At 39.3% G+C, this 106,801-nt stretch overlaps 7 protein-coding genes and 1 long non-coding RNA gene across 14 annotated transcripts in view; 6 read left to right on the top strand and 2 right to left on the bottom strand.

Moving 5' to 3' along the window:
• The first annotated feature begins 2,176 nt into the window (after positions 1-2,176).
• Positions 2,177-15,951, top strand: naaladl1 (N-acetylated alpha-linked acidic dipeptidase like 1). Its single transcript, XM_023264597.3, has 19 exons — positions 2,177-2,492; positions 3,828-4,000; positions 4,084-4,205; positions 6,416-6,535; positions 7,766-7,958; positions 8,118-8,211; positions 8,314-8,418; positions 8,799-8,884; positions 8,970-9,089; positions 9,185-9,270; positions 10,055-10,118; positions 11,096-11,163; positions 11,282-11,373; positions 11,986-12,079; positions 12,342-12,423; positions 12,621-12,794; positions 13,378-13,465; positions 13,562-13,654; positions 15,385-15,951. The coding sequence occupies exons 1-19, from the start codon at positions 2,299-2,301 to the stop codon at positions 15,560-15,562; spliced, it is 2,226 nt and encodes a 741-aa protein (XP_023120365.2). The 5' UTR covers positions 2,177-2,298; the 3' UTR covers positions 15,563-15,951.
• A 2,312-nt stretch (positions 15,952-18,263) lies between these two features.
• Positions 18,264-49,966, bottom strand: LOC111564815 (atos homolog protein B). Of its 5 annotated transcripts, none has more exons than XM_023264625.3 (11): positions 49,622-49,966; positions 48,520-48,618; positions 28,135-28,321; positions 26,999-27,211; positions 24,881-26,243; positions 23,174-23,232; positions 22,704-22,803; positions 21,298-21,456; positions 20,343-20,411; positions 19,868-20,073; positions 18,264-19,571 (listed from the first exon to the last, which is right to left on the bottom strand). In XM_023264625.3, the coding sequence occupies exons 5-11, from the start codon at positions 26,069-26,071 to the stop codon at positions 19,418-19,420; spliced, it is 1,938 nt and encodes a 645-aa protein (XP_023120393.2). In that variant the 5' UTR covers positions 26,072-26,243; positions 26,999-27,211; positions 28,135-28,321; positions 48,520-48,618; positions 49,622-49,966; the 3' UTR covers positions 18,264-19,417. The 5 variants fall into 5 exon arrangements, with proteins under 5 accessions (XP_023120393.2, XP_023120391.2, XP_035801533.2 ...); XM_023264623.3 differs by lacking the exon at positions 48,520-48,618 and adding an exon at positions 34,681-34,854; XM_035945640.2 differs by lacking the exons at positions 48,520-48,618; positions 49,622-49,966 and adding exons at positions 34,681-34,854; positions 35,147-35,165.
• Positions 49,967-51,256: 1,290 nt separating this feature from the next.
• Positions 51,257-57,527, bottom strand: cenatac (centrosomal AT-AC splicing factor). Its single transcript, XM_023283808.3, has 11 exons — positions 57,230-57,527; positions 55,855-56,021; positions 55,535-55,633; positions 55,378-55,444; positions 54,934-54,996; positions 54,588-54,655; positions 54,363-54,477; positions 54,227-54,257; positions 53,516-53,617; positions 52,994-53,126; positions 51,257-52,058 (listed from the first exon to the last, which is right to left on the bottom strand). Exons 1-11 carry the CDS (start codon positions 57,344-57,346, stop codon positions 51,938-51,940), a joined length of 1,083 nt encoding a protein of 360 aa, XP_023139576.2. The 5' UTR covers positions 57,347-57,527; the 3' UTR covers positions 51,257-51,937.
• A 12,283-nt stretch (positions 57,528-69,810) lies between these two features.
• On the top strand, positions 69,811-73,439 carry LOC111577501 (zinc finger protein 37 homolog). The gene is made up of 3 exons (XM_023283813.3): positions 69,811-70,079; positions 71,405-71,614; positions 72,292-73,439. The coding sequence occupies exons 1-3, from the start codon at positions 69,908-69,910 to the stop codon at positions 72,912-72,914; spliced, it is 1,005 nt and encodes a 334-aa protein (XP_023139581.2). The 5' UTR covers positions 69,811-69,907; the 3' UTR covers positions 72,915-73,439.
• Positions 73,440-74,334: 895 nt separating this feature from the next.
• Positions 74,335-77,683, top strand: LOC111577500 (zinc finger protein OZF-like). Its single transcript, XM_023283812.3, has 2 exons — positions 74,335-74,578; positions 75,742-77,683. Exons 1-2 carry the CDS (start codon positions 74,410-74,412, stop codon positions 76,908-76,910), a joined length of 1,338 nt encoding a protein of 445 aa, XP_023139580.2. The 5' UTR covers positions 74,335-74,409; the 3' UTR covers positions 76,911-77,683.
• A 770-nt stretch (positions 77,684-78,453) lies between these two features.
• Positions 78,454-85,505, top strand: LOC111577499 (zinc finger protein ZFP2-like). Of its 3 annotated transcripts, none has more exons than XM_035954462.2 (3): positions 78,454-78,769; positions 80,822-81,583; positions 81,699-81,879. In XM_035954462.2, exons 1-3 carry the CDS (start codon positions 78,598-78,600, stop codon positions 81,740-81,742), a joined length of 978 nt encoding a protein of 325 aa, XP_035810355.2. In that variant the 5' UTR covers positions 78,454-78,597; the 3' UTR covers positions 81,743-81,879. The 3 variants fall into 3 exon arrangements, with proteins under 3 accessions (XP_035810355.2, XP_035810356.2, XP_023139578.2); XM_035954463.2 differs by having other exon boundaries at positions 78,455-78,769; positions 80,822-81,499; XM_023283810.3 differs by having other exon boundaries at positions 78,456-78,769; positions 80,822-85,505.
• A 61-nt stretch (positions 85,506-85,566) lies between these two features.
• LOC111577498 (zinc finger protein 37-like) lies at positions 85,567-91,081 on the top strand. The gene is made up of 2 exons (XM_023283809.3): positions 85,567-85,751; positions 87,531-91,081. Exons 1-2 carry the CDS (start codon positions 85,568-85,570, stop codon positions 89,780-89,782), a joined length of 2,436 nt encoding a protein of 811 aa, XP_023139577.2. The 5' UTR covers position 85,567; the 3' UTR covers positions 89,783-91,081.
• An 8,098-nt stretch (positions 91,082-99,179) lies between these two features.
• The window catches only part of LOC118471447 (uncharacterized), a 129,825-nt gene continuing 122,203 nt past the window's right edge, over positions 99,180-106,801 (top strand). Inside the window, exon 1 of the long non-coding RNA XR_008601988.1 lies at positions 99,180-99,288. This is a non-coding gene — a long non-coding RNA (uncharacterized LOC118471447). The remainder of the gene's footprint in view (positions 99,289-106,801) is intronic.

Genomic DNA, 106,801 nt, shown 5'->3' with positions numbered 1-106,801 from the left:
GAATCTATTGCAAACAGTAAAAAAAAAAGATTCTCTTGAAGTCAGCTGTCCCATTTTGAATACATGAGGTAACCCAGGGAAAGACACACACCTTAAAAACAACGTCTTTTCTCTTTCAAAACATGTGAATATCCATATAATATTCAGATGAAAAGTATGCCTAAGTGAACAATTCGAGTTTTATTATCACAAAACTACATGTGCAATCTTTTAAAGGGGCATCTTCCCCGGGTCGTGGGTTAAAATACCCCTTTTAAATAATTTAACCTCACATCAATTTGAGCAATAGAAACGTGTAACTTACGCATGAGATTAACTAGATCGTCTCAAAATTTTAAATTTATGCCATAAATATCCAAACATTGCTTTTTTTAACTACTGATTTTACATAGCACTGTAATATTCCATTCCAGAATTGGAGGACATTTTACGTCCCACCCATCAAATTTCAAATAATCCATGTCCAAAACACAAGTAAAATACAAAAACATGCAGTTGTTGTGTAAATGTACTTGTCCTGAGACTAAATCTAATGAATTTTTTCAAATACCAAATAAGTCTGGATTTCCCCCTAAAATACCATTTTTTTCTCTGTTTCCCAACCCTCTGATGACCAAATTGAGTCTCAAATAAAACTGTTGAAATGAAAATGAAATCTCCTTTTTTTTGGTATTATTTGTTTCACTGATGTCTCTGGTAATTGTGGGAAAACATTTTTAATCAACATAATATTTTAAATAATAATTATTATGCATGGAATGTGTGTCCCACGACAACCCTGTTAGCATAACCTTTTTAATTTAATTTACAAAATGATAAAATTTGGTTTATGAATATATTATTAAGTAGAAAACATCTGAACAAAAAATTTAAACACTGATCTTTTTAAATTCAATTAAATTAAACCTTGAAAAGGTACGGTCACAGCTACAGCAGTGGACACAAGTGCAGAAAACAAGGCCAGGACACAGGAGTAGTTTAACAGAGAGTTTATTTTAACACAGCAGGAAATGGGAGCTAGGGTGGACAGGGAACCTGGGGGAACCTGAGGGCCAAGCAGGCTGACCAGGGAACCAGGGAATCCATGGTGAGCCAATGATGAAGAAAACCAAGGCATGAGGTTCAAAAACTGGACGTGAATCATCCATGAAACTGCAGTCAGAGGAAATAGGACTTAATCAAAGCAGAAATGCTGACAGAACAGCAAAAGGGCCGATAATGGATAGAAGCGTGACTGACTGCATGAGCAGAGTCTGTTCTGGCAGAGCTCAGCATTTGAAGCCGGCTTGATGATCCTGATGAACTGCAGCTGCTGAAGCTCTGCTCAGGCTGCAACACACCTGCATCCACTGCTGCAATCAAACACACAAATGCACAAAGAGGCAAGAGAAAAACTGACTGCAAGGAAAGAAAGACTGCAGGCAGAAGCTCAAAGCATGACAGGATCAGGTCATGATAGTTCCAAGTGATGAAAAAAAATCACAATAATTCCAAAACACACATGCAAGAACAAAAGAGAGAGTTGTTTTTCTTGATTGACCCTGTTTTCCATATCAAATTTGATTCTCTCAAGTTCATTTTTCTGTAGGATGATCGTTATGCAGGTTGCATAGGAGTTAGTCATGCATCAGCTCTATCAAAGACCGTGTTCTTGGGGCACTGCACACTAAATGACTGTGTGAGGAGCAAAATAAATCTATCTTTCATTCTTAAAATGCTAGAATGTGACCACTTTGTTCAGCATTTTTATTTGCATGCTAAAAACCATAATGTGCATTCTTGTTTGTTGTGTTGTATTCAAGTCAATAAACTATGAATGCAATAAAGAACAGTTTCCATCATGCCAGCCATGCCTGTATTAAGTGATTACACATCCCTAAATTGGCAGAAGAATGTTTTTTTAGCCATAAATTCAGTTTAATGCTTCAATCTGATCCACCCACAATCAGTAAATATCTCAGTTCTTCTATAAAGGGCCACTTTTATGACCAGGAAATCACTTTTCCAAATCATATGCTTGCATGAGAAACGGTACAGTTGTAGGCAAACATTTGTGTGAATGCGGAAAATAAATGGATGTTCACCCCCCTCACAGACATTCACAGAGGGATAAAGTCCATCCTCTCTGCAAACATTAATGAGTAAACTTTACAGTGACTTGGTCTTGTGGGAGTTAACTTTAGCAGCTTTTCAATTTTCATTGACATAAGTCTGGATTTATAAACACACCCAAGAAGCTGGGTGTCTCGGTCAGGTTCAGGATTCAGGCTTAAAGAGGAGCTCGTCTCAGGGAGGAAAATGATCATAAAGGCAGTGATTGGGGTTCTATGTGCAGCAGTTGTACTGGCCATTGGTATCGTAATCGGTCACTTTGGTATCAACAACAGCTCGGCTCCATCCTGGTTGAACGATGTGGCGAAAGACGTGGATGAAAGCCTCATTGAGAAGTTCTTGGCCGAGGTGGACACCATTCACATTCAGGAAAACCTACGGTAAGCCAATGAGTGATAAGATTTAGATTCTGGTGGTCAATTCAGTTAAGCTTTTTATTTAAAATGTGAAAAAATGAGAGAATCAGAAGTGGATCATAAAGTGATTTCAGACTATTTAAATGGGTCACATTGAAGCATCTCTGTCTAAATAAAGTGTAGGATCATCGGCACTTATGAGGTCCAGAGGGAATCTTTTCATACATATTTGTGGAGTTGCTAACCCTTAGATGCATAAGTGGGTTAAAAATGACCCGGTGAGGTCCTTTTCTTGCAAAATCTTTGTAATGAAAAGCTTTTATCATTTCATTTTCCAGCTATTCCTCAAAAACATGTTTTTAATATCATTACATTTAAGATTTTAAATTACCTTTTTTACTTTTAAAGAAACTGTAATATTTGTATTACTACCCCAAGTTCTTTATCGCTGATAATATCATACAAGAGGTGATGCAGTGCACAAACTTGGACGGATAGAGAGCAACAACAGCTGTAAGAAAAGAGTGGAAAAATGTCAACAAAATGAATGTTGACATTCTTCTATGGCTGTTGTGTATAATATTCTTCTTTTTCAATTATTGAAATGTTCAAAATGTGTTATAAAGTCAAAAATAAACATATTTCAAACATGAAATCATTTTTGTGTGGATAAACATATAATACAAACAATAACACAAACTATTATTTTTAACCAAAATTACAAAAATGGTATAAAAACACTTTGATTCTTATACGGGACCCACTTATGGAAGAGCGTAGGGTCCAATCACTTGTGGATCTAAGGATTAAAAGAATACATGGTCATGAAAGCTTGTGTTTTGTGGTTTAAATTCTTAAGATAGATAGATAAGATAAAGATAAGATAAAGTTCTTTATTTCTCCCCACTCCAGGGGAAATTTACATTGTTACAGCAGCTTATGTAACAGTAGACATAGTGATAAGAATAAAAGAATAATAGAACAATAGTAATAATATTTACAATATATACAAGGGTGACAGATGAGGGTAAAGTGGCTTAACAGAAAAAGTAAAAATAAAGTTTAAAAGTGCAGAGATGTGCAGTGCAAGAATGTCAGTGCAAATTTTATGGTTTGGGGTGGTAATGATATAGTCCAGTTTATGTTAACATCAGCCAGTGATGCTGATGTTGTAAAGTCTTATAGCAGATGGAATGAAGGACCTGCGATAGCGCTCTTTCTTGCAGGGTGGATGTCTCAGTCTGCTGCTGAAGGAGCTGCTTAAAGACCCCACAGTGTCAAGCCGTTGTGGATTTTAGACATGTATAGCAGCCAGCACATGGTTTAATTTAAGCTTTCCTTTATCCTCTTCTTCTACAGGGAGCTGACCGATGTGCCTCATATGGCCACCACACCTGGAGATGAGAAGACAGTGCAGACTATGCTGAGGAGATGGCAGGACGCTGACACGGGTCTGGATGATGCCTGGAGAGAAGAGTACAACGTGTACCTGTCCTTCCCTGACCCCAATAATCCCAATAAGGTCACTGTAGGTGAGTGAAAAGGTTGCTGAATGAGCTGTAACCCCGAGAGTTTCATTTATTTACCAGCAGACCAATGGGGTTGTTTATTTCAGTGGACGCAGCCAACACTGTGCAGCACTCCATCAGAGAAAGGGAGAAGGCTTACACTTCAGATCAAGACGATCCTGAGGTGGTTCAACCATACGCTGCATACTCACCCGCAGGACATGCAAAGGTAAAAATCTGTACCACTTTGTATCCTGAACACTAAATTCATCGGTAAATATTTTAATCCAGCAATATGATCAGACAAACTTAACCCTAATCCTGTAGATCATGCTGGAAAGTGAGAAAAGTATTGACTTTACTTGGTATAAAATAGCGTCTTTGTTGAACAACTAGAGTTGACCCAGGTGTTTAATTCAGGGCGTGATAGAGCAAGGAACATTGCAAACCATAAAAACAACCATATAACAACATGCATTTGCAGCAATATAGCGTCACAAGAATCACTTTATTACATGTTTGTGCACAGATTTTTCTTTTTATGGGTTTATGGGATAATGTGGGTTTACATCATGCATAATTTCTGAGAAACTATAAAGATCACCTGACGGTCACATCATTGACTCATTGGCAAACAGAATGAGCTGACTTTACAGCTATAACCTTTGAATCTCCTTTTATAAACTGCCAGTATCTTCTGAGGAACATTTGTCTATTATTCATCCTCACTGTGAGCTCATTGGAATAAAACAAGTGTTTGACTCTTGCAGTGACTTGAAGACCGAAAAATATTTTTACCCTCCAGCGTCAATTTAAAGAGAATTTACGACAAAAATGAAGATGTTAAAGACAATGCCAAAATGTGCTATGCATTAATATTTTTTTCTTTAAAGCTACGGTGCATCAGTTCTGATAATAACTAACAAATATGTTCTCTGCAAAAAAACCCTGCCTAATATTATATATTATTATTATTTTCTATTCTCAATGACAATTTTTTTTCAACATCAGTCCTGATCATGAAAATATATATATATATATATATATATATATATATATATATATATATATATATATATATATATATATATATATATATATATATATATATATATATATATATATATATATATATATATATATATATATATATTAATTCATTTTTGGATTTTATTGAAATAAAACAAAACAAAACAAACAGAAAAACCCCACAAAAGTAAGTATTTTTCTATATAATAAGTGCTAAATAGAAAATTCTTATTTTGGTTATCATAGTCTGGGATATGTCAATGATTAACATCTGATGATTTGTCATTTTTTAATGCAGTTTAATGTTTTAAAAACAACTCACACTCAGGACTTTAAAGACAAAATATCCTCCTTTAAAACCTGCCTTAAAAATGTTATATAATAATATTATTTTCACCCTGTAGTGTATCATTCCTGACATCATTCCTGGTCGTAATTACCAAATATTTATTAATTTTCAGGATTTTAACCCTTTAAGTTTGTTTAAAATATCATTGTTGTTATTGTTGTTTTTAAAACAAATAATGAATTCTTTTCTATATAATTAGTGCTAAATGGAAAATTCTTATTTTGATCTGGAGTGTGTCAATGATTAGCACCAACACTGATCATAACACATTACTATATATTATGTTGTGTCAGATTTTTAATAAAAACTCACACTTGAGGAAGAATAATATCCTCATCTGAAAAAGAGTGGAACTGAGGTGTGATTAATTCATGAATGTCTATATAAATCCTTTAAAGGAGATAATGAAATGAAAATTTGAGTGACTGAAAGACTGAGTAAGGTCCAGATGCAGGACAGCTGACCCTACAAAACACAACACACTGCAAACTTCACTGTGACACACTTGGAAAACCTCCCAGAAATGATAAAACGCATGAAAATACTTCATGTGGAAGACACATAGATAGGTAGAATCAAATGTTGAAGAACACGACTAGATTGATTTTTTTACTCTTTCAGCCTGTAGTAAAGGTTATGACTGCTGGTTTTACTGGTGCCACAATAATGTATTTCCCATCAAATGTGCCATCAACACAGCTAAAACCTTTCAAGTGCCATATCACCTACTGATAACATTGCAAGTTATTATGCAGGCTGAGTTACTAAACCAACAAAAGCATATCAGTTAAGAGCCAAAATGACTCTGATATGTAACATTACTGTCTGTGCCCATCTGTTTCAAGGAGAGGAGGTCATAATAAAAATGAAATAAAAGAAGAGGCTGCGATAAGAATTTAGATAAAGATGCTCAGTACTGTGTCAGCTAGATCCAGTGTCATAAATTGGAATAAAATGACTGTGAGGATTTAAAATTGTGTTACAAAATGATCAAATCACTCTATCGTGGCAGCAGTTGACTGGATTATTGTTTGAGCGTTGCTCTTTCTGATGGTTTTTAGGGGAAACTGGTTTATGCCAATCAGGGGAAACCAAGTGATTACGAACAGCTGAGCCAGACGCTGAACCTCACAGGAACCATCGCCATCACCAGATATGGTGGAGCAGGAAGGGGAGCTAAAGTGAGTTGCACACTGCAGTATTTAGTGACTGTTATAATGAAGATGATTATTTTTAGTTTTTTTATGAAGCAGAAACCAACATTACAGGCTTATTTCAGCTTTGACAAGTACAGTCAATTTACTCAACATATCTAATCTTTTCAATCATTAAATCCACTTTTTTTTGAGACAATAAAGGTTTCAAAGGACAACCATAACATTTTCATTAGTACAGCAAAGCCTTTATATGAAAGAGAGGTTTACAACACTCTGTCACAATCACTGACTTAGTTACTTTTTACACTGTACCAATCTGCATAAGTAGAATATGCACCTATAGTAACATTTTCTGTCTTACATCAGCGGCAAGTTGTTTTTCTAGTGAACAAAATCCCCAGATCAGTGAACACTGAACATGAAAATAAATATGTACAAAAATTGGCGTTGGATGAATAATGCAATGGAGTGTTATCAGTCTCACTCCCTATGCCCTAGGTCATTTTTTTTTTTCAAAAAATTTCTACATGGAAAAAACATCCACAAATTCAGTTGGTAACATCTCCACAGCAAAATTAGGCTTTATGGATAAGAGACACTTGAAAGAATTTACTACCTTTTTTCCCTTGACCAGAAACAATGATGCATCCATATTATTAGAATATAGTGGAAAAAGTTCAATATTTCTCATCAGACATTGCTCAAAGTGAAAATTACATATATTCCAGACTCATTACACATAAACTGAAATATTTCAAGCCATACATGAACATACTTTTCAAAGTTTGGATATTTCTGCATCAAAATCTGTTTTTTAAAATTGATCTTTGCTGATCATTTTAAATATTCTATTTTAAAATTGGTTTTGGGAAGGTTCCATAAGCTTGTAGTTAAAATGGAGGAAAAAAAAGGATAAAAATATTTACAATTTCCACTTTGAGCAATGTGTGATGAAAAATCCTGAACTTTTTTCACCATATTCTAACTGTATCAGATGCACCTGTAGTAGTACTAATCAGCCTCTGCAGTGAAAGTGTCATGCTTGCAGTCTTCTTAAAATGGATAATGTTCAATAACAGATACATCCTTGTCCCAGCAGGAATATGGTGGTTATAAATGCTGGTTTAAAAAATGCTTGTACTGGTTTGCTTCCTGGTTAAAAGGCATATTACATGGAGCTGATTGAACACATAAACTTGCAGAAATTAAAAATCCATTCAAATTGTTACCAAATGCTGCACTTGTCCCATCCAGGCCATCAATGCAGCACCCTACGGAGTCGTCGGTGTGCTCGTCTACACAGACCCTCTGGACATCAATGATGGTCTCATGTCAGACACCAACGAGACATATCCTCACTCCTGGTACATGCCGCCCTCTGGTGTGGAGAGAGGCTCCTTTAACAGAGACTTTGGAGACCTGCTCACGCCGTACCTGGCTGCCAAAGGTAACAAGTGTTGTAAAAATGGCTGTACTTTGGCTCCTACACCATAACAGGAGGCACTTTTCCAACAGCTGTACTGCTTCTACTCAAGTTTTTGTTTATCATGTCATCTTAATACCTAACTTTTGTATGAATTCTTAAGAATAATCAAATGTTTTGCAGAGGAAACCTACAGAATCCCACCAGAGAATATAGTAGGGATCCCTCCCATTCCAATTCAACCAATCGGATTCGAGGATGCCTACATATTAATCTGGTTTGTGATGACGCTAATCTGATTATAGAACAGATACAGCTCAAAATGGTTGTTAATGACTTTAATCAATCTTATTTTTCTCCATTGGTTATATTATTTCAGTGCGTTGGGTGGAGATGCAGCTCCAAGTGAATGGCAGGGAGCTTTCAACTGTACCTACAATTATGGTGGTCCAGGCTTCAAACCCACATCTGAGTTCAACAACAGGTTGTCAAAAGTTCATAAGTTACTAACAAGCAACTTTTATTTTTTCCTAGAAATCACCAAGTATACTATCTTGTCATTTATCTGTTACATCTTTTGTCTCTTTACTTGATGTGTTTTCGTGGTTTTGCCTTTCAAGCCTCTAAATCATTACTTTTGTTCCTATATTCAAATAGATGTAATATAGATTATGAATTGAAAATTAAATTGCAAGTCAGTGTGATTACTTTTCCTCCATTTAGAATGTTTTTTTACATCTGAATTTCTTATTAAATTTTCCTAAAGACATCCTTTTTGAGGTGTAGCAGCAGAACTGCAGAGGAAACCCATATATGCTGCTCTTCTCATTGCTTTTCACTTCTGAATTGAACCCTCTTTTCCAGTGATGTGAAAATGGACATTTACAACAAGGAAGTAATAAAGAACTCCGCAAACGTGATGGGAGTTATCAGAGGAAGTGTGGAGCCAGGTGAGACTGGTGACTAAATGGAAACCAGTGATTCAATATCAACAATTTTGTAATTATTCTGCTTCGTGTATGTTTATATCTGTAGACAGGTATGTGATCTATGGGAACCACAGGGACAGTTGGGTTCATGGTGCCATCGATCCAAGCAGTGGGACATCTGTCATGCTGGAAATTACCAGAGTTCTGGGCCGGATGGTCAAACAAGGTGAGGAGACTCACAGATGGAATAAATATTACTCGGTTAGTAATTTTATTCACCGGACTGGATAAAGAGTTCACCTCTGTATCTCTGTCTGGCAGGCATCTGGAGGCCTCGGAGGTCCATCATCTTTGGAAGCTGGGGAGCTGAGGAGTTTGGACTCATCGGGTCTGCTGAATACACAGAGGTGACTAGCTATAACACTGAGCAATATGTACATCTAATTAGAAATGGTTTGCTTTAAAGCATTGCTATGGAAAATCTGTAAAGGTTCACCAACAGTCTGACAAGATTAGTTTATAAGACATAATGCAACATTTCTCAACTCACGCAAGACTTTTACCAAACTGCTGTTCTTGATCTGAAGTTTGTGGTTCATTTTAGCAAACTTTGCATGGGTGTTCCTATACACTCTAAAAACAAATGTTTAGTCTCAACAAAATATATTAACACGCAGTTCGTATCAGTCTTTTTGAATTGTGACAACTTCTAGTGAAATTATGATCAACCAATGAACGATAAAAAGCTAAGGGAATTGGTTTTTCCTCTTCAATCAATTGCTTCATAATTGGTGTCATAAACTTCAATTTTAAAGTTTTTGTAAGAATTGGAATCCTGAACTCGAAGTGGAGAACAATAAAGCAATCAACCCAATTTAATTAATACTACAACTTGAAAATTGTTTGAAATCGACAACAGACAATAATAAGTTGGTTTAATTACCAACATTGTTATGTCAACACAGTTCACTAAAGCAGTGTCCGAACTAAAAAGGTTCATCCAAATCAGTAACTTGAATTTTTATCTTGTAACCTTGCATTAAGTGGTAGAAAGAAATTCCTTTGAATACTTTTAATAGTGTGGGTCACACAAAACTGAATCACTTCACTTGTCTACTTAGTTGTATAAGTTTGAGTACTGCTTTTATACTCACAGTGACATAAATGACCTTGATCTTCTGTCTCCTTCAGCAATACTTCGCCAAGCTCAGTGAACGCACCATCGCTTATATAAATGTGGACATAGCTGTGTTTGGTAAGAAGCTTCACATGTTCTACCTGTCAGAATTAAATAAAAGTGTTTATTAAAAAAAAGCTTCCAACACACAGTGATCACAGAAAACAGAATTTCTAACTCCTCAGTTTTGCTGCTGGCCTTTGATTTTCAAGGATCGAAACTAATCAACACTATTACTCGAGAAGAGCACTGTAACACAACTAGTGGGGAGGAGGACAAACAAACTATGACGCTGTCTCACAGTGGGTAATACCCAGGCAGGAAAGGATAAGCGAAGCTTTACAAAAACTGCAAAGCTCCAAACCCTAGCACAAACAATAGGCTCCAATGTAAACTTCTAGAAACTCAAGCTAGACTATAACTATAGGACTCAGAAATACCATCCAAAGTTACTTCAATAAACAATCACAAAATGAATCAAAGGCTGATGCTCAGACCGGGCTCACGCTGGAGGACCTCAGGTGGATGAAATCCATAGAGAACTTGAGATGGCAGGTAGGTATGGAGAGGACACCAAGGAACGGCTGTGATGGATGGAGACGGCGAAGAATCCAGGTGAGACCAGGCAGGAGCAGGCAGGTCCGAAACTACGACGGCGGAAGATAAACTATGTTACTACAGTTACGTGCAACAGAGAACTTCAAACTATAGTGTGCGAGAAAACCAGTACAGGTTGCATCATGATCTGGCAGTGAGAGGTGAGTAGCATCTGGTTATATGCTGAGAGAGTGAGGTGTGACTGGCAGCGTTCCACCTGCTCCTGAACCGGCTGAAGAGGGTGATGTGAAACACCTGGTGCAGCAATTACTCCAAGGAACACCTAAAAAGGAAAAAGAGGAGGAGAAAGAGGGACAGAGAGCACTATCTAGATCTATCTAGTGTATACTCAAATAGAAACAGTATGTAAATAATAAAAAAAGGAATTTCTGCAATGAACTCAATAATGTTGCTAATCTAAAAGATTCCTGTTTTTTTTTTTTTTTTTTTACAATCAGCCAATGCCACCCTCAGAGCTTCAGCAATGCCATCACTGCAGAATGTTATCTTCAAGGCTTCAAAAGAGGTGAGCTCTTTAAAAAAGTAGACTCAGCCAATTCAGGTGCTTCTCTCCAGTTTTTAAACTTGAATAAAACTGATGTCCAAAAACCTGTCGCATATAAGTATATATGTTTGTTGTCCAGGTCAATGCACCTGGAGAATCCTCCACATCTGTATATGAGGCCTGGAAACTTCATTCCAACAGGACAAGTCCAACCCATGGAGTCATTCCCAGGTATCGAGATCTTAGGAAAAGTTATCTAAGTTTTTAGCAGAAGATTCCCTCTGGTGAAACATGTCCATGTGCTGTTTTTTATGTACTAAAAGATATATGATTGAACAAAATAAAGTCAACACCATGACTGACCATTTCCACCTTGAAATTGCAGTGAATCTATGGTAGTATCAAGCATCTGGGGTTTCATATGGTTGAGATAGTGTGACTGAGACGTGGAAACCTTGACAAGAACTGCCCAAATCAGGATCAAGTGGCTTCTTGATTGGCTGTTAAATGAACAATTTCACTGTCTGGATGAAACTGCGGGAATCTAAATGTTTAGTAGAAACAGGAACTTATGAGGTGTTGTTTCTTCTCATCTGTAGTGACATGACTTATTTTGCAGGCAGTACATTGTTAAATAACTTCACATTCTTGTATTTTTTAAAGATGTTGCAAATCAGTGCAGCTTTGTCAGGATGAGTTATACCGATGCAGCACTGTGTAATTTATTGTCTGGACTGTGTGGTGGTTTGCATTGATTGTACTGTATGTGTCTCCACAGAAGTGACAGATCTTCCAGGCTCTCATTAAATAAGATGTTTCATGCTTTGTGGCTTCCTTCCACAGGCTGGGTTATCTGACAGGAGCAGGAAGTGATTACGCTGCCTTTGTGCATTACCTGGGAATCTCTTCCATTGATATGTCATACACTTATGACAGGGTAATAAAGTTGTGCTCATAAACTCACTATGTGACATTTAAGCAACATAACGCTCCACAATATTGATTTCAGAGCTTTGAAGGTGAAACTGTGTTAGATTATGGTGTATTTTAATTCTTTTCATTTATAATAACCTGTCTCCACCCCCAAAAATCAACAAAACAACAACTTTTTACCTCAGGGTCAAAACAAGCCAGAATTGACCTGAACTCAATTAGCTGTTCAATTAATACTTATCATATGGGTGTTTTTCCTCATACAGAGTAAAACAAACGCTCGGATTTACCCTGCTTACCACACAGCATACGACACTTTTGACTACGCCTCAAAATACATCGATCCTGGTAAGCAATGCTGTTAATTTTTCATGCTTCTTCTACAGTCAGTCAGCTGAAGAAATCTCTTTTTAAAGTTCAACCTATTATTCATTATCAGCTTGTTTTTTCCTCTTGTCAGATTTGACTTATGAAAAGGCAACAAAGCATTTTCCTGAGAATTCCTCTTGTTTGTGCCATCTCATACCACTCCCTCTTCCTCTCAGGGTTCGTCAGTCACCAAGCCGTCGCCAGGACTGCAGGAAATATCCTGATCCGATTGGCCGATAGCCTGCTGTTGCCATTTAACTGCAGTGACTACGCTGAGATCCTGGAGGACTACCTCAACACAGCGGTGACTCTATATCAGCAGCAACTTGAAGCTCATAAGATCTCCATTGGTAAGTGCAAGACAGCTACAGATGTTTTCGGTGATGCAGGGGAATATTGCAATACACAACATACTGGCAGAAACATTATGCTGCTAAATTTTAACCTTTCATATTAGAGAGATTAATGTCCCATTTGGGGCACTTATGTTTTTTATGGCTTTGGCTTAACACCATCTGGGGTTCCAGAAATATTTATATGATGCTATGTTTCACTTGAATATTACCCATAATGCATCTTAGTAGAAATAGCATTTACAGACGAGTGACAAATTAAAGGAAAAACCATCATAAAGTGTCTTAGCAAGGGGTTGGGACACGATGTGTTGCCAGAACAGCTTCAATACTCCTTTGCATTGTTTCTACAAGTCTTGTATTATTATCCTGTAAGAGACCATTCCTATCCGGATGGATTGCGTTTATTAATTGTGTTGATATGTAGCAACTCTACTCTCTAAAGGGGACAAGTGGACCCGAACCATGGCAGCAAAAAGCCCACCACACCACAACACAGAATCTACTCACTGTGTGGATCAAAGGCTCAGTTTTTTTCCAGGATGAACTCTTTACTGTGAAGCTCTGCATCTTATTCCAGAACCTCTGAAGCGTGCAGTGGCCATGTTTCGCACTAATGCTCAGCAACTGGAAAAGATGATTCACAATTCAGACCTGGCAAATGAAACGTAGGTGCACACATGCATAAACATTTAGTTGTCTCCTCCATCATCCACATAGAAAATAACTCTAAGCCATTTATCTCTCTGTGTGTTTATTCTCAGGCCGCTGAAGGTCCGAAGGATCAATGACCAGCTCATGTTGCTGGATCGAGCCTTCCTGGACCCTCTGGCCTTCCCAGATAAATATGCATTCAGGTAAGAAGATAATGTGGTGGCTGCATGGCCATGGGAAGCACAAGGGGGTTTATACAGCTGTATGCAGAACAAATGAGGCTGCCATGTGTAGACTTCAGTGTGTACACGGTATATACAAAAGGAATAGAGAGTCAGTAATGCACCACTGCTAATTTTCATCCTATGCAACATTAATCTGGACATGGTATCATTGCTACACTGACGGTTGTAATGATGCCTTACAGTGAAAATTTTGTTTTTTAATTTGTAAAAATGTCCTTGTGGATCAATTTTTTATATGCCAGAAGATGTATTTTGAATGAAATAAGTAGTCAGTGCGATGGCTAAGTATTTCCACCTTGAAGCTGTAATGTACCAATAACAGTCTTAAAAACACAGACGAAGACTTCTGGGGTTTCATATGTGAAAAACCAAAGTTCTGCCAACTTGCAGTGCAGAGCTTTCTGTAAAATCATTCTTCATCAGAATCATTTCTGACTAACATGCATGGCTAAATTATTCCAATGTTACTACAACTTGCCATTGTGGAGCATAAAGTACTTTTACAGTGTTTGAGCAGAAACATTGGTGCACTGGTGTGCTCCAGCTGCAGTGAGTGAGGAAAAGGTACACGATCATACAGGCAGAGGCATTATAGATCTGCACATTTAAAAGAAACCAAGGGTGTAGAGTCACATTGTTACGGATTGGGGAGGATTGTGAACTCAAGGTGAGCGCACACAGAGCAGGCGGGTGGCAGGTCACGGTCAAACAGGCTTTATTCTCAAAAAACAACTTTAATGCCACTCAGGCCAAAAACTCACTATCCCTTCTCCAGAGGGTGGCAGGGGTTCCCGTCCTTCCACTAAGGACGGCAGGGAGGAAAACACAGGCTGCTCCTTGTCTCAGCTCAAGGCAGTCAGTATGGTCCCACATCCCCCACTGTGTGCAGCTGGTCTACATAGCAGCAGATGGAATGAGCTGCAGGTGTGAGGTTCTCACACCTGCATCTAATCCAGTAATCAGCAGCTGCAGAGAGCCTCACAGACCGGCCACACACCTGCAGGGGAACGTATGGCCAGAAGGGGGCGGTGCTGGGCTAGACCCGTGACAAGCAATTTTAAGCAATTTTAAGGATGAAAAGGATTATTTTAATGGAAAAAAATCCAAATATGTAACTTTGACATACATAAGTTTGTTTTTGGGGTTGCATTAACCCTATGATGCACAACATGGGTCAAAAGTGACCCAAATCCACTGGAAAATGGGTATCTCCTGACCCATGCTGCACATCAAAGGATTAATGACCACAGAGGGAGTTTTAAGCAAAAAAAAAAAAAATCTGATTCAAGAGGGTTGACACAAAGGTACTTCTGCAGGACCTCTTATTGCCATTGGGTTGGTATATAGAGTCAGTAAAATTTACTGTAACAGAAATTGATATTGGCACAATATGATAAGAGTGCAGCAGGATTTAAAGTATGGTAAAAGATACCATTGCAAATAAACTACTGAGCACTGAGAAGTGGATGTAAATGCAAAGAATGAAGCAGACTTTAGCATGGCAATATTTAGCCACGCTGGTCACATGATTCTATGGCATGATGAGTCTATGGTGACATCCTCTTACACTTGTATCCTCAGTGCATTTAACATTCTTCTGACAAGAGGTGTAAGGGTCAATAACAATAGCCTCCTGCTTCACTGTGACTTAGCAAATCTCATATCTTTCTTTAATGTGTGTTACACAGGCATGTTATCTGGACTTCAAGCAGTGCCGGCAAGGCAACTTTCCCAGGTTTGGCTGATGCCTTCGCCCAAGCTGAATCATCAGGACTGGACAGTGACTGGGATAAAGTGCACTATCACCTGTCAGTGGTGAGCCAAGCCATCGAGGGAGCTGCCAGCACACTGGCTGATGTCATATAGACACAAATTAGGAGCAAGGAGCTTCACTAATTCAGGAAATAAAAGACAATTAGCAGTGATGCGCCGTGATGAGACTATTTATGCATGGTACCGCATAAGGGGAATGGCAATCAATAAAATTCTAAGGATAAGAATGAATAATGTTTTCTATCTTTGTCACAGGATGAAGATTTATCTTTTTTATTTAAGCACTTCATAAAAGAGGAACCACAACAGCTGATGTTAATACAGTTATGACAGATGCGGCAGTGGTCACTACTGAGTGAAGTCATTAGCCTTGTGCTAAATCCAGCTTATTTACTGCAACTTTGTGTAAACTATTATGAGATTGTATGTTCATTAATATGCACTGTCCTGTTCAAATAAATAAATAAATGAAATGAAAAGTGTTCACCTCAGTAAAGAGGATTCTGACACAGTGACAACACTGGATCTGATTTTCTTTGGGAAATCAGTGATTAATCCTTTGATCCCGATTATGTCCAGCTTAAAGGAGTTTGTGTCTCATCATTATTTTCACATTTCTAAGCTCACAACAAAACAATCAATGATGGAGGATGAGACAAGAACTAGACAGTAAGCAGTTTTGCCTCTGAGCCACTCAGTGAGAAAGCAGACAGATTCTACAGAGACACTGAAGGAAAATGGTGCAGTGTACATTTATCGGGTTTATGATCCAGAAATGAATGGTTAAAGACCATCATCCGGTGGGTTACTGGACGATATAATGGCATTCAGAGGGATAAAGATAGAAAGATTGGTGCAAAGGTTTGCTGGATGAATGCCTACGAACAACATGCAAGTTGTCAAAGATATCCATCAACCGGTACCAGTTAACCTGTAAGTGTTTAAAAAAACATGAGGTGCCTAGAGGCTAAATCATACAAACACACTGCAGATGCAAAACAAATGCTCAAATATTTTATCAGTAGGTGGTTCAGTTTGGTTTTTAACACTGCTGACAAACTGCACCTCACTGAAAACCTAAGTTGTGTAGCTCAGTTGCATCATTCTTCTGTCTGCTGTCCTGCTGCAGTCCCAGACGTGAAGCTACAGTACAGAGTCCTGCCACTTGGGGTCAGAAAACACTTTGAGGCTGAGTTAGATCACAAGTTTTGGCTGCTCCTACACCAGAAATGACATTGGAAGCTGCCAAACTTGGTCAAATCCACCATTTGGAAAGGTAATTTCACTCATACACTTGTAGATAATGCTTTCAATAATTCGCTATAACTTCATTAATAGCCTTGTATGATGAAAAACTGCAAAGAAACAGTAAGAAATCTAAGAAAGGAAGTCATAATGATGTAGCAGCACAAGAAATCACCCTTTTACGACTACAAAGGTTCTCCTCCTTAACTTTCTTTCCTATCCAGTCTTTCTTGTAAACACCGGTCTCTTAGGGATTACAGGTTTAGTCGAGGCCCCTCCAGTCTGGTTAAAGTTTACAGTGTCAGTCACACCCATCTGAGCCATTTAAGATGCTGTACTTCACACTGCACTGGTTCAAGTCTGGCTCGGTGAGTGAACTTTTCATGTAATGAAAACATGTTAAGTGGTTCTCAAGATGGAGATGTAGCTGATGGTCATATTAAATCCCTGTAGTGTTTAGTCTTTGCAAATCAAAGATGTCAGCAAAACAACAACCATCACCATTTGCATTTACTTTGCACATATAGATCTATCTGTTAAGGGTGTCAAACTTTGCATTTCTCTGTTTTATTGAGCCTTAACTATTTTACACATATTAATGAACAGCACAGATGAAGCGTTTTTCCCTTCACCATTCCAAAGTTGACACATTTTGCACACACACGTGTTCTTCAGCTGGAAGTGTGAAAACCATCCAGTGAGCCAAACTGAATGACAGAAGTACAAAATTCATTATTCATTCATTACTACAGAAACTCTATTACATCCCTTAACCAACATAAAATCAATGGAGGGTTAAAGATGATTTAAATAAATCTGAGATATGTAGATTTTCCCCAGTATTTTTTAGCAGGGGAATACTAATAATAGCCAAGGATTTTTTTCTTCTTCAGCAATGGTGTGTTAATGTGTTGACATTCACACATTTTGACATTAATATTAGCAGAACTGCCCAGATCAGCCAAACGCTGTCTGTTCTTAGCCACTGAGTGGTTTCAGTGGTGCAGCAGAAACCAGTAAGAAAGCACGTTATAGCTTAAAGGGCTCTCATGCAGGTTTGTAAACAAATTACACAAATGAAAATTCAATTGAATCTGTTTTCTCATGCCTTCTTTTGCAGTTTATAGTCAGCTGCCTCTTTTATTGTGTTACATGTAGTTCTGAGTTTGTGATGAACATTTTATTTAAATTCATAAAAATGTGATATATAAGGCAATATTTTGACCAATGATTACAGTGGTGCTAAAACTGAGTTGGCTAATGAAAGCATCTATTAGTAGAAACTGTTTATTTTGCAAGGTCACTGATGAAGAAAGCGCTTTTGGAGTAATGTCGCGCCTAAAACCAAGTCACTAACAAGGTCAGTATCGGTGCCAATGCCAGCAAAGATGTGGTAAAAAGTACAATTTTCACAACAGCTGTCGATCAAAAACAACAAGAAGCGTGGGCTTTACTCGCCAGTCGCAGAGTTTATTCTTTTAAATATACATAGACTTTATCCCCCCCACCCCCCCATATTAAATACCCCACCACCCTTCCCTCCCTCATCATCCCTCCCTCCTCCCATTTCTTCCCTCACTCAATTCTCTGCTTTCTTTATTTTCGCCCTCCGAAGAGAAAGCTTGTCCGGCTGAAAAACACACTCTACTTTGTGCAGCATATTGCTTATTAAGACATTTGCGAGAAAACATAAATTAAAAATACTACAGCTTGTCTTTTTTTTTTCCAATTCCTGCTCTGACGTCAGCTTGTTCTGAACAGAATCTAAAAAAAAAAAAAAAAAAAAAGAGTATTTAAAAAAAAGAGAAAACAGCACAGTGTCCCTCAGTCTGGCTACGTAAAATGAACTGGATTCCCATGTTTTTCATTACATGTGTACACAGTGGTCTGTACCGTGGAAGGTGAAATGGTTAAAAGAGAAATTTATTCTTCAACAGATGTCCTGAGTTTGGTCAAATTGTGGGTTTCTATGTCATATGATAAGACATCCAGTCAGGTTGACTGATTGTATTTCAGCCGTCGCTTTCACTAGTGTTTGCATCTCTGCTCATCTGCTCTCTGCTCGTCAGAAGTGTATCACATCCCACAGTCAGGGATGTGATTATTATTTGTGGCTTTTAATCAAATTCTGAGTTATAATTATTGGTCCGATGAGGCAGTTGGAGCTGCAGGCAGAGTGAAGGACAGTGTGATACGGCACTAGAGGAAAATTCAGGTGTTTAAGTCACAAGGCATGCATGTTAACACTGAACTCAGAGCGATGCCACCAGAAGAGTTTCTGAGTCTTGTCAGTCTGTTTTGGTGTGTGTGTGTCAGTGTTTGTGCATTTCTTTCTTTGTACAGATGAAGGTGTTGAAAAAGCCCACCTTTTGATTGCATACATGCATCACTGCACCTACAATAATGTTTCTAAAATTTCCAATGAATGGATGATAAAAGGAATGCCATGTTTGTCAGACTGACATTTTATGTCTGAATTTTCAAAGGAGAATGAATGCATAAAAAAGGAGGACTTTTCCAGCCACCGACACTGTATCGTGTGTGCACGTGTGTCTCATGTGCTTGTGGCGTGTCTCATCAAGTCTTATCAAGTTTTGTATCCATCATTCTAGCAGTCTGTCTGTGTCCCTCCCTCCTCTTTCGGAAGCATAGGAGGGGCTGCGTTGGCATCGAGGGGAAGAGTCAAAAAAGGTCGGGCTGGGGTCACACACGGGGGGAGTATTTAGGGTTTCTTGGCACCTCGGTGAAAGATTTCAGCTCATACGGGATCCCTGTGTCCACTTCGATGGATTTGCGGGAGAATAGCAGCCGGATATCATTGTGCAAGTAGATTTTCCCAGATTTGGAGCTCTGGAATCTGAAAAAGTCAAAACAAAAGGTGTCAGAAAAACTAAATTCTACTGAAGCATACAATATTACTACAAAAGAAACCAAAAAAACTTGCTTGTATGTAATAAAATTTTGCAAAGGCATCATGTATTTACAAGTGTGTAACAACACGACACAATTAAAAACAGACATTTTTTTTAGCACTGACATTTCATTTGAGCTTTTGCAGTTATTAGCGCAATCTTCGGATACTTTTCCAGATGCTAATAAAGCAGAGTTTTGAAGGTCTAAAGAGTAAAAAGACGGATGAAACCACAGCCGTACCTGAGATGTATCAGGTAGCAGAGGATCTTCTTCCTGTCTAGCACTCCGCTCCCTGGAGACGCCTCGCTTTTCCCCTCAACCCCGTCCTCTACTGGCACCAGGAAGATGCGGTGGCGCAGGAAGGTCATGTGATTGACGGGCATATCGCCAAAGTTGTACGTCACCAGGAACATCTTCACCACAGTTTTGTTGGGATTAAATAAGGTCTGGGGAGATAAATCCGACCAAAATTAGCATTTCAAATGGCAAGAACGAGACAGCTAAAGTAGTTTTATTTAAATTAATTTAAAAAAGGACTGAAAATCAAGCACATGACCAAAACAGTAACCATGGAATTTGAAGATCACTATATCAAATGTTGTATGTCATAATAATTAAAATGTTGTGGTAGCAGACAGATAAATATGATTTTTTAAAATTATATATACAGACAATCTGGTCTTTTTTGGCACAAAGAATGAACAGATAAACTCACCACTTGAATGGTCCCTGCTTTGGGTATGCTGTATCCTTTCTTCCCAAGATGCTCGAGGGATATCACCCCCTGTTGAGGGAGCGAGACAAACATGTGTCACTGCATAAATATCGTCAGTCACTGTAATGATGACATCTCTTATTCTAGTACATTTTAATATCTCTGAATTTCTACATCGGAATAATAGTCTTGTGTATTGAAATGAAACTGCAGTGTGACAGCAGTGCTACAGTAGTAATTTCCATTTGTGGTTTGATCCATATCTTTAGAGATTATGTGTGTGATTCCAAATCATCATCATAAACAACAAACACACGCACAAAAAAATCTAAATGAAAGTAGACTAAGTCTAAAATAACTACATCACGCTGTAATTACAAAGCAGCTAAACAGAGACTCATATTTTGTGAAATTAACGGTTCCAAGGACTCATGCAAAAAAGGCCTAACATTCACTTTTATACACAACAGCTCAAAGTCAACATGAGGCATGAATGTGAGAAAGTGAACACAGCTGGTTTACAAGTGGTTCAAGACGTCTGGTGAGAAGTATGAAATTTGTTTACACATTAACACCGGTCCCATCTTAGTAAATACTATGATATACTATACTGTGATTCTTATGGTATATATATATGTAGGGAATTCACAGCATTCAGTGCTGATGTGAACAGATGTGGAACCAGATTCATGATATATGCATGAAAGCAAAAACACACCACAAACTTTTTACATCTGGTTCTGAAGAAGAAAGCCAGCATCAATCTTGTTAAAGCCAGCTCCATATTTGTATTGTTTTGGGTAGTTGCTCTGATCTCTAATTATGCTTTGTTTCTGCCCACGAGTGTATTATTCTCATACCAGCATGCTGTTGGGTTTATTGTTCGAGCCCAACGAAGCGTGTACACAGCCTCGCACAAACATATAATCTCTTGCAGATACAAACACACACTGACCAGGAAGGGAGAGGGTGCACTGTGCTCTGAGATGTCGTAGTATGTAACCTGCACCGGCAGGGTGACGTGCTGAGGGCAATACGAGCCGCTGGCACCGATCTCCGCTGTGAAGCCTTCGATCCGACCTGATGGGGAGAATCGTCCCTTCAGTATGGACTCCTGGGAGAGAAAGAGGCGACAGATGTAGTCAGAGTCAGGAGCCTATTAAAGCTCTTTAAACTGTAGAGTTCACTAGGGACAAGTTTTACAGTCGAATTTGGTCAGAAACACCCTGCTCTAACTGTGAAATCCATAAAAATCCTTATTTCATTATTTACTTAAATTGAGGCCAAAACGGTATTGAACACGGTAATAAAATATGCATCTGTGTTCCAATAAAACTGTAAGGGAGGGAGGGAGAGGAATAATTTTTTTTAAAGGAGTACATCATGTACTAACATCATTACACTGTTTTATCCAGTTTTGATTAAAAAAAAAAAAAAAAACATTATCTTTTTTTTCAAACAAGCTACACAAAGAAGTTATGGAAATAGCTCAAATGTGTTCACCAGGTAATTTTGGCATCAAATCATTTCCTGCATTTACTGTGGATACTGGGTGAGGATGTGCAAAAATAGAAAAATGCTCAAGATGTAGGCACATATAACACCAACAACTACATTATATTATATTATATAAAAATGTTAGAGAGACAAACTAGTAAAAAAATCCATTTCGTTTTCTTAAAATTCTGTTTGAAGATTTTATAATCTATTTGTGGAATGGCATTAAAGAAACTTTTTTTTTTTTACCTTCTCTGTACATTAGTTTCCATTATTAGTTTAATCTAAAATAACAGATTTAAGCCTGAGCAAATCCAATTCAAACTCTGGAATGTCCAGCATATCATACAAACAAAAATTTCCCAATAACAATAGGAAATAGAAGTTTCTATTTTAAGGTTTCTAAGGTTTAAAAGTGGTCCCAGAGGACAAGTTATTAGTCACATCTGTACAATCTTTCATAATCCAATAACCAGCCCTGTCATAACATCATTACAAAGCTCATAATGTTCTTTCTTTTGTTTGTTGTTTGTTTTTCTGAGGTTTCTGAGGTCTTAAGTGATGGTTGTGTTGTACTGGAGTGGATGCTATTAAGGATGTTTCAACATGCAGCCCTGAGCGACAAAGCCTTTATCTATGACCGCTGTATTAAACATATAATTGAACTTAGAAAGTTCCAACAATACTGCCAAAATGGATCATTATAAATGAAAAAAACTGAAACTATAGCTGGGCTGTTTCATTGATAGCATTAGACTGTGCCTGAAAGGGTGTCCGCAAAGTATATCCCCCAGCTACACCAGGAATGTGTTTACATTGGTGAAGGTTTGAGGGTTTGCAGCAATAATGTTGAAAACTTCATACCTCAAAGTTGCCAAGTAGTGATCTGCTGATGGAAGATGAGGGCCAACTGGAACGTGTGGAGCGACCGGTGTCCGTGTGCCTGCCGCTGCGCAGCTGCCGACTGCATGCGACCACAAACACACACAAAACAGACCGGTGGTTAGTGGATAAGATCACACTAATTTTGTCTTAACCAACATGTCACATGCCTCTGAGTGTCTGAGTATTCAAGTCCAGACACAAAACCCTTTAATTTAGCATAACAGGAAACCTACACCAACTCCCACCTTCCTTCCCTATGTTGACTTTGCTGAAGTCAATTAAGTGACACTGAATTGCTCTCATCCATCCACATGTATGTGGAGTTCAATATAAAAGCTTGAACCAAGTGCCTTTGCTTAAGCTTAAATTTTACTCCCTTTTAAGTAGATCTCATCTTTTTTATATTAATATGTGTGATAAGGTGATTACAAATGTGATGGATGATTCACCTTTTCAACCGCAGCCCATTCTTCAGTCGTCTCCCGGATCTTGTGCAGTCAGTGGCAGTCTGGGAAAGAAAAAAAGAACATCAAATAAGATACTTTTTTCTTGTCTTCACTAGAAGCAATATTAAATTTTACACTGCTTGAAATTAAAAAATAATCTAGATACCCACTCTGAAAATTCAAACGCATAAACTGGACGTGTGCTTGTGTGTCTGTCATCCTGTCAGAGAAACTATGAAGTGAAATTGTGTTTTTCAGGTGTCCTTTTACTTACTGAGCACTGACCATTGGATGTTGTGTCACAAGCAAAAACGTTCCCCATTTCCAGGCCTTCGCTCATCCTAAAAGCTACCCAGCTGTCAGATGACTCGATGCCAGCCAAACCTGAGCTACCTGCTAGCCATTCGCTCTCAACAAACTCTTCACTCATGGTTAACTTGTTGGTTTTAGCTAACCTTTGGATACAGCGGCTCTCTAGGGAGCTTGAAGTTGTTCGTCAGCTTATCAGCTCATCGTCACACTTGGTTAAATCCACACTTGGCATTTTAGATTATCTCGTCTCACCTTTTCCTGTGTCTCTTTTTCTAACCTTTACTGAAATATCGCCTCTGACAGTCTAACCTTACTCCTTTTCACCGTCCTTTCTATCCCCAACATATCTTCTCTTCCTTCGCTTGTGGGTTTTTCTTACATCTATCTGCTTCACCCTGTTCTTCCCTCACACACACTAAACACCTGTAGTCACAACTGTATGACACCTAACTAGCGAACCCTATTGTCACCATTAGCACCCTCCCCATCCCACAAGCCCCCTCACTCAAAGCTCTTTCTGGCCTCCCAGTGTTCAAAAATGGCCAATTCACTTCCAGAACCATTTTTAAGCAGGATGTATGTATATGTGTGTATGTGTGTGTGTGTTTATGTGGGTGCATGTGTATGGGAGACACAGCACACTCATGTAGAGGGAACAATAGACCCTCCCTCAATGGGCTTTATTCTGGAGCTGCTCTGTCTGTTCCAGTGTGGCATGATAATGAGCCAGCCAACACTTCATTCTTTCACTTTTACTCGTTCTCTTAGTTTGCTTTTTCGATTCATGCTCCAGCTTCTAACAGATGTCTTACCACCACTAACTTTGAAATGGTATTTCTTATTCCGTATTCAAAGTTTTAGAGGCCTGTGTGTATTGTGGTCGGTTTAAAAGCATGGCATTTGTATGCAAATATGCCCATACTGTTTTCTAAAAGTATTCGGCATTAAAATTAACTGGAGACACTTTTAAGTGGCTGTTAATAAGAGTAAGAAACAGTTGTACTCAGTCCTAATTTCCTTCAGTGTACTTTATGACACAAATAGCATTGGGTTCATAGGGATATTTCGGTACATCCATAAATTTCTGAGGTTTTTCTTACTTGGGAAAAAGTTGCTTGAAGCAGCTAGCTGCACTTCTCTTACCAGCAGTACTGAGTGTGGTTAAATTCAGTGTCGTTTTAGACATTGGCTGTACACTGTGTGCTGAATCTGATGTAAGATGTAACTACCATAACATCACGAGTGTCTTTTTATTACACCCAAGTTGCACAACATCTAATGTAAGCCAATAGCGAGTACAGGAGCTGGAGCAATAGCCTTGCATAGTTGTTTTGGTAAATTGGATTTGTCAAAGCAAATTTTTGAGAGGGATGTATGTGTGTGTTTGAATGTGCGAACCTTAGGCCTGTCCCACACGGAGGGCAGCAAGTGGTTCCAGTAAGGAGCAGCTTTAGCATCAGTGCTACGACACGAGGCTGGGCCGAGTCCTGGAGCCAACAACGACAGCCTGCTTCTCTTGGATGTGGAGGGTCCCTCGTCTTCTGAACACGACTCTCCCGTGTCACTCGGGGACAGCAGCCTCTTTTTGGCTGGCCAGTGACCTCCAGACAACAGACGGTGACCGTTACTGCTGGGAGTTTTCTCCCAGGAAGCCAGGCCATTTGAAGAAGAAGAGGAGGCTGCCTGAGTGGCGCTTCGCTCAGGTGGGGAGGATTCGAGTCCAACGTCCCATTCGGTGGCCTCCCCTGGTTCCTGCAGCTCTGTGTGGTGTGGGGGGGAGAAAGGACCTGGAGGACTGGTGGGGCTGGCAGGGTTGGGGGTTTCATATGTGGACATTTCATACAAGTAAGGGCTGGGCTGGCCACCAGAGGAGCCATTACTACAGCTGTCATTTCCAGGGCTGCCTAGAGAGTGTGTTGGTGTACGGGCTCCATTGGGTGGCTCAGTCCTGGCTGAACTTCCGAGGGAATGACCCTGGTCAAAGAGATGTCCATGTGGGTCACACATTGGGGGGGATTTAGGTGAGAGTGGAGCAAACACATCAGGAATGGGCCTATCGTGATTGTGCTGAGCTGGGCGTCGAGAGGGGTTGTGGCTCGGAGAGAGGGGAGGAGATCTGGGTGACAGTCCCCCCTCAGAGTCTCTGTGTTCCATTTGTATGCAAGAGTATAAGGAACCAGACACACCAGGCCCAGCTGTTGACCCCATCCCAACACCTTGAGCTGGGGCTGGCCCACACAACACCCCTCCCTCCAGTGCCTCCCTGTCTGAGGAGTCACCCAGATGGGGGCGCTTATGAGTCAACTGAGGCTCTTCTAACCCCCTCTTCACACCCATCCGGAGAGGCCTCTGTTGGGCATCAGAGTGGGTTTCTGTGGAGGTAGAAAATCCCCCCAACTGGGAGAAGATGGAGAGCTGGTAGACCTTTTGGAGCCGCAGCTCCTCCTGGCCAAAGTGCCTGGCCACCCCCGGTCTCACACCAGGGTCGAGGCCCTGTGTTGGGGATGAAGGTGGAGGCAGGTCCCCCTCCTGTGCTGGAAGCTCTAGTGGAGCCTTTTTGTGGGCTAACTCCACGTGAATGTGCCGCATGGTTTCGCTGCTGGAGGATAAAAGTCTAAACTAACTTTTGTGCAACAGGGTTAAGTAGGTCCTCACAATTGTCAGGAGGCAGAGCAAGATGTTCCACAGGAATAGGAAATCCTATGGTTCCTGCTGTGATGTCATCAAACAGTGTGAATCAGGAAGCTGAGCCGCACAGCACCTGAGAGGACCAAAATACAGTATTACTACTAAGGACATATTTTAATACAGTGATTAATAATGGAAGAACAACCAGAATATATTTAACCACTTTAAAGGGACAACAATGATGTGCGAATACTTGATGTCTGTAATTTAGGATCTAATAAGCCCTTTTGTTGGATATGTCACATTGTATGCAGATTTTTCCTGAATTTCATCAAGCAACAAAACCTATACATTAGAAACAGCATGTCAATTCACATCATTCACTTTTGGTTCATGCTTTGTATTGATGACAATCAATTCAGCCTGGTGCTGTCATACCCATTTCTCCTTTATTAAGTGAGATGCAGAACTATTTGATGGAAAAAAAACGGACCAACTTTACGAAAATCAGATTAGGTTGGGGTGCTGAATCCCTTGCAACTGTATACTTTATTGTGATCACAAAGGAATGGCATGCCTTTGACTGCTGGGTCTGACACAATACCTTTATCTTGAAAGACTATGATGTAATGATTTCAGCATGTCATTGTATTATCTGAACAAGTTATATGCAGTAAACCTTTCCTGCACAAAACCAAAAAGATGTTTGTATTAGAAAGTAGAGTTTCATAAATTCTAAAAACTCCTTACCACCTCTCAGCTTTTGAACTGTATGAAAATACAGTTAGTTCATTGCATTAATGAGACACAACACAAAATGCAAGACATGAACCTAATCTGTCCGATTAAATAATAGATTAAGGACGATGCCCAAGATCAACATCTCACCTCTGTGCCCTTCCTTCTCTAATTCTGCCCGTGTGGACAAGCTGTATCTGGCACAACATCTGAAAGCTGTGTCCGAAATGGCCTACTAAAGGAACCCGTCGATCTCCATAGCAGCTGCCATGAAACAACGGCAACATCCCAAGACAGGTACTCAGGAAACAGCAGCTCTCCGGAGGGAGCAGCAGTGAAGGAGGTGGGCACAAGAGCTAATACCTGAGGGGAAACAAAAAGGTTGCCAGCAATGTCAGAGACAAAGCAAATCAAGTATCATGATTAGAAATGTTTAGTTTATGATTCAAAATTAAAGGTTTATGTTTAACTTTCTGAACCCCAAAACCAGTCAGCAGTTTGAAAGGCATGTTGTCTTTATAAAAATTACCAAAATCACACAAGTAAATCTATAGAACCTTCCAACTGTCTTTGAACTAAACATCTGTGGTGTGATGTTTAGCTTTAATATTTGGTATTTCATAAAAATCCCTTTACTCTTCATGTCTCATTTGTAAATTTGCCAAAAATAAACAATCCCGCTCAGTTCAACAGGAAAATCAATAGTTACTCAGCTACAACCAACAGTCATGGGACAAATTTTGAGGGACTTGGACTGAACTGCAGGCTGCATTTATGCAGAGCAGATAGAAGAAAAGTATGGAAGCCAATTAAAAACATAAGTAACATGTTCTTCCCCCATGTTTTTATTGGTAATACCTGTTGGTACTTAAAAAATGTTGAACACATTGACTCCAGGTTTTCAAATAAATTTACTATTTGTTTTACTGATTGATTGACTGATTGATTGATTATTTATGGTACTATAACTCATTTTTGCATTTTCCCTAATTATATAGTTGTTTTGTTTTCATAGATGTGCAGGACTTTATACTGCATTGAAAAATGAGACCACGCTGAGCAAAAAAGTAACAACTGCAGAAAACACCCACAAACTGCTTGAGGTTCAGAGCATTAATGCAACACTGCAAGAAACTAATTACAACATTCAAGTTCTTGCTTTTTTTGTAATATAAGAAGTTGCTAACTACTAGCATAGAGTAGCAGTTTGTCAGTGCACATTAATTACATGATGCTTGTTTATTCAGAAAACTGAAAGACTGATCTGCACCGAGGCTAAAACTTACCAGGCGGGCGGAGTGTCAGTGATGCAGGAGGCTCTTGAGTGGAAATGTCTCCGAATCCAAGTTGGTAGTAACTCTATGGGGGCTCCCCCTGTGGTTGGCTGGTAGCCAGACACTCCCTCCTTGGTCACCTAGGCATGATGTGTGGCACGGCTGTGGCATCATGATCGGGTCATTCCACCCAGAATCCCTGAAGAGGAAGAAAGAGACCGAAACAAATCAGATCAGTGAGTCCCTTTTAATTTACCACCAACAGCTAAGACTCACAGACTAATCCTGCTATAATCACACACAGATTTTGACTGACATACTGATGTACACATTCAAAATTAAACAAAGTCCTCATAGTTATGCATACTTAAAGAGACACAGATGGCAGATAAAGGCCTGCATACAGAGAGGAAGTCATTATTTAGGTCGGTTACTGAGCAAAGCGACAAAAATAAAAAAAATCAATCAAATAACCAGTTTCATTACAATCTACCACATGTACTCAACATGTCAAGGGGGAAAATTCTATCACTGTCTATTATCCAAAACCGAACCCACCGATTTAAATACAAAATCCCACAACACTCTGAGTAGGGGATCAGACATGGAGGAGTCACTTGTGGAACTAACTTGGCACTAAACAGCGCTAGGCCAAGAGAAGCGGGCCATTTCCCAACCCACTTGGACCAGAATTTGGGAATGTGGGAGGGGGTCGCAGTGAGCTGTCACCGTGGCAACCAGTAGCCCAAGGATAACAGCTCCTTTGTGCGTGGCCACAAAGAGGGAGAAAGAGAAGCTGAGCCACAGGGGGAGAGAGAGAGAGACGGTTGGTGGGGGATACTGGGGGGCAGGATGAGACCAGGAAAGATGCTCATCAAAAAAAAAAAAATTCTGCAAACAGAACAAAATGGCTGTCATTCATGAGATGAAAAACACCAGCCAAAAATTTCAACACACTGTCATGAATGCCTATGGTTTGTTGACCTAAGGCTGGCAAGAAAATCTGATCAAAGTGCTCAGACATTTCATTCAAAGCTTGAAATTAAACAGAGCTAATCTGACTCTGAACATATGGCTAGCAACTATATATCAATAAATAAGAGATTAGTTCTCATTAGGCCTACATTACTGCAACCAGCTACTTCACTGTTTTGTCATTTCCTTCGTGATGAAACCGTAATGACGCATAATGTGATCCATTCTGTGCATGGAAGTGGTGACATAGTTCTAAAGATCAAGCATGATGAAACCAAATACTGTAGAGGAAAGAGAAATGTAGGTAACATGTATTTTCCACAAAACTGAAACTCAAGTGTAATGTATGTACTGGTATAACTTCAAGAAATGTTAAATAAAATCCCCAGATTGCTCCACAAAAATGTAATAATCAGAATAGCTGAACTCTAGGTGACCTGTGGCAGGTTTTTTGAAAAGCATAGCTTGAAAAACAGTGTTTATATGAGCATGTATTGAATTTCATGTCTCTCTCAAGACAAATTATCCATTCAGTCAGAACAATGCCATCTTCAACCCCAATGAGAATGAAAAGATCGTCTGTCAAAGCTGACACAAGAATGAGCGAGATCCAGACATAAAAGGGGAACTAGCAACAGACTGAACCTCAACCCCCACCTGCATTGTAATTTGATTATATGGAACAGCTGATTTAATGATATATCATCAAGTGATCACACTGTCCTGCCACTGCACACAAAGAATCACATGAAGATGATGTTAGGAGTGAAGCCTTTGTCACCTGTAATTACCCTCATGACATATGGTCCCTATGTAGTCGCACAATACTACGTTTGGGAAAACCCAGATTTAGCACAAACACACGAGTGCCGCTCCCATAATTTACACCACAACATCTTAAAGCAGCGCACACATGAGCACAAAATAAAACTGGGCAATTTTAAATATATATTTTTAAATTCAAACCACAGAAAAAGGACAATCTATAACAGATACCATACAAGTACAAGTATTCAGAGCCTAAATGCCATGGAAATAACTGCTGCTATATTTATCATATCTGGCATATCACCGCTATATCTTGTTTTCTTACTGGAGTTAGGCAAATATTAACAAGAGGGAACATGGCAATATCAGCTCTAAAAGCACTTAAGAGTTACATATCAACTGCTGCCACAGCCAGGACATTTGCAAGACAAACACTGTTAGCCTGGTGATTTCATTATTTTGCTGATGTTTCTTGGGGTGGGAGAGACTCCAGTGGCAAAGCAGACCTGCCCCGGGCAAACAGGGACATCTGGTTAATGTCATTACCAAGTCAAATGACAGAAAAAAAAAATCAACGGCATGACTTACACATGCAAGTTCAATCAACACACTACAAGGAATCACCACGTCCTCCTGTTTTGCTACTTGGGGTGGACACAGAGAGTAGGGGGGTGAGGAGGGAAGAGTCAGCAGGAGTATTTATAGTAATTGCCTGTGATAGAGCTCACTAGGAGCACCCAAAGGCTCTGTGCTAGATCCCACTAGATTTCTGAGCTTATTTTGAACTAGCTGATCAGGAGGCTGGCAGAGGCCACCAAGTCCTTTTCAGGCTTCATCCAGTAGCCAGCAGAGGAGGAGAAAACACTCTGGCCTCACCCCAAGAAATGCTTCAGGTTGCTGGGTGTGTTTGTGCCAATTCAGCCTTGAGAACATACGAACTCTATTACCGCATCGCTGAACATTGTAGTGGTTTTAATACGCTCACACTCACACCTCCCCCTATGACAATGTTCTCATGTTCACCTCCAATCTACTTGTACAATCTGATATGTCCAAAATGCACATGAGCTGTGCATACCTACTGAGTGCTAATCACACAGGCAAAGCAATGAAAAAAAAAAAAAAACATGTACACGGAGCCCACAGTAACAGCCCACTTACAGTACATATAGTCTGATATGCATATATTTAAGCTTCTTTGCTGGATTTTTTTTTTGCTAATCTGTAATCAGCATATTGACAAAACAGCAACCATTCTCATTGATTAATTAGTTATTCCATGCTTGAAAACTAACTTTGTGCTGCTTCAGTGGACTCAATTCCTCAATATTTTCTCATTCAAAGCCATTATTATCAGCAATTACTGTTCTCAAAAAATTAACACCCTTGAAAATGGTCTCTAGGTTGACTGATGGACCATTGTTGACAGTAACTAATGAAGGTGTTACGCATCATTGACAGACCAGGTGCTGTCTCCATATAACATCTGCAGCACTGTTGAAAGTGCACCGGCAAATCATCATTCAGAAAGAGACAGAGCGAGATTGGAAATGTTGAGAAGACAGACAACAGAATGAGAAACTCCTGACAGGAACTAATAGAGGAGAGAGAGGATGAGGGGAACAGAGAGAGAGACTACAGCACAGAATAAAAAGACCTTGAGGAAGGTATAAATAGAGCAGGAGCATATAGAACCTCATAGTGTGTCAGGGCCAGTCCAGAGTGGTCACGGGTACAGAACATGAACTAGTTGTTCTGAGACTTGAGCTGTATAAAATTGGAACCCTTATACATATTTTTAAATCCTTCCGAGCTGACAGAGAGTCTTCTTAATACTCATTTCTTGAAAGTGGCTCAGTATACTCAGCAAAAAAAGCTGCAAAAAGGGTTAAATTTAGATTCCTGTAGCCAGAGAACAGTCTGAAGCAACATCATGAGACTTAGCATTGTAGCTATAATTGAAGGCTGCAAAATATTTTTGGTTAGTCAGAAACCCACACACATAACTAATAAATTAAGTCAAGCGAATCCTATTTTACTTGGTCTGTGACTGTTTCATTTTCATGTATAAAAGAGGAGAAAATACAATGTCTGTGGATAAAACAAGGACAAATGAGACAAAAGGTAACAAAAGCAGTAGGCATAGACACCTAAAGAGATCAAGATCTAGTAAAAATGGTGAAGAGGACCAAGGAAAAAAATGCAATAAAAGTATAATTTGCATGGGCCCAGCTGTAGATCTGAATCAGAGAGCAGAATCAGTCATTCTTTCAGAAACATCAAAATGGATTTAGCTTTAAAAATCACACCTTGGAAATAATTTTCCACTAGAAATAATCTTCGGGTAGCAATAGCAAAAAAGAGATAAGACCCTGACCTAACTATGTGTAGTTATTGACTGCAGTAATCTACAGCGAAAAATACTGGGAATTGTCATTTTAGCATGGATATCTTGAACATAACTTGTCAAGTTTTTTCAGTTGAAGATTCTGTTTGCAGTAAATAATCTAATGTAGCTACTAAACGTTTTTGCGGACAAAAGCTAAAACTCAAAGTTCATAAGGGCATCTCAACTTAAGCAACAGCAGCCGAAACACCAAGACTCTTATTTACAATCTATACAAGGACTTTGCTCAAAGAGCTCAATACCTTTGACTTGAGACATGCTTCGTGTGGAACGAAAACATTCTGTTCAGAAAATTGCTTTCAAGGATGACATTTAGCTGCACAGATGTGTTGAAATATGTACCAGTCTGTGTGCTCATAGGAATGCGTAACAATCTACACATAAGTACTATTGTGTGTCAGTGTGTGAGCATCCTTCAGGCCAAAGGACACAGTGCTCATGAGGTCAAAGGCCAGCAGACTTGTGTCAGATGACTTATAGCACATCAGGGAGCCTAGAAGGATTTGATTTCACCATCTTGAGAGAGGCAGTGTTTGGGATGATGGGAAAAGACAAGAACATAACGAGCTGATCTACATATAGCTACACATAATTCCAGGTTACTTCCACTGGACAGCCTCAATGAAACTGAGACGTTCATCAGTAACTTGAGTGGCAACTGGAGCATCAGTATGCTGAGTAAAACATCTGCAAAACACACAAAAGCACACTTAAGACTCTGTGGCTCCCTGTAAAACTCTGAAAAGCTGCACATGGTTGAAATAAAACACACTTGGAATCACAAAAGTGCAACGAAACATGTCATTAGGGGGTTTGCTGAGGGCTTTGACCTAGAAACCTAGAAAGCCCTCAGTAAAATGCATGGAGGTGACAGGGGCAGAGTTCACAGCCAGCACCTATCCTCAGAAAATAGCCTGACATTTGGCCTGTGTATATTCATCACAGTACCCAAATGCCACATGCATGTGTGCACACACAAACAGACACACAAAGCATAGCATTCAAAGCATCATCACTTTCTTCATGTCAGCAATTTAAAAAATATATACATAATATATACACTTAATTAAAATGACCTCATGTAATACAACAATTATTGGCTTTTGACATGACAACAAAAAAGAACAGAGCTAGAATGGAGATTTTTATGCTCTTTTATGCTCTCCTGACACCACCTTTGAGAAACTATCTGGAGAAAAACAGCTGCTCTGTTTACAGCTGTCTGGATTTAGATTTCTCTGCTCCCTTATGAGTTTAGTGTTGCTACTCTTTTACTATAATATTTTAATCACATTAAATTCATATTATACAGGAAGATTCACAACTTTCAATGCCTTGCAAATTAGTAATTTGTGTTTATTCATTCCAACGCAGAGAAAGGTTTGAGTCAAAAACTTTAATCAACAATTCATGGCAAACTATTGACAGTCTCCATTTCTCCAACAGTCCTCTTGAATATTTAAAAAAATGGCTTTACACGTGACAATCACTCAATTACAAAATTAAGTAAATAAGTTTACTGGTGAGTTATTTAAGTATGTTGCATAACACGCAAACCTGACAGTGAGCCAGTGATTCACCCACTAACCCTGACATCGTGTTTGGATTGGGTTAATTTTCTGCCCTGTTATAGATCTGAAATGATTTATTTTGGATCGCTGACATAAGCAGTCATCTTGAATGGGCCCTTTTGTGACATCTCTCATGTCTGGCCACTCAGCTGTGCTCTGTCCTCGGTCCACCCTTCACACGCTGCCTATAACAGAGGCATGATAGCATCAGCGTGAAGTTAGCGGCCTCCCAAATGTCCCGATTGTCTCATCAAGTTGTAGCAGGTCTCCACCCGAGCTACTCCCAGGCCTGTGCTGTGCCTGGAGGCTGATAAACACAATCGTGCGCATTCTCAAACGCAGAAAGTTCCTAGGTGCTCCTTTTAACAATTGACTGTTGATTAGATTACAGGAGCCCCTGTTTCGCAAGAGAATGGAGTAACAGCTGACTGTGTCTCTGAGTGTATGTGCTAAACAAGGACAGAAGACAGGAAGTGGCAAAGACAGGCAGAAAGTGACAAGAAAAGAAAGAAAGAGAAAAAGTTGATTGAAACTGATTAACCTCTGGGCAAAAGAGACACTGTTAACACAGGCTGGGGAGTCATGGCAATCTAAACTAAGCTGGCTCAGTGACATAGTTGCTGAGAATGCTGTTTGACACAGGGTCCCTTTCTGTCTCACCCTCCCCTCCCTCTGTCTGTCTGTATGTTTGCCTGCATATCTGTCTGTCTGTCTGCCTTTCATGTGGCCATTTTAGGAGACGTTGAGTCATCCGAGCCCAGCTGACAATATGACAGCAATCAACAGGAGCAACATTAGCCCACTTGACTTGACAGCAGGAGAACTTGCCACACTCACCCTTTCAGAAAGATGGGGGTTTATCTCGCCGTGTCACTGTCCCCCTTCCTTCCTCTATTTCATCTGGTGGCTTTCTTTTCTCTCTTTCTGTCTTCCTCTGTCGTTTCTGCTTCCACTGGGTCAGACTGCCTCACTCCTCCAGTTTGTTGTCTCCCTCTTTTCGCTTCCTTCCTCCTGAATAAGAAGCGTTGAGAAAGACAAGTCAAGTTGCTCTGCCTCCCTCTGCTTGTTTTGTCAGGATGTCCAACAGCCTGCACTGCTGCTGCTGCTGCTGCTGCTGCTCTCTCTCACTGTTCTTCCTGTCTACCTCTCTCCACCCTCGGTTGCTCACATACACAAATCAAAAACCCATCAACAACTCTCAGCCCCCATTTGTCTCGCTCGTTCCCTCCCTCTCCTTTTCTCTCTCGAGCCCCCACCCCTTCCCATTTTCTTCCGTTCTCTCATTTGCACACCTCCAAAGTACCTCGAACACAAAAGCACACTTCACATGCTGTAGTGCTCTCTCTCCTGCTATTCCTCCTCTTCCTCACCCTCTCTTCCTCTCAGGCTCCTCCTTTCAAATGCTTTCTCTTAGCTATCCTACCCTCCCTCTTTTCTCTGTCTTGGTGTGTGTGTTATTTCTCTCTGTTGGTTTCCTCTCAGCTGATAGAGCCAGGCATGCTTTGCTCACTCAGCAGTGAAGGCATACAGGGGGAAATAAAGGAGAGAGGGGGGGGGGGGGGGGTTGCAGATACTGCTTACTGATTGGCTAGAGAAAAGGGGGGTCAGCTGTAGTGGCTGAGGCCCTGATTGGCTGGGGAGAAGGAGTGAAAGGTGTGGGAGGCGGTGAGGGCAGCCAAAACCCGCCCACCTGCTCCTGCTTGGCCTGCTCTGCACAAGTAGAGGCTAAAGAGCACTTTCACCAAAGTGTGTGTTAAACGTGTGCCAGCTTCAGGCATGTGTTGTGTTTATCTCTTCCCACAGTGCGCCAGACACATGTGTGGTTCAGTAAATAAAAGGTGCAAATGTCTATGCAGTGCACCATCCCCCTTTTCTGTTGCTGTCATTGTCTCACACACACACACACACCCACCCTGCACAACAGTACTCGGTGTTCAGCGTGAAATGTACACGGCGCCTATAGCCTGCACAAGCACAAAAGCACAAGGCTTATCTGCAGCCAGAGTAGAGATAGAGAATGAAGTGCATGTGAAAAAGTTTATCAGTTAAGCACCAGGAGCAGCCGTCAGTGTGTGTGTGTGTGTGTGTGTGTGAGTGTGTGTGTTTTGGCATCTGTGAGCCAATAAAGTACAGCATGTTGACGACACAAGAACTATTTCAAACACAGTGGTGTGGTTAAAGTACACACAGCAAGTGAATCACAAACTCGTATGTGCTGTCTTGCCTCATGTTCACACACACACAGACGCACGCGCGCGCGCACACACACACACACACACAGTGGATGGAGATTGCACATGTTAAAACACTGCACACAAAACATTCTTAAAGCTGTCAAGAACAAATATTTAACACATATTTAGCACACTACCCAGGCTCTCATGTTGGAGACGCAAACACGCACCTGCCAGGTTGTACTTTATTTTTATGCAGGCAGCCAGAGTTGGCTGGTTATCAGATGTGCGCTGGTCGAGACATGTGAGATGAAGCTACTGACAGATCATTGTCTCGTTATGTTTTAGTCACTGTCTGTCACTGTCTTTCTCTCACTCCTGATATATGTCTACCTCCTGCTCAGTTTCCATCTGTGACACTGCGTGTGTTTCCAAAACAAGATGGAAAATTTATTTTTGCCAGTCGCTGCTGAGCTGCTATGTTATCTCTGTTCAACAGAAGGATGGAGAGGGGACATGCATGAATTTTTATTAAAATAAAGTAAAAAAAGTCTTATATTTTAGTTGTTTTAGTGACTGTGAAGCTATAGTTTTAGCAACTCTGAAGATATAAGTTGATGATCATAAAATCTTAAACAGATAATGATATACTAATATGCAGCATTGCAAGTTATCAGCACCAACCAGACTAAATGCTGGCGCATACCAGCTTGCAAACCTTCCATCTACCAGCCTAACTGGATGGTGAGCATTCCAGTTTTCATGAATCAAGTGATAATTTTGCCAATAAAAGATTGCCAAATCATGCCAAACATCCAATCCAGCTTCCCAGAGTTCAGCATGAGGCACTGAATTTGCTTGTTTAATGCAGCCACCAGTTCCAACTTCTATAATATTCAATTTATTATTATATGAATCCTCAACATTTGGAAGTAGTTTGTAATGTTTCACCTTCAAAAGAAAAAGTTAATGCTAATAAAACTCAGATAAAACCTGTTAAATTGCAGGATTTTTTTTCCAAGCATGAGGCATTAAATTGCTTTTTTATGCATTCACAAGTTCAAACCCCCCAAAAATATTCCTTTTATTATGATCTAAATTCTTACATTTTGCAGGCATTGTGTCGTATTGACTTGAATGATTGATCAACGATTACAGTAGTTGCTGATTAACTTTCTGCAATCAACTAATTGATTAATGGACTCTACATGTGCTATATATACTCATATGAATACAGGAAGCATTGATATGAGTAGAAGGACATTCCACATGTTTTTATTGAGTGTGTGGGAACAGTATAAGTGAGCAGACAGGAGGCTTGAAAAACAAGACACGTCTTCAGCTACGTACCTCCAAATATAGAGATGTGGGGAAAGGGGAGCGAGGGGAGGGGAGGGAGACGGAAGGTGGAGGAGGAGCCAAGAGAGACAAATAAACTGACAGGCGAACACTGAAATGAAGGTGGTGTTGTCAAACAGGCTCAGTTGCTACTTTTGACGGAGAAGCTTCCAAGAAAAAAAGCATCACTACTGGTCCGAAGCAGCACTGCATGTACAATACAGTGTTTCTGCATACATAAATATACACACTCGTGCACCTTTCTCTCCCTTTAAGAGCCTGTGTTGGTTTCCATATTTGGAAATTAGAGGGTGTGTCCTCTCATGAAGACCCTCCCCATTCAAGGGCACTCTGAGTGCAGCCAAAGAGAAAGATGCATTGAAAACACACATTCAGTCAGATTCCATCAAACACTCTGATGCAACCCTGACATGAGCACATACCAGCGCTCGTTTTGATGTCTGTATGACAACTCTGGGGTTTTCAGCCTTGGATTGTGAGATGCTGTCTAACACATGTCTTGTTTTTCTAGGCCTCTCAAAGTGACACCAGCTGTGTTTTTAAGGGGGTTTTCGCCAGCCCCAAACAATCACAGCCTTCAAAACACTGAGGAGCTTCAGCTTGACTCTACTGCTGCAAAATATGCTGGAGAAAATCAGTTAGTCGCAGTTTGAAACGACCGGTTTGTAATTTCAAAAACAAGGTGCAAGTCACCCCCTTTTTCGGGAGGGGACAGAACAAAAGGAGGAGGGGAGGTTCAGGAAAGAGAATATGCTGAAGCAATATTCCCAGCTAAGAGTGTGGTGCTGACTTGTTCAAATCCCTTGATATTTTGTGATGCGATGTACTAGTTTTACTGTATTGCTCAAGTGAATTTGTATGCCTTAATAAGCTACAATTTTTGCTAGTCTTAGGTAATAAGGTACCATTATTTTTCTGTCTGCTACATTTCTTACAGGTAAATAGGAACTGTGAAAAAGATTCTAACCCCACCAACAATAATCCCACGCCAAAGCATTACCATGATAACACAGAAAGTTGGTGCAGGTTGTTTCCTACCCAGAGTGTGGTTTCTTTGTATTTACATTTCTGATCTGGTGAGATGAACTCTCCCTTGAAGGGGATGTTTGACCAGCTGTGTGTTAATAAATAAGCTCCCCAAGCTGAGCATAGGAATTTTATTTGACTGCTTGGGGAAAACTGGGAGTGCATCTGTGCACGTTTGTACTTTGTTCATTTTGACATTCAATCAAATTAGCTTGATCTATTTGACCAATAAAAACAGAATGGTTGGATTGTAAGATCTATACTTAACTTAGGATCACGTGACCATATATAGGTGTCAAAAGATACAATGAAGTCTAGTCAGACAGACTGAACATACAAGGTTAAATAAAATAGTGGATTAAAGTGCTAATGGAAACAAAAGCAGCAATGCAGAAATATACAGGAGCATTCAGCGAGCTCCAATTCAGCCACTTGCATTAAAACCAGACCAGGGTAAAGCCAGAGATACCACAAGCAACATGGACTAAAGGTGATGGACTGAGAGAGCATCGCCATGGAAGATATGGCTTAAGGCACTTATTGACTGCAAAGGATTTTCCAGAAAACACACCACATTGTTTGTATTTTTCAAATTACCTTTGAATCTGTGAGCACAATGTGTAACAAGGGTTGTATGTCCCTCATAGTCGTTTCTATATTTGCATAAACCTACTGAATTAAAGATGAGAGTTGGTACTACTATCCATTATTTTATATAAAAATCTAATGCACTGAAGCACAGCGCATGTACAGAAATAAACTGTCCAAATTAGTATTGGATCACACCAGCTATTTTATTAGACACACATGCGAAATCTAATGCAATTTTATATAACAGCTTTGCCATAAATATAACTTTACATAGCTTTTTTTAAATGAACATTTTCAGTTTTGCTGATGTCAAAAAAGTGACGATTCTACCTCAGGTTTTTTATTTAAGTCACAGTATGTGCTAACTTACTGGATTACATGACATTTAAAAGTGTTGCTAATGTTTAGTCCACCACACTGGCAGACATTATGAGGGGAACCAAGTATTAGGATCACTTCAAATGTAATGCAGTTCAACATGGTACCACACTTGACTCTGACCTCTATGCTAAACATAAATAAGGTAGAATCATAAATCTTTAGTCAACAAAAAGTTCAGCTCTGTTAAAGTAGAATGTAGGACAGAGCAGTTGCACTGGATTGCATCAGACTTCACAAGTGGCGGCTGGTGAGTATATAAAGCTACTGTATTCTGAGTATTAAATTGCACTGGAAAACATTCTTGATTTAACTTCTGTTTAGTTCTGCATTAGCTAATATTCTTTCTGCAAACATTTCCACCCTTCATTAATTAATTCCATTGCTGTGTGAGATGATGTGATTCTGCAAGTGTAGAAACTTTTCTTCTGTGCATCCTCTAATGGGGTGCTATGATTAAATTATGTGACATGTATAATTAAAGCTGTCACTTGACACCAATCCATCTCTAAGAATTAACCATGATGTTCCAATATGCACATTTACCCACTGATCTGCACTTCCCACTCATAATATCTAAGAATCATTGTTACTTTTCCTGATCGGATATCAAATTCTTTTGCTGAGAGTCTTAGGAGTTTACTCTGTGATTCTCATCTGTCTGTGTTTGGTCAAGAGGGTTTGGACAAAAAAAAAAAAAAATACAACAGTATGCTCACTTTTGCTGAGGGAAGATGGGAAAAGAAAAAGACAAGAAGGAAAAAGAATCAATATGGTATTGATATGTACAAGAAGACAGGATAGGAAGAGAGTAAACTGAAATGCAGAGATGGGGAGGAGTGTGGCACCCTGAGTCTTGGTGACAGGCTGGGCCAGCTCAGTGGATGGAATGTTCCAGAGAAATATGTTGCCTATTCATGGAAGACAGGAAATAAAGCTCTCTCTCTCCCCACCTCTCCTCTTTTCGCCCCAGTCTTCAATCTTTCACACTGAATTCTCACTCTTCAATTCACTCGCTGTTTCTTTCTCCCATCCCTTGTTCTGGCCTTTGGGTACATCTTTCTGTCCATCGTCCTTGACTTTAAATCAGTTCACTTTTTCCCTTTCATGCTTGGGAAACTCTCACAGCAGGATGGTGTTGCACCACTCTGATTGGTAGCGGCTGAATGGAGCCCAGCCTGCCATCTGGGTAGTGAAAGGAGAACAAAAAAAAGCACTTTTTTTTTGCTGTGTGGCGCACTAATACCTAACCAGTACACTGTCACTATATAACCAGACAGTCTGACTGGCTACGAGCCAAAGTGGATAGTGGAGAAGATTATGATAGCCGTTAGAGCTCATTCACACCCACATTTGTGGGAGGTGTGTGAGCACCAGTGGAATGGGAGAAAAATGAGGAACCAAGCCACAACAGTTTCATAAAGACCTTCAGGACAACTGGTAAATGAAATCAAAGTGCAGAAGTGCATGCCTATAGATACATGTACACAGAGCATCTCATCCACTTTGGCAGTGGGGGGATGTTTCAGAGTAAAGGGCAAAAAGGTCTGGCTGGGGTTAATCCTGAGATCAATCCAACCACACACAAACACACACGGTTGTTAAGCAGCAGTTTATACTGAAAAGCCACTAGAGCTGCTTCTCTGAGTTTAAAGCTGGAGTTCAGGACTTCACACATAAATTAAGTGCCTTTACTTGCAAGTCCTGAACAGATAAGTTTGCACAATGGTGATCAACTTTATCAGCATCAGGTAAATCTCTGTTTATGTTGCAGTATGTCAGAGTTCTAAGATCTGCTTTCTGTGGCGACATTCCTGTTGATGCACAATGTGTTTTGTGTGAATCAGCAATGATTACCAGAGATAAAGAGGGGAGCAACCACAGCGACGCAGATGAAGTAGGCTACAGGCAGACAAACACAGGCAGCGTTCAAGAAAACTGAATAATGTTCCACATAAAAAAAAAAATTTGCTGTTCAGAGGAGGATTTAAGACCTAAGATGGAGCAACGTCCTATACTAACATACATAAAAATTCAAACATGCAATCAGACATAAAACACACAACCGAAATAAGCTAGACATGGGTCCAAGGTGCCCTTTTATCTCTTTGTAGGAAAGTCGTCAATATATTGAATAACAAACAAAACACACTGACTATTGCATGAACAGATCAATACATTTTGATTTTGCAACAATCCAAACCAATCAGCACGGAAAGCTACAATTTAAAGGGCATAACTGGCTTATGTGGAATACCGCTGGTCTACAAAATGCTCCAAAGTTCACAAAAGAAGAAGCTATAATACAGCTATACGCCAGGCTGCTGTGACAACCCCATATGCTAATTGCTTGATAACTGCTGTTGGTGCAAGATGAAAAGTCAGTACATTATTTGGGAACCATAAACATTGTCAATCCAATGAGTGGATGTTGAGATATTTCACAGCATAAGTGAAAATTCTGACCTACTAAAAAGTCAGGAGTTCACCAAAGTCCTAGGATAAACATTCAGAGCACCATGCCACTTATAGCTGCACCAAATTTAAAGGAAATCTATCCAGTAATTGCCATTCGATATTTCAGTTTGAACCACAGTGGTGGACCAACTGACGAACTAACTAACATTCCCATCCTTAGAGTCATGCTGCCAGTATGGCAAGAAAGAGACTGTAGTTTACGAAGCCTGACATACTCCATACTCTAATTACTTCATTACCTTCTTCTAACCTCCACAGTCAGTTTACCTGAGAGAATAAGGCATTATATTCATAATGACCCTCCTAAGATCCTTATGTAAATCACCAACAGCATGATGTCCCCCTTCATATTACCTAAGCACTTTCTTGTAGGTTCACCTCAATGGTACATATGATGCAAGATGAGACTCATTTTGTGAGATATCTTGACACAGGACCTCCAGTGCTGGCGGGCCAGACTTTGGCTGCATTTTGCTGTCTTTCTCTTCATCTCTCTGCTTTAGCCCAACTAGTGAGTGTTTGTCGTCTCTGTGCTGCATCAGGCCGCAAATCAAACTGATCGTGCCAAGGACTCCAGATCACTGCAGTTTTGGCAAAAAAAAGCTGTTCCCTGGCTCTGATGAGACACACAGGACCGGCCAGGCATGCACACACACAAAACATTTATACTATAACGCACTAAAGCGCCACAATTGTTAGCAAACAAATAAAGCTGCAGTTATGCTCCACTGATAAACAAAATGCTCCAGGGTTCCATTTGTTTCTGTATATCACAAACAGACACAAATGAACGTGTAAAGCCCTGCACTGTATGAAGCAGTTTGTGTGTACCGCAGCTTTAAAACTCTTTGGGAGGATATGAAACGTACTAATGCTTTCAAGACAGCAGGAAATCCTTCATTGTGTGTGTTCATTTAATGTTAGGAAAAACCTGACTGCGCTACCGACTGTCAACAAACTCTTTCAGCTCAATCAAACATACTTCCAGTTATACTTCCGGCAATACATGCAGCCGACATCAATGCAAAAAAGAAAGCTTCCAACCCATTTCAGATCACTACCTGAAGGTCATTAGTGTTGCCATTCAACCTGAACATTTTTCATTCTGTATAAAAGTCAATTTAAGTGACAAATGGTGCATGCAAAGACCCAGGCCTGTCAGACACACCCAGCTTCCACAAGATGGAGAGATGGGAATATAAGCAGCATGGGGAGATGGAAGGATCTGATGCTCGGCGAGAGGAACGAAACAAACGACAACATATGTGAGAGCCATGGACAGAGGAAACAAGACGAGGACGAGAGGGAGAGGGGCAGAGAGTGAACAGGTCTTAGCTTGATAAGCTCTGTGTTGACCTATATAATGCACCGAGATATATCTGCCTTCCAACATCTACTCGTTAATTCTGGGCCTCGCATGGAGGTCATATCAGCAGGCTAAACTACATTACATTAAGATGTTTTATTCAACGCTACTTGCAAAAAAAAGCGTTCAAATCATGCAGGGATAATTACTTGATATTGTGTATTCAGTGTTTTTCGTAATGAGAAAAAAGCAAGTGGTTCTCTGTTTGAAAAAGTAGGTTTTCAGCCTGCAGTGGAAGATATGCAAAGTCTGCTGTCCTCTGCTGTGAAGCCAGAACAGCGAAGAGCTTTGACTGAGATGAATGAACACAGGGTCCTCTGAGTAATGGGGTGGCTAAACATCCAGATGCAGAAGAGTGCAGTGATGTTTAACCGATTGGCACAGAGGGAGAAATAAAGCACTTTTCCCTTCCTCGTCTATAGGTTAACACTAGAGTGTCTGAACTGGAAGCAAGCTGCAACAAAGAGCTATTGGAATAAATTAATAAATGGTGCAGGAAAGCTGTAGGTTTAATCGTAAGCAGTCAGCAGAGGCTTGACGACAGACTCACCAGCAAGAAGAAAGTTGCAGTAATCCAGGCAAGAGGACCTCAATGAGTACCCCAACCACCTCTTTGGGGGAGGAGTGGGCAAATCCTACTGATGTTGTCAAGGAGAAATGACAGAGTGACACACTGCTGCAATGTTTGCAGAGGATAACAGTTTGTCATCCACTGTCATTCCCAGACTCCCTTATCATCCAAGCTGGCACCTCCATAGTGTTGTCAGTGGTGATGGACAGGTCTCGGTGAGGGGGCCCTGAAGGAACAGGAGCTCTGGCTTGTTCGGGTTGAGTTTTACATGGCGACTTGACAGCCACTCTGAGATGTCAGCAGGCCACATACACTGCTGGACAAAAGCTTTAGCAACTTTACATGATGCAATACCACCGGGGAGGCATTTGAATGGTCCATTCTGCAGCCATAGTCATGAAGAACGATGTTCAGTGACAAGAAAAACAAATGGTTCTGCACCAGATGGCATGGCCTTCACAGAGCCTTGATCCCAACATTGTGCAGTGTGTCTGGGTTTGACAAAAATGAGACGTGAGATGGACTAAATCAACATTAGAACTTTGGCAACAAGCTTCGAACAAATTGTCAAGTACCTTAAAAATCTGTTTTTATTCTATTTACTGCACTTTTATGAACTTAATGAGCAAATTAAATCTAACCAGGCATTGTTGTTGAATCATCTATTACATTTTTACTTTTAGAGTTTACAGCTTTGGCTCAGTGCTGCATAAAAATTAAATTTAGTCTGCATATGTGCATGCTAAGTTATTTATTAAGCTCAAAAATTAAACTCAACCCACTTATGAGGCAACCAGCACTGAATTTGAGACAATCTTTTATTTTAGCAACACCCAGGAGGTTGTTCTGTATCACATTTAATTATGAGTACGAAGGCCCTGTAATGTTATGATGAAAACACACATTAGAAATAACACATATTGAACTTCTTCAGGGCAGTTTGGATAATTAAAGCCAAAATGACAATGTATATCAATGAAGAATTCATGTGGAAAGTGCTAGCACATGTTTACACACTATTGAAATGTCCACTACCCACCTGGATGAATGAATTTGTATTTTTTGACATTTGTATGATTGTAGTGACTCTGCACCGACTTACTCTATCAAATATTTTTAGTCTTCCAAACTTCCGAAAGTTAGGAAAAGTAAGTCCTCACAATCGAAAGGGACATTTTTCCAGTTTATAGTTTTGTCCAACCAACAAGTCTAAACCCAAAGATATTAGATTTAAAGCTGAATTGCTTGACCTTTGCATGTAAATAGACATCGGTGACATTCATGCTCTTGCCAAACAAGTTCTCGCAACGTTGATTAAGCTCCAGATTAAAACAAAAATCAGCAGTCACAAGAAGAATCACAGTCTACAAACAAGAGTGATCAACGGCAAGGACAAACCCCCGTAGGCTTACGTCAAATGCACTTTTTGACTGTGTTTGTGTAATTACTCTCACAGCTTGAAGGAGACTGAAGGTCTACCTGCAGGTTTAAGATAATGTTAAAGGCTGACAAGCTGCAAATCCTCCCTTTGTAGAAGCCTGAAGCAGCAAATGAGGATTTACAGCAAACAATTAATGTTATTGGTTAATTTGGCAATAGGTTAATTGACAAAACATTGAAAATTGTGAAAAATTATGGCAGTAGTTCCATATCACTCAAGGTGTTGACCTGTTGCCAACAATTCAGTTTAATATTGAACAGAATAAACAATTTAGAAGCTAGAATTGGGGAATAGTCAGTAAAATATTCGACAGAGCCACAAACTACAGCCTCCAAAATGATAATACAGTGGTGTCAACACCTCTCTAAGACAGATATATTTACTTGTGTTAGTTTAAACTGGTTTATCAAGTAAATAATAAATACATAAAGTGAGTGACCCTTTAATTTTCACTAAACTGCTCCACTAACTTGTTGTTTCAGCCCTGCAGTAAATGTTAAGTAGTGCAACATGTCCGAGTACAAGAACTGCCAGCAGAGTTGAGGACATCCAGGGAAAAAACTGTACAGAACTGGATAGCACAGTGCTTTGCTTCTCAGGGTGTAATGTCAAACCGTGCTGATTTATTCAGCAGGTGGTACTGTCGCCTCGCCATCCTCCCCTCTGTTTGGACTGCTGTTGTCAGCTGGGTTTGAATAAAGGTGAGCAGGAATCTACTAAAGATGGAGCCACTGAACACAATAAACCAAGATGGAGGACCTAATAGAAGAGAAATTTCCATATTGTCTCTTTAAAACATGTTATGCTGGTTGCCTCCCATTATCTAAACAGAGGTAGTGCAGTCTTACTTTGAGATTTTTCAGATTAATAAAATATCTATTCAATCCAATGTCTATATTGTGCTATATTTCTGCTGTGCTGTATAGAGCCTCGGCAGAAAAATATGTGCTGAAACATTGATTTCATATTTCAGTTTGTGGTTTTCTCTTTCCTTTTCCACTTATTTATTTTTAGAACTCCAGCATCTAACATTTTAAGCTGAACCAATTAGATTGGACTTCAAAGCAACACATTGAAATGAACTAAATCCCTGCATAAGTGACAAGCTCCTTGTTTTGAGTCTTCATTATGACATTACTGTGTAAGTTCTAACTGTCAGTTCTTGAAAATGACGTCCGGCATCCATGAATTCAATGGCGTTCCCCTCACTGGCCTTCAGATAGGTTAATCTACTAACCAACAGTAAGATGGAGTTGGAACAGAGTTACAAACACAGAAACACTGCATGTCTGTAAGAGGACTAACTACTTCGTCTTATTGACAGAATGTTAAGTGGACTACCTGACCTTTATTGGTAAGCCTGAAGCTAGGTTTAGTTAATCTGTGTACAAGTGGCCAGAGGTGACAGTGAGGACTTCAGAGTCAAAGGGACACTGTCAAAGCTTTGCACTTGCTATTTTAGGAGCTCAGGAATAAGCTGATATGGAGAAAGAACTAACATGTTTTAAAAAATGGAATTCCTGAAGGGCCTTTATCTCCTTAAAACAGAAGAAGACAATCGGAACAATCTCTTCACTCCAAAGCTTGAGGACATTCGGTTATCATTAAGGTGAAAATGATGCAGGCACAGTTTGAGTTGATCTCTGACCTTTGCTCTTGTTAATTTTATCTTTGATCTCAGCCTGCCTCTGCTCTGTCCTTGGGCCGAATGAAGGATCCTCTAGCAAAGAGCATCACTCTGATTGGCCCGCTGCTGCGGTCTTTCTAAAACCTGGGATGGGAGCCCTGAGGGGGTCATAAGATAATGTACTCAGTGTGGAAAAACAGTCATGCCATGTGCTGGTTTCAGTCTTTGTGATTAATGTGTTACTGTTAACACAATGTATATGTTTTTTTTCCACTGAGCCACCACAAAAATGGATCAAGAAGGTCACTGTGTACCACTTAGGACAGCAGACAGAGGTCATTTGAACATGATGCCTTTATGTTTTTGCACCATTGGCAGATGGACAAGGTTTATATTGGCATTTAGAAAAGAAAGCTACAAGGGGAAGTAATATTTCTGTATCTTGAATCCAGAGAGACATCGCTCCTGTCAGTTGACCAGTGTGTAATGTTTCTTGGTGATGGCTTAAGGCTATGTATTAAACCATGCATTCACTGTATCTCCCAGTTCCCTTGTGCTACACTTAAACCTAACCCCTTAAAGAGTTCTTTATTCAAGAGAGGTAATTTAGCGCTTGAAAGGATGGTAGTACAATACGTGCTTGCACACACACTCACTCACTATACACATTAGAGATCAATATAGCCCCAGAGCAGTGTTGAGTACTGGATCTAACCCACATAATCATCTGTAATCTCTCACATCAAATCCTGCAGAGACACATTGGAGGGCTCACAACAAGCCATCATCAGCTCAAAGCATTTAATAGCCAACCCAACTTTACCCACAAACATACAAAGCACTGCCAGGTATAGATGCAAAAAAGGAGATTTGCAACTATAGATTGTAACCACCCAGTAAGACAGCCACATACAAAAGGTGTACTCCATTTGTTCAGAGGTACTGCAGATTGGGTATACAAGGGACCACAGGATGAATGGTGTTCCTTAACTTAGAATGTCACAGATAATCTGTTGAACTACACATGAATAAAACAGTATACAGTGGCCGAACTGCAGGTAAGTCACAGTAAGAGTAGCCAATCGCAGGTTAGTATTTGAAAGAGGCTGTAACATTGTTAGTCCAGATCTAATCTACTCAGACATCGAATGCCAAATGAGCTCTTACAGTATTAAAATGCTCTCGTTAGCGTTGTGTTGGATATAATGCAGTCATCTCCTAAACAGCCTAATTAGATACTGGTGGCTGAATATACTACCAGGAGAAACCACACAGTTACTCATGACCACATTCCTGCTTAACTTAATGTATTTGACTAGGTGGTAGTTATAGAAGCATAAAATGTATTTCTATGAAGCTGAAAGTATTGGTAGTTATATTTGGTGGTATATATTTTGAAATAAGAAAAACAGACAAGTCACCGCTGGGGTTTCCTAGAGTTGTTTTCCTTTCATGCTAAAAGTGTCCCACAGTTTTTGATCCCTTCCTGCCTTCATTTCCTTTTGATGTGAGAGGATTTTCTAAGTTTCTCCGTCACACCTGAGGAGACTAAAAATAATTTCCTCTCTTTTGATTTCCCTACGTGTCTTAGCATTTGGGAACTTAAGTCAAAGAACGTTTGTGCGTAGGACATGCCCAGACCCAGGCCTGCATAACAAGATGTACCTCTCCTTCAGGGTTGGTTACAGCAAAGATCTGCATGACGTCACACTCAGCTGAGGACAAAGCCCACTGCTTTCTCCCAGACAGAGAGATGGGGGGTGGCTGTCAGAGCAACGCATGGACAAGCAGGGGATAGAGAGAGAAAAATGAGTTGCAGACAGATTTACTGTTGAAAGGTGTATTTATATATATATGTGTGTGTGTGTGCATGCAAAATTTTGTATTTAAATACATGTGAGACATCTGGTAGATTCCCATATGCACGTGTGCTGTATGGGTGATGCAGTGTGAGACTGCATACACGTGTGACTAATGTGTATGTCAATGCCATCATGCCCTGCTTGTCAGGACAATGGGAGGCAGTACATTGCAGATGAGCTTACTAACACTGTATTAGCAGACTGCCAATTCATAGATTTTACATATATCTTAACAAGGGCTCAGTGCCAACATCAACCTTCTCCTCACTGCATAATGCAACTCCCAAATGTAAACCAAAGGAACAATACACCCACTGCACTCAGTCATATCCCCTCTCCTGTAAGCTTCCCTGTGTAAGCTACAGTGATCACCATCATTCCACCCGCTGAGCAACAGTCATAATCTCACAGATGTATGCCACTGCTGTTTGATCCGTCCCTCTTGCATAGCCTACATATGCACAATCCCAGGAGGGCATGAGTGTGCAGTTATTACCAAAATGAAACATCTACACAAGCATTTTGATCACACAAACGCACACAGATACACAGGATGGTGACTGAATCACTGGGGTTCCTGTCAAGCACTGCAGACTGCATGCACACACATAAAGAAAAGTGTGAGGAAGGCAGACAAAGCAGGGGAACGCCCCCTACACCCTGCAAGCTACTGTCAGGCAGGTCATCAGCTGGCTTAGGTTGGATTCTACTTATTCTTATGGCTGCATTCACAGTTACAAAAATGATCCCCGTTTCCACCTGTATATTGAAAGAGCAAGCATTTAAAAATAATCGAAATTTCTAGTTAAACACACTGAACCTTTGTTTAATTTCCACACATACAAGTTCACGCAAAGCAGCACATTTAAACCCGGCCACATTTAATGATACTGAAGGCCACTCACCTTATTAAAAACAAAAGGTGGACTCAAGGAGTCTGAAGTGACGCGTCTCTGTCGTCTGGGAGTTTGGCCTTTTATCTCCCTGCCGTGTTCAGTGATGCTTTGTCGGTTTCCAGGTAGCTACCGTGAAAAACGCCAAAATTCGAAGCTAAAACTCGTTAGCCACGTACAGCTAGCCGTGTATCTGATGAAACACTCGGTCAATTTCAGTCTCGTCCTCCCACTCTGTCCTGCCACATAGCTCGCTTGTCGACTGACTAAGCTACGTCCCCTTCCTCTCTCTCTGTGCCTGTCCTTTTTTTTTTTGGTGTGCTCGCAGCTGTTTTCGTTGTCTCAGCCTTTCGCCCGAAATTCCTCCTCTGTCTCTTTAAACGGCAGCGTTTCCGGGGTTTTGCTGGCGAACATACAGAAGGCGGGGCTTCGCGACCAGCTGAGCGCCTGTCATTTAAGCGATTGGTCGCTTGGATTCCGCTCAATCAATCAGCAGCCAGATATTGCGGCCAGTTTAAAATATGTAGATTTATTCAAACACCAAGGCATCTGATTGGTCAGTGGATTAGCCCAAGTCCTGCCCAGTACACGTGCTTTTTCTCCCCTCCCAGTCTTTACTGCCAAGGATCGCTTTTGTGCTAAAGCTCCGTTACACAAAATATCCTGTAATATTTAACAGAAAACTACAAAAAACACGATCTGATATGAAAGTAAAACGCTATAGAGTTACGCAGCACTGACACCAATGTGTGGTAATTTCTTTTTGACAACAGCTAAATGCGCAATCAGCTGTACACACACTTTTCTTCCGTTTGCACTAAATCAGCTATAGCCATACTGTCACAGTGCTAAGAATAGATCAGCTACACGTTGTATCCTCATATTGCCTTGCAGCTGCACTGAGCTCCACGCCCATTTACCCAGAGCACACTGGGGTCTTATTATGCTCTGCTGTGCACTGAAAAGATAAAAAAAAGAGGCCTGTAAGGTCAGGGAGTAGAATATAGGATATTGCATTTAGTGCTTTCGGATAGTCATTTCTCTCTGTACTGTTATGCCTCTTAGCAATACAATCACTGCTCATTTCACAAAAGCAATTAGTAAGTAATTTCAGATTAAGCAACTCCAAATTGCGTTTTATCAGAATAAGCACTAGGACTGGATTTTCAGGTTTGTCAAAAATGCCCTTCTCTCACCAGTAAATCAAATGTTTCCTTGTTTATGACATGGACATGCCAAATTTGAGACACAAGTAAACAGAAGACACTTGTGGGAGATTCTTGGCAAAGCAACGTTCTTGTAGTTGATCCGGTCCCATTAACAGAATGCTTTTGTTACCTGACCGTCTTTTGTTAAGCTTCTGGAGACCACAAATATCCTTGAAGACCCCACTGATGAGATCACTTTAACAAACTAACATCTTTCTTGCCAGGAAACAGGGTGAATATTCTATTTTTATAGGACACAATCTAAAATGCTAATTCCACTGAGACAAAAAATACACAACAAGCTGCACACATCACTTCTCTAAAGGTCATTATTCATCTAAAAGTGACATTTGGGCAGCAGCCTTCGAGCCTTCCCCAGTAATTCATCACACAACATGACCTGAAAAGGGAAATGAAAGCTCATCACCAGGTATGGAGGTTCCCTTTAAATAAAACACATTTATTGTTGGAGGAACACTGAGAACTGCTGCTCTCATTAAGAGTATTACTATTCCAAAATATTACTGAATACATTTGAAAACAAACAAAAAATTTTCTTTTTGCCTAATAGGGTAAAAAAAGAGGTGCATGATTAAGAATGACAAATACATTCAAATTTACCATGTTGTTAGGACACGTTGGCTTCAGCACACACAGCAGGTGCCTTTTGTATTTGAGTACTTTGCGCCCCCATGTGTTCATTTGCTAGAACAGTCATTTGTCTGAAGATATTTGACCAACTAACTTAGAATCCAGGACTTCAATAAAATCACAGATTTCCAGTTGATTAAAGGTGAAGCAGTTTAGTGACCAATAAATTGGTAGCATTGAGTTGGTTAAAAGATCTCACTGTAGAGTGGCTCACAATAAACGTGACAGTAATGTGCTTGTTGTTCAAGATAAAATTCAACTGTCAAAACCAACTCAATAAATCCAGTAGACAATGCTTATTATACAAAATCAAAACCTTTGTTGCAAACATTCACAATTGTGATATAAAATGGCTGAATGCAGTTTTTATGGGTGTAGCATCAGCCTAAGCATTCCAACCAAGTACAGTTCCTCACAAACATTTATAAAAACTCATTCACAACTTGCAAACTATTTACAGTCAAAGTTATTAAGTGTTGTCAGAATTTGTCAGCTGTTCGGTCGTTTTTGTTTTCTTTGAGCCCTCTGTGCCTTGATCCCGCTTCCTCTTCTGTCTCTTCTTCTTCCCCTCCTCTTGTCTGAACTGGTGCCTGTTGGAAAAAAACTAAGTCACAATCCCTTGCAGAGACTGAAGAAGCTAATCTAACGAACTGAAAATGAAAACACCATGTGCCCTTTTAATGTCAGAAGCTGAATAAAGTTAGAATTTAAGGCATCTCTGGCTCATATAATGAAATACGAATGTATTTAACAGAAAGTGTTATAGCAGTTTTGAGTTACCAAGTGGTAAAACACAACTTAGACACTAAACACAAGGTAGATAAACAGTTACAGATTATTGTTTTGCTGCTATGATGATCATTGCTACATTATGTCAATATGGAAGCCATCTTTAGCCTGTAGTAATGTAATAAGATGTTTTAATTTGGCTGTCAGGTTCCACCTATCACTAAGCAAAGGACTGTCATGTAGTTATTTTTGCATTAGCTGAAAGATAACTTAAGGTCACCAGCCAAGGCAGCCTTTAGAAAGTGTGCTTACAGTGCCACTTCTATATTATGTAGATCTACACATTTAGTTTGTGCATTGTTCCTCAGACAAAATCCAGGAAGCTAGAAGCTAGTTTACAGCAATATCAATATATATAGTAATAATAATGATAATACAGTGTTCCATTTGTATCCAAACTGCAATGTCACTTCTCTGCAAGGACTTTTATTTTAACAATGTGACTTAAAGCAACATTAAACATTAAAAAAACAACATAAATCAGGGAGATTGTATCTCTGTGAAAAGGAGGCATAACACTTGACCCTTGATACGCATCTAAATAACTATCTTGAACTACTACAACCTTCCATACACACAAATGATCATCTGTCAAAGTGGCTGGTAGTGCAGCAAACTTATTTGACAAAGATACTGTACATTCTGGGAATTACATTATTTCCAATCTGGAAATCAGCATTGGTTTACATCCATTCTGTATTAGTCTCAGGTGGAGTGCAGAGTTTTGTGAGCTCACCTGGACTGCCAGCGTCGACCGCTGTTCCACACTCGACCAAAGGAGGGAAGCCAGTTGGCATCTGTATGTGAGCTGTGATCAAAGTTGGCTCCCACTCGGTTTGGAGGAAGTTTCTTCAGCTTCTCTTGCTCCTCTGACAGAAGACAGATGAGGGTCTTGTAATTATATTCTATTTGCTGTGAGATCTTCACTGTTTTTCCTCAAGTTGGCATAATCTTTGTATCAGTAAGACTGACTTAGACTAAGATCAGAGACACATATGTTGATAGACCTTAAGTTTCAGTATTGTAAAGGTAAAGCAAATGAATTGGTTGCTGTGATATCATGTTTGATAGTGAGGCAATAAATGGAAGTAAAGAAAAATGTCATCATGCATGAAACAGCACAAATAAAATGTCTTTAATTATGACAGCAATGTGATGATATCCAATGAAACACATCTGCAAAAAACAATTCTAATAAAAATAGTTTTTCCTTATTTGAAATGACTACAGTACTTTTTAAAAAGTGGTTACCACATACTTTGTTTGAGGAACTCCTGGAGTGATGGGCCAATTTCTGAATGTGTGGCACCTCCAGAGGTTCCCTCCAGAGGATCGTCCTGGAGCCAAGGAGGGACAGCACCTACAATACACAGAGGCGATAATGCTCAGTCTTCATCAATGACACAAGAGGTGACAAGAGCTCATAGCTCTGAAGAAGCAAGTTTCTGCACATACCTTGGAAAAGTGTGGAAACACAGAAAAAGAAACCAGTAAATGTTTTCTTAACTTGAAGAAAAGCAATGTGATAAACAGTACAGAACAAAACCTTTAGGCATTCATTCTGATCCATCATGCAAGATCATTGCAGAGTTGTGTGTTCATTCCCACATTCTGTCTGCAGTCTGAAGTACTCCGAACTGTGCCAAGTTCTCCAAGATGCGAGGAATACCAAACAATTTACCTCAAATCAAGTGGAGACAGTTAACAACTGAAAACTGCAACTTGATTTTTTAAACCATCCTCACTTTGCATTCAGACTTTTGCACACTACTATACATGCAACTGCACTGTTTACAGGACACTGTGTAGGTGCCATATGCATAAATGTTTTTGTTTATGTGTGTATTGGCATTAGCGCACTGATAGACACAGGTTTCCCTGATGTTTGTCCACCTACTTATACAGTCAATTTTCAACTTACTCTTCATATTTCTGCAAACAATTCATGGAAAGTCATATATCACTGTACCTGTATGAACATTTCCACTGTTCGATGAATCCTGAAACAGAAAAGACAAGTGATCAGACGAGGGGATGTAAAAATGAAAAACAAAAATGTATTCATTATTAAACATTTTTTAATGATAACTGTCACTTTTTTTTACCTGATAACCTATAAAAGTCAGGCCTTGTCCTGCTGCAGCACGGGGCACTTCAACCATGGAGTCGACGAAGCTGCTCCCCACCTGCTGGACTGATCCTTGAGACATAAACTGAGAGCTGCTCCGAAAATAACAAGATGAGCGTCAAACAAACAAAAGTCAAAGTTGAAATGCTTCTGGTAATGCATAACAGCAACAACAAAACATGGTCGGTGGACACGATGTTACCTGACAGGATCCTCTGCAGACATGTCGGTGCCATTGGGTCCATTGAACGACTCCGGCTCTGCATCACGCTGATATTGATTCAGGAAAAGCCAACAGTGGTTCACAGAGGAAGTCTGACATCTAATCATGCTTCATTTAATTTCTTATTACCAAAATCTATACGCACTAGGTTGCTGCAAATGTTACCATAAACCTTTCTCTTCAAGCCTGAAGCTTTTACCAGCCACAATTCAAACAGACTCTCCAGAGGACTGATGTTTACCTGCTTGGATCTTTACAATCATTTACCATCTTTCATGAGAAACAACAGTGATGGATACTGCCACTGCATCCTTGGAAAACAAACCTCTAAAAGAGACTGAAGGACCTCTTGACGATGCTTTTCCTGGGCCCGGAGTAAATCAGCTTGCTGCAGTCATGTAAGGAAAAACAAGAAAAAAACACTGCCTTTACCATCAACAGATTTCAAAACTGGGTAAGATAACATTCTCAGTCCTGATTGAATTATCTTGGCTATGGGATGGATCTGCATAAAGTTTCAGTCCACTTGTCTTTTCCTCTGGTGCTAGCATGAGACTGACGGTTACTACTCTGACTAAATTATCTCAAAAACTATTGGATGGATTGTTGTGAAATCTGATAGACACATTAATTTTCCCTCTCAGGATGAATTGTAATAACATTATGGATCATCCTGCTTTTAATCCGCCATGATCTTCAGGTCAGAATTTCAAATTATCTATTGTAGACTCACAATCAGCTGTCATTAAGGTGGAGTTTGTTGCAGTACCTGTTTAATGTATTCATCTTCTTTCTCCACATATGATTCCAATGCTTTTGCAACTTCAGCTTTGAACCTAAACAAAAATAAACAATGATCAATACAGAGAGTCTATTATTTACAAAACAAACTTTATTAATAATAATTTTCAGTCCACTAGGCCTACCTTTCGGTTTCCTCCTCTGTGATGATGACTTTGTCTCTTAACTTTGGGTCTGCCTTATTTTCCCACCAGAACTTGTGTGTATTCTTCCTGTGCTCTGGGCTGAAATCAGAAAATTTTACATTTTAACCAGCTGTAATACAAAAAAAAATAAATAAATAAATAAAAAAGAAAAATTTTCTCATATAAAAAAATAAAATCACATGAACAACACTCACCACAAATGTTTGAAAGATGCACCTTATAAATGTGAGTAGTAGTTAGTCAGGGTGCTTCCATACGAACAGAGCATGCAAAATAAAATATAATCAATTAAAACTTACGTGGCCATGTGCTCTAATAAGCCTCCATGCAGCACCGCCATGTTGCCGTCTGTAACATTATTCTCAATGTCAAGCTCACAGCAGTAACACCAGAATGTCTGCTTGTGCTGAGTGCAATCAAATTTTTCTACTTGGGGTTTCTTTAGTGTTCGGCGAGCTTCCTTTACCTGGGAGATAGTGGAAGACACAAGCACACAAAATATAAGCGTCAGACTCTTATTAAAACAGTACTGCTCTTGTAAATTTTCTATTCATGAAGGTTTGAACGTTATAGTCCTTTTCTAAGGTGTAGTTTATAACACTGTTGAACTATACTTAATGTCATATGTAGATATGGTCAGATATTTACAGCTGCATTTTACAGCAACACAAGTGGAAATGGAGATAAAAGTGAAATATGAAATTTAAGAAATAGAAGTAAGACAAATACATATGCACATTACAAACCTGCAGTATAAGTATAGTAATAACATATACAAAAGTATAGTATATATCGGAAACATAAACATTATACAGTGTTAAAATACCTAAATAAAAATGACAATACAGCATTATTAAAAAGCAATTTAAGTAATGTAATATGGTAGCTATTCAAACGTAATTGCAAACCACTCAGATATGGACAATTTTTACAATTATATTTGTCTACAAACCACTTAATTGTTTTTACTATTTTTAAAAAAAATCAATGCATTTATTTATTCTACTTATGGATTGTTATTATTATTATCATTGGCTGTTGTTTCTTTGCTTTTTTAAAAATGGTTTTACCCTCTATTTTCTTTCCTTTTCATTTACGTGATATGGCATTTTTGGTGTTTATATTGCTTGTTTGTTTTTTCCAAATGGTGTTTGTTGAATTGATTTATTTATACTGGAATTTTGTAGCTTGTATTTTACTCTATTGCTCCACTTTTTCCCTCACTGGTCTTCTTTCTTTTGTGTAATGTTCTAAGTAGCCTCCTTTAGTTGGCCCTTCTGTAAAGCACTTAGCAAATTCTGTTTTTAAAATGTGCAATACAAATACAGTTATTATTATTGCTATTATCATTTACAATTACTACTACTATTAGGGCTTTGTAAAATACATGTCCTTTATGCACCGTGTAACGTTCTTTTTGTAGACAATAAATCAATAACAACCCCCCCCCCCAAAAAAAAAAAAAAAAAAACACATGCTGGGCTTAAAACATTATGAAACACAATAAAAACACTGATGTTAGTGTCATTGAAAAGGAAACAACACAACGTCAGCATCAAGCGAACAAGGGAACGTCAAGTTCAGCGAAATGGACGAAAACGTGAGCAAAAAAACGCCCCAAAAAACACTCAAATTGGACACAACAGTAAAACTCATTGACATTTAGCCACTTACCTTTTCTACAAACTTGAGAAGAACCACTCTGAGTCTGCTTTGGTGATTTTTTCCGAAGATGTGTCGCTTCCCGGTGAATGTTGTTTGTCTACATATGGCGCAGTAAAATGTACCCATTTAGACACTGTGTAGAATTTTAAACATAAACAGGAGCTGTATTAACGCAAAATCTTAGCTAAAACCAACTATCTGATCTTTCTCCCTCCTATTTTCTAGTCCACTGTTCGGGTAAAACACAAACGTACATAATTTATCTCCGGCTAGCGCTAATATTTTGCTACAGGGAGCAGGTCCGTCTTTAAAAGTTTCCCCCCGGAAACAAACCACCTGACATCAAGAGGGCCGGTTGAAATGTTTTAAGATAAGATAAGATAGTCCTTTATTACGCCCCACGTCAGGGGAAATTTCCATTGTTAGAGCAGCAAAAATCTTTCACAGCAGCACTAAACCATATGTACAGTAAAGATAATAATTATGAGACCAAGCTTACTCATAATATCAGAAAGTTTAAGATCCCCTGGACTACAAATCAGCCTCCCAGGGCGGTACCACATTCACCAAACTATATTAGACATTTGGGAAGAAAGTGAACAGATTTGGTAATCTTTGGCCTACTTGTAGGTTTCTTGCAAACAACGCAGAGTGTATTAACTTAAATACAATTCTTTAATTTGCAATATGTGTGTCCCAACCTCACTAATGTGTGACCACCTGACAAAACTTGCAAATATATGATCTTATGCTTTATTTTGTTTCCATCAAAACCTTATAAGATCTCTGGTCTGCCGATCTTGTGACCTGCCTAGCACAGTGTCTTCCAAGCAGGTTGAATGATACACATGGATCCTATCACAGCTTTCTTTCACGTTTCACTTGCAGTCACAAATAGCAGTATCTCAAGTCATACACATCGAGTTTGTCATATTTAAATATATGGTGATTTTCACCCTGCTTATTTACTATCATTACATTTAGCATACGAGACTATGTATTTCTACATGCATAATAATCACATGTGAATATATGGTTCAAAATTTTATATCCTTGATTCTGCCCTTTCACGACATCTGCAAGTCAAATATTTACCCCATTTTGAAAAGAAAATTGTTGAATGGTGGAGAAAGAACAAAGGAAAGTGTCAAAACATTGAGAAGGTGAACTCCAAGATCAATATGTAACAGTTTGGGGTTGCACCATTCACCCCCCCCCCCCCTTTTTTTTTTTTTTTAGTGAAAATGGGGGCTGTAGAGCAAATCTCAGTACAACTCTACTTTTGAAAGACATACATTTTTAAATGTGTGGAGTGCAATAAAATGCATGTTGACAAGTTGCAAAGCTTCTGGGGAATGTTCTGTGTCTAGCCTTTGGTAAGTGACATCGGCTATGTTTTTGTTTTAACAGAAAAATTAAGCTGGCAAAGAAAAGAACATGTATTTTACAATGTGCTGCTGCTACTGTTGTTCCCAATGCACTTTTTTTTATATAATATGAATCTCTGTAGTTCGAAAAACGTGTATCATGTCACTGAGAAATGCAGAGAGATACATTTAAATGCATTTTGCCTAATTACAATGTTAATTAAAGCTGCAAGCAGCGTTGGACGGGTCCTCGCATCCTTGCTGGTCGGCGAATCCACGCACATCCGCCAGGTGGCGCTGCGACCGAGAGTGAATGTCGGCCTACGGATGCGATGAGGGCTGGACTCTGATCACACGTGTAAAATTTCAGGTAGATTGGAGCATGTTTAGGCTACTTATTGAGTTTTTACTGTCCATCCACCAGGTGGCGCTGCGACCGAGAGTGTATATTGGCCTATGGATGTGATCAGGGTCGAACTCTGATCACACATATAAAATTTCAGGCATATCGGACCATGTACAGGCCAGTTATAGAGCATTTCCTTCCATCCAACAGGTGGCGCTATGACTGTGGCTGTATTTCAGCATGTGAATGTCATCAGGGCAGGACTGTGATCATACATGTAAAGTTTGAGGCAGATTGGAGCATGTTTAGGGCAGTTACACAGCAGTTGATGTTTCATGGCGAAGCATCAAAATTCAGGAGGCCGCCATGGCCACGCCCTCAGACTTTTGCGGAGCATTTTGATAACTTTTGATCACCCATGCCTGGTTTACATCCTGGCCGAATTTCAGCTCTCTCGGCGTTAACCTGTTTGAGTTCATAGCTTTTGAAAATGTCTAAAAATGACCCAAAATCGTCAAAACATATGACATATAATTCAAAATGGCCGACTTCCTGTTGGGTTTTGGCCATGGGTGTCAATTACATTTTTGTGCGTCTTGATGAGTTACATATGCCTACCAAGTTTCAGAACTGTAGATCACACATACGGCCTGTAGTAAATGTTTGAAATTTTCCAGGTGGCGCTATGGAGCCATTTTGCAACAATCATGTGCAATTCATCTAAAATATCAATTATTTCAGCAGTCGTGATGTGTGTGGCAATTTTGGCGAGCATATGAGTGTTCCTAACCTGTCAAAAAGTACTTTGTTTATTACGGCAACATTGCGTTGCCATGGTAACAGCGTGTTATGAATCGTCAAAATCTTCACACTGTGGCATCGACAAGGTGTGACCACTCACCTGACCAATTTTCAGAATGATATGACAAAGTTTCAGGCAATGGCACGTGCAAATGTAATGACAATTTCTTCCTGTTGCCAACAGGTGGCGCTATGAGCTTTTCTAAATTTATGAATGTGGATGTGTTCAGAACCTGACTGGGGTCCATCACATCAAGTTTGGTCCAGATTGGATCATGTCCAGCTGAGATATGAATAATTCAATTTTCATGGTTTGAAATCGAAATTCGCCGTGCCGCCACTGACACGCCCCTTGACGACGAGTCGCCATTTTCTCTGGGAATCATCATCAATGTGTTCCCGCTTATATCACCACATTTGAGGTGAATCTGATCAACGTGCTAAGAATAGTACATCAAAGTGTAAAAAATGTCAATTTCCTGCTACCACAAGGTGGCGCTATGACTGTGAATGTATATATCCACATGGATGTCATCAGGGCTGGACCCTGATCACACATGTAAAATTTCAGGCAGATTGGAGCATGTACAGCTGAGTTAGACACCACTTCCTGTTTCATGGCGAAGGATGAATATTTTTGGGAGTCACCATGGCCACGCCCTTTGACTTTTGCAGAGCATTTTGATAACTTTTTATCAGGTTGGGCTGTTGCATACACTGGCCAAATTTGGCATCTCTCGGACTTACCCTCACGGAGTTATTAATCTCAAAAAATTTACAGCTAATTCAAGATGGCCGACTTCCTGTTGGATTTACAGTATGGCTGTGATTGACTTTTTTGGGTTTCCTGATGTGCTGAATATGCATACAAAATTTTGTAGCTGTAGATGAAACGTCGTGCAAGTTGGCCTAATGACCAAATTTTCAATTTTCCAGGGGGCGCTATGGAGCCATTTTCCCACACACATGCACAACTCCGCTAAAATATCAAATTTTTCGCCAGTCCTGATGAGCATGCCACGTTTGACGCGTTTTGGGGTATGATAAGGCCGCCAAAAATGCAATTCAAAAAGCGGGAAAAGAAAGAATTAAAGCTGCAAGCAGCGTTGGACGGGTCCTCGCATCCGAGCGGCCCGGCTGACCCACGCATATCCACCAGGAGGCGCTGTAACTGAGAGAGTAAAGTTTCAGGCAGATTGGACCACGTACAGGCTACTTACACAGCACTTCCTGTTTCATGGCGAGAAATCCAAAATGGCCACCAAGTGGTGCAAAGATGTGATTAGGGCCGGACTCTGATCATACATGTAAAATTTCAGGCAGATTGGAGCATGTACAGGCTGGTTACGCAGCACTTCCTGTTTCATGGCGAGAAATCCAAAATGGCCACCAAGTGGTGCAAAGATGTGATTAGGGCTGGTCTCTGATCATACATGTAAAATTTCAGGCAGATTGGAGTATACACAGGCTAGTTAGACAGCTCTTCCTGTTTAATGGCGAGAAATTCAAAATGGCCACCAGGTGACGCTATGACTGTGAGTGTATATCGACCTATGGACGTGATTAGGGCTGGACTCTGATCACACATGTAAAGTTTGAAGCAGATTGGAGCATGTACAGGCTAGTTAGATAGCACTTCCTGTTTCATGGCGAGACATTCAAAATGGTCGCATTCCGCTGGTCACTATGGCCACGCCCTCAGACTTTTGCGGAGCGTTTTGATAACTTTTGATCAACCATGACTGGTGTCCATCCTGACCAAATTTGAGCTCTGTCGGGGTTACGCTGTTTGAGGTTATAGCTTTTGAAAATGTCCAAAAATGACAAAATTGTCCAAAATATGAATCATATTTCAAAATGGCCGCATTCCGTGGCTCGCCATTTCCGCGTCCTCAGACTTTTGCGGAGCGTTTTGATAACTTTTGATCACCCGTGACTGGAGTACATCCTGGCCAAATTTCAGCTCTCTCGGGGTTACGCTGTTTGAGTTTATAGATTTTAAAAAATGTCAAAAAATGACTCATAATTCAAAATGGCCAACTTCCTGTTGGATTATGGGTAATGATGCATGAGGCTTTTTTGTGCGTCTTGACGAGTTACATATGTGTGCCGATTTTCAGAAGTCTAGGTTGAACGCTGTCCGGGGGCTGAATTTTCTTAGTTTTCTAGGGGGCGCTATTGAGCCATTTTGGCACGCACGCGTGCCATTCACCTAAAATATCAAATTTTTCGCCGGTCCTGATGTATGTGGCGATTTTCATGCGTTTTCGTGTATGTTTAGGGCGTCAAAAAGGCCGATTTCCCGGCGGACGAAGAATAATTAAAGCTGCAAGCAGCATTGGACGGGTCCTCGCATCCTTGCTGGTCGGCGAATCCGCGCACGTCCACCAGGTGGCGCTGCGACCGAGAATGCATGTCGGCCTATGGATGTGATCAGGACTGGACTCTGATCACACATGTAAAGTTTGAGGCAGATTGGAGCATGTTTAGGGCAGTTACACAGCAGTTGATGTTTCATGGCGAAGCATCAGAATTCACGAGGCCGCCATGGCCACGCCCTCAGACTTAAGGTGAGCATTTTGATAACTTTTGATCACCCATGCCTGGAGTACATCCTGGCCTAATTTCATATCTGTCGGTGTTACCCTGTTTGAGTTGATAGCTTTTCAAAATGTCAAAAAATGACCCAAAATTTAAGGTTGGTGTAAAATTCTAGAAAGAAGAAGAAGATTAAAGAAAGAAAATACATAAAAAAGAAGCAATTAAATAAATGGGAAAAAGTTAAGACAATTAAACTTTTATAAAGTATGGGGGGGAAAAAAGATGTAAGAAATTAAAGAATTGTATTTAATAAAGAAACAGGAAATTTGTAAAAAAGTGTTGTAGTCTTTTGCAGTTAATTGATGGATAGGCGTAGTGAGAGACAGCCAGACAATGGGGTAGAAATAAGAATGAGAACAATTCATACAGCACGGGGTTGCGAGCGGGAATCGAACCAGGGCCTCAGCGTTGAGGACCTACTACATGCGTCAGTGGCTTAACCCGCAGAGCTATATGATCACACATGTTGCATGTCAGCAAAGGTGTACCAACCCAATAGAAGTCCAGGGGAAGGGTTAGGGTTGGAGAGGTAGGTCCTGACAGTTGTAATGTATCATAAAAAATTGATATATAAATTAAAATTTTTTCATAATTTAATATTAAGCCACTCAACCCAAAAAATTTATAAAATAAAGTTGGGGTTTTCCCTTCAGCATTGTGGTTGCACGTCTCCGTTAGAGGATATTGTGGTTGCACGTCTCCGATAGAGGATATTTAGACCCACAATGCTGAAGGGAAAACCGTGGATTAATTTCTCGGATTATTCTGTTGCTTAGTATTAATATTAAAAATATTTATGTGTCATATTAAATTTACCTTATTTTTCATTAATGCTGTAAGGACCTTGCTCTGTAACCCTAACTCTATCCCTAGACTTTCTATTGGATTTATACACGTTTACAAGGCGAGAATATATGTGCTCATGTAGCTGTACGGGTTACGCCTCTGACGTATGTACTTGGTCCCCGCCGCTGAGGCCCGGGTTCGACTACCACTTGTACACCCCATGCTGTATGCGCTGGCCTACCTCTTATTTCTAACCCCGTTGTCTGGCTGTCTCTCACTACGCCTATCCAAACAAAAAGTGAAAGAGACTACTACACTTATTTAAATAGTTAAATGTTTATTTACAAATAAACACCTTAAAGACAATAACACTTTTACTAGGAATTAAACACAATTTACTATGAAAACTTTAAATATACAATTACACATTAAAATCTACTACAAGTTCTTAAAATTACAAACTACAACAGTTTATCTAAACATTTAATATTGAAAATAATATTTTAACTCATCACATCCAATAATACTTTTGACTCAACAATTACACATTAAAAAGACAGAACATTTGGACATCTAATCTAATATTATAAAATCATACAGAATGACAAAAGACCAAAACTACACTTTTAAGATGAATCTAAATACAGACAAAAAATTTGAAAAACACCAGTGACAATTTTGAATATCTAATTACACAGAAGACACAATAACAAAATCCAAAAAAGCAAATAAATTTACATATCTTAAAACGTTTTCTATTCTGAAACAAAAACATCTGGTTGTTTCTTCAAACAGTTCCTCTTTCAATGTTCTGGGTTGCACTATGAATTGATTTACTAATAACTCTTTTCTCAAAACTGCTTCCCTCATAAAGTCTACTAATAGTTGAAATCATTGATCAAACTAATGTTACCTTCTGATCACCACTAACTATACTTTTCAGTGAATACAATCAAAGTTTCTGGACCATTTCTAAATAGCACACAGGTGAACATCTCACCAAAACTCAAATGGATACTCTAAATGTGAAATCAAGACTCATGTTCACAACTTTTAAGGCTTCGATTAAACAGAAATTTCTAACTAACAGAGAAGTACTAAGACACTTTGCACATTTCAGTCCTCAGTATCTGACATTTCAAACTAACAGACAACTACACATGGACATAGAAGACACGAGTCCTTGGACTATCTCAAGGTTCTAGTTTACAGACAGCTACTGTGAAACTTTGAAAATTTCAGCCCTCACACTGTGTGAAAGCTCATCTCCTCAGGACTCAAGAGGTCTGTACACTTAGAACATCTTGGAAATCAGGGTTCAACCCTCCAGCACAAAGCCTAAAGTCCAACCTCCTCACAAAAACTGTCGAGTCCAAACTCAAGTTAAAAATTAAAGCTGCAAGCAGCATTGGACAGGTCATCCGTCTTTCTCTACAAAACTCCTTTATGTCCCCGAACTGTGGCCGTGAAAACAAAATAAATAAAATCTGCGCTCTTTGCGCTCTTTGCGCTCTTTGCGCTCTTTGCGCTCTTTGCGCTCTTTGCGCTCTTTGCGCTCTTTGCGCTCTTTGCGCTCTTTGCGCTCTTTGCGCTCTTTGCGCTCTTTGCGCTCTTTGCGCTCTTTGCGCTCTTTGCGCTCTTTGCGCTCTTTGCGCTCTTTGCGCTCTTTGCGCTCTTTGCGCTCTTTGCGCTCTTTGCGCTCTTTGCGCTCTTTGCGCTCTTTGCGCTCTTTGCGCTCTTTGCCTTTTCCAGCAACTTCTTGGTTTTGCAGGAACCACCCTTCAACTCCAGTCCAGTGACACTCCACACCACAGACCACAACCTTTCCACTCCACTATCATCCTCCGCAAGGTTCCCAGTGGGGATTCGAACCGTGACCCTCCACATGACAGACACACAACCTATGTGTGAGCTATCTTTCACACAAGGTCCTTCGTGGACTTTGTTGTAATGATGGTTGAAAGAGGTTGTCATACAGCCAAAGTATGTATATATTGTAAATAAAGCTGCTGTAACAATGTAAATTTCCCCTGGAGTGGGGAGAAATAAAGAACTTTATCTTATCTTATCTTATCTTAAAAAGTGTCAAAAGAGCCCTGGGCTGGATTCGAACCAAAAACCTCCTGGATGAGAAGCAGATAACTTACCACTGCGCTATCCTTCCTACTGGGTGTAACTGTTAGTTTTTGTAAATGATGGTACACAAAACTATTAAGGAGGTGAAGATAATAAAGGTACTAAGGTGGATTTCAACCGGGCACCTTCAACATGCCAGGCAAAAAACTTACCTCTACACCACCTGTCCTACAAGATGTTACTCTAACTTTGCTTAAATGATGCTAGCAATTAGTACTGGAGCATCCAAAGGACACATAAAAAGTGTGAGTGGGGATTTGAACCATGGACCTTCAACATGTGAGGCACAGAACTTACCTCTGCACCACATTTCCTACAAGGTGTTGTTGTAAATTGGCTTATATGATGGCATCAATCAGTACTGGAGCAATCAAAGGACAAATAAAAGGTGTGAGTGGAGATTTGAATCATGTGAGGTACAGAACTTACATTGTAGGTTTGTTTCTGAGACTGAATACACCCAATCTCATCTGATTTGCAAAGCTAAGCAGGGTTGGGCCTGGTTAGTATTTGGATGGGAGACTACCTGGGAATACCAGCTGCTGTAAGCTTTTTACTTCTCCTCACAACCTGAACAAGACACTGCTGGTCATTCACTAGAGACAGCTATCAACTAAAACCTCTTGGTTTCTTTATTATACACTCTATGAGGTGGATAAGCTGCAGCTCATGCTGATTTATTGCTGGTTCTGGTTGGAGCCAAAGAACAAAGGCGTCACCTGTTGGAGCAGCTGATGTCCTGCAGCCTCTTCACCACAGAAAGCCTCTGGCAGCTTCAATTCTTTACACTCTGACTGCAAGACACCAATCACATAGGAACATATACATGTGTGGAACAAAGAGCTGAGCTGACACTCAACATGTGTTTGACCATTTATTGATAAAGACATTCAAACATGTCTAGAGATAGAACACCAACGCACGGTGTAAGAAAGGTCAGAACAGACTTCACCTGCTCAGGAAACTGAGGTCCTTCGGGGTGCAGGGAGCAATTCTGAGGACCTTTTATGGTTGTGTGGTGGTATCAGCCATCCTGTATGGAGTGGTCTGCTGGAGCAGCAGCATCACGGCTGCAGACAGGAAGAGACTAAAGAAACTGGTTAAGAAAGCAAGCTCTGTCCTGGGCTGGTGTTAGACAGGAGGATGATGACAAAGCTGTTGTCTATCATGGAGGACATCTCCCACCCCCTGCAGGAAACAGGACCATCACCGGCAGCTCCTTCAGGGACAAACTGCTTCACCCACGATGTTTGAAGGAGGTCCTTCCTTCCTGCAGCAGTCAGACTGTGTTCAATCAAACCTGCTCCCAGTAGTTCAGATCACCCATGAAGTAACTGCAATAAAATGTAAATAAGTCAATATGTGCAATTTCAAAAGGTTTTTTTTTTTTTACAAGCATTTCTATTTCTTCTCTAAGGAGAAAGCATCTATTTATATCTGTGCACTGAGTGCTGCTTTTCTTTTTACTTTTTTTCCTATCTGCTACTGCCACACTGAAAATTTCCCCACTGCAGAATCTACCTATCCATCCATCTATCTATGGTCCATCTACCTCCCTACCTATCTATCCATCCATCCATCCATCCATCCATCTCTCTCACGGGTGTGGGGGTTGATTCACCTGTTCTCAATCACCTTAATCCACGAAGGCCCGGTTCTTCATTCTTCCGCTCTCTGCCAGACCAGAGACTTTGAAACCAGAACCTTTCTCCTACAATTAGTCTGGTTTCCCCTTTTTGTTTTCACCTTGGTTTAGTTATCCTTTCTGTGTTGGTTTTAGTTTCATTCGTTAAATAAACTCCTTGTAATCTTTGACCTGTGTCTGCAGATGTCCTGTGACACCAATGATCCTATCTGATATTTAGCATGTTTTCAATTATTGGTCCCATTTCTTAAAAAAAATAAAAAAATAAAAAAAGCCCCCTGAAATCTGATCAGATAAATGAATGTGAAACTACTTTGGGTCTGCTGCAGCTGCCTCCCTCTGATCTTGTTCCTGCCCACAGCACAATCTGATCAGTGAAACACTGAAGGACAACTTCAGCATGTAAAACATAAATAAGCAAAGGCTGCAACTCGTGATTATTTTAATTTTAACTTAACTTTATGTGCTGTTCAAAAACTTTATTTTTTCTGCAAATGTGTAGTGATTCCAAATCTTGGTTATTGATCTCCTTGATTACAAAAAAAATCTGTATCGACCCGGAAAAAAAACAAACATGTCAGGCACCCTATGATGTTAACTGTTTGCCTGAATGTTTTTGTTTAAAATCCTTAGTAATAACCTTTGACTGGTTGCTCTTAACCCTGTAAAACTCACTGCTGCAAAAATACAACATCAGCTTATTTTTTAATTACTATTTTCTATTATATATATCTGAAATAAACCCTAATCTGGGGTCTGACAGCAGCGTGAGGTCAAAGAAGCTGCCATCAGCTGCTGCACTTCTGTCCGTCCAGCAGATGGAGCCATGGAGCTGCAGTGAAGTGAAGAGCAGCACAAGGCAACCACCACTTCCATCCACTGACGCATTCAATTTGACTGACGCTAATGTTTTATTGACTTCCAACCACTAAACCAATAAAAGCTGCAAGCAGCGTTGGACGGGTCCTCGCATCCGAGCGGCCCAACTGGCCCACGCATATCCACCAGGAGGCGCTGCAACTGAGAGAGTAAAGTTTCAGGCAGATTGGAGCATGTACAGGCTACTTACACAGCACTTCCTGTTTCATGGCGAGAAATCCAAAATGGCCGCCAAGTGGTGCAAAGATGTGATTAGGGCCGGACTCTGATCATACATGTAAAATTTCAGGCAGATTGGAACATGTACAGGCTGGTTACACAGCACTTCCTGTTTCATGGCGAGAAATCCAAAATGGCCGCCAAGTGGCACAAAGATGTGATTAGGGCTGGACTCTGATCATACATGTAAAATTTCAGACAAATTGGAGCATGTACAGGCTAGTAAGACAGCACTTCCTGTTTAATGGCGAGGAATCCAAAATGGCCACCAAGTGCCACAAAGATGTGATTAGGGCCGGACTCTGATCATACATGTAAAATTTCAGACAAATTGGAGCATGTACAGGCTAGTTAGACATGACTTCCTGTTTCATGGCGAGAAATTCAAAATGGCCGCCAGGTGGTGCTATGACAGTGAGTCTATATCGACCTATGGATGTGATTAGGGCTGGACTCTGATCACACATGTAAAGTTTGAGGCAGATTGATGCATGTCCAGGCTAGTTAGACAGCACTTCCTGTTTCATGGCGAGACATCCAAAATGGCCGCATTCTGCTGGTCACCATGGCCACACCATCAGACTGTTGCAGAGTATTTTGATAACCTTTGATCAACCATGACTGGTGTCCATCCTGACCAAATTTGAGCTCTCTCGTGGTTACGGTGTTTGAGTTAATAGCTTTTTAAAATGTCCAAAAATGACAAAATGTCCAAAATATGAATCATATTTCAAAATGGCCGCATTCCGTGGCTCGCCATTTCCACGCCTTCAGACTTTTGCGGAGCGTTTTGATAACTTTTGATCACCCGTGATTGGAGTACATCCTGGCCAAATTTCAGCTCTCTTGGAGTTACGCTGTTTGAGTTTATAGATTTTAAAAAATGTCCAAAAATGACACAAAATTGTCCAAAACATGACTCATAATTCAAAATGGCCGCCTTCCTGTTGCATTATGGGTAATGATGCAAGAGGCTTTTTTGTGCGTCTTGATGAGTTACATATGTGTACCGAATTTCAGAAGTCTAGGTCAAACACTGTCCGGGGGCTGAATTTTCTTAATTTTCTAGGGGGCGCTATAAAGCCATTTTGGCACGCACGCGTGCCATTCCCCGAAAATATCAAATTTTTCGCTGGTCCTGATGTGTGTGGCGATTTTCATGCGTTTTCGTGAATGTTTAGGGCGTCAAAAAGGCCGATTTGGAGGCGGACGAAGAAAGTATAATAATAATAATAATTCCTAGGGTTTTAATAGGTTCCTCGCACCACTTCGTGGTGCTCGGACCCTAATAATAATTCCTAGGGTTTCAATAGGTTCCTCGCACCACTTCGTGGTGCTCGGACCCTAATAATAATTCCTAGGGTTTCAATAGGTTCCTCGCACCACTTCGTGGTGCTCGGACCCTAATAATAATAATAATAATAATAATAATAATAATAATAAATAATTCCTTGCATTCCAATAGGGTCTTCGCACCGTCGGTGCTCGGACCCTAATAATAAATAATTCCTTGCATTCCAATAGGGTCTTCGCACCATTCGGTGCTCGGACCCTAATAAGAAGAAGAAGAATTCCTTGCATTCCAATAGGGTCTTCGCACCGTCGGTGCTCGGACCCTAATAATAAATAATTCCTTGCATTCCAATAGGGTCTTCGCACCATTCGGTGCTCGGACCCTGATAATAAATAATTCCTTGCATTCCAATAGGGTCTTCGCACCGTCGGTGCTCGGACCCTAACTACTGAAAGCGGAACACAGGCTCCCTGCTGTTCACTGTCGGAAGACCGGACCGTGACAACCAGCGGAAGTAAACAACACAGGCGCTACCGGCGTCAATTCAGTGAAAAAAAAGAACGGAAACGGTTGGGTAGTCAGGTGTAAGTGTACAAGCTGTCATAAAGCAGCAATGACTTCAGTTCAGCATTTTAGAGAGTTTGTCAACAACCGACTAACTGCCGCTGCCGAGGAAATATTTGCCATCTTTGAAAAAACTATCGTCGAGTACGAAGAAGAGATAAACCGTCAACGCAGACTGCTGGATGTGGTTTGGAAAACTCAAGTACTGTTAGAGAGAACAGGTCTGTCAACAGGGTTTACATGGAGGTTTGCGATACGGAAGGGATGGGGACGAGCTTCTGTTTATCAGCAACACTTGCAGGCAAATAAATTCAACATACAGAGGCCTACATTTCAGTCAAAGACAGTTTATACACATGTAGAAGTGTATATTATTTGACAGACTGTTCATGAATATAGCAGTGTGCAAAACAACCAGCTGATGACACTAGAACCTGTCTGTAAGTGCACTCAAATTCAGAAATGTAGTGGTGTAGGACTCCCACTGAAGGAAGACTTGAATATTTTTATGAATTAATTTTTATGCATTTTTTTAGTAATTGAGTAAAAGGGGATTTGCATTCTACAGTATTAAATTTTATACACAGACATTTGTGCTGCCATAGCTCGAAATTTAGTGAAAATTGACGTGTTGTCTAAGGCAGACATCAGACTAATTGAACAACAATTTAGAAAATAACACGAGGTCTCTGTCAGTTTCTAACCTATTTCTCTGCCTAACTTGCCATCCATCTATCTATGCTTGCTGCACATGGATAGAAAGGATTGATTTGCAAGGTGGCTGTTGGAGAAACCCATTGACAATATTAAAAAAAAAAACCTGTGACACATCCAATACAAGTAATTTGCTGAATTTTATATTCTGCAGCTGTAAGCAATCCAGACTGATCAGACCAAATGGTGTAAATGAACATATACTTTAGTCAGTGCTTGATTTATCCAGACGGAATAATTGTAAAAATGTAAACATTGTTGAAGATGAATAGTGAAGCTAAGCGTCCCGAACAGTGAATGTGTCAGGGCAGAGCTCGGATATGGCATATCCCTGGCATAATTTAACCACTGTTTGTAAAACCTAAATGAAGGAAAATGTAATTGAAAACTAACTGATTGTATGCCAAACCTGGTTCAGTGGGCATATGGTAGTTGTACACTCAACTGTGCAATAAACCAAGAGTCCAGGCCCCCCAGGACCCATTCAACACACCTTTACCTTATGGTCATTGTTAGTTCTACATTCATATTACACCTTTTTGAACTTTTATAATACTCTGTTTTATTGTAAATGCTGGCAATTTTGCACCTTTTTTGTAAATAACAGCATTTTTGGCACCGTACTGCTATTTCTTTTTGCAGAATTTGCATGTTAGTTGCACTTTCTTTTGTGAATTATTTCCTTGTCTATCTTGTATGCAACATGTGTGAGCCACTGGATACTATGACATTAAACTTGCAGACTGATATTACAATTTGAAGTGGCAAACCACAGGTCACTAACAAATGTAGATGGTTCACATGAACATTTTATTTCCTCTTGTTCCTCCAGAGCTCCCACAGCAACATGTCTCCAAAGAGACGGTTCCCACTGCCCAGCAGCTCAGCAGCATGGAGAGAAACTCCAGTCTGGACCAACAGAACCCAGATCTACCACAGGTTAAAGAGGAACAGGAGGAACTCTGCAGCAGTCAGCATGGAGAGCAGCTTGTACTGAAGCAGGAAACTGATATCTGCATAGGAGCTCTTACTCATGAGGAAGGTGAGCACAGTGAAAATCATAGCTTTTAGTGCTACAGCTCCTTCTACATAGTGAATGAACCCTGTCAGAACAGCACGGAATGAAACACGGATAAGTAATGGTACAACTGATTCATTATGTAAAGACAAAGATAAGTAAAGGAAAACACAGATACTGTTTCTTAACCAGCATAGGAGTCAGCTGATTGAGAGGAATGTTGGCTGCAGACTCTGACGGCATGTTAAACTGTCGATGTCTGTCTTCGATTGTAAGTCATAATCTAAATCCAACTAAAATCAAGTCACAACATTGGAATGTGTTGTTCACAACTGAGTGCTTTAGGAAACATATGAAGTTTTTAACAATCTAACAATGCACTGAACAGCAAGCCCAGTAATTAAAAAAAACAACTGCACAGTTAAAACAACACAAGTATAAAAATATCTTTAGACTTACTCACAGGCTTATGATGTGGTGGTTTGTGGCATTTTATCTCACAAATATTTTTTTTATAATACATCTAGCATAAACCACTATAAAGGGAAGTGAAAATATACTTAGAGAGGCTAGATGGATACGTTTCCTTTTATTGTGAGAGGTGGGTAAAACAGCATTTACTTATGTTTAGCCTCCCCTACAACACATTTTTTACTCTGATCATGTTAGTAATTTATTTCTTGTATTGTTTTTCCCTTCAGAGCTCTCTCAGCTTTCACAGCAACATGTCTCTAAGGAGGAGGAGGAGGAGGTTGTCGCTGAACAGGAGGAACTCTGCACCAGTCAGGATGGAGAGCAGCTTGGACTGAAGCAGGAGACTGATACCTTTATGCTGACTCTTACTCATGTGGAAGGCAACTACAGTGAAAATCAAACTCTCTGCTTGAACCCCAAAGACTCTCAAATGGCAGCAGAGGAAAAATCTGTACCAGAAACGAACTCTGACTACCAGCTACTCTCTTACAAATCTCATTTAGCTGAGAGCCAAGATCACAGAGGAGGAAAGCGTGGAGGCTCAGTGTCAACAGAAAATGCAGAGACAAAACCACGGAAGAGACATCACAAAAGCAATGATGTGCGCAATCATACCATGTTACAGAATTTCTGTAATTCTCCCACAGGAAAAAAGTCTTTCAAATGTGAAACTTGTGGCAAAGCATTTCCATTTAAGTCCAGATTAACCGTACACCTGAGAATCCACACAGGAGAGAAGTCATATTCTTGTAACTTCTGTGGTAAAAAATTCAATGCAAGAAATGCCCTAAAGGTTCATGAAAAATTCCACACAGGCGGGTTACCGCGTTCTCATAATATGCAGGAATAGTTTTTGAGAAATGTCACAAAGCATGAGAAGACACATAGCTGAGAAACCTCACCTTTGATTAGAGACACAAAACTCCATGCAAATTAAATGCTATATATTAATTTGGTGATTTGTCTGTTGATCTCTTGCTTGGCATTTATCATCTCAAACTGGCAAGTGGCCTTGTATTTGCAAAATGCGTTATACGTCTTCTGCAAAATGCATCTGTTGAAAAGAGTTTGCCAGCTGTTTTGTCAAACAACTCTCAGTTTTTCCTTTATTTGACTGTATCATTAAGAATGTGCTAAATGACTATATTTCTAGTTTAATGTAGCCTATTGACTATTAGCAGCTACTAATTTCTGTTTGAAGCAATATTTCTTTAAAACAATTATTTCCCATATCTTGACTAATTATTTTTTAAATTTAAATGAACATCCTCTTATTCTTTTTTTACTGTTTTTGTCGTACCTCAGTCAAAGTACATTCTGTGAACACTCAGTGATGTGTCAAAATGAATGAAGGAAATAAAGTGTTTTTTTCTGATATCATATATTTCCTTTAAGAACAAAACATTCAAACATCATAATGTAAAAATTCTAGATAAACACTGAAGTCTGAAGCTTCAGTCAAATTCTGTTCATCAAGCTTGCAGATCACGGTGACATCTACTGCAAAAATAGTCACAGCAAAGTTCCTTACAGACTGTTGTTCAATTGTAACATGTAAGATATGCTACAGTGCTGCAGCTCATCTGCTGAAGGTAAAGTTTAAATAATGATTTGATACAGTCTGGTGGTTTAATCATACCGAAAAAGCATGAAATGGTGGGAGGTATGTGAGTACATTTATTCAAATAGAGCACTTAGATATATAGAGCATTGATTAAAATCCAGATCTGTGAATTCTTGAACATTTAAATTAAAAATAAAAAGGTAATTTCATGTTATGTATACTTGTACAATATTACGTTTCCCAGCTATAGTTTCTAAGTTTTTACATACACAAACCTGTGAGTTTAGAAAACATAATGCATTATATTAAGTGTTCATCATTAAGATAATAAGTTAAAATTCAAATCCTACACCTGAACTAGCTTCTGCAAAAATATAATAAAAAATAGTAATAAATAAATAATGGAGCTACTCATCAGATACACTAATGATGTTCGATGCTTTTGACTATATATTCCTAAGTTTAATTTACTTAAGTGTATATATTTGGAATACAGATTTATATACTCACGTAATTTTTGGCCATGTGTCGCTTCTATATTTCACACAAAATTATTGTCTGAGAAATTGCTCAAAAAGACGTCAGTAAAATGTAGAAGTGCAGAGAAAATAACAGACACAGGTGAACTATCGTTAATTAAAAGCGGAACAAAAAACAGTTCAACTCACATCCACTGCCGGAGCTTGACAGCGTGGCACCCGGCGGAAGTAAATATAGGGGCTGTCAGCGTCCCTCTGTTAGTCGCATCGTTGAGAAATATTTGGCTTGTAATGAAGCAACAATGTCTTCAGTTCAGAGTTTGAGGCGTTTTTTCAGCGAGAGACTAGCTGCTGCTGCTGAAGAAATATTTATTGTCGTAGAAAAAACTATCGTCGAGTACGAAGAAGAAATAAACCGTCAGCGCAGACTGCTGGATGTCTGGAAACCTCGAGGAAATGTACACAGCACAGGTCTGTAAACACTTTCTGATGTTTTTAAAAGCAACCAATGGAGGATTCAGACTGGTTTTGGATCCTAAAAGTTTGAATGGGTTATTACTTGCTGCTACGTTTGTTTTTATGAACAATTTCATAAGTAAATGGTGCATATGCAAATGGTGCCTTATCAGTGAAGACTGGAACATTTAGAAGAAATAGTGCAACTGATTGATCATGTAAAGACAAGCAGATTAGTCAAGGAAACACGGACACTGTTTCTTAAACAGTACAGGACTCAGCTGATAGATAGAAGAGCTGTCTGCAAATTCTGACAGCATATTAAACCTGTCAGTGTCTACATTAGATCATAAGTCAGAGTCGAAATCAAACTAAAATCAAGTCCCAACATTGGACTATGTTATCATTGTGGAGTGTTTCAGGAAACTTAAAAACATGTTTGTTTGTTTTTTACAATATAGCAGTGCACTGTACTGTGCTAACATTACAAGCTAGATAAACTGAAAGGTAAGAATATTTTTAACTTAAGGCCCTAAGGCGATGTGTTTCATTTTATTAGACAAATTACTACTTGGTTTGGCATCTAGCTTAAACCATTATTAAGGGATATAAACGCATACTCAGAGAGGCTGCATAGATAGATAGATAGATAGATAGATAGATAGATAGATGGATAGATAGATAGATAGACAGACAGACAGACAGACAGACAGACAGACAGACAGATAGATAGATACTTAATTCACCCCCTTGGTGAAGTTCAAGGCATGAAAATCGTGCAAAAGAAATAGCAATAAGGTGCCAAAAATGCTGGTTATAGTTCGATAGATAAACAGACAAGCAGATACTTCATCTGCTTGGGGAAATTCAAGGTATCCAACAGCTTCCACATGTTATGTTTTGCAATTAATCGTGCTGGTCAAAGAAATAAGATGCAAAATTTGCTGCCATTTGCAGTGAAAGCGCTGGTGTTTACAATAAAAATGGGTATTTAAAAGTCAAAATACAGTATCAAAATAAAAATGATTGTAAGTATATATGGGGGGTTCTAGGATCCTGGTGGATCTTGCATTGTTGGGTCGGCAAAACCGCATTTCCTTGTGATTAGCCTCTGCTACAAAACAGTTTTTACTCTCATTATATTAGTAATCTATTTCTTGTAATGTTTTCCTCTTTAGAGCTCCGACAACAACATGTCTGTAAGGAGGAGGAAGAAGTTCTCGCTGACCAGCAGCTCTGTAACCAAGAGAGGAACTCCAGTTTGGACCAACAGGACACAGATCATCCACAGATTAAAGAGGAACAGGAGAACCTTTGCATCAGTCAGGATGAAGAGCAGCTTGTAGTAAAGCAGGAGGCTGATGTCTGCATGGTGACTCTTATTTATGATGACGGAGATCACAGTGAAGATCAAACTCTGTACTTGAATCCTGATGAATGTCAGAGTGCAGCAGAGGAGGAGTCAGCAGTCAACAGCACTGAGACACCAGATCCAAACACTGACTACCAGCTTCTCTCTCATTTAGCTGAGAGCCAAGATCACAGAGGAGGAAAGCATGGAGGCTCATTATCAGCTGGTAATGCAACAGCAAAACCACAGAAGAGACATCACAAAAGCAATAATGTATGTAATTCTACCATGATAAAGAGTTCCTTCAATGTTCCTACAGATCCAAAGTCTTTTAAATGTGAAACTTGTGGAAAAGCATTCCCATATAAGTCCACATTGAACAGACATATGACAATACACACAGGAGTGAAGCCATATTCTTGTAATTTTTGTGGGAAAAGATTCAATCAGCCATCAAGACTCAAAGCTCATAAAATAACCCACACAGGTGAGAGGCCGTACTCGTGTGACGTCTGTGGGAAAACATTTGGTCATGCAGAGGTATTGAAAAGTCACAAAAGAATCCACACAGGTGAGAAGCCGTATTCTTGTAACATCTGCAATAAAAGTTTCGGTTATGCGTCAGCAATGAAAGTTCACAGAAGAATCCACACAGGTGAGAAACCATACTCTTGCACTGAGTGTGGGAAAGGATTCTTTAAATCTTCCGCACTGACAACTCATTTAAGGGTGCACACAGGTGAAAAGCCATATTCTTGTGAAACATGTGGAAAATGTCTCAAAAGTAATTATGGCTTGATGGTCCACATGAGGACACACACAGGCGAGAAGCCGTTTCCCTGCGACACCTGCGGGAGTAGATTTACAGACGGATCGGCTTTGAAAAAGCATCTGAGGAGACACACGGGTGAGAAGCCTCACCTTTGCAGCACGTGTGGGAAAGGTTTTGTTGAGTTGTCGCACTTGAAAAGACATTCAAAAGTCCATATGAACTAAATTCCATATTTATGCAAACCATTTGGGAAGGATTTCTGATCTTGTGGTAATTTGTCAGTTGATGTGAGAAATAGCCACATCAGTGTGACACCTATGGAAAGGATACTTGATTATATCTCACTTGGCGATCATCACATACAGGCAAGTGACCTTGTATTTCCAAAATATTTCTGAGACGATTTGGTTGTAGTGGTTCATAGGCCAAAAAAAAAAACAAACAAGAACCCACAAAGAGTTGTGTTGAAAAGAATTTTTCAGCTGTTTGTTGAACAGCCCTCAGTTTTTCCTTCAAATGACTATTACTTAGAAGTCACAATATCTTAGCTTAATGTAGCACATTGACTCCTGTCAATTACTCATTTCTGTTTGTAACAATATTTCTGTCAGACTATTGTAAAGTCCCACAACTTATCACAGTAGCTGCATATTTCCTACAAATGTAAATCATTGACTGCTTAAGCTAATATCCTTTTTTGCGGTTTGTATACACTACCTCCATTATTCAAGTATATTGTGAACTCTGATAGTATAGTGTAGTGCTGGGTCACTTGTGTTGGCATCATGATATTGTTAAAGACTTTTGATAAGAATAATATTTTCTTGCAATTCTGGTTATTCAGACTTACGTTTCCAGATTTTTAAGTTCATTGAATGGTGCAACTACAAACCAGAATCATCACAGTAATGCAAATAAAGATGTGTCACTAAAGAAATGTGAAATTAATTTGTGTATTTCTTCTAAGAATAAAGCTTTGCAAATTCTGTTCATCAAAGCTTCAGATTGGGGAGAATATCAAAAATAAATCATAAAAGAGTTTTTAACAGGCTGGCGTTCAGTTGTATGTAAACGTGTTTCATGGCTGCAGCTCACCAGTGATGGCTAATTTAAAGTGTGAGTTGAGGCAGTTTGATTATACTGAGCAAATAAATGAAATGTGTGCTACTTTTACTAACCTGTGTAAAGTTTTTAACCCCTGCTTTTTACAAAATAGTAAAAAAAAAACAACTGAGCTTCAATTCAGTTCAGTTTTAATTATATACTGGCAAGTCACCTCAAAGCACTTTCCTGAGTAATGTGAAAATTTATTCAGAGAAATAATTTCAGAGTTTCCTTTTGGATTTTGTTTGAGCAGGCACTTGGCAACAGAGGGGAGAAAAAAAAAAACACTTCCCTCTGGAAGAACCAGAATCAGTAACCAGTGAGTGAGGAGTAAAATGGGGGAGAGAACACAATGACAAATGGAAAACAGACAAACAAGGCATAAAAACGCAATAAACACATTGGAGGTCAGTGTGGCCAGTAACTGCATATCCCGAGACACCTGCAGAAAGGACAAAACACAAACCACGGGAGGGAGAAGACACAAAGTTAGTGACATTCAATGATGGCATATAAAAGAAGGGAGAGAGAGGAGAGGTGATGTGCTCAGTGCATCATGGGATATCCCCTGGTAGTTTAAACGTATAGCATCATAACTAAAGAATAATGCAGGCTCAACAGAATATCACTTAAATGTAGAAATACATAGATATAACAATTTTAATTGAAAGCGGAAAGAAAAAGTGAGCTCAGCTCCATCGCCGGATGTTAGAAGTGTGACACCCAGCGGAAGTAGACAAAAAACTGCCACTAACGTTGTTATTGTCGAGTCGTGGGCGAATTTCTCACCTATACTGTAGCAAAAAAATGCCGTCAGTTCAGTATCTGAGGCGGTTTTTCAACGAGCGACTAGCTGCTGCTGCTGAAGAAATATTTAATGTCGTAGAAAAAACTATCGTCGAGTATGAAGAAGAAATCAGCCGTCAGCGCAGACTGCTGACTGTCATGTGGAAACCTCAAGTAAAGTTACACAGGACAGGTCTGTAAAACCTTTATGCTCTTTAAAAACCAAAAAAGATAAACGTGACTTGTGCCATAAACCTGAAATTATTCGATGTTCTATCCTCTTTTTCGTCCCTGAAGTAGTTTAACAAACCGCGGACAAACCCTGCCTTAACAATGGAGACAGAAACATGGAGGAAAATAATAATATGCAACTAATTCATCATCTGAAGACAAAAAGAGAATGAGGATATAACTGAATAGAGAAATAATGGTTGCAAAATCTAACATTAAACTTGTATTTTTTAGCACAAGTTCAGAATTGCACTTGAAATCTGTCCCTCTAAGTATTTATATCAAATATAAAGTCATGTAACTTGTAAAACACAATGCACAAAGAAATGCAGAGACTTGTTTATTCAAATCTGTATGCGTGCCTGACAATGTACAGATCAGTCTAGAATGATATGTATGTTTGTGCCTGTAATTTACTACTTGGATATCATTATTTGTATGTCAACTGGGCGTTTTTCAATGAGCACGTATGTGTGAAACTGCATTTATTGTGTGTGTTTTTATGAGACTCTTCTACTGCCCAGTTTCTGTTAAAAAAAAATAACAATTGCAAAAATCCCCCAAGTGATCACGCTTGTTTAATATGATCTACAATTGGAAAAAAAGATTTATGAACATGTTTTGTATAATACAAAAAAGTTGTCATGTGCTGTCTTACAGATGCAATTGTCACAAAACTTTTACGTTCAGATTTTTACCTTCAGCCTCACAGATCTGTTCATTTATGCTTTCGAACAGCTTCCTCTGCAAATGTGTATACTGTATGTATTCATATTATTGGTGACATTTTTCTGCATTTATTTGGATCATGGATTAGTATTGCGTTTGGGTGCACTTACCTGTAAATGCCGGTGGAAGCATCGACATTTATGTTTTTTGGTGCACACAGTCCACTTTTACCCTAGACTGAATGCATTCCCAGCAGAGGAACAAATCCATCAACTAGCAGTAGCTTACTTAAACCATATATTTATATTTATAGGCTCCTATGTAAAATCTGCAGTTGGTAAATGCATATTTTCAAATGAAGCGGTGAGTTATTCTGCATGTTTAGAAAAATATATTTCCCTCTTTGAAATTACACATGAATCCACTGAAAACCCAGATGTCCATGTTTTTCTCTAGCATTGAAAAGCAGTATGCCTTTCTGTGTCTCTGAGTCTCAAAACTCCACATACAAACGTCACTTGATCTGTTGATAGTTAACGGCTTAATGTGATGTGAACTGAGGGTGAGCTGTGTACTCATATTATTCAATGAACATCAAACCTGATAAACTAGACGGTTAAAACAACACAAAGGTAAAATGAGATTTAGAATTAGCAGGGTACATAAAAAGTCCTCGATCTCACCTGGAAACATGGGGGCGTAACTCCCATTTTGGAGTATAAACGGTAAACTATATAAATCCTTATATCACTGTCCACAAAACTCGAATGTTCAAAACGATCAAAGAAAATAGGAGAGGGAAACTACAGGAAAAGCGCCCATCCACATCACAGGTGGCAGAAGCAGTCACCCAACCTGCATCATCTGGCTTCTGTTCCTCAAACTGAAATCCCTCTTGCATGGTCACCATTTTTAAAGTGTTGATGAAGTCTTCCATGCTGCTAAAGACAATCTGGAGGCTCGAGATGTGACCTTCTGTAAAGGGGTAGTGAAGCTTAAACATGAGTAGACCAATTGCATTAAAGTTAAAGGACACTATGTTAGAAAATAATGCAAGAACAGTCATTGTGTCTGTGTTTTCTAGTGAGGCTGAGTACTTTTTGACGTACTTTTGCACTAAGGGGCTTATGATGAGATGCTTTGTGATGTTTTTGGTTGAGAGATAAATATTTTATCTGCGACAAATGTCTGTTAAGTGATTTGAAGTGTGAGTGCAGACTGGAGGAGAGTACCTAAATGATATTTCTGAATTTGTATACAGCGTTTTTGTTGCATATAGCCTCCACTCCATGACGATTTTTGTGTCTTGTTATTAATATATTTATTGTGACGCTTTTTCCTTCAGAGCTTCCACAGAAATACTTCTGTAAGCCGGAGGAGGTTGTCACTGATGAGCAACCTGTTAGCCAAGAGAGAAACTCACGTCTGGACCATCAGGACCCAGAGCCTCCACAGATTAAAGAGGAGCAGGAGAACCTGTGCATCAGTCGGGACGAAGAGGAGCTCATACTGAAACAGGAACCTGATATCTGTATGCAGACTCTTACTAATGGGAAAGGTGACCACAGTGAAAATGAAACTCTGTTCTTGAATCTTAATGAATCTCAGATGGCAACGGAGGAGAAATCCTTACTGGCCACCTTAGGTGATAACTCTGAGATATCCGAACTGAACACAAACCACCAGCTCCTCTCTCACAACTCTCCTTTCGCTGGAAGCCAAGATCGAGGAGAAGGAAAGCATGGAGACTCGGTGTCAATAGGAAATGGAGAGACAAAACCACAGACAAGACACTTCAAAACCAATAATGTGCATAATCCTGCTATGTTCAAAAATGACTGCAGTCCTCTCAAAGGTGAAAAGTCATTCAAATGCGACACTTGTGGGAAGGCATTTCCATTTAATTCCAAGTTGATCAGACATCTCAGAATCCACACTGGTGAGAAACCGTATTCGTGCAACGTTTGTGGCAAAAGATTCAATCAGCAATCAATACTGAAGGTTCATAAACGGATCCACACAGGTGAGAGGCCACATATTTGTAACATCTGTGGTAAAAGTTTCAATCAGTCATCGACATTAAAAGCTCATAAAATAATCCACACAGGTGAGAAGCCGTATTGTTGTGACACGTGTGGCAAAAGATTCACTCAGAAATCAATACTGGATTATCATTTCAGAAGCCACAGAGGTAAAACTGATGCTTTTATGGTGACTCTTAGGTATGAAAAAGGTGACCAGAATGAAGATCCAACTCTGTACTTGAATCCTGAAGGATCTCAGATGGCAGTAGAGGAGGACTCCTTGGACCACATATCGGAGATACCAGAACTGCACCCCGACTACCAGAGCCTTGAGCACAGAGGAGGAATGCTTGGAGGCTCAATATCAACTGGAAATGGAGAGATGAAGCCACAGAAGAGACACTACAAAAGCAATAATGTACTTAATCCCACCATGTTAAAGATTTACTATAATACTCACGCATATAAAAATTCTTTCAAATGTGAAACTTGTGGAAAAACTTTTCCATTCCAGTCCAAACTGAACAGACACCTGCGAGTCCACACGGGTGAGAAGCCGTATTCTTGTAACATCTGCGGCAAAAGATTCAGTCAGACAGCCATCCTGAAAGTCCACAAAAGAATCCACACGGGCGAGAGGCCACATTCTTGTAACATTTGTGGTAAAAGCTTTAATCGGACATCAATACTGAACGTTCATAAAAGAATCCATACGGGCGAGAGGCCATTTTCTTGTCATATCTGTGGAAAACAATTCAGTCAGAAGTCAACACTGGATGTTCATGTCAGAACGCACACAGGCGAGAAACCATATTCCTGCAAAACATGTGGAAAACATCTCAGAAGTAATTCTAGCTTGTTGGTCCACATGAAAACACACACAGATGAGGAGCCGTATTCTTGTGAGACGTGGGAGGGATTTCAGATGTAACGGTTTCTTAAAAGTCTGCATGAGCACTGCAGTGGAAAATCTGCTCTTATGATGTTTAAAAAAAAAAAAAAAACATCATACAAATCTGTGACAGGTTCTGTTCCATAAGGGAGAAGGGCAGTTTTGTCCAGTAGTGGTGCAGATAACTGAAAAATCATTCCAAAAAAAAAGTTGGCCATTTACAAGATGGCAAACATTGGAGTCATAATTTTGGATTTTTTTTTTTTTAATATTTTTGAATTTGGTTATTGAATTTGTATAATATTAACATTGTTTTGTACATTTTTGGCACCTTAGAATTCATTTCTAATAACAGAATGCATCTACAAACCTTCAAAAATAAGTAAAATCACCTTAATTCAAAGTGCAAATGTCTTTGAATGAATTGAATTTTGAATTAGTGAGAGTTATTTAAACCTTATTAGTATTTAGAACTTTTTAGAACTCTACTTTTGAATTTGAATTAAGATTTTACTGTAGTTGGAAAAGAACATTTTAAGTAAGGATTAGTTCCAGGAGTCCATCTAAGTGACTTCTGAGACAAAAATGCTTCCTCTACTACTACACCCTCACACTCCATGCATATTACATCATTGGATTGATATGCACTACACCCTTCATTTCTCATACATGTTTTAAAGGACCGCACACAACTAGTGTAAGAAGTACAAATAGAAGACTGGTCTACTTTTTCATTTGCAACTGTAGTGGAACTATAGTAATGCAGCAGCTGCTATTCAAATGACCTGCATATGTTATGTGATCAGTGTCGCCACTGTGCCGATATAACCTTGCTCAGATTAAAACTCCTTCCTCATAAGGGCATTAGTTCTCAAGTTTTGAGCCAGCTCATTGAACATACAAATTTTGAAAGCAGTCCTTAACCTGAAATATATTTTGTTTCTCTAAAAATAAGTAAAAATGTGATTACTATATTATCAATTGATAATATATGTAAGAGTCACGTGGTCTTGTACTGAACGTGTAGCAAACAATTCTCTTGCAGTGTGTCCTGGCTAAAACACACAATAACATTCTTATCTCAATTACTTGTTGAAACCTATAAATAATGATAATTCCCCCACTAAAGAAACACTGTTTTGCAGAATCTACATCTATGCAATTGCATGACTAAAATTTCCCATTGAGATGAGGTCACAATATGAATGCAATTTTGCTTTTGTAATCTCCCAAATCTTGGAAACGTGCTCGTTTCACACCGAGTACGTTGTACTTACAGACTGACTAATGGACATCTTAATGGAATTGTTAATTGTACAGATTATTTTTCTTTTTTTTTTTTGCACTACCTCAGTCATTAACGGTTTGTGAACTCTCTGATCTTAAAGCGTTTGTTGTCTGCAGTTTTTATACACACTACCGTTCAAAAGTTTGGGGTCACCCAGACAATTTCATGTTTTCCATGAAAACTCACTTTTATTCATGTGGTAACATAATTGCACAAGGGTTTTCTAATCATCAATGAGCCTTTCAACACCATTAGCTAACACAATGTATAGAATAGTCATTTACCACAGTAACAATGTCTTGGCTGTATTTCTGACTATTTTAATGTTATCTTAATTGAAAAAAGCTGCTTTTCTTTCAAAAATAAGGACATTTCTAAGTGACCCTCAAACTTTTGAACAGTAGTGTATACATTTTTAATATTCACAAATTCAGTGGTTTAATAACTTGGTTAACTACAAGCACTTTCTACCCAAGTCTTAGGAGTACATATCTTGACAGGTGTTGGAGAATGAAAATAAGTGCTGTTATTTTCATTTCAAAGTTGAATTTATTTCAAATTTGCAAAATTGTTTTTAAGTATTTGACATTTAAACTGTTGGTTCCTTTTTAAGCAAAAAGACATATTTTTCATGTGGATGTCAGTTACTGCATACTGGCTGTTAAGTTGTATTTACTGCAGTTCCTAAGTTTTTTTTTTTTGTTTTTTTTTTTTTTTTTGTGTAAGTCACATAGCCAGAGTATGATGAGTTTCTCTAGAAAGCAGTGACACGTGGTGAAGGTTTCTTGCAGATGTGGGGCTGCATTTTTGCAATTGGAATTTGGGAATTAGTCACTATTGGTGGTGTCCTCAAGTAATTCTATGAGGGAAGCATTTGATTGGTCCCAAATTCAATCTGCCACATAACAATGTTGCCAAACATACAGCTTGAATTGTGCAACAGTTGATGACTTTTTGGTCCAGATTCAAACCAGAGTTCAGATACAGACCAGTACCAAACTGAAGAAAAAAATACAAAAGCGTAAGTGTCTTTGTAAAGTGTTAGGCCACCACGTGCTGCTGAAGATGTATTACCATATACATGTTTATGTTATAAAGATATATACATGTAAACCTTTACTTTCCCTCTTCACTCTTGTTTTTAATCTTTACTATCGTTCTTCACCCCCTTAATTTTGTAACTTTACTTTTCCTCTTCACCCTTTTTTATTTTCTGATCTTTACTTCCTATCTTCACCCCTTTTTATTGATGTTTACTATCCTCTTCAACCTCTCCAGTTTTGTTATCTTTATTTTTCTTCTTCACTCTTTTTATTTTACGATCTTTACTTTCCTCTTCAGCCTTTTTATTTTACTTCCCCCTTCCACTTTTTTCTTTCATAATCACGAGCTCTCAACTTGTATTGAACAATATTTACTTTAACTTTTCACACTTTTTAAAAAATAACCTTTAGCTCACATTTCCACCCAACAATCTTTACTCAAGCTTCCCTATTTAATTTTGCTGTCTTTAAAAAAAAAAAAATCTTTGCGTTCCCTCTCCACCTTTTTGCTGCTACTACAACTTTATTTACATGCCAGTGTTGCATGTCACTAACTTTGTGTCTTGTGTCTAACCCTAACCCCAGCTGGACAATCCACACAGCATAACGTGTACTCCTTTAACTGAAAGTAAAGAAATAGTCCCTAGTTTGTACCTGCTGTGAGCATGCTTTTAGTGTTTTTACGCCAGGACAGTAGGTGGCTGCACGAGCCATTTACAAGATGCTTGTATCTGCGCCAACATAATTTGCGGAAGTAAACAGAAAGACGTTAACGCAACTTCTGTCGCCTTAAAGTGTGTTTTTAATTATTATTATTATTATTATTCAGTTTTAGCATCTCGGTATGAATCCAGTGATGTATCCGGTGCAAAGTGTGCGTAAGTTTGTCTGCGATCGTCTTACAGAAGCCGCTCAGGAAATCCTGGGAGCCTTTGAGAAGAGAGTCGAAGGTTACGAGGTAGAAATCGCTCGTCAGCGCAGACTTTTGGAGTCCGTGTTTCTGCCTGAGATAAAGTTACAACGCGCAGGTTGGTCAGATCACCAAGATATGCACTGCGGGAAATAGCTGTGAAATGTCCTTGTTTTTAATTGTTCGCTGTTTCTCGACTCTTTACAGCCAAGCCGGTGGAACGTGTGCGGGGGTGTTAACACACTAAAGCTAGAAGGGTGTAACACCTCGATATGTAGTTAAAGTGAACTTGTTTTTGCACAAATGATCACGTTTAACCAAAGACAATATAGATGCTGTACCACTTGCAGAAATAAGCAGGTGTTAGATGCAATAAGGAACTCAACTCCACCTTCAAACCGACGCTGAAGTTCGCTTCCGATTCACAGCTTCTGGTTTGTAGTTAAGGGAAAAGTTACGGGAAACTTACCTCACAGCTCTGAACGATCGATTCTCCACATTTTAATGATGTGAAATCGTATAAGAGTCTTTAGTTAAACACTTTATGTCTGAAGGTCACTTTCAAATTTGTGATACCTTTATTTTATTTGTGAAAATGAAAAAGGAGATTTTCCAATTTTTTATTTTTAACAAATTCAAACCATATCATACCAGGTCTACATGAAAAACTACTATCGATAGACTAGTCAGATGTGGACAGATTGTCCCACAAAGGCTAAAGAAACTTGACAAGTTTCAGATTTGTGAAAATACAATAAAAAGGAGATTTTGCTGCTTTTTTTGACACATCTCGACTACATTACACCAGGTCCTTATCAAAAATAATTACATATAGAACGGTCAAGTGTGGACTAGATTGACATATAGATGTTAATGACTCTTTAGAATGCAGCCTTCAATTTGTCTTTATTTTTTTGTGTGTTTTTGCACCTATTAGGACCACATTAGACAAGTTCCAGAGGGAAAAAACAAGATATACAGACAAGTTAAATCTGGACTAGATTGTCTTTCAGATGCCTAGGACTCTTTAAAACACGGTGCTTGACTTGTGAAATCTTTCTTTTATTTGTGAAAATACAGTAAAGGGAGATTTCACTGCTTTTCCTCCCACATCCAGACTACATCAGATCAAGCTCCTATCAAAAATCATTACATATAGACCCGTCAAATTTGGACTAGACTGCCCTATAGATGCTAAATTTGTGAAACTTTTATTCTACTTGTGAAAATACAAAATATGCATTATTACACTGCGTTACATCTGCGTTTGGATCAAATTAGACCAGACCCAGATGAAAAACTAGTATTTTGAGACGTGTCAAATCTGGACTAGTTTGACTTACAGAGGCTAAATACTGTTTAAAACACACTGATTTGTGATAATGAAGAAAAGGGGAAAAATGCTATATACTGACTATGCTAATCGTACACAATTTTCTTCAATTTTTTTATGCCACATTTGTGCAGTCACAGTTATTTTCACAATAAAATGGCAAAACAGAGGGTGTGCAGCAAACAGGCCAGTGTTAGAACTTTTTACTCACTATATGATAAACCAGATACCAGAGGCAACATACATTAAAGAACATCATTAAACCCACAAAGTTATTACAGGATCATCTGACCCAAAGCACTGTGTGCAATGAGGACTGTATTATCTCTTGATTGCAGCTTTGGGCAGTGGGGAGTTCCTCAGATACTAAATGCAAAGAGAAAGCCCTTCTGTTTTACTTAAGTTTGTCATTACTGCATTATATTCTCAGTCCTCGGTAAGGGTAACTGTAAAGCTTCCAATTTGCATTTTTCGTTATGTAATGTCATAACCACAGCTGTTAAATATAGACCCTCATATCTACAGCATTTCATTTTTACCCCACTCCTCTGTCCTTATCTTTAGATCTTCTACAGATATCTCCCGGTGAAAACGGGCAGATTCACCAAAACCAGCAGAACCACGAGTCAGTTCAGCAGATTAAAGATGAACATGAAGAAATACCCATCAGTGAGCAACAGCAGCAGGAGACTGGCGGTTCTAAGTCGACTCCAGCTTGTGGTCCAAGTGTCTGCGGTGATCAGTGTCAGCCTTCAGACTCCGACCAAACTCGGAGTGCAGCGAATAAAGATCCCCAAACCAACATCTCAGATAAATCTGGATCTGACAGGGAGAGTTCTTCAGAAAAACAGCTCTCCTCTCAAAACTCGCATGAAGCTGACAGCCAAGATCACATGACTTGTAGCCCTGGAAGTGCAACACCAACAAGAGATGATGAGTGTGTGCCAGATCCGGAAAGCTATGACGAGAACACAGCATCAACTGTGAATACTGAGCAGTCACTGGATAAGAGAAGCAATGAAGAAGACACAACATTAGCTACAAATAATGAGCAGTCATCAGATAAGCAAAGCAATGGAGAGAACATAAAGTTGACTACAGGCACTGAGAAAACATTAGATAAAGAAAATAATGAAGCACACACAACATCAACCAGTAGAATGGAGGCAACAATGATTGAGAAATCTAACAGTGAGATGACAGAATCAGCTGCAAGTACTAAGCAAAGACCAAATAAGAGAAGCAAAAAGACGATGACAGCAACTAGAAGCTCCAGCCGAACGCCTAGTAAGAAGCAGGGTGATGAGAATCCTCCAGAAAATGTAAATAGTGAGTCAACACAAAACATGAAAAGCCAGGATGGGAGACCAACCTCAACTGGAAGTGAGAAAAGCGATGGTAACATCCCAGGACTAACAAGAAGCATGAAACTAACGGCAAACAAGAAACTTGACCCAAAAAAGAACGGTGATAGTGATCAGAAACCATCAAATACAAGTGCTAATCCAACAACAAAAAGGACACCCAGCGACAGAAAATCAGCATCAAGTAGAAGTACCCCAAAAACAGCAAACAAGAACTATACTAATGAGAACTCAAGATCAAATGAAGATACTGAGCCCGATGCTAAATGTCATGATGACACAACAACTGCAAGTACTGAGCCGAAGAGAAATAAGAAAACGAATGAGAAGACAGAAGCTAATGGAGGCACGGATCAGACAGCAAATAGTAAACCCAATGAGGGGAACGCAACATCAACTTCAAGCACTAAACCGGCACAAAGTAAGAAACGCAGTGATGTGAAGGCAACCTCTGCTGGAAACAATGAGCCAACACAAAATCAGAATGGTAATGGTGAGAACACAGCAGCCACTGAAAGTACTGAATCAACACCAAATAAGAAACAGAGAACATCAACTCGAAGCAATGAGGGAACAACAAAAAAGAAACCTAACAGTGAAACCAAAATGTCAGAAAGAAGTAAAGAGGCGTCACTACTTGAGCAAAATGAGGAAAGTGCAACATCAAGTAGTGATTCAGCACAAAAGAATATACACAAGGATGAGAGTATCGCATTAAGTACGGATGGTAATGCAGCTGGAAAAGCCAAGAACGATGACAACCCCTACAAGTGCGACAGGTGCGGTAAAGTAAAGAGCAATTTCAAAAACTACAAATTTCACATGAAATCTCACACTGTCGAAAAGAAATTCAAGTGCCACATTTGTGGGAAAAAATTCAGAGAGAGTTGGTATTTGAATAATCACATAGAAACTCACTCTACTGAGAGGCCTTTCCAATGTGACGTTTGCGGAAAGAGATTCCTCCGGCGTTACAACCTGGACCTCCATCTTAGGGTTCACACCGGGGAGAAGCCGTTCAAATGCAATACTTGCGGGAAAAGCTTCAGCGCTCCTGTGAATTTGAAGAAGCACATCAGAACCCACACTGGTGAGAGACCTTACAGATGCAGTGACTGCGGGAAAGGGTTTACAGATTGTACCTCCTTCAAAAATCACCGGCGAGTGCACACAGGGGAAAAGCCCTTTAAATGTACGTATTGCAAGAAAAAATTCGCCACAGGGACGACTTTGAAGATTCACATCAGGACACACACGGGTGAAAGACCATACAAGTGTGATGTGTGCAATAAGATGTTTGGTCACAAAACAGACCTGAAACAGCACGTGAGGTTGCATACTGGGGAGAAGCCTTATGAATGCAGCAGTTGTGAGGAAAAGTTTTCCACCTGGTTAAAACTCCACAAACATAAGCGTGTCCACACGAGTGATGCACAAAGCTCCTCTAAATAGCACGTCTGCATCCTGTTAATGATAGAAGTCGACAACTCAGTCGCAAATCATGCATCTTGAGGTAGTGGAATATCACACAACTCAAAATAGTGTTTTCAATGCATTTAAGTTTTGGGGGTTTTTTTGCCTTGAACTTCAACTTTTTTGAGTTTTGGGATTTGTTGTTTGTTTTTTTTTTGGGGTTTTTTTGCATATTCACTGTATTTTTCAGCTGGATTTGGTCTCAAAGGTTGAAAAAAACTGCTACAAGTGAAAAGTTAAATATCACTCCAGGGGGGTTGGTTTGAGTACTTTATATAGGATTTTTCAGAATTTATCCAGTGCCAAAACACTCCACAGCAGTTTAATAGCAAAATGACAATCATTTTATTGACAATTGTGACATAACTACTGTAGGTTTACATTTTTATTTGTGCCAATCAGGAATATGACAATGTATTTGACTGTCCACTGTAGTTCTTATTTTTTTCCTCTTTTTTTATTGCTGATTTGTAGGGTTTTGAATTGTATTTTTGGGGGCTGAGCTGCACCTTTGCACACTCTTGCAAGCCAGTCTTATGATAGCGACTCAAGAACAATACTTCATTGGTGAATTTTTTATAGTGGCACCTTAATATGATCTAAAGTACCACCACATTTTCCTACAAGTGTTAACAGTAGATAAAGAAAACCCAATAATGAGATAAAAATACTGGAGCATATTTTGCCATTTATCAATTGAGAAAAATGATCCGGTATTACATATGTGAGTTCACAAACTGTCAGGCTGAGCTGTATTCTGTATATGTGGCCACGTATGTCTTAGGGAGACTTAATTTTAAAGAATGCTCAAGTTGATATAACTAAATGTATTCCCATGTCTGGTGTTTACCAAACCTCTTAATATGTCATTTTCTATGATTAATCTCAGGAATAAAGTTTGTTTTTTTATTACATAAAAAGAAATTTTCCATAAAAATAACAAAACAGTAAATATATTTGAACATTTGGCTTTTGTTTTAAATATAATTAGAATGAAACAAATAAAAACTGGAGAGTGCCACAATGTCAAACACAAATCCCACAGTTTTGTGCCTTGCAAAATTTCATGACAGAGATGATTGATTTGAGAATATATTGTCTGTGTATGTTTTTTAAAAGATATTATTGATTGTACCAGATCAAAGAGAGAATGAGACACTGAATATTTGATACCTTAACTTCTTGCTAATGAGCTTATGTAAAGGTTTTTTTCTTACTGTTTTTCTAATGTACAATATTTCAAAGCAATAAAAACAATGTAAGTGATTTTAAAAATAATGTGCCTGTTCTACATTTTGTTAAACTATAGGTGCTTTTTCTGAACTGGCTATATCCAGTTTGGGTAGAAGAGACCTGCTATTTTTTGATTTTCACAAGATTTTCTGTTGTTTAAAGAAAAATACACAGATTTGGCACAAAGCAAAGTGTTTCCATTTAGATAAGTGAATAAACTGAAGTATAGAGACCGACTCACATCAAACACACCATTAAAGACCCGGTCTTTATGAGTTAGGATCTATCAACGGAAATTAAACATTGCTAGTAGTCGTAATTATGGTTTCATTAGTGTGTAATCACCTCTCTATGAATCATGTTTTCATTAGCTCATAATGAACACTCATCTATTTAGGCAGCAGGTCGTGTTTCACCACACTGCAGCATCATGTTTCTACAATATCTCAGAGTCAACTGTGATTACTATGAAAAATATGTATTTTTTTTTCCAATAACTTCTTCATTTTTATAATTCCTAGCATATAGGGGAAATGGGTCCTCAAGGTCACTGATTCTTGCAGAACCATTCCATCTGATGGGGCCAACAATTTGAACACAGTCATCACATAATCACAACCATTATTAAATAATCAGATGAACAATGAATTTTGGCCTCTGGGATGATCTTAGAGGTTTATTGCTTTGGCTTTTTAGAATGCACACGCTGTAGGTGTCTGGTCTCTGGTTCATCCATCTTTATACAGGCCTCTGAATCACAAGCACATACTACATATATACTGATATGTAAACAATACCTGAAAGGAAATTAATTTCACTTGTTATGGAGATGGATCTTTTATCTTCTTTACATAAAAACACTCTCCAGTAGCACTGAGTCACTCGTGGCTCTACTCTGCCATCATGTGGCCTTTTATATATCTGTACCGTGTTCTATACATTTATGTAACAGATACTAGTGGGTGCGCGTTAATCTGTAAATTGTTCTGCTGCTTATATATTGCTGCCCACTGCCCCTGTGTATGAATAGATTTCTTGTAGTGGCTTAACTTTGTTAGTTTTAGTGTCTGTTTGGCAAATGTTTAATGATCATTTTATGTAACTGATGTATTTTTACTGTACTACACATTCACACTTTAGATAATATCCCTGTTTAGTAAATAACTCATGCAGAGAAATTTTCTACCAGCTCTGAATCTGTTGAGATTAATCCCCACCTAGTATAGTAGAAAGAATTTTTTCTTTCTGCTATACCTGGTGGGCATTTATGAGTCTCCCAACAGTGCATTTGCATCCATCCATCCATCGTCAGGTGAGCAAAAGTAAAAAAAGCTGACAGTTGTTTATTCTTGCACGTATTGTTCTTACAGAGAAGAAGCAGTGGGTGTTTATCTTTCATTTGAGTTCATTTTGTCTTGTCGCATGTTGAGATAACAATTGAAACCAGAAGACATGCACCAACATAAAGACAACCATTTCATCTGTTAAAAAAGTGATTGTGTCGGAAACAGATGTAACAAGTGTAGCAGTGAGAACATTTCTGCAGAAAAATGAAAGGATGACACAGAGGTCAGACATCTGATACTGTATTGAAACATGATTCACCTGATCAGTGAAACATGGTGGAGGTAATGTCATGGCCCTGGGATGTATGTCTGCTTCTGGAACTGACTCACTCGTCTTTACAACAGCAGAATGAATTCAGAAGAGTATAAACACATTTTGTTTGGTTTTTTACAAAGCAGTTCCTCCAAAATTGGCCAGACCTTCATCCTGCAGCAACACAGTGAGACACAGCCTGAGCAACCACAGCTTTAATCAGAGACACAAACTGAAGGTCAGCTAGCAGATTTAAACCCTGTCAAACTTGGATGCTACCTGCTGAAAAGGAGACTGAGGACAGAGGGCTGCAGCTGGAGGCAGCTGCTTTGAAGGCCTGGAAATGTATTTCCAAAGAAGATATGAAATGTTTAGCATTGTAAAAGGATCACTGACTTAATGGTATCATTACATCAACAGGCCAAACATTCAACTTTATCACCTTCATTTTCTGTGGCATTCATGTGTTAACTTACTTTCACACATTCAAACAAACTGGACTCAACATTGAAATAGCTTCTTCTGTAAATAACAGGATGCATGTGCATACAGAAAGCTTGGAATTAAAGCAACATAAAGGTTATATTCTGTTTTTGTCTCATTGTAGTTTTTTTTTTAATTCAAGTAGAAAAAACATCAAATTTTACTTTTAACACTTTTTTGAGGACACTGTACTTGGTCTCTTGAATTTTCATATTTTTCTAGGCTATATACTGTACACATATTTACATACATTATTATTTATGCATATTAGAGCTCCTTCAGAATAAAAAGATCAGACTTCTGATACTGTTTTGATTTGATAAACCTTGTAGGTGAGGGTGAGGGCTAGGTTATAATATTTAAAGATAGTTTAAAACATTGCATTTTTATCTATAGCTCAAGTCAAAATCAAAGTGAACTTTATTGCCAATGAAATGTAATGTTCTTTCTCAAAGGATTCACACTGCACAAAAAAATATATATGTATACACACACACACACACCAGATAATACAAATAATTTTTTAAAAAAATGAACAGTGCAAATATGTAGAGTTGCAGTAAAAGCTGAGAGCCGAACACAGTGTGCTTATAATACAATTTAACCAAAATATTTTATGTCTGTGCTGCTTTTTTTCAGCAGACATGTTGCTTCTGGACTATTTTTACTTGGAGTTTAGTTCATCTCCTGTGATATTCCAGCTGTGGATTTGCACCACTGTTCCCTTTGTACGAACACACACTCATTTTTCTATCAGCCTTTTCATCTCTCCAACTCCTCTCTGTTGCATATACACACACAATCAAAGGTTTACTCAGTGCAAAATATTATTTTAGCACAGAGTTTGCTGTCAGATATGAATGCATCTAGTTGCAGTTGAATATACAAAGTGATAAAAATGGATAACAGCAGATTAAAATGTAAGAAATTGCCAAAGCTGCCCGTCTACTCCTCTGTGAGACCACCTACCTGCGTCTCTTTGCTGTGTATTTATCAGTCTGTGTTGCAGTGCTAAACCAGTGAGTTGTGTTGCCAGAGCTGCAGTGGCTCCAGTGTCATTTTGGATCATTAGGAGCTCACAGGTGGGTTCATGAATCATCTCGATGATGTTTGCACAGCTGGCTGCAGCCCTTCTCTCCTAACCACCGCCGCCATATCAGTTTCAGACTGACAAATATATGTAATCACCTCAGATGACGTGTTACTTTGTAACATCATAGTGATTGATGGAGTCGTCCTGTGAGTCGGCCTCTGGGGCAGCAACTGAAATGTAGAAAAAAAGAAACAAAATACTGTATAAAAGGTGCATTTATTTACTCTATGTTATTTGGGACACCAGAGAAAAATACATTAGTGCTTATTTTCTTCCTTCAGTCAGGCCTCAGGGAGGTTCTTTAAAAAGGCCTCCAGCATCTTAAAAGACTTTCACCTCTTTTAGAAACAGTTTGACCCCGACCCGAAAATGAAATCACACAATATGAAATCCAGGACCACCAGAAGGAGCTGCAGCTTCATTTGTCAAACTGTCAAGCTACTGAACATATTAGGCCACACAAACACACACACACACACACACACACACACACACACACACACACACACACACACACACACACACACACACACACACACACACACACACACACACACACACACACACACACTCACACCTCACACACACACACTGTAGGTGGCTGCATCTGCATCTTTTATACACATTATTAAAATTATCTGATATTTTAATGCTTTTTAATGCATCTTCTATCTGCACTTTCTTCTTATATGCAGCACCTTTTAAATACATACTGAACCTTCAAGTATGTTTACACACAACTGCAGCTTGTATGTACTTTTTGCACTACTTTACACCATTACATTATCATTCAGCAATGTGCAATATTCAGAAGTGCACTCGGTTGCACTGCTCTTTTTATAGTGCTCTCAATACACCAAATGAGCTATTTATTTAAGCTGTTTTCATAGGTAACACTTGTACATATAACATTTTTATTATGTTTTTAGATTTTATATTTATACGTGTTACAGAACTTTTAAAAAAATTCTGATTGTTTGAATGTACTGCTAGTAAAATAATTTTGATCTATTCTGCACTTATGTGTTTGATACAAAGGCCTACATTTCACTTTTTCTTTGCTTTTTCATGTTTTTTCCCCTTTCATACTGTTTTTCACAGACCAAAATGACAAAATTAACTTATGATTGTGTACATTTGACCTTTAAACTGGTGCAGCAGAGCGATGTGTTCACCCTGATTCCTCCATTGTGATCATAGACTGTATATAAAGATGGACGTAGCACCCGTGACGTCACGTGTTGCCATAGACTACGGGCTATGGTTTCTGCACTGAGAAAATGAAGCCCGATTTTGCGACTTCCTGGTTGACATCTTGGATTTTTGGAGCCAGTGACGACAACAAGGGTGGAATCGGAGCGCAGTGATTGGTCAGACTGACTGAGAGCCGAGGCCTCTCTGTCCCGCCCTCATTTACCGGCTTCTGCTGTTTACAGACGCTGTTGCTAACAACGTTAGCCTCCAAAAGTCGAGCTAAACTCAACAGGTAAGTGTTAAAGTCATCTTTGTAACTAGTTGTACTCTTCTCCACAACTGGAGAATTTTACATATAAAGCAGTGACCTACGTTACTGTAGCTGAAGTTACTGTAAGTTAACATCAGACTGTAATCTCTGATATAAACATGTTCTAACATCGTGTTTTAAAGTTGTGCTGTAAATCTCAAGTTACATTTCCTAACTTTGTGTTCACACTGATGCTAAATCAGTTTGTCAGTGTCATAAATTAGTTAACTGTTAGCTGTAGCTAAGTGTCCTGCAGGTCACAGCTGATCAATCATAACGGATCGATAACTGTCTCGAGGTGCAGTTCGTTAATGATCAGCAGATATAAATAAATCTACGTTTATGTTCCTCCACAGAACTGTTACTGATGAATGTTAATCTCACAGTTCAGTTCTGAGATAATATCTCTGTTCTTTGCTTCAGTTTTTTTCTCTACAACAGTGTATGGTGAGATAACTGTGGAGCTCATGTTAATGCTAATGATACATAAGAATAAAATACAATAAACTTTATTGTCCATCTAAGGCAGTAAAATGGTCTTTGGCCTCAACCAGGAAAACAACCATAAGGTTAAAAAATAGGACAAAATATAGCACTCTATTGTGTTCCATTCATACTCTGCTGTGTTCACTCAGATATTTAATGTTTCTGCAGTTGGAATGAAAGAACCTTGTGGATCGTTTCCTCACTGTTAGTGTCTTTTCCTTCCAGCCTTGGTCTGGATCATTGGGAACATCTAGTCTGATGGACTGAGAGCTACAGAGAACATGAACATCGAGCTGTGGTTGTCTAAAGAGTCTTCTCTCCTTCATCACTGTGAGGAAGAGCAGCACTGATGTCCTCCTCATCCTTCCAGTAATAACAATAATGCTGCAGATTCAGCTTCTCTCTCAGAATACAACTTGTCTTGTGACTGTTCAGGATTTACAGTTCACTGTCAGCAACACATTATTTATTTCATCCATTTATTTCATGTGTTTACACATGTTTACAGTTCACAATAATTAAACAGTGCAGTTTTTAAATGTGCAGTAAGGGTAATAATGAAGCTCTTGACCTCAATGTGTTGATGCTTTAATGCTGCATATCTGCTGTACATAACATGGACTTTTTAGATTGTATTTCTGCTCCAACAGCAGAGATGCAGTTAAAGGTGATAAATAGAACCTGTGAATACTAAGAACAGAGAATAATAAACTGCTGAGAGTTGGTCTGTCCTTCTGTAAGTGAAAGCTAAACAGAAAGTGGTTCACTGAGGATGTCGTCCATTCAGTCTCTTTCTTCACATCCAGACGAGGTTTTCCTTCTAGTGGCTTCACTTAGAAGATCCTCACAGTGAACATGAGACACCTGAGATGAAGACAGATGTCATAGTATCAGCATCAACAGCAGAGGTTCATTTTAAAGTATCCCTAGAAAGATTTCCTCTTTTATATATAGTTTTCCAAGCACTGAAAGACAGAAAGGCCTGTAGTCACTTTAGCTTTAGAGGAGAGGATTTTATTATCCAGCTTCTCTGTGCTGTAATTTAATGTAATAACTGTAATGTTCATCATTACTTTGGACATATTCTGGGAGTTTATTTTTCTAGTTTACACTGCAGGAATACGTACTACAACATGTGAATCAGTCATTAAACAACGTTAACCGTTATAGAGTAGATTTACTGTTTTCTCCAGTTTAACTTCAGACTCAGCAGATATTGTGATTTAAACTTACGCATTGACCCGGGCAGCAATGTTCTCCCACACCGTCTCCCTCTCTTTTGCAGCTGCAGGTGTTGCACTTCTTTCTAAAAACGTGCTCAAACTCGCTATATAAACGCATTAAGATTTCCAGTTCAAATGGTGTAGTCCTCCGCTTCCCCGTTGCCATGGTGACTCGTTGAATCGGCGCTCCATTGATACTGGCTTTTCAGAGTTGTGGTGCACGCGCTTAACTCCGGGTGAAACTACTCCGAGTTGATTTAACCAACTCGAATCAGCCGTTGTGAAACCGAACACTCAGAGTTTCCTATTTCAGAGTAGATCAACTCAGAGTTCAGGGTTACACAGAGTTTGTTGAACCTGCTTCGTGAAACGGACCTCAGAGTTTACAGTGAATGAGCATCTGGGCTGCCTCCTCCATAGGACCTGTCAATCATTCCAGACCAGACTGTCAATCGAGTAGCCCCGCCTCCTGGCCCCGCAAAACTTTAACGCTCTATATAAAATTCAGTATTCATTTATTTTAAGGTCGGCTACTTGATCTCTCGTTTTGACCATAACAGTTAACGAAAAAAAATCCTGAGCCGTAAAAAAGCAGTCTATCAAATTTTAGTTTTTCCCGTGATGAATTGGGGTCTATGGAGCCAGATGTTTTGGAGCCAGCCTCTGGCGGACGGTGTGATATTGCAAGTTTTTGACACTTCTGGGTAGGCTTGATTTTTGGAGCCAGGTACTACGTCCATCTTTATATACAGTCTGTGATTGCGATGCAACACTCACATGACAGACTCCCTTCATTCAACAACATATCTAACGCACCTTGTCACCTGTGCAAGGTGTCCTGACTTATTTTCCATTTCCTCTGCACATTTTTACGCGCTTCTGCAGCAACATTACACTTGTTTAGACTTTATTGTGAAATAAAAAATAGCGTCAGTAATCAAGCAGCATTTCAAAAAGTCCGATTATGTCGAATATTGAAGGCTTTATGGAGAAATGACGCATTTGCACCACATTTCTTGGTTCGCTTGTGGACGCACCAGCTTGGTCGCACTCTCCCCACACACACACACACACACACGCACACACACGCACACACGCACGCACGCACACACACACACACACACACACGCACGCACGCACGCACGCGCACGCACGCACACACACACACACACACACACACACGCACCGTGCCGCGACTCGCCCCGCCCCATCTCGTGAACGGACACGCACGTGGCAGCAGCTGCACAGCTCATACAGACTGCAGCCACCGACCAGGTAATACGGAAGTGAATCCAGTGTTCATCAGCCTCAGTTGCCGCACGGCGCATTTGTTTGTCTCTGTTGTGTAGTAGCCTGTCTCATGCAGCGCTAAACAACCGTGCCTAAATTAACCAACTGCCTGCCTGCTTAACAAGCTGGACTACCCATAATAATAATCAGTTAATCAACATAACGTGACAACGATGACCTCACAACCAATGTTATTTGGTGAACTGGTACAGCATATGATCAGTATACTACAACTGAATATTTAGTTTGTGTAGGTTTATTATCAGCCTACATTAGGTAGAGGCAACTTGCTGTGACTTATTTGCTAAATGACAAACAGAAAAAGTAGCTTTCTGCCTTGTTGTCAATCTCTTTTAATTTACCAATTGTTACGGTACAATGTTTTATTGACCCTTTGTGTGTTATTATTAAGATGTTAATTTAAATGCCGTTACAGAAAATGTGTTCCTGATTTTTTTATTTTTTCAGACCTCACACTGTTACATTAAGGCAGCCAGTGGTTCTACACAAAGTGCCCTTTTTTTCCACTGAGCACCTGCCCCACAAAATGTGTGTGCACGCCACTGTCTCCAAGGTAAGAATCAGCTTTTCTGTGTGGAATATAGAAACTGAGTCCATGTTAGGGCTTGTTGGCGCTGTTGAGTCACTTGAACGCTGCGGCCTGTTTAATGCTTTGTGCAGATTTGATCGTGGTGCTTTTCTTCGCCTGTGTTTGCTGCTAATTCCTGCGTTTTGCTGCGGCTGAATCGTGCATGTTTTCATATGTAGTTCTTGTTAATTCGCTCCTTTGTGAGCTGTTTGGCATCTGTGTTGTGATGCTGCCATGTTGTTGTTTTACAGACTGATAGATGGGTGTTGGAGTTTGTTTTTGTTGCATATTACCTACCAAGTTGTTGTTTTTCCTTCTGTCCACTGTCTTGACTTGTGTCTGCAGCAGATGGTGATATAATATAATGGTTTTTGTAAAACAGTTGGTCCTGGGAACTCACTGAACAAGCACAGTTCATCCATAATATATATTCAACTGAGCATTTTAGAAAGAGTTCAGCTCAAAACAAATGGTTTATTTCTCTGCTTGCTTTGCTTCCCTTCACAAAATGCATCCAAACTGCAGTCTTTTATGCTGGTTTTGCATTCATCTGTGTATATTCATGTTGTAGTGCTCGTCTGCTGTTTGCATTGTGACAAGATTCAATTAGATGATGTTACCTGTGATTTAACATTAATTCCACTAAGTTGGAAGTTACATTTTCTGTCTACTTTTAAAACCATCTTCCACCCAGCTGTCTGGGTGATGTTCATTTACAGAGGTGTTTACAGTGTAACCAAGGCCTGCATTCATATAGTTTTCCATATTGCCATAAAGTTTTTGTGACAACTGAATTTCATATTTAGATTTGCTGATAAAGAATTGTAGAAAAGCAGCTAAACACAGAGTAAAACTGCAGGGGAAGTTTCGTGACAACAGATCTTTTACTACATTGGACAATTCCTCTAAATTTGATATAATCATGCATGCAAAATGAATATATTCATTTCTTTTTGTTACAAATGCCACTTAACTGACATTGTTTCCATATCCAGTATATTTTTACATTTGTCCTTGATATAAAGTTGCATACCTGACTGAATAATAATCTTCGACAATTTGACAATTTCTTTGCCGCACATCCACCTTCATGCAGACATAATATATGTGAAATCATCCATAGTTTTGTGATGTGGTCTTGTCAACAACTGCTGACAACGATAGACTCCTTTGTTGTATATTATTAGAAATTTAAAGTCTTTCCTCTTATAAAAAATGTCCAGACTAGGGGAATTAGTTTGACCCAACCATAGAACAAAAGATATTGCTTTGTGCTTTATGGTTACAGCTGATTAGAATTTTCATGCTCAATTTGAGCATGAGAGAGAGAGAGAAAAGAGAGAGAGAAAATATGGTTCAAATCAATTTGATTTGAACCATATTTTCTCTGTTCTGCCTGAGAAAATAGAAAAGTTGTATGTTCCTCTGAAGTCCTTTAATCCAGTTATGGTTCCATGTTGCCATCCTTTATCTCCTTTTTCACATTTCAGGCAAACATTCAAACCTAAATGTCACATTATTCTTATATTAGTCTCATTAGTTTTTTTTTTTTTGCCTTTTATGATTACACAAAGCACTGTGCAGCATTTAAAGTATATTTTTAGATGAATAATCTACTTGTTAACAGACCAATTGATGGTTTTGTTTTGCTGTGTAGCTTGAAAGGATAATAGTGCTTCACTTTAAATGACAAAAGTTAAAGCGGTAATTAATTGCGTATGAAGTGCAGCTTTTAAATCTCATCTTAAACCCACTTTCACTGAATGGCTTTACTCGGGGCTTATTATTCATTTGGCTTTTACTTAGATGGTTTTTGAAATTAATATTTTCTTCATTGCTCTTGTTAAAAGTTTACCTCTGTAATATTTATTTACCGTGTTCCATAAGTGTTTGCTTTTTTAAATCTGGTGCAGCTGCTTGTGATTGTTTCCTTTCAGCACTGTAATGCTGTAAAAGCAATTCATGCTCATCCCTTGACAGTTTCCTAAAAGATAAGCTAAATCAAATCAATTAAATGTTAATAATATCTAGTTGAACTAAGTCTTGGTAAGTCAGTAGTCATACTTTTTGTAGTTTCACTTTTCTCACACTTCGATGCCATATTCTCTAACTGAAATGTCTTTGATTTTCAGATATTTTGGTGCATTTTACAGGGAGGATGTGACTGTAATGAGAGAGTTCTATGAATTGTTGGATCAAACTCCAAATACTTTAGAATCATCACCGGTCAGAAAAACCCGACTCTTTGATGTCATTAACGACATCAGTCTCTCTGTTGTGTTTCTCATTAGGCTCAGCAGCGTTTGTCGCTGCCCGTATTGTCTGGCTGACATTTTAGTTTTGTAGCGAATCATTCATTTTTCCTCTTCAACACTGGAAATTGGTTTGGACGTTGGTCAGGACTGGAAGCCGAGCTTTTCTCTCATACTAGTGCCAGCAGAGCTCCTTAAAGCAAAACACCAGAGTGCTAAACTCCTCAGACATCGCTTGGCTTTACCTTCTGTCAATCAGCATCACCCTTCTTATTCTTTGTCATATTTACACGCAAAGACACACACTTGCACTCACACTGCAGAGTTTTGAGTTTCATAAAAGAAGTCTACTTCAGTGGGAATTTCCCTTCTGTATCATTCTTTCCTACGAGTCTAAGAGGGTCCAAAGTGGACACATAAAAAGATAAAAAGGATTCTGTATATTTAACCAAATTACATAAAAGCTTAAATGGATTTGTGACGAAACCCCAAAGATCAAAAACCATGTCTGCGAAATCCATCATGGTTTTCACAAGCTTTTCCGAGCGATTAGCATTGGCTGGAGCGTTGGCATGGAGTCCAAATCTAAACCATATTCGTTCTGACCCGACACGCTTGTGCGCTCGCAGAAAGTGTCTCTGCCACTAACCCCTGTGATTTATAAACGTTTATCTCACCGCAGTGGCCGAATCAAAGGCCTGGGAAAAGGGGAACAAATTAACAGAAAGGTATTTAGCTTTTGGAAGGGACCTAAATTTGAAAGCCGCAGTATTCATAAACCCGCAGTGCATAATTATGTTTTTATAGCTGTATAAACTGTAAAGTTACCTTGTAATTTCATGGTTACAAACATAGCAATTTGGAGACCCCAGTTTTTGCTTGGGCTTTGTTTGTTTGCATTTTTGTCTAAGAAGTTATGTATGTTTTTTTTTTATTAAAGTGAGCCCTCATTTTGACAGGATGTGGGATTTTTTTTGTTTTTTTGTGGCAAATGTTGCATTAATGTCTGGAAACCACATGAATCTGCAGCAACAGGTGTGCTGTGGATTCTGGCTGGAGGTTTGGTGACTCAGAGGCTTACAACCATTGATCATAGACTGTTGGTTGTATCTGGAACTATATTCAGCTGTATTCAGACTATAAAAGCAAAAGGTTTCCTTCAAACAATTGCAATATGTAACTCACCTGTTGAGAAAATTGTGCTCCAGTCAAAATTAAGCTTTGAAATTAGCATCAACTGAATAATCATTCAGCAACCGAATAACTTGCATAGTGTGGTTTAACAAAGGATACATATATATGTGTGTTTTTCTGCATATACCGACTGTCATTTTTTATTGATGCAATGCTCTTGAAAATGCTAACAGAAGTTTGCACACAGTCTTTGTTTTTCAGTCTCCTTTGCAGGCTTCAAGTGATCTAACAGGGAAAGAATTAAAGCAGCACAATAGCCAAGGAAATATTTCCCTTACAATATTCCCATGACCTCAGTATAATCATTTAAGAGCTCTGAAAATAAATAAACTGTAGTGGAAGACGATAGCCAAGGCGCTTAATGGAAACTTCTGGGTGAGATGCAAGAGTGGGAATTGATTGATTCAAGGTGAAATGGCATTGTGATAGTTGAGAAGATTACTTTTTAGAATAAAGAAAGCCACTGTTGTTGTGATCACAGTAGATATGCAGTTATTCCACTGCTGGAGAGCCAAGAAGAAGCTTAAAGTTGTGTAATAATAGCTTGACTTCTTTTGGGCTGAAACCGTTTCCCTCCTGGCTGCAGCAGACGGGTCAGGTGCTCTAGTTTCATCCCGGCTGCCGGAGCTCCAACATAATTAATGGCCTGTAAGTGCAGCTCAATTGTTCCAATAATTTAGACTGAATGCGGTGAGACTCTTCTTTTTTTCCCCCATAGAAATAATAGTGGAACTCTAAAAGGCCTTAAAACCTGGGTAGGTGGTGATGCTGCAGAGAGGGAAGCAGCGGGAGAGGAGCATTAATCAGCCAGCTGTAAAAGAATGCAACTGTCTGGATGTTTCAGTGTATTTGTGGGTGTGTGGTTCAGTGTTCTGCTGTCAGCACATTTTGAGAAAAGCAAAACATTTGTTTCCGGAGATGCTAATGTGCATCATGTCACTGTAGGTGTCTTGTTGTATTGCGTACATGCAGACTTAGAAAAGAAAAGCGCCCAAAATTCTCTGTAGTGAATATTTGATGTTTTCCGTAGTCCTTTACTACAGTCAAGTGGTTGTCTTTGAGTTTTTGGACTGCTACTGAGAGGAAAAAAGGGACATTTAAAGACATCACCTTGGGCTTTAGGAAGTCATTGAACATTACATATCAAAGGAATAATTGATTAATTGAGAAAAATCACTAATAAAAGTGATGTCAGTTACAATTTGCCAGGCATTTTAAATAATTTAGAAAACAGCAACATATACAAACTGTTCATCAGTATTTCTTAGAGCTCAAGTTCATATGCATGTTGCTTTTTTCCCCCAGTAACAGTCCAAAACCAAATGATATTTAATGAATATATCACAGAAGTGTAGGAAAAGCACCAAATTGTTTAATTTGAACCTGAGAATGCCAAACAGTGGGCAATTATTTTTCTGTCAGTTGAGTAATTAATTACTTGAATAACTTAAGTAGTGAGAAGCATGTATGCACACATATTATATAGTATTTATTTCCATTTGTCTCTCTATGAAATCCCTACTGACCACCATTTACCCATGTTGCAAAAATAAATGTCTGTACACTGAGGAAAAATGACAAACATTTATTCTAATAGAGTTTCAAATAATCACTCAGCCAGCAGCCCAGTATCTGGAACTGGTCGCACTATTATATAAAAGAAAAAATGTATCACATGTGAGAAAAGCTTGAGATAGAAAACACTAAAAACTCTGTATAGAGGGATTCTTGCCACCTTCAAAGTGGTCTGAGGTGGTGCCAATGGAAAATCAGTAGTGTTAAAATAAGAATGGTAAGAAGTGGGACAACACCAAAAAATTAACTGGAGTTTCATTTACTTAAGTGTAATAGGTTTTTTGTTTGTCAAAGGGCCAAAAATAGAAAGATATGCACAGATGTCTGTCAAAAAAGTTAACACAGACTCATTACTTTTACTTCATGTGGACCAATCTTACTGTCATGTGAAATCACCACTCAAGGTCCATTCTACACCAAGAAAACAATGAAAACAATATATTTAGTTGCTTTTCTAATTATCAAAGTACATATTATTTAGTTTTCTCTGGGTTGTGCTTTGTACCATCCAGTTCAACAACAAAAGCATCAAAAATCTCACTTCTTAACACCTTTCTTGCAGCCAATAAAGAGTACAGTGGACCAGTAGGGGGCGCCAGTTCACTGGTTGATGGATTCCAGATCCTGAAACTAAATCTCAGTTTTTCTTCTATCACTGGACCAGAGGTTGTCATAGTGAAAGGTTGTCAGTTGGTCAGATTAAATTTAGATTTTATATTCAAACTGCACCCATATTAGATAAAAAGAAGATGTTTTTATGTCCAGGCACAGCTTGAATTAGCACTTTTATTTAATTTTTGCAGAAAGAGTCCACACACTAAACTTACAAGTGGACCTTCGAGTGAAAACGTGGGATTTTCTGTGAGCCTTTGTCAGTTCCTCCTCTGTCTTGGCATCGGAAGATATTAGCGTTAAAGCAGCTGTGGAGAAGCAGAGGTGAGCCGGAGAGGCCGTAAATCTTCCTCAGCTCACAGAAGTGTTGGCTCACTGACCAAGTGACACGACTTCAAAGAGATTCTCTGTCTTTACATGAACTTGTTACCTTCACTAGTACAGGTTTGGCTTTGCCAGCTGTCTCAACTGTGTGTGGGTGAGTTAGTGGGTTAGTGGTGGGTGGTTTAGTTGTGACATCAGCGGGCCACCAAGGAGCTGCAACTGACACCTTTTGGGTGAAGTTTGGTTTATGTGTGTGTGGGCCAGTACAAACGATGCAACCTTTGCTGTATGCTTATCTTCTAAGGCACGTGTTTATCTTCTAATACTTTCCAAGAAGCTACAGTTTCAATTTGTGTCCTTTACAATATCAAAATCAACTTATTTGGCCAATAGAGCTTCAAAAATTATAGTTTAGAAACTTCAAATTGATCTGATTTTAGTGCTCCTTTAAACAAATATTTATCTCTCAAATTTGCAAATTTACTGCTTTTCTTTGTGATATATGATAAAAAACTAAATATATTTGAGTTTTGGACTGCCGGCCTAACGAAACAAGACATTTTGGAGATGCTTTGCTGGACTGTGGGAACATGTAAAGCGTATTTTTGCTCTTTTGTGACATTTTATGAACCATACAAATGACTTATTACTTAAAATCCAAAAACTCCAGTTAGTTGCAGCCCTATTTGAGAGGTAACATCATTGTTAACATCTCCTGTGCATTGTCAAACTTATTTTGTTTCAGCTTGTTATTGCAGATTTAAGAGCTGCCCGTTCAAAAGAAAAAAATAAACCACTTTTGGTAACTCTGGGAAAAGTCTACCAAAATAAAATAAAGTACACTGTGTGCTGCTTGAATTTTACAGTTCTCAGGCAGAAATCAAATTTGGATTCTTGTTGCGGAACAAAATAAAATACATAATAAAATGTGGGAAGGTGAGCAGAGGTTTTTTTTTTTGGTACCATTTTGTCTCCAAGTGACTCACAACAGTTGGAAGAACAGAAAGTAATAACTGAAAAAGTCTGCAGCATGAAGTTTGACATCTCATGAAAGTCTGATTGGCTGCTGAACAAAGTTTTACTTGTAGAACATGGATGAGTTTTTGCCTAATTTGAGAAGCTGAGCTGAATCTTTTGTCACCTTTTCACACACTCAGGAAAGTTTGTGGGGGGAAATATTTTGCTGAAGGAAACAGTTGCTTTATAGTTGGTTTAAAAAACATAACTTAGAATTTTGGAAGCTGTTTTCATTTGCTAAATGCATAATAATGTGATTTCTTTTCTTGAAGAAACACATTAACCTGTTTGCAGTTATCAGAAAAAGCCCAAACACCCTTGTGGCCACAGATTGTAATTAACTAAAAGCAGCTAATGTTTGTTTTTCTGCTAATATCCCTCTAAAGGGATGTATCACTGTGACAGTCTGGTTTCCACTTGTTGTGAACTCAATCCAGGCTGGTTGTGTGTTGTGGGGCCTGATTTCACATTCCATTAAAAGCAGCGTTCTTCCTGGTATTAATCATTAATTAGTCTTTATGGAA

This window comes from Amphiprion ocellaris, chromosome 6 (genome assembly GCF_022539595.1).
Source record: "Amphiprion ocellaris isolate individual 3 ecotype Okinawa chromosome 6, ASM2253959v1, whole genome shotgun sequence".
Taxonomy (NCBI): Eukaryota; Metazoa; Chordata; class Actinopteri; family Pomacentridae; genus Amphiprion; species Amphiprion ocellaris.
This window is presented reverse-complemented; position numbering and strand designations above follow the sequence as displayed.

Excerpts from the sequence above, each read along its gene's own strand:
- naaladl1 (XM_023264597.3), top strand. The coding sequence starts at position 2,299 with ATGATCATAAAGGCAGTGATTGGGGTTCTATGTGCAGCAGTTGTACTG. Across the intron at positions 6,536-7,765 it reads GAGCAGGAAGGGGAGCTAAA|GCCATCAATGCAGCACCCTA; the intron begins GTGAGTTGCACA and ends TGTCCCATCCAG. Across the intron at positions 8,419-8,798 it reads ACATCTGAGTTCAACAACAG|TGATGTGAAAATGGACATTT; the intron begins GTTGTCAAAAGT and ends CCTCTTTTCCAG.
- LOC111564815 (XM_023264625.3), bottom strand. The coding sequence starts at position 26,071 with ATGCGGCACATTCACGTGGAGTTAGCCCACAAAAAGGCTCCACTAGAG. Across the intron at positions 23,233-24,880 it reads CCGTGTGGGACAGGCCTAAG|ACTGCCACTGACTGCACAAG; the intron begins GTTCGCACATTC and ends TTTCTTTCCCAG. Across the intron at positions 22,804-23,173 it reads AATGGGCTGCGGTTGAAAAG|TCGGCAGCTGCGCAGCGGCA; the intron begins GTGAATCATCCA and ends GGTCGCATGCAG.
- cenatac (XM_023283808.3), bottom strand. The coding sequence starts at position 57,346 with ATGGGTACATTTTACTGCGCCATATGTAGACAAACAACATTCACCGGG. Across the intron at positions 54,997-55,377 it reads AAGATGAATACATTAAACAG|CAAGCTGATTTACTCCGGGC; the intron begins GTACTGCAACAA and ends ACATGACTGCAG. Across the intron at positions 53,618-54,226 it reads CAGTGGAAATGTTCATACAG|GTGCTGTCCCTCCTTGGCTC; the intron begins GTACAGTGATAT and ends TGTGTATTGTAG.
- LOC111577501 (XM_023283813.3), top strand. The coding sequence starts at position 69,908 with ATGACTTCAGTTCAGCATTTTAGAGAGTTTGTCAACAACCGACTAACT. Across the intron at positions 70,080-71,404 it reads AGTACTGTTAGAGAGAACAG|AGCTCCCACAGCAACATGTC; the intron begins GTCTGTCAACAG and ends TTGTTCCTCCAG. Across the intron at positions 71,615-72,291 it reads AGCTCTTACTCATGAGGAAG|AGCTCTCTCAGCTTTCACAG; the intron begins GTGAGCACAGTG and ends TTTTCCCTTCAG.
- LOC111577500 (XM_023283812.3), top strand. The coding sequence starts at position 74,410 with ATGTCTTCAGTTCAGAGTTTGAGGCGTTTTTTCAGCGAGAGACTAGCT. Across the intron at positions 74,579-75,741 it reads AGGAAATGTACACAGCACAG|AGCTCCGACAACAACATGTC; the intron begins GTCTGTAAACAC and ends TTTCCTCTTTAG.
- LOC111577499 (XM_023283810.3), top strand. The coding sequence starts at position 78,598 with ATGCCGTCAGTTCAGTATCTGAGGCGGTTTTTCAACGAGCGACTAGCT. Across the intron at positions 78,770-80,821 it reads AGTAAAGTTACACAGGACAG|AGCTTCCACAGAAATACTTC; the intron begins GTCTGTAAAACC and ends TTTTTCCTTCAG.
- LOC111577498 (XM_023283809.3), top strand. The coding sequence starts at position 85,568 with ATGAATCCAGTGATGTATCCGGTGCAAAGTGTGCGTAAGTTTGTCTGC. Across the intron at positions 85,752-87,530 it reads GATAAAGTTACAACGCGCAG|ATCTTCTACAGATATCTCCC; the intron begins GTTGGTCAGATC and ends CCTTATCTTTAG.